This window comes from Anopheles funestus, chromosome X, assembly GCF_943734845.2.
Source record: "Anopheles funestus chromosome X, idAnoFuneDA-416_04, whole genome shotgun sequence".
Classification (NCBI taxonomy): Eukaryota; Metazoa; Arthropoda; class Insecta; order Diptera; family Culicidae; genus Anopheles; species Anopheles funestus.
Genome location: NC_064597.1, coordinates 13,998,948 through 14,142,062, shown reverse-complemented (window position 1 = coordinate 14,142,062; position 143,115 = coordinate 13,998,948). Strand labels below are relative to the sequence as shown.

The 143,115-nt window shown below is 41.6% G+C and overlaps 9 protein-coding genes across 21 annotated transcripts; 5 read left to right on the top strand and 4 right to left on the bottom strand.

The window, feature by feature from the left end:
• Window positions 1–88,024: 88,024 nt before the first annotated feature.
• Window positions 88,025–93,734, top strand: LOC125760855 (phosphoribosyl pyrophosphate synthase-associated protein 2). Of its 8 annotated transcripts, none has more exons than XM_049421410.1 (5): window positions 88,025–88,091; window positions 89,540–89,909; window positions 90,557–90,676; window positions 90,881–91,000; window positions 91,998–93,734. In XM_049421410.1, exons 2-5 carry the CDS (start codon window positions 89,890–89,892, stop codon window positions 92,866–92,868), a joined length of 1,131 nt encoding a protein of 376 aa, XP_049277367.1. In that variant the 5' UTR covers window positions 88,025–88,091; window positions 89,540–89,889; the 3' UTR covers window positions 92,869–93,734. The 8 variants fall into 8 exon arrangements, with proteins under 8 accessions (XP_049277367.1, XP_049277382.1, XP_049277375.1 ...); XM_049421425.1 differs by having other exon boundaries at window positions 88,062–88,199; window positions 89,696–89,909; XM_049421418.1 differs by having other exon boundaries at window positions 88,062–88,199.
• A 281-nt stretch (window positions 93,735–94,015) lies between these two features.
• On the bottom strand, window positions 94,016–101,898 carry LOC125760939 (corticotropin-releasing factor-binding protein). 2 transcript variants are annotated; one of them, XM_049421553.1, is made up of 6 exons: window positions 100,931–101,898; window positions 100,630–100,750; window positions 96,989–97,061; window positions 95,948–96,469; window positions 95,738–95,886; window positions 94,016–94,682 (listed from the first exon to the last, which is right to left on the bottom strand). In XM_049421553.1, exons 2-6 carry the CDS (start codon window positions 100,690–100,692, stop codon window positions 94,428–94,430), a joined length of 1,062 nt encoding a protein of 353 aa, XP_049277510.1. In that variant the 5' UTR covers window positions 100,693–100,750; window positions 100,931–101,898; the 3' UTR covers window positions 94,016–94,427. The 2 variants fall into 2 exon arrangements, with proteins under 2 accessions (XP_049277510.1, XP_049277519.1); XM_049421562.1 differs by having other exon boundaries at window positions 100,954–101,898.
• Window positions 101,899–101,974: 76 nt separating this feature from the next.
• Window positions 101,975–105,819, bottom strand: LOC125760962 (uncharacterized). Its single transcript, XM_049421614.1, has 4 exons — window positions 104,852–105,819; window positions 104,523–104,758; window positions 104,288–104,457; window positions 101,975–104,101 (listed from the first exon to the last, which is right to left on the bottom strand). The coding sequence occupies exons 1-4, from the start codon at window positions 105,106–105,108 to the stop codon at window positions 103,889–103,891; spliced, it is 876 nt and encodes a 291-aa protein (XP_049277571.1). The 5' UTR covers window positions 105,109–105,819; the 3' UTR covers window positions 101,975–103,888.
• Window positions 105,820–105,895: 76 nt separating this feature from the next.
• LOC125760665 (calcium-binding mitochondrial carrier protein Aralar1) lies at window positions 105,896–116,138 on the bottom strand. 4 transcript variants are annotated; one of them, XM_049421052.1, is made up of 11 exons: window positions 115,246–116,138; window positions 113,222–113,881; window positions 112,237–112,377; window positions 111,538–111,987; window positions 111,252–111,475; window positions 109,183–109,227; window positions 108,230–108,396; window positions 108,019–108,137; window positions 107,780–107,950; window positions 107,281–107,719; window positions 105,896–107,201 (listed from the first exon to the last, which is right to left on the bottom strand). In XM_049421052.1, the coding sequence occupies exons 3-11, from the start codon at window positions 112,369–112,371 to the stop codon at window positions 106,939–106,941; spliced, it is 2,013 nt and encodes a 670-aa protein (XP_049277009.1). In that variant the 5' UTR covers window positions 112,372–112,377; window positions 113,222–113,881; window positions 115,246–116,138; the 3' UTR covers window positions 105,896–106,938. The 4 variants fall into 4 exon arrangements, with proteins under 4 accessions (XP_049277009.1, XP_049276995.1, XP_049276988.1 ...); XM_049421038.1 differs by lacking the exon at window positions 113,222–113,881 and having other exon boundaries at window positions 115,246–116,137; XM_049421031.1 differs by lacking the exons at window positions 113,222–113,881; window positions 115,246–116,138 and adding an exon at window positions 112,727–113,175.
• Window positions 116,139–116,830: 692 nt separating this feature from the next.
• On the bottom strand, window positions 116,831–119,441 carry LOC125760780 (protein maelstrom homolog). The gene is made up of 3 exons (XM_049421258.1): window positions 118,959–119,441; window positions 118,694–118,889; window positions 116,831–118,619 (listed from the first exon to the last, which is right to left on the bottom strand). Exons 1-3 carry the CDS (start codon window positions 119,076–119,078, stop codon window positions 117,367–117,369), a joined length of 1,569 nt encoding a protein of 522 aa, XP_049277215.1. The 5' UTR covers window positions 119,079–119,441; the 3' UTR covers window positions 116,831–117,366.
• A 1,357-nt stretch (window positions 119,442–120,798) lies between these two features.
• On the top strand, window positions 120,799–122,446 carry LOC125760890 (protein maelstrom homolog). The gene is made up of 3 exons (XM_049421471.1): window positions 120,799–121,027; window positions 121,097–121,281; window positions 121,347–122,446. The coding sequence occupies exons 2-3, from the start codon at window positions 121,167–121,169 to the stop codon at window positions 122,333–122,335; spliced, it is 1,104 nt and encodes a 367-aa protein (XP_049277428.1). The 5' UTR covers window positions 120,799–121,027; window positions 121,097–121,166; the 3' UTR covers window positions 122,336–122,446.
• A 205-nt stretch (window positions 122,447–122,651) lies between these two features.
• Window positions 122,652–123,818, top strand: LOC125761032 (uncharacterized). The gene is made up of 2 exons (XM_049421779.1): window positions 122,652–122,753; window positions 123,330–123,818. Exon 2 carries the CDS (start codon window positions 123,331–123,333, stop codon window positions 123,730–123,732), a length of 402 nt encoding a protein of 133 aa, XP_049277736.1. The 5' UTR covers window positions 122,652–122,753; window position 123,330; the 3' UTR covers window positions 123,733–123,818.
• Window positions 122,747–126,341, top strand: LOC125760769 (28S rRNA (cytosine-C(5))-methyltransferase). Of its 2 annotated transcripts, XR_007418051.1 has the most exons (4): window positions 122,747–123,261; window positions 123,946–124,202; window positions 124,273–125,579; window positions 125,668–126,341. XR_007418051.1 is itself a non-coding variant. In XM_049421208.1 (3 exons), exons 1-3 carry the CDS (start codon window positions 122,859–122,861, stop codon window positions 125,377–125,379), a joined length of 1,767 nt encoding a protein of 588 aa, XP_049277165.1. In that variant the 5' UTR covers window positions 122,747–122,858; the 3' UTR covers window positions 125,380–125,617. The 2 variants fall into 2 exon arrangements, 1 of the variants encoding a protein (XP_049277165.1); XM_049421208.1 differs by lacking the exon at window positions 125,668–126,341 and having other exon boundaries at window positions 124,273–125,617.
• A 3,781-nt stretch (window positions 126,342–130,122) lies between these two features.
• On the top strand, window positions 130,123–132,494 carry LOC125761017 (uncharacterized). Its single transcript, XM_049421754.1, has 2 exons — window positions 130,123–131,394; window positions 131,513–132,494. The coding sequence occupies exons 1-2, from the start codon at window positions 131,263–131,265 to the stop codon at window positions 131,960–131,962; spliced, it is 582 nt and encodes a 193-aa protein (XP_049277711.1). The 5' UTR covers window positions 130,123–131,262; the 3' UTR covers window positions 131,963–132,494.
• The last annotated feature ends 10,621 nt before the right edge of the window (window positions 132,495–143,115 follow it).

Below are 143,115 nucleotides of genomic sequence, written 5' to 3'. Positions count from 1 at the left end.
TACTACCTTGTATGGGGATAGCTCGTGTGTCGCCATTTTAACGAGAATATCGCCTGGGTTTACAAACACACAATAAACCGCACACGTTTTACGACAAAGAAAAGGAAGCAAAACAAGACAGCAACAACAAAAAAAACCTAGTCCCTGAACGGCACTGTGAAAGAATTTAATTTATCTCATGTTGAAATAATTATCATAATGGTTCGTAAATGGTGGCAGACCGACTAACTCCTTTACCATCAACGCTTACCTTACGTTTGCCCCGGTCGTCCTGGGAAAGGAGTGAAACACACCGTACTCGAGATACTCTGACACCTTCGCAAGAACTTCATTACCCTTTCAGCGCTTTTCCCTCGTCAAATGTGACGCTTCCCATTTCCAGCACCGCATGCGCGAGTATGTGTTTGTGTGTATGTATGGGTTTTTTTTCTTTTCATGATTGTTTTACTATTTGGGATCATTCAACTATTACGTAACACTGGTAAGTGGGGGTCAGTGTTACGATTTGTTACAGACAGGGGAGGAAGGAAGGGTTAAAAATTGTGTTACGTACGTTAAAAAGGATATTTTTTAAATTCTGAATTTTTATGGCATGTGTGAAATATGCCAGTTATGGAGCACATGATCGGAGAGTGTGAGTAAGAATTGTTCATCTCTATACTCCAGGCTTCAAACAGGTGTAACAGGGGATATGGAGGCGCCAAACATGTGTAAAACGGGGTAGGGAGGCGTGAAACAGATGTAGGAGGGGCTTAAAACAGGTGTAAACGGGGACGTCAAACAGGTGTAGGAAGGGGTGTGGGGCTTAAAACAGGTGCAAAACGGTTTTTTTTTAACAAGCAGCACGGGTGGGGCTCTGCAATGGACTTATTCAACTCACTAACACATTAACGAGACGTACATTCAGGGTTCAATTCAAGACTCCCAGTACCCACAAGTACTCACCGACACTCACACATACTGACGCCAAGCACATAAAGCAAAACACATTACTCGTAACACGTAACTCTCTTCACACTCGACCAAGTCTTTGGTCCACCCTCCAGGCGTGCTGAAGTTTAGTGGCGATTACTCGCATAGCTAATGACACGGCATCCCACTTTCTGCAATCCACGATCATTAGCTCGACCAGGTTCCCAGTGTTGATTGTTGATCCACACTTTTCACTAGCTTCATGCCATTCGTCGGTTAAATGTGGGGCAGTGGAAGCGCACGTGATCGGCTGTTTCTTCTACAGTCTCGCACACTGGGCACCTCGAGGAACTCGTGTGCTGGTGCTTGTGAAGGTCCTCCTGAAACACCCCTGGCCGGTAAGAAATTGAGTCACAAAGAAATTCACTTCTCCATTCTTCCTATTAATCCATGCCGCTAAGTTCGGGATTAGAGCATGTGTCCAACGTCCTTTGGTAGAAAGGTTCTGTTGTGAAGAAAACGACTCAAAAGATATTTTTGGTCTCCTATCAAATTGAGAACCCACAAATTAGTCTTTATTCTTCCTCGTTTTTTATAAGAGAGGGCCGAAAGCGCGCCTTTCGCCCTTATTTATAATGTGTCGCTTATGTCGACCCTTATGTCGACTCCTCATAGTGTTTCGTCTTAGGGTCGTGTGGTAATGATCGTTATTCCTAGTTGCTATAATCTTGTCATAACACACGCAACGACGCGTTGTTATTTACAACAGGTAACGGGCCAACAGGTGCCTGCCGCTTCGTCCTGGATATAAACCTAGCGGAAAACCTGGACATTCTCGTTCCGATATTGCCGGTACCTCTGGTACACTCACAGTCTCCACCCAAGATGATGCAAATAGTCATCATATTAGCCACCATACATGCCGCCAGGTACGAAGTTGTCCTATAGGCGCAGATCACTCTCATCGCTAGCTACCGGTACACCCTGTTAACAACACGCTGATTCGCCTTAATCGCCAGAATATGCGCCCAGTTTCCAGCAATGCGAATCTTAAGCGTGTAGTAGCTACATCGGCGAAAAGGCGTCTGCTACTACTCTTCGGACCACCAGTGTTTGGTCTTATCGCCACCAACGTATTTGCAGCTTTGGTGGCATTGCTGCAGGCGTACTCCAGATGCTTCCGGAAGCTAAGACGATCGTCGATGACCACACTCAAGTACTTTAGCTGCCGTACATATGCAATGAGCTCCGTGTGCTCACGCGTAAGCATGATGTTTGGATCTCCTTATGGCTGCTCCACGACTCTACTCTACCTACAGAGTTGGAGGCGATATCATCGCTGTAGCCCATCAAATCCGCTGCTGGAGGTAGTTTGAGGCGCAGAACTCCGTCGTACATTACGATGCACAAATTTAGACCGAGGATCGAACCATGTGGAAGTCCAGCCGTGATGTCCATTGACTGGATGCCTCGTTCGGTGTCGTACATTAGCAGGTACAAAAGGGGGTATGGGGCTTCAAACAGGTATAGCAGGGGATATGGTGGCGCCAAACAGGTGTAGGAGGGGATATGGGGAGTCTATTTTGTGTAGAAGGGGGGAGAAGGGAAGGGGCTTCAAACAGGCGTAAACGGGGGTTTAAAACAGGTGCAAAAGAGGATATGGGGCTTCACACAGATGTAGCAGGGGATATGGAAGTGCCAAACAGGTGTGAACCGGGGTAGGGAGGCATGAAACAGATGTAGGAGGGGGTGTGGTGCTTAAAGCTGGTGTAAACGGGGGTTTAAAACAGGTGCAAAACGGGATATGGGGCTTCAAACAGGTATAGGAGGGGATATGGGAGCGCCAAACAGATATAAAAGGCAGTAGGGGGACGTGAAACAGATGTAGGAGGGGGTGTGGGGCTTAAAACAGGTATAAACGGGGGCTTCAAACATGTGCAAAAGGGGGTGTAAGGCTTCAAACAGGTGTAGCAGGAGATATGGGGAGTCAATTTTGTGTAGGAGGGAGTGTGGGCCTTCAAACAGGTGTAAACGGGGGTTTAAAACAGGTGCAAAAGAGGATATGGGGCTTTACACAGATGTAGCAGGGGATATGGAGGTGCCAAACAGGTGTAAAAGGGGATGTGAGGCTTCAAACAGATGTAAACGGGGGTTTCAAACAGGTGTAAAAGGAGGTAAGGGGCTTCAAACAGGTGTAGGAGGGGATATGGAGACGCCAAACATGTGTGAAAAGGGGAAGTGTTGTCTGCCCTCCGTCGTGCACGGAGCAGCCGCGAAGGAAGCTGGTCTCCCGGTGCCATCACACTCCGAGCAACAAAATTGCTCTCCAACAATATTCCGCTCTGCGGCGTCTTCACCGACAGGATTCGCGCCTTACAGCGACTGCCTTCCAGCTAGTTGCCCCAAGCTTACGGGGGCCTATGCGGACGGATGGGGAACCCTGACGATGTCGAACACAGCAGGTCGAAACGCTCGGAACGAGGACCTTGGAACGCCTACTAGTGTCCAACCAAAATGACCTCGGGTAGGGTTTCGATTTGATTAGAAGACTTGCGAGGAATGTGAAAAGATTCGGATTGAAATAATTTCGCTGCACTCAATTTCTCCTTGTTACTAACTTATGATTTATTTTTCTGTCTTTAGTCGTCGTACATTTACATGAAATTGTAGCGATGGTTATAATTTGCATCACGGAAAAAGATTTCCATTTTCCGTTCACTGTTTCCGTTTTCCTTAATCTGTGGTAAAATAATTGAATGCTCCTAATCCTGTTTCCTGGAAAATTCAGGATTCGAACTTTCTTTGTCCGCATGCTAAGCTCACATGCTTATGTTGAGCCTATGCACTTCCGTTGCACTCAGCGCGTTCGCTGTTGTATACTTAATACGCATGATACTTTACCGCTCACGCATCCTTGCGTTTACACCGCTCATAGTCACTCACACACCCACTACTTTCTCACCCAGTTAAGCTCCTACCTATAAGCGCGGCGCTCTCAAATCTTAGCCTGAGCGACAGGTAGGAAGACGTGAAACAGATGTAGGAGGGAGTTTGGGGCTTCAAACATGCGTAAACGAGAGTTTAAAACAGGTACAAAAGGGGATATGAGGCGCCAAACAGGTGTAAGAGGGGATATGGAGGCGCCAAACAGGTGTGAACCGGGGCAGGGAGGCGTGAAACAGGTGTAGGAGGTTTGATTAATGTTTTCTCTTTCCAGGACCGGGCTGGTACCTCCTATATCGTATGCTACCTCCTTTTTAGGATGCTCTCTTGTCGTTTTGAATGATGAAAATGATCCTATTCTGCAGCAAAATTCTCAAAAAAGTAAGAAAAAGACTTAACAATAATCACCATACTCTCTTCTACAGGCTTCCTCATTGCCACGGTGTTCCGAAGACGTGTTCGAGTACCTTGGGTTCGTGGAGGCGCGCCTGCAGCTTCTCTGAACCTGTCACTCCCGACAACCTATTCCGGTGAAGTGGGGCGGGGTCGTCGAGATGGCATACGTCACGGCGGAGTTGGCAGGAAGGGTGAAATACGCGGCCTGTCTACCCGAAGAAGCCCGTCCGATCGACTGAGCACGAGCAGATACGTCCGAACGTTGCCGGCGCCTGGCTACCGTCCACGAAGCCACCATCGCCAGTGATATTGGCTCACCTCGGACGGAGGTCTCCCCTAAGATACGAGACGTAACTGCCTTCTGACGAAAGAGATTGGAAAATAGAAGAAGGGAAGCACCCCAACGGTGTTAGTGCGTGAAAAGTCGAGCGAGCCCACTTGGAAAAAGATGTATAGCGCCAAGATGGGTAGAGATACTTGCATAAAAACGTAAAAACCAGCGCGGCCTATATTTCTCGTGCAACTAAACACCCAACCGGGACTAGCGTTGACACGAGCGAGACGCAAAATCTTGTATTTGTGTGTATTATGTATGAAATAAATATTCTTTTAATAAAAACCGAAAAAACCCTTCCCTTTTGGCTTAAGAAACCCGTAAAAACCTCTAGAAACGAAAGAAAAAAAAACGAAAAAAAAATATATTAAACAGTTGATAGGGAAGGTATAGGGGACTCAAACAGGTGCAAGAGGGGGTGCGGCGATGAAGAAAGAAAAAAAAAGCAAAAAAAAAAACAAGTGAGCACACGAACTGAAAAAATGTCTAAAATCAAAGTGAAAAAATACGCTCCAAAATGTGAAAATCTGCAACCATCGATTAAAAAAAAGCAAAGAAAAAAAGTGAGCCAGCGAACTGCAAAAATGTGAAAAATCGAAGTGTAAAAATACGTTTTGGTTTTTGAAGTGCTACCTCCTCGCCTGGTATGCTCTCCTGTTACTTCAAACCATTTCGCCTGGTAGTTTTTGAAATCCAAAAGTATCCAAAAGTATCGAAAAAGTACCAGCTGCAGCAACCAAGTAACAGGAGAGCATACCAGGCGAGGAGGTAGCACTTCAAAAACCAAAACGTATTTTTACACTTCGATTTTTCAGATTTTGTCGGTTCCGTTGCTCACTTTTTTTCTTTGCTTTTTTCTAATCGATGGTACCAGATTTGCAAATTTTGGAGCGTATTTTTTCACTTTGATTTTTGACATTTTCTTCGGTTCGTGGGCCCAATTTTTTTTTTCAATTTTTTTTTTGGTTTTTCACCGTCGCACCCCTTCCTGCACCTGTTTGAGGCCCCCTAGATCCCCAACTTCAACTGTTTTAGACTCCTTGACTCCTCGTTAATAAATTGGCATGAAAATTGATGAAATATTTCATAAAATTTTTCATGAAATATTTCATGAAATGTTTCATTTTTTCTGTGAAACTTTTCATCTTTGAAATATTTCATGAATAGTTTCATTTTTTCTCTGACACTTTTGACTTTTTTGAAATATTTCATGAAATATTTCAAAATTTTCTTTATTTGCGAATTACTCGAAATCCTGAAGAGATAGACATCAACAATGTTCGGATGATTTGTGTAGAATTTCATTCTGCATCTTTGCATGTGTTTTACTTACCCGTCCGATCATTAGTACAAAAGTTATTAACAAAAAACCGAAGTGAAATATTTCAAAGATTTCTTTCTTTGCGAATTACTTGAAATCCTGAAGAGATAGACATCAACAATGTTCGGATGATTTGTGTAGAATTGCATTCTACATCTTTGCATGTGTTTTACTAACCCGTCCAATCATTAGTACAAAAGTTATTAACAAAAAACCGAAGTGAAATATTTCAAAGATTTCTTTCTTTGCGAATTACTTGAAATCCTGAAGAGATAGACATCAACAATGTTCGAATGGTTTGTGTAGAATTCGATTCTGCATCTTTGTATGTATTTTGCATACTTATTCGATCATTAGTACTAAAGTTATAACCAAAAAACCGAATTTAAATATTTCATTTTTACTTTTTGCGCCCTTCTTTTCGCTCAATGATGCTTTGAATAAGTAACAGAATCTTCTTTTCTGGCCTGCTCACGGTCGAGCACGTTGCGTAGACATGGCCTGGTCGCCAATCCGTTTCCAGGAAACTCGGTACAGTGCTGCAGTCCTCTATCCACGTCTGCATCCGATCTCCGACAGGTTTGACTCCACCTGATCCAGCCAACGAGCTCGCTGTGCTCTTCTACATCTCGTGTCGAACGTGGGGCATGGGAGGAACGTAAGGCATCCTCATCACGTGCCCCAGCCATCATATCCTTCCTGCTTTGACCACCGTCAGGATATCTGCTTAGGTAGCTCTACTTCTCCACACGCCCTGCTCAGATACACCGCCAGAGATAGTGCACCGTGGCATCCTCCGTTAGCATAGTCCAGAACTCGTACCCGTAGAGGTCTACCAGAGATATTAGCTCTGCGATATATCGTGCATTTCGTGTGTTGTTGGAGGCTTCGGATTTCGCTGATTATGTTGCTGTCGGAAGTTATGATCGTACCAAGGTAGCAGAACTCCTCTTCCACCTCGAGATCGTCGCCGTCAACTGATACTGTGCTTCTAAGTCGGGCTCTATCACGGTCAAAGCCTCCGGCAAGCAGGTACTTTGGATAGAGGATCAATGCGACGAAGACAATTTTCAGCCGCGCGTTTCAGTGGGGTGTACGCCTTGCACACCGCCGCAGATGTCGATGTCGATGTCATCCGCGAAGCCGAGAAATTGGAGAGAACGGGTGAAAATCGTGCCCCGGATGTCGAAGCCCGCGCTTCGCATGACACCTTCCAGAGCGATGTTAAATAGCAAACAGGAGAGTCCGTCCCCTTGCCTCAGACCCCGGTGAGATTCGAACGATTCCGACAGCATGTTCGATACTCTCACCTTACACTGCACCCCATCCATCGTGGCCTTCAACAACCGTACCAGCTTCCCTGGGAATCCGTACTACTGCATGGTGTTCCATAGTTCGGTCCGCTCTATGGTATCGTAGGCCGCCTTAAAGTCAATGAACAGGTGGTGCGTGGGGATCTGATGCTCTCGGCACTTCTGGAGGATCTGCCGTAGAGTAAAGATTTGGTCGGTGGTCGATTTGCCTCCAACAAATCCAGCTTGGTAGCTTCCGACGAAATCTGTGGCAAGGGGCGCAAGTCTGCAGAAGAGTATTCGGGACAGGATCTTTTAGGTTGCATTCAGGACTGTGATGGCTCGGAAGTTAGCACAGTCCAGTCTGTCGCCCTATATGTACACTGGGTGTATGACACCCAGCTTCCACTCGTCCGGTAGTTCTTCCTGGTCCCAAATCCTTACGAACTGATGACATCGACATCGACATCTGCGGCGGTGTGCGAGGCGTACACCCCACTGAAACGCGCGGCTGAAAATTGGATAGAGGATCAATGCGAAAGAGAATAATCGGCTGGCGGCCGATCAACGAACGGATGTGCAAGTTGAGGATTCGTGGACGGTTCTTCAACCTGAGCATTATTAACGTACATAGTCCGCACCTTGGAAGCACCGATGACGATAAGGAGATATTCTATACGCAGTTGGAAAGGGAGTACGACCGCTGCACACAACACGACGTCAAGATCGTCATCGGAGACTTTAACGCTCAGGTCGGACGGGAGGAGGCATACAAACCCATGATAGGTAGTTTCAGCACCCACCGGCTGACGAACGACAATGGGTTTTGCCTAATAAACTTCTGCTCCTCCGAGCATATGACCATTTGCAGCACCTTCTTCCAGCACGCACCCCGCTTCAGCTACACCTGGAGATCACCACAGCAGACATATTCCCAGATTGACCACGTTCTCATCGATGGAAGGCACTTCTCGGATATTATCGACGTACGTACGTACAGGGGAGCAAACGTCGACTCAGACCATTTCCTGGTTATGGTTAAGTTACGCCAGAAACTGTGCGCGGTCAATAAGCTGCGCTATCAGCCTACCCCAAGGCTCAACATAGATCGGTTGCGGCAAGCTGATGCGGCGAGGGACTTTGTGTCCGCGCTTGGGGAAGCGTTGCCGGAAGACATCACCTTCTAGGCGATGTCCCTCAATGACCATTGGCGTATGATGGAGCAAGCCATCAGCAGCTCGGCCGATCGAACTATTGGCCGCGTAACACGTAACCAGAGGAAGGAATGGTTTGATGATGAGAAGAACGCAGCGCGTACCCGCATGCACCAGCGCGAGACCACGCCGAACGTGGAAGACTACAGACGACTGAGAAGGCAACAGACCCGACTCTTTCAGGACAAGAAGCGCAGCTTCGAAGAGTCGGATGAGCAAGTGATGCAGCAGCTTTCCCAGTCGAGGGAAATTCGTAAGTTCTTCAGGATGCTGAATGCGGCACGAGGCGGTTTTACTCCCACGACCGCTATGTGCCGCAACGAGGAGGGAGATATGCTGTACCCCCGCCATCCTTGGACGAAGTCATCAGTGCCATCAAACAGCTGAAATGCAACAAATCAGCTGGCAGCGATGGTCTGGTGGCCGAGCTGTTCAAGATGGGCTCGGAGAGGCTTCGCACCTATGACCAGGAACGCTGTACCGAGTTCATGCTTTTCACCACCGCTCTGGAAGGTCATGCAATCACTGCGGTAGAAGCGCTCCATAACTCCTTTCCAGCGCACCTCCTGAAGTGCTACTATGCCGAAGCCGCGGGCCCTCACCTCGTCCGAAAGAATGCGGGTACTTCCGGGTGCTGTGAGGGATCTGCAGTTCCATGTCCCAAGTTTCCAATCGTAGTCCTTGTTCAGTTGCGTGGGTCGGTATCCGTTAATCCGATGCGAAATTTCTTGATGTCCTTTCGTTGTATGTGTATTGCGGGTGGGTTGCAAGGCCTCTCCCCCAACCCCCTGTCTCGTCGGATGGCCTACGCATCCTAGCTGTTTTAAGTCCCGTAGGATGCCAGGACAGAAGGGACATCCAGTCGTACCTAACATGGAGAACAGAATTTTTTTTTATTTTTTGTTGATTTTTTATTCTTTTTTAATTTAAAGCATTATTTGAGTGAAAAGAAACTTATTTCAACCAATTCACATGAAAATAAATCAATTGAAAAAATGTTGTTAAATTTCCCAAAAAAAGCTTCTTCGTCTATTTTCAAATTTACTTAGGCACAAACTTTTGTTGGTTGTTGGTGTCATAGGCACCAACTTTTGCCTATAACTCGGTCGGTATCCAACGGATCGCCAATCTTTAACATGTGGTCGATAGATGGCACTAATGGCTACATTTTCTTCTTGGACGGCTATGCCCTCAGATGTCTGTGCCAGAAGTTAATCGAGGAACCAAGTTCCTTACCCTGTTTGAGAAAATGTAAAATTTTCCTCATTTTTGAGCAATTTAGCAAAATTTATAAATGTGATATATTTTAAGGCGAATTTGTTGCAATATGTTTCTTTTCACTCAAATAATGCTTTAAATAAGATAAATAATAAAAAATCGAAAAAAAATTTTCAAAAAATTTCAACTCGAAAATTTCATAAGGCTTACCCCTTACGATTTTTTTGGGAAATTTTGCAAAAAAAATAAAATTGATTTATTTTAATGCCAATTGGTTGCAATGAGTTTCTTTTCACTCAAGTAATGTTTCAAATAAAAAAAATAGTGAAAAATAATAAAAAAATCAAAAAATTCAAAAAAACGAAAATTTACTAAGGCTCATTTTTGCACCAACTTTTGCCTATAACTCGGTCGGTATCCAACGGATCGCCAATCTTTAACCTGTGGTCGATAGATGGCACCAATGGCTACATCGAAAAAATCGCACACAAAAAATCGAAAAAAAAATTAAAAAAAAAATTCATCTCGAAAATTTCATAAGGCTTACCCCTTACGATTTTTTGGGAAATTTTCAAAAAAAATAAAATTGATTTATTTTAATGCCAATTGGTTGCAATGAGTTTCTTTTCACTCAAGTAATGTTTCAAATAAAAAAAAGAGTGAAAAATAATAAAAAAATCAAAAAATTCAAAAAAACGAAAATTTACTAAGGCTCATTTTTGCACCAACTTTTGCCTATAACTCGATCTATATCTAACGGATCGCCAATCTTTAACCTGTGGTCGATAGATGGCACCAATGGCTACATTTTCTTCTTGGACGGCCATGCCCTCAGATATCTGTGCCAGAAGTTATTCGAGGAACCAAGTTCCTTACCCTGTTTGAGAAAATGTAAAATTTTCCTCATTTTTGCACCAACTTTTGCCTATAACTCGGTCGGTATCCAACGGATCGCCAATCTTTAACCTGTGGTCGATAGATGGCACCAATGGCTACATTTTCTTCTTGGACGGCCATGCCCTCAGATGTCTGTGCCAGAAGTTATTCGAGGAACCAAGTTCCTTACCCTGTTTGAGAAAATGTAAAATTTTCCTCATTTTTGCACCAACTTTTGCCTATAACTCGGTCGGTATCCAACGGATCGCCAATCTTTAACCTGTGGTCGATAGATGGCACCAATGGCTACATTTTCTTCTTGGACGGCTATGCCCTCAGATGTCTGTGCCAGAAGTTAATCGAGGAACCAAGTTCCTTACCCTGTTTGAGAAAATGTAAAATTTTCCTCATTTTTGAGCAATTTAGCAAAATTTATAAATGTGATATATTTTAAGGCGAATTTGTTGCAATATGTTTCTTTTCCCTCAAATAATGCTTTAAATAAGATAAATAATAAAAAATCGAAAAAAAATTTTCAAAAAATTTCAACTCGAAAATTTCATAAGGCTTACCCCTTACGATTTTTTTAGGAAATTTTGCAAAAAAAATAAAATTGATTTATTTTAATGCCAATTGGTTGCAATGAGTTTCTTTTCACTCAAGTAATGTTTCAAATAAAAAAAAGAGTGAAAAATAATAAAAAAATCAAAAAATTCAACAAAATGAAAATTTACTAAGGCTCATTTTTGCACCAACTTTTGCCTATAACTCGATCTATATCTAACGGATCGCCAATCTTTAACCTGTGGTCGATAGATGGCACCAATGGCTACATTTTCTTCTTGGACGGCCATGCCCTCAGATATCTGTGCCAGAAGTTATTCGAGGAACCAAGTTCCTTACCCTGTTTGAGAAAATGTAAAATTTTCCTCATTTTTGCACCAACTTTTGCCTATAACTCGGTCGGTATCCAACGGATCGCCAATCTTTAACCTGTGGTCGATAGATGGCACCAATGGCTACATTTTCTTCTTGGACGGCTATGCCCTCAGATGTCTGTGCCAGAAGTTAATCGAGGAACCAAGTTCCTTACCCTGTTTGAGAAAATGTAAAATTTTCCTCATTTTTGAGCAATTTAGCAAAATTTATAAATGTGATATATTTTAAGGCGAATTTGTTGCAATATGTTTCTTTTCACTCAAATAATGCTTTAAATAAGATAAATAATAAAAAATCGACAAAAAAAATTCAAAAAAATTTCAACTCGAAAATTTCATAAGGCTTACCCCTTACGATTTTTTGGGAAATTTTGCAAAAAAAATAAAATTGATTTATTTTAATGCCAATTGGTTGCAATGAGTTTCTTTTCACTCAAGTAATGTTTCAAATAAAAAAAAGAGTGAAAAATAATAAAAAAATCAAAAAATTCAAAAAAATGAAAATTTACTAAGGCTCATTTTTGCACCAACTTTTGCCTATAACTCGATCTATATCTAACGGATCGCCAATCTTTAACCTGTGGTCGATAGATGGCACCAATGGCTACATTTTCTTCTTGGACGGCCATGCCCTCAGATATCTGTGCCAGAAGTTATTCGAGGAACCAAGTTCCTTACCCTGTTTGAGAAAATGTAAAATTTTCCTCATTTTTGCACCAACTTTTGCCTATAACTCGGTCGGTATCCAACGGATCGCCAATCCTTAACCAGTGGTCGATAGATGGCACCAATGGCTACATTTTCTTCTTGGACGGCTATGCCCTCAGATGTCTGTGCCAGAAGTTAATCGAGGAACCAAGTTCCTTACCCTGTTTGAGAAAATGTAAAATTTTCCTCATTTTTGAGCAATTTAGCAAAATTTATAAATGTGATATATTTTAAGGCGAATTTGTTGCAATATGTTTCTTTTCACTCAAATAATGCTTTAAATAAGATAAATAATAAAAAATCGAAAAAAAATTTTCAAAAAATTTCAACTCGAAAATTTCATAAGGCTTACCCCTTACGATTTTTTTGGGAAATTTTGCAAAAAAAATAAAATTGATTTATTTTAATGCCAATTGGTTGCAATGAGTTTCTTTTCACTCAAGTAATGTTTCAAATAAAAAAAAGAGTGAAAAATAATAAAAAAATCAAAAAATTCAAAAAAACGAAAATTTACTAAGGCTCATTTTTGCACCAACTTTTGCCTATAACTCGGTCGGTATCCAACGGATCGCCAATCTTTAACCTGTGGTCGATAGATGGCACCAATGGCTACATCGAAAAAATCGCACACAAAAAATCGAAAAAAAAATTAAAAAAAAAATTCATCTCGAAAATTTCATAAGGCTTACCCCTTACGATTTTTTGGGAAATTTTCAAAAAAAAATAAAATTGATTTATTTTAATGCCAATTGGTTGCAATGAGTTTCTTTTCACTCAAGTAATGTTTCAAATAAAAAAAAAGAGTGAAAAATAATAAAAAAATCAAAAAATTCAAAAAAATGAAAATTTACTAAGGCTCATTTTTGCACCAACTTTTGCCTATAACTCGATCTATATCTAACGGATCGCCAATCTTTAACCTGTGGTCGATAGATGGCACCAATGGCTACATTTTCTTCTTGGACGGCCATGCCCTCAGATGTCTGTGCCAGAAGTTATTCGAGAAACCAGGTTCCTTACCCTGTTTGAGAAAATGTAAAATTTTCCTCATTTTTGCACCAACTTTTGCCTATAACTCGGTCGGTATCCAACGGATCGCCAATCTTTAACCTGTGGTCGATAGATGGCACCAATGGCTACATTTTCTTCTTGGACGGCTATGCCCTCAGATGTCTGTGCCAGAAGTTAATCGAGGAACCAAGTTCCTTACCCTGTTTGAGAAAATGTAAAATTTTCCTCATTTTTGAGCAATTTAGCAAAATTTATGATGTGATATATTTTAAGGCGAATTTGTTGCAATATGTTTCTTTTCACTCAAATAATGCTTTAAATAAGATAAATAATAAAAAATCGAAAAAAAATTTTCAAAAAATTTCAACTCGAAAATTTCATAAGGCTTACCCCTTACGATTTTTTTGGGAAATTTTGGAAAAAAAAAATAAAATTGATTTATTTTAATGCCAATTGGTTGCAATAAGTTTCTTTTCACTCAAGTAATGTTTCAAATAAAAAAAAAGAGTGAAAAATAATAAAAAAATCAAAAAATTCAAAAAAATGAAAATTTACTAAGGCTCATTTTTGCACCAACTTTTGCCTATAACTCGATCTATATCTAACGGATCGCCAATCTTTAACCTGTGGTCGATAGATGGCACCAATGGCTACATTTTCTTCTTGGACGGCCATGCCCTCAGATATCTGTGCCAGAAGTTATTCGAGGAACCAAGTTCCTTACCCTGTTTGGGAAAATGTAAAATTTTCCTCATTTTTGCACCAACTTTTGCCTATAACTCGGTCGGTATCCAACGGATCACCAATCTTTAACCTGTGGTCGATAGATGGCACCAATGGCTACATTTTCTTCTTGGACGGCTATGCCCTCAGATGTCTGTGCCAGAAGTTAATCGAGGAACCAAGTTCCTTACCCTGTTTGAGAAAATGTAAAATTTTCCTCATTTTTGAGCAATTTAGCAAAATTTATAAATGTGATATATTTTAAGGCGAATTTGTTGCAATATGTTTCTTTTCACTCAAATAATGCTTTAAATAAGATAAATAATAAAAAATCGAAAAAAAAATTTCAAAAAAATTTCAACTCGAAAATTTCATAAGGCTTACCCCTTACGATTTTTTTGGGAAATTTTGCAAAAAAAATAAAATTGATTAATTTTAATGCCAATTGGTTGCAATGAGTTTCTTTTCACTCAAGTAATGTTTCAAATAAAAAAAAGAGTGAAAAATAATAAAAAAATCAAAAAATTCAAAAAAATGAAAATTTTCTTCTTGGACGGCCATGCCCTCAGATGTCTGTGCCAGAAGTTATTCGAGGAACCAAGTTCCTTACCCTGTTTGAGAAAATGTAAAATTTTCCTCATTTTTGCACCAACTTTTGCCTATAACTCGGTCGGTATCCAACGGATCGCCAATCTTTAACCTGTGGTCGATAGATGGCACCAATGGCTACATTTTCTTCTTGGACGGCTATGCCCTCAGATGTCTGTGCCAGAAGTTAACCGAGGAACCAAGTTCCTCACCCTGTTTGAGAAAATGTAAAATTTTCCTCATTTTTGAGCAATTTAGCAAAATTTATAAATGTGATATATTTTAAGGCGAATTTGTTGCAATATGTTTCTTTTCACTCAAATAATGCTTTAAATAAGATAAATGTTGGATGTTTACATTTATACTAAGTTATGGGAGATGCTATAATGAACTTTGAATTAACGAATAACAAAGAAGAACTAGAATAAGAACAAAATTTAGAGAGAATAAACCAGTCCGAGTAGAGCAATCATTGAAACCACACGCGTCCCTAACAAGCACCCTTTAGAGCTACGAACATTGGTCCTTCGAACCGGATCGCTGGATTAGGGACAGGGCTTACAGTTGAAAATATATCATTGCCAACAGTTAGAAGTGATTACACTGTGGGATAATAAGTGAATTCTTATTAACCATACTTTCTGCGCACTTGTAAGAGTACTAGTGATGCGTCGGTATACGCATTCGTGTGCAGCAAAGGAACTTTGAACGTGTAAAAGGTTCATTTCTTAAAGTGGTTGTGCTGCGTGTGAAACATTAATACGAGAGCGAGCGATCTCTAACCCGATGATCACTGATAAGTGATTGGACGTATTAGTGTGAAGCGAAGTGAATTGATTCGCAGACACTTTTGGCGATTTGTGAGGTCAACGGCATCGTGGTTGATTGGCTCAGACTGTGCGCGTCAGGTGCAATGTGTGTGTAACGTTTACGCGTAGTGCGTGTTGAGACTGTATAGAAACGATACTGCCATATCAGTGCAGCCATTTCGGTATCGTAGAAGCGCGTCACATGGTTACAGTGTGGGTAATAAGTTTATGCGTACTTTCAATACCCGAATTAAATCCATCGTTTATCGGAGACAAACTAGTGGCTTTAAGCTCATTATAAGTTCTGGTGATTAAAGGAACGATAGTGTCGGACCGGAATAATTTAATTCACCAATATGCCTACCACGGACCAGCCGACTGGTTCCACAGCGTCCACTGGGGATAAGGTAGTGGTTCAACCTGCCCCCATAACGGATCGACAGTTTCGCAGGTTGAAGAGAATTTACAGTGACTGTTTGCGTAGTATCGATCAATTTAAAGAATTTGTGGATGATTACAATGCAGAAAGGCACAGCGTGCAAGTACAAGTGCAATTGGAGCAGCTGGAGGACGTGAGAAGCGAGTTCATTAGTGCGCGAAGACAATTACTGCATGAAGACGATTGTGATGAAGATGCCTTAGTGGAGGAATATAAACAATTTAATAAAACCTTTATCGAAGTAAAGGGATTTCTTAAGAGTAACTTGCATCCGGAAGCTATAATGATGCCAGCAGCTAGTAGCACAATATTGCAAACATCTACGTATCGCCCTAAAGTACGGCTACCGGAAATAAATTTGCCTTCGTTCGATGGTGACGTCACAAAATGGCTAACCTTTAAGGACCGTTTCACATCCATGGTTCATGAGGTGGTTGAACTTTCAGACGTAACCAAGCTGCAATATTTGTTAACAGCCTTGAAGGGAGACGCAGCTACTTTATACGATCACACTCAACTCATAGCTGAGAATTACGATATTACGTGGAAATCATTACACGAACGCTATGATGATTCCAAGCGTATAAAAAGGGAACATTTCAAGGCATTATATCAGTTGGAACCAATGAATGGATCGTCGGTCGAAGAATTATCGCGTTTAGTGAACGAGACAAAGAGATTAGTGAGAGGCATGGAACGAACAAGTGAACCGGTAAAGCATTGGGACACACCGTTAACGTCGCTCGTGATTTATAAGTTTGATCCTAAAACGCTTCTAGCATGGGAGCAACACTCGGCTGACCAAGAAGCTGATTCGTATAAGGAATTAATGATTTTTTGTGAGAAGCAAATCAAGATCCTTAATAGTTGTACTATGCGAAACAAAACGTCAATTGATACTAAACCAGCAAAAACAGTCAGTGGTGTGCGAAATCAAATTCCTCGGTCGAAGAAAGACAATGCAACATCGTTAGCGTGTTCCGTTCAAACGACGAACCCATCAGTAATTGTGTGCCCGGTGTGCAAGGCTGATCATGTGTTATCAAAGTGTAGTTCCTTTTCAACTATGGACCGTTCGCAGCGACAAGAACAGGTTAAGGAACATAGGCTGTGTTTTAACTGTCTGAGGAGTGGTCACAGTATTAGGTTTTGTCGATCGCATTCGAGGTGTGAACATTGTAAAAGAAGACACCATTCGTTACTGTGTGATAAGAATGCACCTGCTGTCAGTGAAACGCAAGTCGTCCCCATTAGTGCAACATTACAGGACGGCAGTAAGCAGGAAAGGAAAATGATTTGGTTATCTACGGCACAAGTGTTGGTGTCGAACTGGAATGGTGAACCTGTGCCGGCGCGAGCGTTATTGGATATGGGCGCTCAATCTAACTTCATAACCGAACGTTTAGCTCAACAGTTAAAGTTGCGGAAGACGCGAGTACAGAAACCTCTGTTTGGAGTAGGAACGGTGGCCTTGACCTCAAGCAGTACAGTTACAACTACGGTCAAATCAGTAAACTCCTCACATGCGGCCACATTAGAGTTCCTCGTGCTAACAAGTGTCACCGCAGACTTTCCTCCAAGGTCAATAGATGTACAGCAATGGAACATACCATCAGGGTTTGTATTGGCTGATCCAGGTTTTAATAAACGTGAGAAGATTGATCTACTCCTTGGTGCAGAGATATTTGCTGAGCTGTTGGAGCAAGGACAACTAAGTTTAGCGCCGAACCTTCCAAGGTTATTGAAAACCAAGCTTGGGTGGATTGTAAGTGGAAAAATGATTACGAACCCCGAAGACACGAACCAATATGATCTTGCCTGCTGTAGCGTGATGGAAGAACGCTTTAACAACTCGATGGATCGTCTCGTATCGCTCGAAAATTTGCCAGAAGAAAGGATTCCGTCAGAAGATGACATCGCATGTATGAAACATTATGAGGAGACAACTCGGCGTAGTAGAGATGGCAGGTACATTGTAACTCTTCCTAAATTACCACAGTTTTCAACATTGCTTGGTGAGTCACGGGAGATTGCCTTGAGACGGTTTTTGGCAATAGAGCGAAGAATGAGAAGAGAAAAGGAACTTAACGATGCTTATAAGGAGTTCATGCAGGAATATATAAGCTTGGGCCATATGTCCTGTATAGGCACATACTCGGAGTTCGAGGGGAAGAGTTCGGAGGTGGCATATTATCTTCCACATCACGCTGTGTGGAAGGCTGGAAGTTCAACGACGAGATGCAGGGTAGTCTTCGATGCATCTTGCAAGACGAGCTCAGGGCGATCACTGAACGATGTCCTGATCACCGGACCTCAGATACAAGAAAACATCATATGCATACAGTTGAGGTTCCGGATGAAGAAGATTGCTGTGGTGGCGGATGTGGCGAAAATGTACCGGCAGGTGCTAGTAGATGACAACGATAAGGCATTGCAGAGAATCCTGTGGAGAGATCATTCTGGAGAACAGCTAAGAGTGTACGAGCTTAAAACCGTGACGTATGGCACAGCATGTGCACCTTTCCTAGCTGTACGTACGCTACAGCGTATTTTTGAAGACCACGGAAGCAAGTACCCAAAGGCGTTAGCATGCAAAAGGGATTTTTACGTTGATGATTTGTTGTCAGGTGCAGATTCCGTTCAAGAGGCTCGAGAAATGGCGGATCAGTTAAATAAGTTAATGAACGAAGGTCAGTTCTGCTTACGGAAATGGGCATCAAATCATCATGGAGCGTTAATCGGTATTCCCAGTGAGCAGCATGCAACCGGCAGTCAGTTAGAACTTGCCACTGAACAAGACTCAATTTCAACACTAGGATTGGTTTGGACTCCAAGCAAAGATACTTTAAAGGTCCAGGTACGGGTACCAAGCGAAGTAGAAGTCAAAACAAAAACACATGTTTTATCATGTATCGCTCGATTGTATGATCCGTTGGGATTCTTGGACCCGGTCAAGATGAGAGCGAAGCTCATTATGCAGACGATATGGGCATTGAAAGATGCGGAAGGAAAACCTTGGAGTTGGGATAAGGAGCTGCCAAAACCAATAAGTCAAGAATGGTCATCATTTGTTACCCAACTGAAGCTGTTAGAAGATGTGAAAATACCACGATTAGCAGTATCCAATTCCGCCGAGCAATATCAGTTGCACATATTCTGCGATGCATCCGAAAAGGGATACGGTGCGTGCTGTTATGTTCGTAGTCTGGCAGCGACAGGAACAGTTGTGGTTCATCTATTAATTTCGAAGTCTAAAGTAGCACCTTTATCGCAGAGAATGACCATTGCTAGACTTGAATTGTGTGGAGCATTACTTGGAAGTAGATTGTATAGTGTGGTGAAGGAGGCGTTGGTAACCGATGTGTCTTGCTACATGTGGACTGATTCTCTCACGACATGGCATTGGATTCAATCGCCACACTCTCGTTGGAAAACTTTTGTTGCCAACAGGACTGCAAAGATTCAGGCGTTAACCAGAGGGGTAGAGTGGAGACATGTTCCTGGTAAGGAAAATCCAAGCGATTTGGCATCGAGAGGATGTGATCCGGAAGAATTCTTGCAGCAGAGTGCACTATGGTGGTCGGGGCCTGGTTGGCTTTCCCAATCTGAAGATCAGTGGCCAGAACCTCCTGTGGGTAAACTGACAATTGTAGAGGAACAGCGTGCAACCACGCTGTTAGTAATGTCCGAGAAAGAAGAGAGTTTCTCAGATCGAATATTTTCGCGATATTCAACATACGCGAAATTGAGAAGAGTGATTGCATATTGCTTGCGTTACATTGCTGCTTTGCGGAAACAAAATCATCAAGGGGAATCAACAGCGCTGACGTCTGAAGAGCTAAGGCATGCAGAAGACGCAATTTGTCGTATCGCTCAACGAGATAGTTTCGCCGAAGAACTGAAGACACTAGGTACGGGAAAGAACATAGCTACAACATCGTTGCTGAAAGGATGCAATGTTACAGTAGACGACAAGGGTATCCTGAGAGTGCAGACCCGTATTGGAAATGCAAGGCTTTCAGAAGACGTTAAGTATCCAATAGTAATCGCCAAACGTCATGCGTTAGCGAAACTGTTAGCCGAACATTATCATGCCGAATTATTGCACGCTGGACCACAATTAATGATAACGACCATCAGACAGCGATTTTGGATCATGGGAGCAAGATCAGTAGTGAGGCGAGCTTACCATCAATGTATAAGGTGCTTCAAGTCCAAACCGAAGTTAATTATACAACCCATGGCTCCTCTTCCGACTACACGTGTGAATAAGGCGCGACCTTTCGCGATATCAGGAGTTGATTATTGCGGACCGGTAATGATAAAGGCACATCACCGACGAGCAGCACCAACCAAGGCGTTCATAGCAGTGTTCGTATGCTTTGTTACACGTGCCGTGCATCTAGAGTTAGTTTCTGACTTAAGTACTGCAGCGTTTTTAGCGGCTCTTAGAAGATTTGTTTCACGTCGAGGAGCAGTATCAGAGATCAACTCTGACAACGGTACAAACTTCAAGGGTGCCGCGAATGAACTTCAGCGGCTGCATGAGTTACTCCAGTCGTCAAACCATAAGGAGGCAATCACCAACTGGACGGCGGAAAGAGGAATAAAATGGAAGTTCATCCCTCCACGAGCCCCGCACTTTGGAGGCTTGTGGGAAGCAGCTGTACGTTCCATGAAATATCATCTAATCAGAGTCCTGGGTACAGCTGCGGCAAGCTACGAAGACCTGACAACACTGCTGACGGAAATTGAGGCGTGCCTCAATTCACGCCCACTCACTGAGTTATCTGCGGATTCGACTGATTTAGAAGCCCTTACTCCAGGTCATTTTCTAACCGGTTCTCATTTGAAATATATTTCAGAAATTGACTTGAAGGACATACCAGAAAATCGATTGAATCATTGGCGTGTGATGCAACAAAGGCTTCAGCACTTCTGGTCGCGGTGGCAGCGCGAGTACTTGCAACAGCTAAGAGCAAGGACAAAATGGCACAACCCCGCTGTTCCGATCAAGCCTGGAATGCTTGTAATACTCCATGAAGACAACATGCCTCCGATGAAGTGGCCGCTAGCACGCATAACTGAAGTACATCCAGGCAAGGATGGAGTCGTCAGAGTGGTCACGTTGCGCACTGCACAAGCGTCGAACGTAAAGCGTCCTGTGGTTAAATTAAGCATATTACCAACGGAAAATTAGGGGGTAAAGGGCAGATAGCAGGAACTAGAGCGTCTCGTAAGAGGAATCTGAGTGAATTTAAAATATCGGAAAGGGAATTAGGTTGCAGTAAAATATGAAATTGATTACTTACTTTAAGTTACAACTCGGAATACTAGTTGTTATAACGCCGTTACGAAATAATGAATTGAACTCAAGATTAAGTAAAATTACCACTTAAGTAAAATAACGGATTTTAGGTGGTCGGAATGTTGGATGTTTACATTTATACTAAGTTATGGGAGATGCTATAATGAACTTTGAATTAACGAATAACAAAGAAGAACTAGAATAAGAACAAAATTTAGAGAGAATAAACCAGTCCGAGTAGAGCAATCATTGAAACCACACGCGTCCCTAACAAGCACCCTTTAGAGCTACGAACAATAAATAATAAAAAATCGAAAAAAAAATTTCAAAAAAATTTCAACTCGAAAATTTCATAAGGCTTACCCCTTACGATTTTTTTGGGAAATTTTGCAAAAAAAATAAAATTGATTTATTTTAATGCCAATTGGTTGCAATGAGTTTCTTTTCACTCAAGTAATGTTTCAAATAAAAAAAAGAGTGAAAAATAATAAAAAAATCAAAAACTTCAAAAAAATGAAAATTTACTAAGGCTCATTTTTGCACCAACTTTTGCCTATAACTCGATCTATATCTAACGGATCGCCAATCTTTAACCTGTGGTCGATAGATGGCACCAATGGCTACATTTTCTTCTTGGACGGCCATGCCCTCAGATGTCTGTGCCAGAAGTTATTCGAGGAACCAAGTTCCTTACCCTGTTTGAGAAAATGTAAAATTTTCCTCATTTTTGCACCAACTTTTGCCTATAACTCGGTCGGTATCCAACGGATCGCCAATCTTTAACCTGTGGTCGATAGATGGCACCAATGGCTACATTTTCTTCTTGGACGGCTATGCCCTCAGATGTCTGTGCCAGAAGTTAATCGAGGAACCAAGTTCCTTACCCTGTTTGAGAAAATGTAAAATTTTCCTCATTTTTGAGCAAGTTAGCAAAATTTATAAATGTGATATATTTTAAGGCGAATTTGTTGCAATATGTTTCTTTTCACTCAAATAATGCTTTAAATAAGATAAATAATAAAAAATCGAAAAAAAAATTTCAAAAAAATTTCAACTCGAAAATTTCATAAGGCTTACCCCTTACGATTTTTTTGGGAAATTTTGCAAAAAAAAATTAAATTGATTTATTTTAATGCCAATTGGTTGCAATGAGTTTCTTTTCACTCAAGTAATGTTTCAAATAAAAAAAAGAGTGAAAAATAATAAAAAAATCAAAAAATTCAAAAAAATGAAAATTTACTAAGGCTCATTTTTGCACCAACTTTTGCCTATAACTCGATCTATATCTAACGGATCGCCAATCTTTAACCTGTGGTCGATAGATGGCACCAATGGTTACATTTTCTTCTTGGACGGCCATGCCCTCAGATGTCTGTGCCAGAAGTTATTCGAGGAACCAAGTTCCTTACCCTGTTTGAGAAAATGTAAAATTTTCCTCATTTTTGCACCAACTTTTGCCTATAACTCGGTCGGTATCCAACGGATCGCCAATCTTTAACCTGTGGTCGATAGATGGCACCAATGGCTACATTTTCTTCTTGGACGGCTATGCCCTCAGATGTCTGTGCCAGAAGTTAATCGAGGAACCAAGTTCCTTACCCTGTTTGAGAAAATGTAAAATTTTCCTCATTTTTGAGCAATTTAGCAAAATTTATAAATGTGATATATTTTAAGGCGAATTTGTTGCAATATGTTTCTTTTCACTCAAATAATGCTTTAAATAAGATAAATAATAAAAAATCGAAAAAAAAATTTCAAAAAAATTTCAACTCGAAAATTTCATAAGGCTTACCCCTTACGATTTTTTTGGGAAATTTTACAAAAAAAATAAAATTGATTTATTTTAATGCCAATTGGTTGCAATGAGTTTCTTTTCACTCAAGTAATGTTTCAAATAAAAAAAAGAGTGAAAAATAATAAAAAAATCAAAATATTCAAAAAAATGAAAATTTACTAAGGCTCATTTTTGCACCAAGTTTTGCCTATAACTCGATCTATATCTAACGGATCGCCAATCTTTAACCTGTGGTCGATAGATGGCACCAATGGCTACATTTTCTTCTTGGACGGCCATGCCCTCAGATGTCTGTGCCAGAAGTTAATCGAGGAACCAAGTTCCTTACCCTGTTTGAGAAAATGTAAAATTTTCCTCATTTTTGAGCAATTTAGCAAAATTTATAAATGTGATATATTTTAAGGCGAATTTGTTGCAATATGTTTCTTTTCACTCAAATAATGCTTTAAATAAGATAAATAATAAAAAATCGAAAAAAAATTTCAAAAAAATTTCAACTCGAAAATTTCATAAGGCTTACCCCTTACGATTTTTTGGGAAATTTTGCAAAAAAAATAAAATTGATTTATTTTAATGCCAATTGGTTGCAATGAGTTTCTTTTCACTCAAGTAATGTTTCAAATAAAAAAAAGAGTTAAAAATAATAAAAAAATCAAAAAATTCAAAAAAATGAAAATTTACTAAGGCTCATTTTTGCACCAAGTTTTGCCTATAACTCGATCTATATCTAACGGATCGCCAATCTTTAACCTGTGGTCGATAGATGGCACCAATGGCTACATTTTCTTCTTGGACGGCCATGCCCTCAGATATCTGTGCCAGAAGTTATTCGAGGAACCAAGTTCCTTACCCTGTTTGGGAAAATGTAAAATTTTCCTCATTTTTGCACCAACTTTTGCCTATAACTCGGTCGGTATCCAACGGATCGCCAATCTTTAACCTGTGGTCGATAGATGGCACCAATGGCTACATTTTCTTCTTGGACGGCTATGCCCTCAGATGTCTGTGCCAGAAGTTAACCGAGGAACCAAGTTCCTTACCCTGTTTGAGAAAATGTAAAATTTTCCTCATTTTTGAGCAATTTAGCAAAATTTATAAATGTGATATATTTTAAGGCGAATTTGTTGCAATATGTTTCTTTTCACTCAAATAATGCTTTAAATAAGATAAATAATAAAAAATCGAAAAAAAAATTTCAAAAAAATTTCAACTCGAAAATTTCATAAGGCTTACCCCTTACGATTTTTTTGGGAAATTTTGCAAAAAAAATAAAATTGATTTATTTTAATGCCAATTGGTTGCAATGAGTTTCTTTTCACTCAAGTAATGTTTCAAATAAAAAAAAGAGTGAAAAATAATAAAAAAATCAAAAACTTCAAAAAAATGAAAATTTACTAAGGCTCATTTTTGCACCAACTTTTGCCTATAACTCGATCTATATCTAACGGATCGCCAATCTTTAACCTGTGGTCGATAGATGGCACCAATGGCTACATTTTCTTCTTGGACGGCCATGCCCTCAGATGTCTGTGCCAGAAGTTATTCGAGGAACCAAGTTCCTTACCCTGTTTGAGAAAATGTAAAATTTTCCTCATTTTTGCACCAACTTTTGCCTATAACTCGGTCGGTATCCAACGGATCGCCAATCTTTAACCTGTGGTCGATAGATGGCACCAATGGCTACATTTTCTTCTTGGACGGCTATGCCCTCAGATGTCTGTGCCAGAAGTTAATCGAGGAACCAAGTTCCTTACCCTGTTTGAGAAAATGTAAAATTTTCCTCATTTTTGAGCAAGTTAGCAAAATTTATAAATGTGATATATTTTAAGGCGAATTTGTTGCAATATGTTTCTTTTCACTCAAATAATGCTTTAAATAAGATAAATAATAAAAAATCGAAAAAAAAATTTCAAAAAAATTTCAACTCGAAAATTTCATAAGGCTTACCCCTTACGATTTTTTTGGGAAATTTTGCAAAAAAAAATTAAATTGATTTATTTTAATGCCAATTGGTTGCAATGAGTTTCTTTTCACTCAAGTAATGTTTCAAACAAAAAAAAGAGTGAAAAATAATAAAAAAATCAAAAAATTCAAAAAAATGAAAATTTACTAAGGCTCATTTTTGCACCAACTTTTGCCTATAACTCGATCTATATCTAACGGATCGCCAATCTTTAACCTGTGGTCGATAGATGGCACCAATGGTTACATTTTCTTCTTGGACGGCCATGCCCTCAGATGTCTGTGCCAGAAGTTATTCGAGGAACCAAGTTCCTTACCCTGTTTGAGAAAATGTAAAATTTTCCTCATTTTTGCACCAACTTTTGCCTATAACTCGGTCGGTATCCAACGGATCGCCAATCTTTAACCTGTGGTCGATAGATGGCACCAATGGCTACATTTTCTTCTTGGACGGCTATGCCCTCAGATGTCTGTGCCAGAAGTTAATCGAGGAACCAAGTTCCTTACCCTGTTTGAGAAAATGTAAAATTTTCCTCATTTTTGAGCAATTTAGCAAAATTTATAAATGTGATATATTTTAAGGCGAATTTGTTGCAATATGTTTCTTTTCACTCAAATAATGCTTTAAATAAGATAAATAATAAAAAATCGAAAAAAAAATTTCAAAAAAATTTCAACTCGAAAATTTCATAAGGCTTACCCCTTACGATTTTTTTGGGAAATTTTACAAAAAAAATAAAATTGATTTATTTTAATGCCAATTGGTTGCAATGAGTTTCTTTTCACTCAAGTAATGTTTCAAATAAAAAAAAGAGTGAAAAATAATAAAAAAATCAAAATATTCAAAAAAATGAAAATTTACTAAGGCTCATTTTTGCACCAAGTTTTGCCTATAACTCGATCTATATCTAACGGATCGCCAATCTTTAACCTGTGGTCGATAGATGTCACCAATGGCTACATTTTCTTCTTGGACGGCCATGCCCTCAGATGTCTGTGCCAGAAGTTAATCGAGGAACCAAGTTCCTTACCCTGTTTGAGAAAATGTAAAATTTTCCTCATTTTTGAGCAATTTAGCAAAATTTATAAATGTGATATATTTTAAGGCGAATTTGTTGCAATATGTTTCTTTTCACTCAAATAATGCTTTAAATAAGATAAATAATAAAAAATCGAAAAAAAAATTTCAAAAAAATTTCAACTCGAAAATTTCATAAGGCTTACCCCTTACGATTTTTTGGGAAATTTTGCAAAAAAAATAAAATTGATTTATTTTAATGCCAATTGGTTGCAATCAGTTTCTTTTCACTCAAGTAATGTTTCAAATAAAAAAAAGAGTGAAAAATAATAAAAAAATCAAAAAATTCAAAAAAATGAAAATTTACTAAGGCTCATTTTTGCACCAAGTTTTGCCTATAACTCGATCTATATCTAACGGATCGCCAATCTTTAACCTGTGGTCGATAGATGGCACCAATGGCTACATTTTCTTCTTGGACGGCTATGCCCTCAGATGTCTGTGCCAGAAGTTAATCGAGGAACCAAGTTCCTTACCCTGTTTGAGAAAATGTAAAATTTTCCTCATTTTTGAGCAATTTAGCAAAATTTATAAATGTGATATATTTTAAGGCGAATTTGTTGCAATATGTTTCTTTTCACTCAAATAATGCTTTAAATAAGATAAATAATAAAAAATCGAAAAAAAAATTTCAAAAAAATTTCAACTCGAAAATTTCATAAGGCTTACCCCTTACGATTTTTTGGGAAATTTTGCAAAAAAAATAAAATTGATTTATTTTAATGCCAATTGGTTGCAATCAGTTTCTTTTCACTCAAGTAATGTTTCAAATAAAAAAAAGAGTTAAAAATAATAAAAAAATCAAAAAATTCAAAAAAATGAAAATTTACTAAGGCTCATTTTTGCACCAAGTTTTGCCTATAACTCGATCTATATCTAACGGATCGCCAATCTTTAACCTGTGGTCGATAGATGGCACCAATGGCTACATTTTCTTCTTGGACGGCCATGCCCTCAGATGTCTGTGCCAGAAGTTATTCGAGGAACCAAGTTCCTTACCCTGTTTGAGAAAATGTAAAATTTTCCTCATTTTTGCACCAACTTTTGCCTATAACTCGGTCGGTATCCAACGGATCGCCAATCTTTAACCTGTGGTCGATAGATGGCACCAATGGCTACATTTTCTTCTTGGACGGCTATGCCCTCAGATGTCTGTGCCAGAAGTTAATCGAGGAACCAAGTTCCTTACCCTGTTTGAGAAAATGTAAAATTTTCCTCATTTTTGAGCAATTTAGCAAAATTTATAAATGTGATATATTTTAAGGCGAATTTGTTGCAATATGTTTCTTTTCACTCAAATAATGCTTTAAATAAGATAAATAATAAAAAATCGAAAAAAAATTTTCAAAAAAATTTCAACTCGAAAATTTCATAAGGCTTACCCCTTACAATTTTTTTGGGAAATTTTGCAAAAAAAATAAAATTGATATATTTTAATGCCAATTGGTTGCAATGAGTTTCTTTTCACTCAAATAATGTTTCAAATAAAAAAAAGAATGAAAAATAATAAAAAAATCAAAAAATTCAAAAAAATGAAAATTTACTAAGGCTCATTTTTGCACCAACTTTTGCCTATAACTCGATCTATATCTAACGGATCGCCAATCTTTAACCTGTGGTCGATAGATGGCACCAATGGTTACATTTTCTTCTTGGACGGCCATGCCCTCAGATGTCTGTGCCAGAAGTTATTCGAGGAACCAAGTTCCTTACCCTGTTTGAGAAAATGTAAAATTTTCCTCATTTTTGCACCAACTTTTGCCTATAACTCGGTCGGTATCCAACGGATCGCCAATCTTTAACCTGTGGTCGATAGATGGCACCAATGGCTACATTTTCTTCTTGGACGGCTATGCCCTCAGATGTCTGTGCCAGAAGTTAATCGAGGAACCAAGTTCCTTACCCTGTTTGAGAAAATGTAAAATTTTCCTCATTTTTGAGCAATTTAGCAAAATTTATAAATGTGATATATTTTAAGGCGAATTTGTTGCAATTTGTTTCTTTTCACTCAAATAATGCTTTAAATAAGATAAATAATAAAAAATCGAAAAAAAATTTTCAAAAAAATTTCAACTCGAAAATTTCATAAGGCTTACCCCTTACGATTTTTTTGGGAAATTTTACAAAAAAAATAAAATTGATTTATTTTAATGCCAATTGGTTGCAATGAGTTTCTTTTCACTCAAGTAATGTTTCAAATAAAAAAAAGAGTGAAAAATAATAAAAAAATCAAAAAATTCAAAAAAATGAAAATTTACTAAGGCTCATTTTTGCACCAACTTTTGCCTATAACTCGATCTATATCTAACGGATCGCCAATCTTTAACCTGTGGTCGATAGATGGCACCAATGGCTACATTTTCTTCTTGGACGGCCATGCCCTCAGATGTCTGTGCCAGAAGTTAATCGAGGAACCAAGTTCCTTACCCTGTTTGAGAAAATGTAAAATTTTCCTCATTTTTGAGCAATTTAGCAAAATTTATAAATGTGATATATTTTAAGGCGAATTTGTTGCAATATGTTTCTTTTCACTCAAATAATGCTTTAAATAAGATAAATAATAAAAAATCGAAAAAAAATTTCAAAAAAATTTCAACTCGAAAATTTCATAAGGCTTACCCCTTACGATTTTTTGGGAAATTTTGCAAAAAAAATAAAATTGATTTATTTTAATGCCAATTGGTTGCAATGAGTTTCTTTTCACTCAAGTAATGTTTCAAATAAAAAAAAGAGTTAAAAATAATAAAAAAATCAAAAAATTCAAAAAAATGAAAATTTACTAAGGCTCATTTTTGCACCAAGTTTTGCCTATAACTCGATCTATATCTAACGGATCGCCAATCTTTAACCTGTGGTCGATAGATGGCACCAATGGCTACATTTTCTTCTTGGACGGCCATGCCTTCAGATGTCTGTGCCAGAAGTTATTCGAGGAACCAAGTTCCTTACCCTGTTTGAGAAAATGTAAAATTTTCCTCATTTTTGCACCAACTTTTGCCTATAACTCGGTCGGTATCCAACGGATCGCCAATCTTTAACCTGTGGTCGATAGATGACACCAATGGCTACATTTTCTTCTTGGACGGCTATGCCCTCAGATGTCTGTGCCAGAAGTTAATCGAGGAACCAAGTTCCTTACCCTGTTTGAGAAAATGTAAAATTTTCCTCATTTTTGAGCAATTTAGCAAAATTTATAAATGTGATATATTTTAAGGCGAATTTGTTGCAATATGTTTCTTTTCACTCAAATAATGCTTTAAATAAGATAAATAATAAAAAATCGAAAAAAAAATTTCAAAAAAATTTCAACTCGAAAATTTCATAAGGCTTACCCCTTACGATTTTTTTGGGAAATTTTGCAAAAAAAATAAAATTGATTTATTTTAATGCCAATTGGTTGCAATGAGTTTCTTTTCACTCAAGTAATGTTTCAAATAAAAAAAAGAGTGAAAAATAATAAAAAAATCAAAAAATTCAACAAAATGAAAATTTACTAAGGCTCATTTTTGCACCAACTTTTGCCTATAACTCGATCTATATCTAACGGATCGCCAATCTTTAACCTGTGGTCGATAGATGGCACCAATGGTTACATTTTCTTCTTGGACGGCCATGCCCTCAGATATCTGTGCCAGAAGTTATTCGAGGAACCAAGTTCCTTACCCTGTTTGAGAAAATGTAAAATTTTCCTCATTTTTGCACCAACTTTTGCCTATAACTCGGTCGGTATCCAACGGATCGCCAATCTTTAACCTGTGGTCGATAGATGGCACCAATGGCTACATTTTCTTCTTGGACGGCTATGCCCTCAGATGTCTGTGCCAGAAGTTAATCGAGGAACCAAGTTCCTTACCCTGTTTGAGAAAATGTAAAATTTTCCTCATTTTTGAGCAATTTAGCAAAATTTATAAATGTGATATATTTTAAGGCGAATTTGTTGCAATATGTTTCTTTTCACTCAAATAATGCTTTAAATAAGATAAATAATAAAAAATCGAAAAAAAATTTTCAAAAAAATTTCAACTCGAAAATTTCATAAGGCTTACCCCTTACGATTTTTTGGGAAATTTTGCAAAAAAAATAAAATTGATTTATTTTAATGCCAATTGGTTGCAATGAGTTTCTTTTCACTCAAGTAATGTTTCAAATAAAAAAAAGAGTGAAAAATAATAAAAAAATCAAAATATTCAAAAAAATGAAAATTTACTAAGGCTCATTTTTGCACCAACTTTTGCCTATAACTCGATCTATATCTAACGGATCGCCAATCTTTAACCTGTGGTCGATAGATGGCACCAATGGCTACATTTTCTTCTTGGACGGCCATGCCCTCAGATATCTGTGCCAGAAGTTATTCGAGGAACCAAGTTCCTTACCCTGTTTGAGAAAATGTAAAATTTTCCTCATTTTTGCACCAACTTTTGCCTATAACTCGGTCGGTATCCAACGGATCGCCAATCTTTAACCTGTGGTCGATAGATGGCACCAATGGCTACATTTTCTTCTTGGACGGCCATGCCCTCAGATGTCTGTGCCAGAAGTTAATCGAGGAACCAAGTTCCTTACCCTGTTTGAGAAAATGTAAAATTTTCCTCATTTTTGCACCAACTTTTGCCTATAACTCGGTCGGTATCCAACGGATCGCCAATCTTTAACCTGTGGTCGATAGATGGCACCAATGGCTACATTTTCTTCTTGGACGGCTATGCCCTCAGATGTCTGTGCCAGAAGTTAATCGAGGAACCAAGTTCCTTACCCTGTTTGAGAAAATGTAAAATTTTCCTCATTTTTGAGCAATTTAGCAAAATTTATAAATGTGATATATTTTGAAGGCGAATTTGTTGCAATATATTTCTTTTCACTCAAATAATGCTTTAAATAAGATAAATAATAAAAAATCGAAAAAAAAATTTCAAAAAAATTTCAACTCGAAAATTTCATAAGGCTTACCCCTTACGATTTTTTTGGGAAATTTTGCAAAAAAAATAAAATTGATTTATTTTAATGCCAATTGGTTGCAATGAGTTTCTTTTCACTCAAGTAATGTTTCAAATAAAAAAAAGAGTGAAAAATAATAAAAAAATCAAAAAATTCAAAAAAATGAAAATTTTCTTCTTGGACGGCCATGCCCTCAGATGTCTGTGCCAGAAGTTATTCGAGGAACCAAGTTCCTTACCCTGTTTGAGAAAATGTAAAATTTTCCTCATTTTTGCACGAACTTTTGCCTATAACTCGGTCGGTATCCAACGGATCGCCAATCTTTAACCTGTGGTCGATAGATGGCACCAACGGCTACATTTTCTTCTTGGACGGCTATGCCCTCAGATGTCTGTGCCAGAAGTTAATCGAGGAACCAAGTTCCTTACCCTGTTTGAGAAAATGTAAAATTTTCCTCATTTTTGAGCAATTTAGCAAAATTTATAAATGTGATATATTTTAAGGCGAATTTGTTGCAATATGTTTCTTTTCACTCAAATAATGCTTTAAATAAGATAAATAATAAAAAATCGAAAAAAAAAATTACAAAAAAATTTCAACTCGAAAATTTCATAAGGCTTACCCCTTACGATTTTTTTGGGAAATTTTGCAAAAAAAAATAAAATTGATATATTTTAATGCCAATTGGTTGCAATGAGTTTCTTTTCACTCAAATAATGTTTCAAATAAAAAAAAGAATGAAAAATAATAAAAAAATCAAAAAATTCAAAAAAATGAAAATTTACTAAGGCTCATTTTTGCACCAACTTTTGCCTATAACTCGATCTATATCTAACGGATCGCCAATCTTTAACCTGTGGTCGATAGATGGCACCAATGGCTACATTTTCTTCTTGGACGGCCATGCCCTCAGATGTCTGTGCCAGAAGTTATTCGAGGAACCAAGTTCCTTACCCTGTTTGAGAAAATGTAAAATTTTCCTCATTTTTGCACCATGTTTTGCCTATAACTCGGTCGGTATCCAACGGATCGCCAATCCTTAACCAGTGGTCGATAGATGGCACCAATGGCTACATTTTCTTCTTGGACGGCTATGCCCTCAGATGTCTGTGCCAGAAGTTAATCGAGGAACCAAGTTCCTTACCCTGTTTGAGAAAATGTAAAATTTTCCTCATTTTTGAGCAATTTAGCAAAATTTATAAATGTGATATATTTTAAGGCGAATTTGTTGCAATATGTTTCTTTTCACTCAAATAATGCTTTAAATAAGATAAATAATAAAAAATCGAAAAAAAAATTTCAAAAAAATTTCAACTCGAAAATTTCATAAGGCTTACCCCTTACGATTTTTTTGGGAAATTTTGCAAAAAAAATAAAATTGATTTATTTTAATGCCAATTGGTTGCAATGAGTTTCTTTTCACTCAAGTAATGTTTCAAATAAAAAAAAGAGTGAAAAATAATAAAAAAATCAAAAAATTCAAAAAAATGAAAATTTACTAAGGCTCATTTTTGCACCAACTTTTGCCTATAACTCGATCTATATCTAACGGATCGCCAATCTTTAACCTGTGGTCGATAGATGGCACCAATGGCTACATTTTCTTCTTGGACGGCCATGCCCTCAGATGTCTGTGCCAGAAGTTATTCGAGGAACCAAGTTCCTTACCCTGTTTGAGAAAATGTAAAATTTTCCTCATTTTTGCACCAACTTTTGCCTATAACTCGGTCGGTATCCAACGGATCGCCAATCTTTAACCTGTGGTCGATAGATGGCACCAATGGCTACATTTTCTTCTTGGACGGCTATGCCCTCAGATGTCTGTGCCAGAAGTTAATCGAGGAACCAAGTTCCTTACCCTGTTTGAGAAAATGTAAAATTTTCCTCATTTTTGAGCAATTTAGCAAAATTTATAAATGTGATATATTTTAAGGCGAATTTGTTGCAATATGTTTCTTTTCACTCAAATAATGCTTTAAATAAGATAAATAATAAAAAATCGAAAAAAAAATTTCAAAGAAATTTCAACTCGAAAATTTCATAAGGCTTACCCCTTACGATTTTTTTGGGAAATTTTGCAAAAAAAATTAAATTGATTTATTTTAATGCCAATTGGTTGCAATGAGTTTCTTTTCACTCAAGTAATGTTTCAAATAAAAAAAAGAGTGAAAAATAATAAAAAAATCAAAAAATTCAAAAAAATGAAAATTTTCTTCTTGGACGGCCATGCCCTCAGAGGTCTGTGCCAGAAGTTATTCGAGGAACCAAGTTCCTTACCCTGTTTGAGAAAATGTAAAATTTTCCTCATTTTTGCACCAACTTTTGCCTATAACTCGGTCGGTATCCAACGGATCGCCAATCTTTAACCTGTGGTCGATAGATGGCACCAATGGCTACATTTTCTTCTTGGACGGCTATGCCCTCAGATGTCTGTGCCAGAAGTTAATCGAGGAACCAAGTTCCTTACCCTGTTTGAGAAAATGTAAAATTTTCCTCATTTTTGAGCAATTTAGCAAAATTTATAAATGTGATATATTTTAAGGCGAATTTGTTGCAATATGTTTCTTTTCACTCAAATAATGCTTTAAATAAGATAAATAATAAAAAATCGAAAAAAAAATTTCAAAAAAATTTCAACTCGAAAATTTCATAAGGCTTACCCCTTACGATTTTTTTGGGAAATTTTGCAAAAAAAATAAAATTGATATATTTTAATGCCAATTGGTTGCAATGAGTTTCTTTTCACTCAAATAATGTTTCAAATAAAAAAAAGAGTGAAAAATAATAAAAAAATCAAAAAATTCAAAAAAATGAAAATTTACTAAGGCTCATTTTTGCACCAACTTTTGCCTATAACTCGATCTATATCTAACGGATCGCCAATCTTTAACCTGTGGTCGATAGATGGCACCAATGGTTACATTTTCTTCTTGGACGGCCATGCCCTCAGATGTCTGTGCCAGAAGTTATTCGAGGAACCAAGTTCCTTACCCTGTTTGAGAAAATGTAAAATTTTCCTCATTTTTGCACCAACTTTTGCCTATAACTCGGTCGGTATCCAACGGATCGCCAATCTTTAACCTGTGGTCGATAGATGGCACCAATGGCTACATTTTCTTCTTGGACGGCTATGCCCTCAGATGTCTGTGCCAGAAGTTATTCGAGGAACCAAGTTCCTTACCCTGTTTGAGAAAATGTAAAATTTTCCTCATTTTTGAGCAATTTAGCAAAATTTTAAATGTGATATATTTTCAGGCGAATTTGTTGCAATATGTTTCTTTTCACTCAAATAATGCTTTAAATAAGATAAATAATAAAAAATCGAAAAAAAATTTTCAAAAAAATTTCAACTCGAAAATTTCATAAGGCTTACCCCTTACGATTTTTTTGGGAAATTTTGCAAAAAAAATTAAATTGATTTATTTTAATGCCAATTGGTTGCAATGAGTTTCTTTTCACTCAAGTAATGTTTCAAATAAAAAAAAGAGTGAAAAATAATAAAAAAATCAAAAAATTCAAAAAAATGAAAATTTACTAAGGCTCATTTTTGCACCAACTTTTGCCTATAACTCGATCTATATCTAACGGATCGCCAATCTTTAACCTGTGGTCGATAGATGGCACCAATGGCTACATTTTCTTCTTGGACGGCCATGCCCTCAGATGTCTGTGCCAGAAGTTATTCGAGGAACCAAGTTCCTTACCCTGTTTGAGAAAATGTAAAATTTTCCTCATTTTTGCACCAACTTTTGCCTATAACTCGGTCGGTATCCAACGGATCGCCAATCTTTAACCTGTGGTCGATAGATGGCACCAATGGCTACATTTTCTTCTTGGACGGCTATGCCCTCAGATGTCTGTGCCAGAAGTTAATCGAGGAACCAAGTTCCTTACCCTGTTTGAGAAAATGTAAAATTTTCCTCATTTTTGAGCAATTTAGCAAAATTTATAAATGTGATATATTTTAAGGCGAATTTGTTGCAATATGTTTCTTTTCACTCAAATAATGCTTTAAATAAGATAAATAATAAAAAATCGAAAAAAAAATTTCAAAAAAATTTCAACTCGAAAATTTCATAAGGCTTACCCCTTACGATTTTTTTGGGAAATTTTGCAAAAAAAATTAAATTGATTTATTTTAATGCCAATTGGTTGCAATGAGTTTCTTTTCACTCAAGTAATGTTTCAAATAAAAAAAAGAGTGAAAAATAATAAAAAAATTAAAAAATTCAACAAAATGAAAATTTACTAAGGCTCATTTTTGCACCAACTTTTGCCTATAACTCGATCTATATCTAACGGATCGCCAATCTTTAACCTGTGGTCGATAGATGGCACTAATGACTACATTTTCTTCTTGGACGGCCATGCCCTCAGATGTCTGTGCCAGAAGTTATTCGATGAACCAAGTTCCTTACCCTGTTTGAGAAAATGTAAAATTTTCCTCATTTTTGCACCAACTTTTGCCTATAACTCGGTCGGTATCCAACGGATCGCCAATCTTTAACCTGTGGTCGATAGATGGCACCAATGGCTACATTTTCTTCTTGGACGGCTATGCCCTCAGATGTCTGTGCCAGAAGTTAATCGAGGAACCAAGTTCCTTACCCTGTTTGAGAAAATGTAAAATTTTCCTCATTTTTGAGCAATTTGGCAAAATTTATAAATGTGATATATTTTAAGGCGAATTTGTTGCAATTTGTTTCTTTTCACTCAAATAATGCTTTAAATAAGATAAATAATAAAAAATCGAAAAAAAAATTTCAAAAAAATTTCAACTCGAAAATTTCATAAGGCTTACCCCTTACGATTTTTTTGGGAAATTTTGCAAAAAAAATTAAATTGATTTATTTTAATGCCAATTGGTTGCAATGAGTTTCATTTCACTCAAGTAATGTTTCAAATAAAAAAAAGAGTGAAAAATAATAAAAAAATCAAAAAATTCAACAAAATGAAAATTTACTAAGGCTCATTTTTGCACCAACTTTCGCCTATAACTCGATCTATATCTAATGGATCGCCAATCTTTAACCTGTGGTCGATAGATGGCACCAATGGCTACATTTTCTTCTTGGACGGCCATGCCCTCAGATATCTGTGCCAGAAGTTATTCGAGGAACCAAGTTCCTTACCCTGTTTGAGAAAATGTAAAATTTTCCTCATTTTTGCACCAACTTTTGCCTATAACTCGGTCGGTATCCAACGGATCGCCAATTTTTAACCTGTGGTCGATAGATGGCACCAATGGCTACATTTTCTTCTTGGACGGCTATGCCCTCAGATGTCTGTGCCAGAAGTTATTCGAGGAACCAAGTTCCTTACCCTGTTTGAGAAAATGTAAAATTTTCCTCATTTTTGAGCAATTTAGCAAAATTTATAAATGTGATATATTTTAAGGCGAATTTGTTGCAATATGTTTCTTTTCACTCAAATAATGCATTAAATAAGATAAATAATAAAACATCGAAAAAAAATGTCAAAAAAATTTCAACTCGAAAATTTCATAAGGCTTACCCCTTACGATTTTTTTGGGAAATTTTGCAAAAAAAATAAAATTGATTTATTTTAATGCCAATTGGTTGCAATGAGTTTCATTTCACTCAAGTAATGTTTCAAATAAAAAAAAGAGTGAAAAATAATAAAAAAATCAAAAAATTCAACAAAATGAAAATTTACTAAGGCTCATTTTTGCACCAACTTTCGCCTATAACTCGATCTATATCTAATGGATCGCCAATCTTTAACCTGTGGTCGATAGATGGCACCAATGGCTACATTTTCTTCTTGGACGGCCATGCCCTCAGATATCTGTGCCAGAAGTTATTCGAGGAACCAAGTTCCTTACCCTGTTTGAGAAAATGTAAAATTTTCCTCATTTTTGCACCAACTTTTGCCTATAACTCGGTCGGTATCCAACGGATCGCCAATTTTTAACCTGTGGTCGATAGATGGCACCAATGGCTACATTTTCTTCTTGGACGGCTATGCCCTCAGATGTCTGTGCCAGAAGTTATTCGAGGAACCAAGTTCCTTACCCTGTTTGAGAAAATGTAAAATTTTCCTCATTTTTGAGCAATTTAGCAAAATTTATAAATGTGATATATTTTAAGGCGAATTTGTTGCAATATGTTTCTTTTCACTCAAATAATGCATTAAATAAGATAAATAATAAAACATCGAAAAAAAATGTCAAAAAAATTTCAACTCGAAAATTTCATAAGGCTTACCCCTTACGATTTTTTTGGGAAATTTTGCAAAAAAAATAAAATTGATTTATTTTAATGCCAATTGGTTGCAATGAGTTTCTTTTCACTCAAGTAATGTTTCAAATAAAAAAAAGAGTGAAAAATAATAAAAAAATCAAAAAATTCAAAAAAATGAAAATTTACTAAGGCTCATTTTTGCACCAACTTTTGCCTATAACTCGATCTATATCTAACGGATCGCCAATCTTTAACCTGTGGTCGATAGATGGCACCAATGGCTACATTTTCTTCTTGGACGGCCATGCCCTCAGATATCTGTGCCAGAAGTTATTCGAGGAACCAAGTTCCTTACCCTGTTTGAGAAAATGTAAAATTTTCCTCATTTTTGCACCAACTTTTGCCTATAACTCGGTCGGTATCCAACGGATCGCCAATTTTTAACCTGTGGTCGATAGATGGCACCAATGGCTACATTTTCTTCTTGGACGGCTATGCCCTCAGATGTCTGTGCCAGAAGTTATTCGAGGAACCAAGTTCCTTACCCTGTTTGAGAAAATGTAAAATTTTCCTCATTTTTGAGCAATTTAGCAAAATTTATAAATGTGATATATTTTAAGGCGAATTTGTTGCAATATGTTTCTTTTCACTCAAATAATGCATTAAATAAGATAAATAATAAAACATCGAAAAAAAATGTCAAAAAAATTTCAACTCGAAAATTTCATAAGGCTTACCCCTTACGATTTTTTTGGGAAATTTTGCAAAAAAAATAAAATTGATTTATTTTAATGCCAATTGGTTGCAATGAGTTTCTTTTCACTCAAGTAATGTTTCAAATAAAAAAAAGAGTGAAAAATAATAAGAAAATCAAAAAATTCAAAAAAATGAAAATTTACTAAGGCTCATTTTTGCACCAACTTTTGCCTATAACTCGATCTATATCTAACGGATCGCCAATCTTTAACCTGTGGTCGATAGATGGCACCAATGGCTACATTTTCTTCTTGGACGGCCATGCCCTTAGATGTCTGTGCCAGAAGTTATTCGAGGAACCAAGTCCTTACCCTGTTTGAGAAAATGTAAAATTTTCCTCATTTTTGCACCAACTTTTGCCTATAACTCGGTCGGTATCCAACGGATCGCCAATCTTTAACCTGTGGACGATAGATGGCACCAATTGCTACATTTTCTTCTTGGACGGCCATGCCCTCAGATGTCTGTGCCAGAAGTTATTCGAGGAACCAAGTTCCTTACCCTGTTTGAGAAAATGTAAAATTTTCCTCATTTTTGAGCAATTTAGCAAAATTTTAAATGTGATATATTTTAAGGCGAATTTGTTACAATATGTTTCTTTTCACTCAAATAATGCATTAAATAAGATAAATAATAAAAAATCGAAAAAAAAATTTCAAAAAAATTTCAACTCGAAAATTTCATAAGGCTTACCCCTTACGATTTTTTTGGGAAATTTTGCAAAAAAAATAAAATTGATTTATTTTAATGCCAATTGGTTGCAATGAGTTTCATTTCACTCAAGTAATGTTTCAAATAAAAAAAGAGTGAAAAATAATAAAAAAATCAAAAAATTCAACAAAATGAAAATTTACTAAGGCTCATTTTTGCACCAACTTTCGCCTATAACTCGATCTATATCTAACGGATCGCCAATCTTTAACCTGTGGTCGATAGATGGCACCAATGGCTACATTTTCTTCTTGGACGGCCATGCCCTCAGATGTCTGTGCCAGAAGTTATTCGAGGAACCAAGTTCCTTACCCCTTTTGAGAAAATGTAAAATTTTCCTCATTTTTGCACCAACTTTTGCCTATAACTCGGTCGGTATCCAACGGATCGCCAATCTTTAACCTGTGATCGATAGATGGCACCAATGGCTACATTTTCTTCTTGGACGGCCATGCTCTCAGATGTCTGTGCCAGAAGTTAATCGAGGAACCAAGTTCCTTACCCTGTTTGAGAAAATGTAAAATTTTCCTCATTTTTGAGCAATTTAGCAAAATTTATAAATGTGATATATTTTAAGGCGAATTTGTTGCAATATGTTTCTTTTCATTAAAATAATGCTTTAAATAAGATAAATAATAAAAAATCGAAAAAAAATTTTCAAAAAAATTTCAACTCGAAAATTTCATAAGGCTTACCCCTTACGATTTTTTTGGGAAATTTTGCAAAAAAAATAAAATTGGTTTATTTTAATGCCAATTGATTGCAATGAGTTTCTTTTCACTCAAGTAATGTTTCAAATAAAAAAAGAGTGAAAAATAATAAAAAAATCAAAAAATTCAAAAAAATGAAAATTTACTAAGGCTCATTTTTGCACCAACTTTTGCCTATAACTCGATCTATATCTAACGGATCGCCAATCTTTAACCTGTGGTCGATAGATGGCACCAATGGCTACATTTTCTTCTTGGACGGCCATGCCCTCAGATGTCTGTGCCAGAAGTTATTCGAGGAACCAAGTTCCTTACCCTGTTTGAGAAAATGTAAAATTTTCCTCATTTTTGCACCAACTTTTGCCTATAACTCGGTCGGTATCCAACGGATCGCCAATCTTTAACCTGTGGTCGATAGATGGCACCAATGGCTACATTTTCTTCTTGGACGGCTATGCCCTCAGATGTCTGTGCCAGAAGTTAATCGAGGAACCAAGTTCCTTACCCTGTTTGAGAAAATGTAAAATTTTCCTCATTTTTGAGCAATTTAGCAAAATTTATAAATGTGATATATTTTAAGGCGAATTTGTTGCAATATGTTTCTTTTCACTCAAATAATGCATTAAATAAGATAAATAATAAAAAATCGAAAAAAAATTTTCAAAAAAATTTCAACTCGAAAATTTCATAAGGCTTACCCCTTACGATTTTTTTGGGAAATTTTGCAAAAAAAATAAAATTGATTTATTTTAATGCCAATTGATTGCAATGAGTTTCTTTTCACTCAAGTAATGTTTCAAATAAAAAAAAGAGTGAAAAATAATAAAAAAATCAAAAAATTCAAAAAAATGAAAATTTACTAAGGCTCATTTTTGCACCAAGTTTTGCCTATAACTCGATCTATATCTAACGGATCGCCAATCTTTAACCTGTGGTCGATAGATGGCACCAATGGCTACATTTTCTTCTTGGACGGCCATGCCCTCAGATGTCTGTGCCAGAAGTTATTCGAGGAACCAAGTTCCTTACCCTGTTTGAGAAAATGTAAAATTTTCCTCATTTTTGCACCAACTTTTGCCTATAACTCGGTCGGTATCCAACGGATCGCCAATCTTTAACCTGTGGTCGATAGATGGCACCAATGGCTACATTTTCTTCTTGGACGGCTATGCCCTCAGATGTCTGTGCCAGAAGTTAATCGAGGAACCAAGTTCCTTACCCTGTTTGAGAAAATGTAAAATTTTCCTCATTTTTGAGCAATTTGGCAAAATTTATAAATGTGATATATTTTAAGGCGAATTTGTTGCAATATGTTTCTTTTCACTCAAATAATGCATTAAATAAGATAAATAACAAAAAATCGAAAAAAAAATTTCAATAAAATTTCAACTCGAAAATTTCATAAGGCTTACCCCTTACCTTTTTTGCAGTAATTTAACAAAACTTTTTAAATTGATTTATTTTAATGCAAAATGGTTGAAATAAGTTCCTTTTCACTCAAATAATGCTTCAAATCAAAAAAGAATAAACAATTATAAAAAAAATATTTAAAAAATCTTTAAATTTGCCAATCTCCTAAGGCTAAGGCTTTACCTTTTTCTGAGTAATTTAGCAAAATTTCAACTTACTCTTACTCACTTTGCACATCTCTAGTTTGAAGCCACTATACCCCTTCCTACACCTGTTTGAGGCCCTCATAACCCCATATACAAATGTTTGAGGCCATCATATTCCATCTACACCCGTTTGAGTCGCTCATATCCCTTCTTTCGCATGTTTGAGACCACTATAGCCACACTAGAACCGATACCACGGCGCCAAACCCCCTCTAGGACCGATTGCACGCCCCCATACCCCCTTCAGAAACGATTTCACAGCGCCATACCCCTCTTTAGGATCGATTTCACTCCGCCATCCTTCTCTCGCCACATTCCCTCCTACACCTGTTTGAAACCCCTAATCACCTTTTACACCTGGTTGACGCTACCTCACGATTTTATACCAATTTAATACGAGTTTACCCCCTGTAGCACCAATTTGAAGCCCTCATGCCTATTTCCATTGCAGCCATTGCCAGTGACATCGGTACAAAGGGTAGCATTTCGGGAGCGCGATTCCGTGAGCGCCACCGGGCCGTGGCCAATCCGAGGCGACTGGAAGTCGGACGGAGATATCCGCGAAGATACGAAACTTTATATGATCTGGCAAAACCAGAGAACGCGAAATAGAAGAAGGGGGCACACCAACGTGTGAGTGTGTGGAAAGCCGAGTATGATATCAAGGAATGCATTCGAATCATCCAAGCGACACGAGCAAGGCGCAGAATGTTGTTTTTATGAATTTTGTATGAAATAAACATTCGTTTAAAAAAATATATACCTCCCACTCTACACTTCTGTGAAGCATCCATACTCCTCCTAGAATGCCACCATTACCCCTCTAGAACGTTCGAACAATCGTTCGATTTTGCAGCAAGAGACCGGTGAAAATCTCCAGAAATGATTCTTCGATAGTTGTTCTATTTTTGTATGTTACCATTGATGATGATTCGAGATGAATTACTATTTCAAAAGTAATTATCAAACTATTACTTAAATAATAGCGTGGGATGTTTCCAGCGTTACGTTTTGTTACGATAGGGAAGGGATTAAAATTTTTCCAACTTTTGCGTTACGCAATAGTTGAATCATCGCTTGTGGAACACTTTTGTTTAGTTTTTCCTGCTACTTTGTTGTGGAATTTGCTGCAAATACAGATAAGCATTCATTTTCCCCTGACTCACCAGTTCTCAAAATTCTTGAGGTTAGAAAGCATTTAACTACACCTATCCCCGTTCTTTATGTTTCTCTATCTCTCTTTCATCATAACACACACACATATATGCCAATGTAAGGGAGAAGCACCTTTTTTTAAAGGACGAAGAATGCTATCCATCCACAAGTAATCATTCACTTGTGTCTTTTACCACCGGTCCCTACCGGTTAAGATAATTTGTATGTCTGCGTGTGCGAGCGAGTTAATTCTGGTCACACGTACGCCCGGGGCATCCTTCTCACCTACTCATAAATAAAAAAGGACCCGGTACGGCACAACTGTGCACCGGCGATCCCAAGCACCCGGAAAACGGGAAGCCGATAATTAAGGAAATGAGAAAAGTGAAAAATTTCATTTCCGGTAATAACTTTTTCTTTCTCCTGACGCTACTGGTGACTCGGTGGTCAGTGGACTGGTTGGCTACTATATTCGACTGTGTTTGGTAAAAGGTTTCTTCATCCTGGCGTAGCTACTATCCACTTTGCTGGAATGCTGTCAACTAGAACCTTGCTGCCACATGTATACGGGTGGAAGAAAGCACATACAGAGGAAGAAGGAGAAGGAGCAGGAGCAGAACGGAAAGCAGGTTGAGAGGGAGAGTGGAGCCGTAAGCAGTAATGGTTGAAGATCCCGCATTAAGGGTGCGAAAAAGGAGATAATTTAATTTACATCCGGAAATGGATTTCCAGCGGTCAGTCAGGATTTACCTTCGTCCGGGCGCAACCATCTAACCCGGTGCTGGTACGTGGTATGTGTGGCCCAGAAAGAAAGCGAAAAGGCAAACCTTTATTTTTACTGGGTGCCAAACCGTCCACCGACCCAGGCTCATTTGTTTCGGTTATTAAGAGGGGTACCTTTATGCTTATGCGGGTGTTTTTGTTCGGTTACCGGATTCGGCAGGAGGACACATTTGCGCTTGGAAAATTTTATTTCACAGACCGAAGAAGTTGTTCGTGTTTGATCGTATCAGATGATAACGTTAGCAACAAATTAATAACGAAAGGTACGGTGATCAGAACAGATTGATTATTTTGATTAAAATTCTGTTGAAAAATTAATTATTACCGTTTTGTACGTATTTATCATTTTATTATTGCATACCAGCTATGCAAGACATAAATAAGGATGGTTCAAACTTATGCAATCTGCGTTACAAAAGCATTTTAATTAGACGATTGTGATTAAAACTAGATCTTTTTTTTCTAGATCTTATAAACAGAAATATTCAAGCTTGTACTTTGGAATAGAAACTAGAAGTTTTATAAAAAAGATAAAAAATAAGTTAGATAAAAAAAGAGCTTCAATTTTTTATCCCTCTCAAAATTTGCTCACATTACTAAAGTAACAATGGCTTACACGTTTCTTTGGTGCTCCTGTTCTATTGGTCAGAGATAGGATTACAAGTGGAAATTCAACGACATAAAGCATTTGCCAAACAAGAAAAAAACCCTACTCTACAGCATTCCGGCATCATTCAGCTTGGTTCAGAATATGAAAATCCTTTTTGATTTCGGTTCATTACAGTACCGGGCTGCCCCGGGGGCAAAGTATTGAACCAACGCGATTTTCACCAACGTTAAGCATCCTCCCTCCCCCTTCCTCCCTCCTCCCCCAACCGCGCTCGTTTGAATCGAACACCGTGTGTGTGTGTGTCAATAAAGAAAGCAGCTCGAAATAAGATATTGGCCCTTTAAGCCCGGCCGGATATGGTTTGGAAGGTTTGGAAGAAGGTGACCATCGGATGCTATTGTTATGGACCCCCTGCACCACCACTGGACGATGGGTATGAAAAGGCTGAATACGAAGCAGCTTCGCTGATCTGTAGCGGTTGGTTCTGTTTGTCTTTTTTCTTTCTTTTTTTTCTTCTTATCCCGCCAGATTTCCCTCCCCCCTCTCCCTCCCCATCTTAATATCGGGTATTAGTTCCATTGCCACCTTTGGCGCGTCTTCGGGACATTCATTCAACCTCGCTATGTCCTTGTCGAGGGTGATCGAATCGATTTTTCCACTGACCAAAGGGCGAAACTACCAGCCGTCACTCGGTTGAATAACAAAAGGGCTCTGCTGCTGGTCAATAACAAAGCTTCAACAGTGGTTGGCGTTTCGCCCGTCATTTCATTCTTGTTCCGGCCGCAAATCCCTTTGATAGAAAGTGGAGAAATTAGGTAAGGAAGAAGGTTGGCAAAAAAAGAAAAAGTCAAGGAATAAGTATCGATGAGTCGGTCGGTCCGATGAATAACGAATCACAATTCACTTTTGGGCGAAGGTTTTGTGGCGGAATCTTACAATTCTTGCATAAATGCGAGTTAAGGTAGTATCAGGCTGACAGTTGACACAATGAAGCGTATTACTTGTGACGCCGGTATCCGATGCGCTGTAAGGGGATGTTAATTAAAGGCCGAAAGGTTTTGAAATGATCTTGCTAAAGGAATTTTTACTTTTTTTTTTCAAGAGAATACGAACAAATAATTTGTAAAAAGTTGTCTAAAAACAATTTAAAATTACTATACCAGATAATTATCTTTATAAATAAATAAAACGGTTGTGAAGTTTACAGAGTATCCCACAATTTTTTGATATATTTTTTTGATTTCGTCCCACAATCTTTTGAACGCTTCCCAGAAATTCTTGAATCCGTCCCATGGTTTTTTAACGGCTTCCCAATTATTTTTGGGTTCGTCCCATTATTTTTTAACAGGTTACTACCCAGTAAGAAAAAATCAGCTTTACTGGCGATACAGCGGCTTATTGTCTCTAAAATACCTCCTCTGAGCAGAATACAAGCTTACCCACTCGAAATCTTCTCCTCCGATTCTAACTGTAGCATCTGAAAGCTTGAGTTATACTTTGAGTTCTACCCAACGGCATCCAGTTGCTAGTGCGCTACTGCAGAACATCCCGTTAGCGCCTTTAAGCTTGTGTTATACTTGAAGTTCTACCTAACAGCAGTCAACAGATTGAACAAGCCGTCCATTTCACTTATTGGTCCTTTAGCAAGGGTCTACCATCATAGTTTAATAGCTCATACCGTTAGACCATATAGAGTTTAACATTTGGATTAGATACACAGAGTTCAATTCTCGATAGCCTCCAATAGTGTAAATCTGTTAGTTTCTCAAAATATAATACTGAAATGAAGAGATAAGGCGCAGTTAGTCATAATTGATATGAAGAGAACAGATTCATCAAAGAAAAAGAGAGAAGAGAGATTAGAGAGAGGAGAGGGAAAAAGAAAAATAAACTTTTTTTTCTCCAATTCTACTTTCTGCTTAAACAGCGCTTAAGTAGCGCTCTTTTAGCATGACACTTGGCTCTAAACATCGCCGTATAAGAGAATCTAAATTCTTTTAAGCTGCGCTGTATAATTACTGAAATTATACCGCTAAGGAACTTCGATTTAAGCGATGCTTAAAGATAAAATCCTTCCTATTTTCTTACCGGGTAATTCGATCTATTGCATGTGCATAGCATTTTATAGGAAAATGATGTGGTTATATTTGTTTAAGCTAGGTTTCTATGTACCTTTTTTACATCAATTGACCACTGTTTTACATACATTAGCCTGCAATTTAAAAAAAATACAGAAAAACATTCATTAAAAAGTAAATACTAGTATTTAACATTGCAACTAAATTGAACCCTCCCCATCTTAAAAATCATCACACCATTGTACAAGATCATCTCCTTTCTCCCTCGTTTGATCCCTGTCCAGTCGTTTTGAAATCCGTACATGAGTTACCAAACTTGAGCCTCAACCCGATCAGTTCTTTTGCGATTTGTTCCCTAAGATCCTTAACTTAGGAGTGATTCGCTAACTATCATTCCACTAAGTGCCTCGGAAAAGCATGACCCACCACCGGAAACATATTCTAGGCAGTAGTAGTAAACAAAAACCGCGAAAAAATTATTTCTACTTGTTTCGATTTGTTGCACGTGTCAGAAAATGGACTCATATGAAATTCTTTTGAAATACATTTTTTAAATATAGAGATGATTTTAACTATATTTATACACATCCTGATTATTTGCGTTCTTCCCATCTAATATTTAAATAGCTACTCAGAAGCAATCCGCGTGCTGAAAACTTTAGGGAAAAAATAGCTCCATATAGTAACATTCAAAAATAATTGGGAAGCCGTTAAAAAATTATGGGACGAATCCCAATAAGATGGGACGCGTTCAAAAGATTATGGGTCGAACTCAAAAATTTCTGGGAAGCGTTCAAAAGATTTTGGGACGAAATCAAAAATTTCTGGGAAGCGTTCAAAACATTATGGAACGAAATCAAAAAATTCTGGGACGCGTTAAAAAAACCTTAGGAAAGTGTCAAAAAATTGCGGGATATCCTGTATGTTAAAACCTTCAACAGGCTTAGTCACATTTGTTTGCTAATTGCGTAACTTTCGATGCATTAACCTCTTCATTACAAAATTTAAACTATGAATGCGCCACGAACAGCATCCAATCTTCAGCACAAACTTAACGTTCTCATTATTAGTTTACGAACTTTTTTTTTGGGTGCTACCAGCAAAAATACTTATATGTACATTTTTTCATCTCGTTCATGAGAAAATCTTTTGGTCAAACTTATGATCGCCTTAAGCGTGCGAATCGCGCACATCTTTATGGCAGCACGCTCGTCCCAAATCTCTGTGTAAGTTATCGAATATTTTACCATCAGAGAGAGAGAGAGAGAGAGAGAGGGAGAAAGAGAGAGAAGAAAAAAAACAACTCACTCGAAAATCGCTTCCGTTCTGATCTGGTGATTGGAATTTTCGGTTGGTACGGTTTTATGGTTGGCAAATTTCCGCATACCTTTGCATCTCGTGATTGAAGGGAGTGGGCAAAAAAGGGCATTGTAACATACCGTACCCTGAAGGGAAGAAGGGGGGGTGGAGGGGGGGAGGGGGAAGGCGATTGTGGGCCACTCTCTAACGGCACCGTTTGCAGCCGGTGTCGGAGTCAATATTTTCATTTATCTCCTGCATTATTCCGAATACACTCACCATTAGCTAGCTCGATTGTGGCGCGATGTATGGGTATGTGTGTCTCGTGATGTAACATAACCTCTCATAAATTAATTTGCCATCGGGTAACTACCGTGGCACACGTCCGTACGGTGCCCGACCCAGCGCCGCGGGCCAGCCATAATAATAGATTCCGTTTGCCATAGTTTTAGACAAGAAATTTCACCACTCGCAAAACCGACCGCAGGTACCGGCATACACACACACACACACAAGCTCACACTCCCAAAGGGGATCCATTGTTTTTCGTCCATTCCGTTGTTTAGGTTCGTACTAGTGACGATTTTCGGGATGAAGGGAAGATAAAGGTGAATGGGAAGGAAAGGAAATGGAACAAGGGTAGAACATATCCGTTCGGTGCGAGTTTTCTTTCGCTTTCAGTGCGCCCTCCAGGAACGCACCGGTAGAAAAGAGGCGAAAATGAGTACAAATGTGTTTACATTCGCCATCACGATGGTCCGGTACGATGGGTACGATGGGCTCAGGAGGAGTAAGTTGCTGATCGAACCGAAAAGGATACTCCGAATGGTAGTGTCTCCCCTCCCGTTGATGGTAACTTTGCTTACTGCCGAAACGGAAGCGGTTGCAGGAAGGTATGTTTGCTTTCTAGCAGAGGAAAGTACTTGCGTGGAGGCGTACTAGAAGAGGAGGAATATGGAATCACTCACTTCAACTACTTTTACTGTTCGTCTCGCCCTCCCTGCTACAATTCCTCGCGCATCATCACAACCTTCCCACACGCGAACTATTAACGGGCATGAGATGAGCGGAATAAGATATTTTATCAGAAATACTGCTGTTTACTTATAATGGTAAAATCCGAACTCAATAAATCTCGGCGAGACTCCGACAAAATTGCCACCCCCATCCCCCTTTCCACCACCATGCGCCCGAAGGTAAGAACGTGCCCCCCCCCCCGGCTCTTCGCCCTGAGAAAGGGACACCCGATCCCGGTCCTCCTCCGCATCGATTTGGATTAGAACGGTAGCGCGTTGTCTCAAATCCACCCCACCCCGTCCCGCTTGACCCCTTCATGCCACCCACTCATGTGTGTTACCCTATTCACAACGATTATGATATTCGGTAACGCCGGTAAAGCCTGGCATAAATGGGTACACTTCCGCAGGCATCGCGTGCTCGGTTATACCCCGTGCATTGCTGCAATCCCTGCCACCGTCAATAAAACCCGGAAGCAGACGCGGGTGGAGGCTGGGCGAGTTTGTTTGGCCAGCGGTCTCATTGCTAAAGGATGGGTGGGTAACCCCCACACACCCCTACCCCTGTGCCCGAAATTGCGCGAAAGGATGAGTAAGCGATGTTTGCTCGACTGTCGGTAGGAAAGTAAAACCAAACAAACATAACAATCTTTCAATCCCCGTGTTCCGTCACTTATTTCGATCGAACAGAAGGGCGATTTTTTTGTTGTTGCTCCTCTTGAGGAGTGAAAGCAGAAAGAGATAGGGACGGACGAGGAATCATCAGCGGAACGTATCTGTATGGACATTCGAGAGTTTCCCTAATGTGTTATGGGAAGATGATTATTTACCGCACTTTATGGAATCTCATTATTTTAAACTTTTCAATTAATGAAAAAATGTCTTGCGTATAATAAAAAAGTAAGAAAACGATAAAATAAATTCAAAAAATTATTTTAACAAAAGATTCGAAACTTTCATTTGCCGGAATACTAATATACCCTATCAGTAAAGTTATTCCGCCTACAGGTAGGCAATCAAATGTATTATTTACCTTTTTGGTTTAAATTATTGTACATCAATGAAAAGTTTACGGTTTTTGTTGATGTTGATGCAAACATTTTTTAATAAACAGTGAATAAAACATAAAATCAAACGATCCATTTTTTCTTTCCTTAGATAAACCATATATCGGTTTGTTTGCCAAAGGTTTTATGTTGCAAATCTTTAAATAACCTTTTACCGCATAATGTGACCCCTTCGAGGTATACTCCAGAGCGATTTTATTCCCAGAGAAGCGGTAAGATTACTCTGTGATTTATTCGTCCTTTTTTTGTCGGTCATTTTTTGATACCATCACATCTACCGTGGACACTCAATAAAAGGAGAAAAACAAATTCATATCTCGACTATCGTGTTCGAGTTTCTAAACGAAAAAAAAGCAAAGAAAAAACACACAAACCGTTCTGGTACGTCTTGATGCACCTTATTGCCTTTCTCGCACGAGATTTGCCGTCCCGCTCTCGGATTTGGTCGCAAGCACTACGGGGTTGTGCCCGACTGCCACGTAAATCCATCTCAAACCGTGTAGCCCAGCCGCAGTCCAGGCACAGGATAATCGTGTCCTTACGAGCCACGAAGCCCCAAGCAATGGATGAGTGAGAAGACAAAAAACCCGACTTGACGTGCCTGTGCAAGAGAAGGAAACAGTCCCAGCGTGTGTTTTCGCACGTGTGTGTGTGTGTGTATGTGCGTGAAAGAAGGAGATAGCATTAACGTAAGGTAGTGCGTAAATGAGAGCAATGGCGGACCCTCGAATCCGATTTGCTGCGTTAAGGTGCAAGGACCCTTTGGCACACCTTCCACAAACGGTAACGTCGGGACCCCGTTACTTTTTTCATCGTGTGGATCGTCTTGCCTTTTCCTCACCTCACTCCCCTTCCCCTTTCTTCCCTCCTCAACCTTCCAACTTCTCCACCTCCTCCTCTTCCTCCTTCTCCTCCTCCTCTTCCCCCTCCTCAACCTGCGGCGAAGGTGCTCTCCCCGGTTGGGAAAGGTGAACACACCCAGCGCTCAAGCAGAATCGTAGCGCAACTCCAAAGAAGCCTCTCGCTCACGCCAGGTACCTCCAACGAAACATACACACACGCGTACACACAAACACACGACCCCGTAAGGACAATGAAACGACTACACGGTACGGTCGCACCGCGGGTTGAAAACGAAAGCCCAACGGTTCAACCACCGAATGCCACCGAATGCCACCGAATAGCCCGATCCTTTCACCAGGACGAACGGCGATTGGACCGTACCGTGTGACAGTCAAAGGCACTGGACGGTAGAAAAGAAAGCTAAAATACACACACACACACACACACGAAAAAAGAACCTGCCGCGAAACACCTTCGCCCGGTGTGAGAGAGAGCGTGTGTGTGTGTGTAAGCGTCCTCAATCTTTCGTGGGGGGCCTCTCTGGGGTTGTGGTGGGTTGGGATGGCACCAAACCGAACGAAGCATAACCGAGCGAGAGCGAACGAGTGCACCTGCCCGATTCGCTGCCGTTGGTTCGTTAGTTTCGCGATCTCGACTCCACCTTTTCGTGGGGAGCGCGCAGGACGTCGAGCGCACCGTTGATTATGCTATGCTATATCCTTACAAATTCCCCATCCCGCCCCACCGCACACGTATCGCTACCATTACACAACCTCCTATTGCTCCCTAATGTCCTTCGAATCCTGTCTTATCTTGCACCTTCCTTCTACGGTAACTCTCGAATCACTAGCAGATCTCTCTCTCTCATTTTATCACTTTTTTCTCAATTTTTTTTTAAATTCACTCTTTCTCTCCTTTGGTAGTCTCCAAGTAATGTTTATACCTCAATACTTATACATCTCTTTCTTCCTTTTATCTACTTCTGCTTTCTCTCTTTTCTTCGCGCGCTCTCTCTCTTTCTCTCTTGCGTATATCTTTAATGCTCTACGTCATCACGGTAGAGTAAAATAGTAAGCAGCCGGAGGCAGCGTTGGCCTTACCTTTTGGGGGGCCATGCTTTCTTACTATGTTATCGTGTGATTGAAACGAAAACGGAGCACGGTCCTTTTCAGAGGTCGAAACAGGAGGGCATAAAGAATCCATTCCCGCTCCCTACCACGACATCTCACCGTCCCCCCCCTCCCCCTTTCCTTTTCATCCTTTTTCCGCCAACCTTCATTCCTCCCCTTCAATTGTGGTGGGACCGTGGATGGGTGGATCCTTTTTCGGATGTACCTATGCACACCGTGCGCAGTAAAGGTGACTATCTTAAACTTTACATCATAAAACGAACTACATAGCGTCCGGTCGTATCATGAGTTACATTGTAAAACGGCATACTTTTCGGTAAGATCCTCTAGCTCACTTTGCTTTTGTTTAGGTTTGCAACTTTGGGAAAGATGTATTTAGTCGAAGAAAAAGCCTACTGTTACTGAATCTGTCATATTAGAAACGACATCTAACGAAATATCTAAGGAATTTAGAATATGTATAGTAAAATTCTAAGCTGTACCAAGACTACAAATATACTTTCGTTTTAACAACGTGCTTTAGTAGGATAACCAAAATTATAAAAGCCTTATACAATAATTTTGTTAAGCAGATTGCATCAAAGGCAAATTCCACATAAAGATTACCATGAGAGCCGTTCAAAAAGGTTAAATGCCTATATATGTATATGTAATGTATATGTAATGTATCTTTTCTATAATGTAATAGTTAATACCTTTTTCGTTACATGTTCTACGTATAGCTCTTCAAAAATGTTCACAATCGGTATAGTATTCTGTTTGTAAACGCCTAAATATATGCAAATCATAATGAACAGCTTTTTTCACGTGAAATTTATTGCATACATTTCGGCGCTTTACAGTTTGCGTTAAAAAATGCAAATAAAGTTTTTAAACACGTTTCTTAAACGAGAAGGTCAACCATTTTAATAATTGACTTATATGAACTATCTAAAATAATATCACAGTAAGAAAACCAAGCTTTGTAAACCACATATGTATACATCATTTTTTGTATTTTTGAACATCTACATTTTCGTCACATCTATCAACCTTATTTTCAAAACGTAATAAAGTTAAGTAATTGTTAGCTTTAATATGAACTAAAAAGTGCTAAAATAAAATCGACCTGTAGCTGATTTTAAAAATGTGACATCTGTCAAGTTCAAAACCTCAACAAGCGAAGTTGTCGAGCAAAAGATAATTGCAAACATCGTATTGCAACTTGTTACGATGATGTGCCGTATCGATTCGAACCAAACCAAAATACATTGTACACGATCCAAATAGGGACCACCTCCCTCACGCCATCCCCTATTCTTGTTACGTCTCTTCTCCAACTCTTCTCCAACTTAAAGCACTACCACCATCTGTGGTACCGTCTTTAAGTTACCATTTTCTGTTACGATCCGGGTTGACCGATCATGCCTTTACGGATTGATTTGCCTTTAAGAATTTAATAGCAGCTCGTAAGCTTCGTTTCTTGAGAGTCATTTTTTTAGCTTTTGTTGTCTTGTTTTTTTTTGTGCCATACAGTGCTTTGAGGTCAGAGTGATGAGGGATGTTTGTGCTTGTATGTGCACTAACAACTCCAGGCAGTAGTTTGGAACCAAGAACCTCCAGTGCCGTAGCCGAATGGTACTTGCAACGATGTCTTTTGTACGTATCAACAACAAAAAAGGCGTCCACGACCCTCGACCAAAAACCCATAAATGAGAGCGAACGTAAAGAGCTGGTTACAGAGTGTTCGACCACACAAACGCACCCTTCCGTTGGTGGTCGGTGGAAGGAACGTAATCGAGGTATGTTCGGGGATGTTGTAAGAAACCACCCAGGATCCACTACTAGCGGGTTGTAGGACTTTGTCTCAATGGGGAGTTATTTCGGGTTGGTTCATCCGCGATCATGATTCGTGGATTTTGCCCTGAGTTCCTACCGAATGAACACACGAAAGTATTCGGGAACCACTCACCAAACATGACATTTTTGACGAAAACGCATCCTCGGGAATTGGCGTCACGTGTCTGCTCGGTAGATGGTACGCCTGCGCGCCCATTCGACCAATGCCCCAGCCCCAGCCCACGTGGTTTTTGCGAACACTCAGAAGGACACATCCTCGTTGACGGTGCAGCGTACGGAAGCTACTGCTACTGTTCGGCGAGCAGTAACACCACCTCAGGTACAGGTCGTCTATTGCTGATACTGTGGACTAGCGCCCGTTGGTGCCGTTTGCATCCACTACCGATCACATTGTTCTGCACCAGACACGCACACACATGAACGGAATGCACACACCATAGACCTCTGTCGATGAAAACGAAAACGTTCTTATCCCTCGCCACCACCCAAGTCCTCCCTTACCAATCCCATCACACACGAGCTCGTTTTAATGTCTGCCTCACTGTGCAGTAGCGACCTCCAAACAAATAAACAAAAAAGGCAGGAAAATAATAACCACATTGCTGCATCCCCAATGTCCGTAGGATCGATCCAACCCTCTTCCAACAGGGCGTGGGAACAACAAACCTTCAACGCCGGAAGAAGCTTTAAGTGCGTAGTGAGCTTTTTGTTCCCATCCGCGTACTATTCGACCGACATTTCGGCCGACAGTGATGCATTCGGTAGGCGATCGATCAGCATTCAGCAAGTGCGCTTGAGACTTTTGCTCCTAACGCCCGACACTGAAAACCACTGAGAAAATGGCACAGCTTTAATGCGCATAGTAGTGTATGTGTGTGCGTGTGTGGGTGTATTTTTGTTTTTGGTACTGCAAGCTGGGAAAAAAATATCTAGACGGCCTTCGACACCCTTGGGGATGTGAGTTTCACAGTACACGCTGACAGATTAAAGACATCAGAAAACTTGCAATCATAATAAAGGAATGATGCTCCAAGAAGCACCATTTAAGACACCAGGGACTGAAGAAGATATTTGAAACAATATCTTGATGTTTTTTTAAATCTTACTCCTACATTGATTTTATGAGCTTTAAAAAAATTAATTGTGTCACGCATTATTGCAATTAAACATAGGTTCAGAACGCCTAAATGTATGCAATTAATTAACGTTTTGTTATTAAAATATACTACAAAAAATTATGTACTCACCTATAGCGCCGAGATGAAAAATATTACAGATCTTAGTAGGATGACTCCTCTTGCGGGATATAGCTATATTGAGTTTAGAGAGTGAAAAAAATAAGTAAATAACCATTTCCAAGTATGCAATAATTTGTATGAGGCTAGGACAAATTAAGAATTTGGTCCTTTTTCAGATCATAAAATCGTATCTGTATTGTAGAACTACTAAAAAATGATGAGACGTTAACTAATTCCTGAACAAAAAATATCTTTGAATATTGTTAGACATATCGTTAATTCGCCACAGATTCACCAGATATTTGGATGAGAAAGCTAGAGTAGACTCTAATGATATAGAATTATAGTATTCTTCAAGACATCCAAGGTCTTGTAGAGAAAAAATATCTTTTTCTAAAGGGCTGAGACTTTTTAGATATATTCTGCTGGAGTCTGTTTCGTCAATAGAGCTTCTATTTTAACTCTCTGTTACGTTAAAATTCGCTTCATACATTTGCTCTATTGTTCTTTCCCCAACAATATTGACATTAACTGTTCATTTGGATTTCAGCAATCTTCCAAACTTCGAAACTCAAGTCATGAAACACGTCCTATAGATATGCATGCGCTCCACAAACACGTGTCCCCCGGGACAAATCGGCCAATAAAGTGTGTCAAACAAAAAAAAACAAAAACTCCGCCCGAAACACCCACGACCGGAACGAACGTAAATGTGTGTAATGCCAAACCGGCCACGGGGGATGAAACAAACAAAATATAAATAAAACCCCAACCACAACTACCCGCACCCGTCGGCACCAGGGTGAAAATCAAACCAAGCAAATACTCCACCGATAGCGTTTGTCAGCCTGTCTTGCCGACAGGACCACCGGGCGCCCGCTTCCCAGCAAACAGCAAACGAGGCTCAGGGTGGCCCTGGGTAACACACATCCTTTCTGCCGAGTTCAGTCAGTCAGTCAGTCAGTCAATCCAGGGGAGTAATTTATTGCCCTTTTGCAATGAATGAAATGAAAAATAATTTATTGCGCGTGCGAACGAATGCGGTGGGCGGTCGGTTCAGCGGCGGGTTCAACAACTCGAAACGGTTTCGGTTCCTGCTGCTGATGCTGCTGTGGTTCTGGCAAGGAGGAAAATGCACCACGTATGAAATGGGATCGGGAGAGGGTATTAAAAAACATTTTTATATATTGCATAGGTCGTGGAGGTATTTCCACTCGCTCGTCCGGTACTGGTACTGACCTCATAAATGTCAACAATATAGGAAGAGAATGTTGGAATGAAACCTATTTGTCGGAAGTTTGGTAGATGCGCACGGTTGGCATGATGCGGCGGTAACCAGCTTGACCACCAGACCGGGCTAGGCACGGCATCATACCCGACCGCTATAGATCATTGTCGTCGTCACGATAAGTGTCTCCCGTCAGGGGATTTTTAAAGCGTAAAGCGATGCAACTGAAATTGATTCACCGCGCATTCGTTCTGGAATGGGATGTGTAAAGAAGGGCTTTAAAGCCGTTTAAAATTACTCTACGCTCATCATCAGCGAGTAAGCAAACTAAACCCATCCTCTCTCCTATGTGTGTGTGAGTGTGTGTATATGGGTTTCGGTCGAGATCCTGAAAGCGAAGTGAATTTTTTTAACCCCTTTTGCTGTACATAAGTATGCGACTGGAAGCACCCTTCAGCGTTTGTGCCGATTTTGTGGCACAGGAACAGGAGTAGACATTCTTCGGCAACATCACTGCACTCCGACGATCCGGCACTCCGGTAACTTCTTGAGGTGTGTGCGGAAGCAATTGAAGTAATCGTAAAAATAGCTACAGTAATCGGAGCTTCTTCTAAGACTCCCACAACTTTGTAGGTATGTGTGTGTGTGTGTGTGTGGGTGTGTAGCGCCATAACCCACGCGTGGGGTTTAGGTTTGTCAAGCCTGCCAGGTTTTGATGAAGCAAATGAAGTACTCTTTGCGGGGATAACGAGAGCATACTTCCGACCTGAAGTTCGTACGTTCGCCCTCGGCACGTACCGTTTTCAATCCCGAAGGGAGAAGCGGGTTCGCACGGTTGGGATGAAGCGATTCATCTGCACCGCAGAAGGACGGGACGCAACGGTCTTGCCGACATTGCAGCGCCAAGTACACCGATCTATTCGTTCACGGTCGTCACACAGTTACCGGAGCGCAGGTCGTCTCCGTCGGGTCGTCCGCATTTAATAGGGTAATTATATTTAAACCGACAAGTGGATGGTTTTCGATAGCTTTCGAAAATTGTCTCCACATCTACGGGAAGTTCAGGTCGTGCACGATACCCTAGCGACATAATCATCACCATGATATCGCGTGAGCGAGCGGGAACATACACACACCCGACATCCTGTGGTGATGTCATTAAAATTCCCGTGCAATTAAGACATGTGACACACTTTCCTTCGGATTCCCCCTTATTTTTCCATTGGATAATTTCCATTTTCATGCGATCCTTCACCTGCAGCCCAGTGGTAGATGGTGGCATTTTAGCCTCTGGGTAAGGTTGCATAAAGGAAGAGGTTTAGAGTGTTGGTAGAGGAAAGGGGGAGAGTAGGAGGTGGAGTGGTATCACTTACCACAGCGCTATTCGCTTGATATTCTTCTAGTAAGTGGCTCTTCATTCATTGTTCTAATTTACCCATCGATTGGCTAGGTTTAGCGTTCTCGACGAGGTGGAAACAATTTTTTTTCCACTTCTTCATCAGTTTCCGCTTTCTGCACAGGTAGGCAATTTTACACACGAAAGATGAAAATATGATGATCTGCCTTATAGTGCATGCATGGAAAGCAGCGGGTAGTGATTGCCGGTGCTGGTGGAAGAACGTGTACGAGTAATTGCTCACACCAGCACAGTATACTTTCATGGCCTAGTGGATAAAGCGTAGACAGTGGATGAGATAGACACATTATGCATGGGTTCGAGCCTCGTTTTAAAAAATTTGTAATATTTATCCGAAATTATTTTCTGAAGTGTTTTCGATGTGGGGTTTTCCGATCTCTTTAATTATCATATCAAGTTTCATCTCAACGGTGTCATATATATCACACTTATCCCCCGCTTTCTCTCTTTCATTATAAATTCCATCCCCCAATTCATTGCCGTGTGTGAAATCTTCTTTTCGTCCTTTTACTGCTGCACTACAACACACTTATTTCCTTCTGGGAAGCAAACGAACCAGCAAAACGTGTGTAGTTTGTGTTGTGTCTCCTCGAACCTTCCGTTTTGTAGTCTCCGCTCTTGCACCTCAACCTCACTAATTACCTGTTCTTCTTTAACGAGACCGAAAAACGACGGCGCTTGGCGTTTCGCAAAATGCTAGGGTGTGCACAGGGTGTAAGGAACATCGCACAAGTTTACAAATACGGTGGTTTGAGCTAATTGCCAACAGTAGCCTTAACCGTATCAGCGCACACGGTGTGATGTGTGTGTGTGTGTGTGTCGGCTCTAACTGGCAGTGTTTTTCGACCTCCACGACCGGATGCTGTGTTCGCCCGAGTGTGTAACAGTAATGTGTTACGGGTCGGAGAGAAAGACAGGAATCAACATTCGCTCGTACTTTTGCGGCCGGGACGCACTTTCTCGTGGTTTTCTACCCTTCATTTACTTTACCGCCGGCGGTATGAGAAACAATAACAACAATCAACCTTACTACCGATTTTCCTTGCGGAAATATTTCCCCAAGACGTGTGAAGGAGTATGGAAGGTTGGGAAAATGATTTCACCTTTCATTTTGTTGGGAGGAGGTGTAGAAAAAAACACACAGCCACTTTCCTTGCCAGGAATGGTTTTCTGGGTGAAAAGATATCACGCGGTAACAAGGAGACACCGTGCGAATGCCACCATCGTAAGCATCATTGCTGTGTATTGTTTGTGTCCTTATATCGGTTTGTGGGCATCCCCCCTCCACCTCAATAAAAGGTGACGCTTGATTGTTTTTCCTCCATCCAGCCGTTCGATCGATGTTAGCCTACCTTTTTCTGCCACACCGTAACGGCGTTAGCTAACAAGGCGAAACCCCCGTCAAGCGATTGGACAAGACAGATCGGACCGAAAAGGAAACTGGAACAAATTTGTACGAAAAGGGATTTTTGGAAATTGATTGTCCGCTCAAAGAACAAACGCCACACACACACACACACACACGCACAACTAACAACCACAAGTTGGACAATCGCCCTTCGAGCCACCGACCAAAGGCCCCAGAAAGGCTCGGCATTCCAACCGTGACCGGTGCGGTGTTCGGTGTTTGCCTTACCGATGATAAAAAGGAGTCATCACCAGTGCCTGCTGGAGAGGTGACGAGGAAAAGAGAGAAAGAGGCGTGGGGTGGAACTGAGTACGCTACGCACCAAATCCCGTTTTTTCCACGCCACAGCGTCGAAGAAAACTCCGAAACCGAACGATTTTAAGGTGAAGTCAACCGCCCCGGGGACCTTTGCCGAGTCGTTTGGTGTGCGGTTAGCGGCGGCAAGCACAAGCACGCCACGTATGCTACGGGAATTGTTACCATTTATCAAAACGTCCTGCAAACGTGCTCATATGTGTGTGTATGTGTGGTGGTTAAACCAAGTAAAGAACTGAAGCGGTAACGTACAAACGATGCCCAGATAGCGTGTGAACCGGCTGGAGCTGACGTGAGCGTGTAACGGTAGCAGCCCCAAAAGAAGAATGAGACACCGGGGACAGTATATGAAGGATGAAATGAGGGTAATCTTATTTTCTCCCTGGGCATTCCCTCCCCCCTCCTCCCTCTCCTCCCACTCGATTGCTCTCCTCTCGCCGGTTAGTACGGTGTCGAACACGGGGTGAAGGATCCCGAGTGGGGATGGAAATGGGGAGTTCCCCAAAAATCTTGACAAGGGGATTTACCGGGTGGGGGAGGAAACGGAAGAAAGTTAGGGTTAGGGGCGGCAACCTGATGAAGGTCGTCTTAAATTTGAGTTTTAATCAAGTGTCTCCCGTAGCAGCGGTACCTCCACGATTTGAGGTTACGCCCCCGAATACCCCCGGGTTTTCGGGTCCCTTCTTTTGTAACCTAAGAAAGTGTTTGTAACCGTGTCCGGTTTTTTTGTTGTTGTTGTTGGAGAAAAAGGTGTCTATATCTTACAGGCCCTCAGCTAGGATTCTTAGGATGACTGCCTCTGTTTGAGTTTTACCGTTTCTACAGCCAATCCACAGCCCTAGCGCAACCTGCTGTGTCATCTTAGCTTCACTCCCATTAATACCCATCCCGTTTGCCTCATGAGACAGCCGAAAAAGCAATTTGACTTCTGGACAAAAGAGGATACTTTTTGTCCCGATCCCTACCAGAACGTCCAGAGTGAGGACTTGTCTAGCAAACATAAACAGATTACTCGGGAGCACGCATTATTACCTTAATACTCTTGATTTCTTTAACGGATGTGTATTCCTCCCCATTCCGGTCGTTCCAGCCCGGTTCCAAGTTTTTGCGTCAACATCGGCAAACAGCACCAGACACAGAAGATAGTTTACAGTGCTGAAGGATAGGAACCCACCATTAACTGTCGTGTGTTACGTTAAGAAAACTGTCTACTGGGATGGTACTTCTGCACCCCATGCTCCTCGGGCAGTCATCTTTTAATCTTTCGCTTGTTTCGCTCACGAAATTGATCTGCTACTTTGCTGGATGTTAGGTGAAACAGGACTGAACCATAGTTGCACGCTACCGGGTTGGTTTGGTGTTGTGGGTTAGGTTGACTACTTTGGCAAAGGTTGTGTTTATAGTTCATTTTCACATATCTTCACCAGCGTATCTGGTGGGAAAGATACCCAAGCATAGAACACGTTCCCGAAAGGATCCAGAGATACTCCTTCCCTACAGAGCAACTTACCTAACATTGGACGCTTTTTCAAAAACACACACACACACATAACGAGAAAGTATAGTTGCTTCTGTGTCTCTGGTCGGTCCAGTCTTCGGTTGAAGTGCTGAATGTCCGGCAAACGTAACATGCTGGGAAACGGTGATTGCTCATCATCACCCAAAGAAGGCAAAGACGTATTGTCTACTCGATGCAAACAAGTATTTACAGCAACCAGCACCACAGCAACCCGATGGTACGGTGCAAACTGTTGTTGGGTCTTCATCCGTTCCCCGTACAACTTCGACACTTCATTCGCAGTTTGGAAAATGAAGGAGTTTGCATTTGCAGCAGTTCCTGGGGTTGAGCAAACCGACCGTTAAAGATATGCTTGGAAGTAGCAGGTGTTTGTATCCGATGCGACAAGTCGAATGTACCTCGGCGCATGTTGTACAACCGTCTGTTGGGGAATTCCCTCACCGGAGTGTCTGGGACTTCAAACTTCAAATGTTGTCATTGTTTCCGATCTCCGTAGCACTGGTTGGAGATTGGTGATACTTTTCTATCCGTTCTGGCACTGGCCATTGCGAGTTCTTGCAACCAGAGTTCCGACCTTGAGCATCTTGTGTTTCTTCACACAGTAACCTTACCTTGGACGTCGGTAGACCCTTTTATGGCCTGGTGGCCGTAAATCTTTCCGGCTACGGTTGACACCTACTCTAAGTGCACTTGAACGTGCACTCTGCCTGCCCTGAATCTTGACGACCACTTAAGCTGCTACACACCGATCCGATTGCGAACGGAAACCGGTGTGCAACGCATACAAAGTTTGCTCCCTCTCAGTTTCGTTTTTTACGATTACGCCAACCGTGTGCCTCACCCAACGAAAACAAAACAGCAGAAACAGCTGCATCATTTGCTACTAATCTCTCGCTATATGAATACGTTCTTACCGTGATGCTCTTAATCAGCTCAACGTAAAGATGATTATTTACAGTGGTTTTGTTCACTTCTCACTTTGTTTCAGTAGCAGGAAAAAAATCAAAAAATAAAAAATTATTACTCTCCCCTTTTGCTAATGTTATTTGTTGCTCCTTTCGGCCTAGTCTTCAGCTTCTACTCCCGGCGGTGTAAGTTTATCGCTTTACGTGTGCGATACAGGTGCCAGGGATGCGGTGTCCCTACATCCTACTGTAACAGAGCGGTGTGTGAATGTTTTCACCCCGAAACCGAAACCGAGATTGGATTCGTACCGTCGCGAGAACTTTTCACCCTCCCCCCTTTCGTCGCTGCCACCACATCAGCAAGGTGGAAAAGCACGGCCCGAAAACATAATAAAGAAGTCGTCAAGCGTACCGGAGGTGTTGGCGTGTTGCCGTTTCCTTCGCGGCAGCTGGGTAAAGGTTGCTGTAGTTGCTACTTTTAAATAAAAAAAAGGGCAAAACTTCGCTCGCCAACTCCCCGGAAACGTGCGCGCCTTCCCACCGAAGAAGAGGTAACATCTGGGGTTTTTATTCCCATAAATATAGATGTACTTGTTACCGCATTACAAACCATTTCACACACTGCGACTCGGCGGGACTTTGCTGAAAAAAGAGGGAGAGTGGAGGGAGGGGCGGGAGGCGGTTGGTGAAAAGGAAGGAAAAAATCAACCCCACATTCAGCATCCGGTCGGTACGTGCACATTCCTCTCGAACCGCTCCCTCCCCCCACACACACATACACACCCCGTGGTCCGTCTTCCTTTCCTACCAACCAACCAAACTCCCAACCAGTGTAGCAATAAAATCGGATCTCCGTCAAATGCTCCGACATTGCATATATTCAGGCGCAGGGAAGAATGCTTGAAATTGTTTTTCGTCCACCGATTGCCCATAACTTTTGCCCCGCGAGCTCACCCCCTCCCCAACCGTCGTTTCACGCCCCACATACCCCGGTATGCGTTACCGATAACGCTACCGACAATTGGGCAAAATTTTTCGAATAGGTAAGAGACGTTTTTATGTACCGATTTCTCTAAATCACCACCGACCGGTTTGTGCAAGTACGGCCGATGTCCGATGGCGACCGTTGCGTATGGTTGATCGATTCCCCTCCGCACCCACGAAAACGCGACCTGGGGAGTGAGGGGCAACAACTTTAACGCGGCTGCTTTTGTTTTTATTAATGTTCGAAAAACAAATGAATTTTGCGTGGCTTTGACAGGGAGTAGGGGAGGGTGGGGAAGGAGAGGAGGCGGCTACGGAGAGGGAGAACTTTGCTAGCAGTTTGGGCATGCCTTTACCAGGGTATGTGATTGGTTTTATTTATTTTCGAAAGTTGTGTTTATTTTGTTGTTGCATTCTGTTTGGTGTGGCTGCTATTTTATACTTCTTTGCTGTACATCGTTTTTTTTTTGGTTTGTTTGCTATACACCGTAATGTCGATCCTATATACCACCAAAGGTATCGGTACAGGGCGTGGGAAAGCCAACCGACAAGTGAACAGCAGCTGGAGCAATAAAATCTCCCAACAGACACGCATACCTAGGCGGTATCATTTTATTTATTTTTGTTTCTTTTAAGCTTTTTATTTTAAGCTTCATATGCACGTCTCGCGCCGCATACCATGGTGCAGCATATTTACATCAATGCGATTACCTTACCTCTTTCCTTTTTCTGCTAGTTCCTTGTGCACCTGCTACCTGTGCACTGTGGCACATTGCGAACATAATCCGTGGTCAGAACTGTAAGTAAAACAAATAAAGAACACAAGACATTTAGTGTCAAAATCCTGGTCACGGCATCAGTCAAAATAAAGCATTTATTTCTACGCTGCGCGCTTTTCCGCGTACTCCCACACTAATAATGTTTCATTGTTGTGCTTTCCAACGTACAGTACCAACTGTACGAGTGTGATGATTTTGCACCTCACACACGTCACACCATTACCGATGAGTTTGAAAACCGAATTGTACCGGTGAAGATAAACAGTCCCGGTGTGCCGATGCCCGATAATTCCCTGCTCACGATGCTTACCGGCAATGGTTTAGGACGGTATGGCTTTGCGTGGTTTTCTGCGCTAGCATGCCATAGCCAACGGTGCCAATCGTTTGTCTGGTCCGGTTTGGCCCCGTTGGCGTTTGCTTCATCTCATATTTATAGGTATTTACTTTCACGCTTAAATTTTGCAACATACTCCCAGGGTACTTCCCTTCCCGACGATACACACACGGCTGTGTGTGTGTGTTTGTATTTGTGCTTTTGTTATCCTTTTTTACTGGCGCAGAGAGAAAGAGAAAAAATGAGCAAGAAATCACATTATACAAACATCGCACCGAACAGCAGCATATGTCCGGTCACGGAAGAATGGGGTTGCAAATCTGTTCGACTTTGTACGAAAAATCCTGGTACAACAATTTTGCACGGTAAAACTTTTCCATCCTCACTGTTCCGTCCGTTTCACCAGGACGGACGTTTACGCTATCCCAAAATGTTACCCCGTTCGTATGCGAATGAATAGTATTTATTAGGTTTGCACAGCATACATCACTCCTAGCGTTTTGTACATATCAAACTCATAAACGTTCAATGGCAATGGTAGTTTCATCTAGATCGTATCCCGTTTCGCCCCATTTCCCCCAAACCCTTGATATTGGGATGAGTAAAGAATGAAAGAGAGAGAGAGATAGAGAGAGAGAGAGAGAAAGAGAGAAGGGAAAAAAAGGACTCTATACATCGGGCGGCCTGCTATAAATGCACTTCCCCGAAGCAAGGTGACAACTTCTCCTGCCGGATTATCGGTACGTTAAGAGTGAATTATTCTAGCCATCGGTCCATTGGCGCGTTTGACAACAACCCGGCTGGAAATAAAAAAAGGGTCAACTCCTACAGATCCTACACAACCAGATACTGCAATGTTTAGCTTTGGATTTAACAACGGTGTCTGATCTCGTACCCTCCTGGCCGAAGGTGCGTACATGGGAAGCATATTGTAGTAGCCCCACTTAATTAGGTTAATCCGAACATAAACAACAACAGTGTACACTACATCTACAACGACTTATCCCTTGTGCCTTACTCTGGGGTACGGTAGCCAAACCGACGGTTGCAGTGGTGAAACAGAGGAGAGACACTGCTTCGTTTGTTGTTACACTTTACCGTACTGTATCGTTTTGCACAGAACATCAGCTTCATATACGTCCAATAAAATCAAATTCATCAAACACCGTCCCACACCGAGGTGAAATGTTGCTACTACTACTGATGTTAATCGAAGGTGTACCCAAGGACGTTCATCATCACTCTTTTTTTTTTTGTACAGTTGGTATTAAAACTCTACTACACCTTTCCGAGCTCCCTTACCCCTTGTGTTCACTTTTGACGGTTAGAACTTTTCACTCATCTTCCATGACACTTCACCTTTACCAGTAGTCACAAAACAAAAGGACCTCCATCATGTTAGGGAATTTTTCTTTTTTTTTTTGTTCGGCACAAAACGGAAGGAAGGTTGATGGGTGGGTTCAGCTACCGAGGATCCCGAGAAGTGAAATGGAACACAAAAAAAAGAAGGGGCGTACGTACTGGTGCTACGGCAAGATAATTGGGTTACGGTGGGACTTTCATGCAGACCTGGATCCTGGTCACGGCACCACAAGCATTTAGCAACAACAAAAAAATCCCCCAATCAAACATTCTGCAGGGTATCGGGCTTCGTCCAGTTGCTTTGGAAAATTCACTTTTAATGCCAAAGACCATTTAATCCCTGGGTACCCTGGGTGCCCTAACGTCAATAGACTCGTGTGAAAACTACTTCACCACAGGACTTCCACCTTACCGGATGTTGGGGTATTTCGGTCAAGAGTGAATAATTTTTCGATATGCTCTCTCTCTCTCTTTCTCGCTCACACACACGCACACTGACTCTCTGTGTTTGATTTTAAGGGGATGGAAGTGTGAAAGTGGGTCGTAAAAACTATCAACACCTTTTGCAGTCGGGTAAGGGTACGGTGCTAGCAGGATACACAACACCGGCCAACCTAAAATATGCAACGACACTTATGGAGCGATATTTACGTCCGGTGTTAACCTTTGTCGAACGGAGATACGGTACAGCCATCCTTTCTTCTTCCTTTTTTTTTGCTGCTGTTGCCATTTTCACCACTTCTACCAGGTTGCCTTTACCGCTGGAGGTAAAAATCTCCAGTGTCCTCGGCAAAAGGTGGATGACTTTCACCCAGAAAATGGTCCCAAAAATGTATCCACTCCACTTAACCTCCATCACTCGCATTATTGAGCCACCGGCACCGAACGCTTCGAAGCATCGGTTTTACTGCTTGCCACCCACTTTACCCGCCCCATACCGGGCATCCAGTCGCCTACCCAGAACGTTCCAAATGCTGTTATACAGTCCCATTAATGAAATTCACTTTAATGGGGAAGAGCGTTTCAGCGAAAATAGTGAATTATTTATTTAATTAAGAAAAAGTTTTGCCATTTCGAGCCCTCAGGCTTGCGGTGAGAACCGGGTAAACTGAAGACAGTGAGTGTGAGACAGGGTGGACGAGAAAGCAAATACATAAAAAACAAGCAAGCACTATCCATGGGTAAAGTTGGCGAAATCGATGGATCGTTCCGTAGGAATAAAGAGCTCTTTCGTCATCGCGGGCGCGTATGTGTGAGAGAAAATGGATAATACGTTTGTTTTTTTTGTGTTGCAAAAGGCACAACATAAAATGAAGAATATCTTACCAAGCATATTTTTAGAAACTCTTTTGTAGCTTTTGCCAGGCAAACTATCAAACGATCAATGCATTTTTAGGAACCCACTCGGCAGTCTTGTTAAAAGAGATAAACGACGATGGAACGATGGAAAAAAGTAATATTTTCACTTAATTGCATAACTTGCAGGCGTTTCGTTCAATTCTTTACACCTGATAGTGCGAATATGTAGTGTGAGCCTGAAAGTATGCAATGTATAAAACCAAACTTCTTAGGATTAACAAAAAGCTATCGCTTACCATGTTTTTTCTTCCTCTGTCATAAACATCTTGTTTAGTTCTTTCAACGTCCATTGGGTTGATAGTGCAAAACGTCTCTCCCACACTGGTTCAAGGTTCGTTGGCACCTTTTGACCACTTACCAGCTTTTAGCACCTTAAGAAGCACCAACCATCTCATCCTCATCATTTCTCGGCGACCGAGACATCGTCGGGATACCGACGTGCTGTGTTCCCCCGGGAGGGTGTTTTACTCAACACAGACACACACACATACACACATAGTGCCAGCATTGGCCAGAGGGTGACCAACTCCTTTGCCGGGGTCAGACTCGTGAGGCCACGCGGTCAAGACGGTTTTCGCCTGAAGTGCACGCTCCAAGACGACGGAGCCAAATTAAAGACTGCCCCTTACCTAGTGGCCGTGGCAAAAGTAAAAGCTTTTTGTCATAAAATACAAGATAATGCAATAAACATTATTTCGAGAGCACGAGATCCCATTGCCCTTTGGCTAGTGTGGTTAGTAGTGGTGTGGTGCAGTAGTGGCGGTAGTAATATGCAGCTGTACCACTTTGGGTTCTTGCGTTGTGTGTTTTTTTTTGCCTCTGCTTTCCTACTTCTGGACATCGTTGCGTTTAGTTTTTTTTCCTTTTCTTACGCTTTTCGCAGCGTTTCGCTTATCCTGCACGTACCGCACGAAAAGGTATGAACCCGGACGACTCTCAAGAACTCAAGATGGAATCAAATTAAGCATCATCCTCACGTGAACGTTCGGGTCATTTCGCTGAAGGAGTGATATGGGTGGAAGAAGAAGAACGAGAAGAACGGTGTGCGGGGAGGCAGCAAAAAGGTGGCAAAATAATGAGCATAATTGAGCGAATGGCCTTAGAAGACGATGCGGTCACGAACAGCGATGAAAAACAAGAGTGAAAAAACGAAATCCGAATGCGTCACGTCTTGAGAGGAATTATTTAAATGCACACACACACTCCCACAAAAAGGACATACGTGACACACGATGCTAAGGATAACGTTGTGCGTGAATGTTTATTGGATTCGTCTTCTTTTTTTTTATTTACCACCTCATAAAACCATCTTCTATAATACGCTACACGCATCGTTTCTGTGGACAATGTCCACAGTATCCATCACCTGGCCCTGTGATGGTTCGTGATTCATAAAAATAAAACCCCCCAAAAACCTCGGTTCGATCAGGACCAATAAATATTCGCACTTTGCACACCGATGGTGCTGTTCACGGAGAGGGTAGTGGTGCAAATAAATCTTCCACACTCTCTTGAGCCAGTTGTACGTGGCCGGAAGTGATTGCCAAGCCAAGTAATGCAATGAACCATCAAGAAGAAATGCACAGCGTCGCGATAAAACTTCGGATGGCTAATGGTCACAATTATGACGATAATCATTCGCACCTTTTTTTTATTCTTCTTCTTTTGGCTAGCGTCCTTTAACACATTCCTTTGACATCTTTATTGATGGGTGACAAGATTAGTGTGATAGATTTTTTGTGCTGGATGGAGCTGTTTCTGGTAAGTGATGGGGAATAGTATAATGTTGTATGCTGCTGTTAAGGACAGAGAGGTAAAAGCTGTAACACAAGCAGTCTTGACCTGACCTTCTGTGGATATTGCCCTTTAATGTGAGGTTAGCCCCACAACAGGAGATCAGGTCAAAACCCAAATGTATGCCGTATCCCAGGTAACATTTTGTATTAAGAATTGCATACCCTGAGGGGGGTTATATTAAGAGAATTCTGCTGAGAGCGAGATAGGAATCGTGTGTTATGTACATTGTATACTTTTAGGCGAAATAGTTTACATCGCCTGAAAAGTATGCAGTGCGTGTACTAAAACGCCTAAATTTATGCAAATAGCGTTTTATCAAAATCGAATTATGTTTGTTTTATAAACATTACATATTTATTTCATTTTATATATTAATGAGGAATAGGGATAGAAAAATGAATGATTTTTTTTATCTTGATGAAGTCATCAACACCTGCAGCAACGCACATCATCTACCAGTGCTTGGTAGAGCAGTGACACTCAGGGACACCCAGCACCTTACAGCACGTACACGTATCGCTGTAGGTGAAGAAACAAGTAACAAATGCTACATTACATTGTACTAACCATATTTTTCCTTTCGTTGATTGCCTCTTGAGCCGGTACATCATTTCCATTCCGTAGCCGGTCACAGCAAAGAAAGTAAGTCAATCTTACCCCATTCGTAGCCCAGTACCCCGCCCGCCTGCATTACGATGCCGTGCCGCATGGAATGAATTTCAGCTTGCCTCTTGTGCGTACACACACACACCGACAGCAAACAAAAACGAAGGAGTCGGGTGAAAAACGAGCAAGAAAGCATTCGAAACTACTGCAAAACTAAAGCCAACCGAAATGCGACCACTTCACCTTCATTCATCTTCGGTACCCGGGAGGCCCGGTCCTTGAAGGGCCTGGAACTATGGCAAGCCGGTCTTCATTCCCAAACGAGAAGGGAAAGAAAAAAAAAGATAGGAAAAAGGGGAGAAAACATCCAACGTATACGCCACAGGCACGACTAGATTGGGTCGGATATGGAAGACGAAACCAAGTAAACGCAGGAGCACAGCATCACACGACACAAAGGCGAAACGTATCGTGGAGTATGCGGTAGTAGTTGGAGATGGGAAAGTGACTCGGCTAGTGCAAGAAAGGAGGGTTTTTTCGAAAGAAGCAGGAGGTGAAAAAGCAACAAAGGAAAGAAAAAAAACGAAGAAGAAAAGGCACAGAATAACGTCGAAACTGCCGATGAGACGTTTGGCTCCAGGCTGGCGGGCACTTGGTACGCATTAGATTACTTTAGTTTTTGGTTGAGCTTGCCGATGGTGAGGGTGAGAGTGATGGTGAATAAAAGCAACGGAAAAGGTCGGTATACGTGCGTGCGTGTGTATGTGTGTGGTAAGCAGAATGTGGATGGATGGAATGGCCTAATGCTAGAGCGTTTTTCGCTTTTCGCATTTGCCGTCGCTTTTTGGGGAGAGAGGCTGGAAGATGACGACGACCAACGGCGACGACTACAACAAACGAAAAGACGTCGGTCAAAGAGACAGTTACGACAGCCAGGCAGGAATGGTCAGGAGGGTGGCGACGAGGATGGAAGGGATTGGATCCTGGCGGGGGGGGAAGAAGAAGTCCTGGGAACGTGGTGTAGCACTGGCGTCAAAGGAATACGTCTCTGCCACCTTTACCACGACACCGGTGCTAGATTTTTCGTTCGACTTTGCGCTGTATCTATCACGCGCATTCAGATTGAAAGTTTACCGCCTCGTCTTGCTTTTTTCCACCTTTCCCGCCCGGATGGAAAACTCGACGATGCGTGTGTACTGCGACAATGATGCGTTTCCCTGCATGTAATGAAATGCGTAAGTATGCCCCTGCCTGTTAGTTGAACAATGTCGAACATTTTGTTTTGGTTGTCATATTCACTTCTGATGCTTAACCGTCGACACACGCGGGCGCGCCCGCTCGCTGGTACGGGTGACATTTCGCAATGTCGCCATATCCTCTACCGTAACAAAAAAAGGGAAATAGCGAAACAATTTCCGGATGCCGAGTGAAGCTGCATCGGGATGTTCTACTGGCCGCATATGCCCATGCTGACTGCTGCCGATGACACTATGGCCGTTAAAACCGCGCTAACCGGACAGAACATCATCAGCATAGCACGCGGCCGATGGTTTTACTTCCTTTTTTTCCCGTGCTACATCAGCCCGGTGTACGACAAAAACCTATCGAAGAAGCTACACCGAAAAAGGAAAAACTCCGAACTAAATGAGCAATGAAGACATGAGCTAATAACAGCAAAGTAACTTTACCGAGAAAAGGGGATTGATTTGATCGATAGCACAGATTCTCTCCCTCTCTTTTTTTTCTTGTTCTGTTCCGCCCGTCATTCTATGGCGGATGTAGGATAATGCGTCACGACGGTTGTTGCGTCTACCTTACCGTAGCAGCAGGAGGTTAATTATGCTGATTTGTTTATTCATCTATCACATTTCTATGCCAAAAAAGGGGGAAATGAATAAAGGAACGATGATGTTCATATGGCTTTGCAAACGGAACGTTGCAAACTCGGCCCCATCTACGTTTGACAGATCCATCCACAGCATTTTGTTTGTGCTGTCAAAATATAAATCTACATTCATTTTTCCATATTTCAAACACCGCCATAATACTCTTTCATACGAAAAACTAAATTTTGCTTATTACAGCAAATTTGTTAGTATTACGCCTGCATGTATGCAAAAATTCAATCATCAAATGACTATTTATTGGATGTTAGTTAAATTATTATTTATTAGCGTAGGGACGCCCAGGCCGTATATCTTGAATGTTAGTTAAATGAAGAAGTTAGATATTTCATATAAGCAAACAAAAAAAAACCTTTAATATGAATGGATTTGTGTTAGCAAACTTGATCTCTGCAAAACTTGAAAAAATTTGTATTTTTTTTTTTTGCTCGGTTAGAACGGCTAGGCCGTATTAAGACTTATTTTACCACATAGCAAGAAAGTCAGTCCTTGCTATTAGGGGGACGGTCCGGATGGGATTTGAAATCCGGTTCTGTCTTATGAACCAGCACCGTATATCACATACACCTTCGGGCTGCCCCTAAAGGTATGCAATCTATATATTTTTTGTTGTTGCTTGGTTAGTACGGCCAGAATAGTCAGACGTAGCAGAATAGTCAGTTCTTGCTACGGGGGGATAGTTCGGATGGGATTCGAAACCCGGTCCTGTCTTGTGGACCAGCGCCGTTTAACACATACACCACCGGGTCGCCCCAATAACAGAAAATCTTTATAGGAATCAATTCGTGAAGACGAACGGAAACAAACTTCTAAACAGATTGATGAAATGTATGCTAATAACAGTATTCTTGTCTGTTAATTGTTTACACGTTTTTACTTTAATGTATACAGACAATCAGTTTGCTGAAGTTTCCATCGTAGCTAATACCGCACACACCATTGTCAGTAGTTTTAATTGACCTTTCAAACAATTCTCCCGCGGCTGGCGGTACGCAAAACGCGAGTACTCAAGCGCGATCAGGAAAGGATTAGTGTCTTGCGTACGTCTTCCGAGAACGAAATTGAAATAACAACAATTATCCTTCATCCCGTGCCGTCTCACCTTTGTGCCCTTCCCCATGGTGTGATTGGCTTACATTTTGCGGCCGGCAGCCAATAGTGGAAGGAAGCACATCCAGGAGACACCCGGTTCCGGTTGAGACAAATTCCCAATTATTATTCCGCCACGATCAAGTGCCGCGCAACGGAGGCACCCGAGCGCAGCGTAAAAACGTTGCTTTTCTCTTCCGACCACCACTCTGCTCCCGCCTACCCCTACCCACAACTGCCCCCTAGATTTGGTGCTCCAAAAACGCCAATGCAATGATGCGCGACTCGACTATTCGCCACTACCATTACTGCTGGGTGCTGCAATCAAAGACAATTTCCATCATTATGCGGGCTGCGGGCAGAAGTTGAAAGTGGACTCCACCGCATCCAATTCCTACCTACCCCCACCACTCCTCCCCTCCCCACCTCATTCCCCTATACCCTTCCCACGACCGGCGTCTACCGTCGTCGATGGCTTTCCGGTAATGGCTTTTCGCCCACCAGGCGCACCCGATGGATGTTGTTTCGCTTTGCCCGAAAAAATACGCAACGGTGTACTCAACGTCTTAATCAATTTGCATTGGAAATTAAAAAGTATCACCCACCCTATGAGCACAAAAGCACGACCGGGAGTGGGATTGTAAGCGGTGGCATCAAAATGGTGGTACAATTTGGGAGGTAACGTTCCAGCGCCGGGAGCGGATGGAATCGAAAGTTTCCCAGCCTGCGTGACGTTGCCGCGATTTGCCACGATTGCCTCCCCCCACTCGTGAGGCACTCGTGGCAAGGGGCACAATTTCGGGTTTACCGGTTCTTTCCAACCGCTCAAATCACACTCTCGGGGAGGAGCATTCGGCATGATAGTACACTCGATAGCGGTCCGGTGGATGCTTCGCAGCAGCAGAAATCAAAAAGATGGGAAGGAATTTTTAATTACCTTTTCCCAGTTTACCTCCCACATCCCCCCCCCCCCGCCGCCATCCCCCCAACTTACCACCTCACCACACACCACACGATTTCGTTGGGTCTGTTCGGTCTCATCGACAGGAAAAAAGGCATTAGTCACGGATACCCTCCAACCACGTCTCTCCATCGTCCCGCGCCTTTGTGTTCTTCACCAGTCAACTCATTCGGCGCCTTTCGCCGTAGCTATTTAATTAAAAAGTTAAATAAAAACATACATTCGCTCTCGGAAAATCACCGAAAAACGCAACGGATTTTCTTGCGACTGTCGGTATCCTTTTTTTGCTGCTGATTCTTTCTGATTTTTTTCTCGCGCTCTTTCTTTCTCTTTCTCTCTTTCTATCTCTCTCTCTCTTTCTTTTATAGGTACTGAAGCCATTTCCTTCACATCAACCCCATCGGTACTTTCATCTTCTTTCGGTGAAATGAAACAGATTTTTACCGGATTTTAATGGTGGTGGTGGTGGTGGTGTGTGTGTGTGTGTGTGTGGTGACTAAATTTGTCGCATTGCCTTTTTAGCCGGTGCAAACTGGTAACTGTAAAGTCGATTGACAAAAAAAAGAATAAAAACACCCACTCCTAGCCACATAATTAGAACTTCTGGAAGATGACAGGCGGGAAGGCAAACGTACGCAAAATAACAAACAAGCAACAAAAAAAAGGAAAAAAAAACACATCGTCAAACTTTTTCCCGCTTTACAGCCAGCAAAAGTTTGAGTGCCAAAAATTAGTGCACGGAAACGGATGACCTGAAACGGAGGAAAATATCGTGCAAGCGAAAAGGGGAAAATATTATTTCCCGTACGATAAAGCAGCACCTCGCCTGCTGTCAAAGGCTATAAGTGTAACTGTCGACAACATAACCGTTAAAAAAAGACGAACCCCGCTTTCGCTCGGCAAACGGGCGGGTACCTTATGTCGTGCTACCTTTTAGTTGTTATTTTCGCTTTCATGCCCCATGCTGTACCGGTGCCGAGGATTCGATCGGACACCGATGGTTTTGCGAATTGAAAACAATTTCAATTTGTAAAAAAAAAAATCCATTTCAGGTTCAAGCTACTAGGCGTCTCCATGGAGGGCACAGTTGCGGTATTACCCAATCTTTCCAATCATCCTAAAAAACACACACACACACACACGCAAGAACGAGCAGAAAGTTGGGAAAGAGTGAGAGGGAAGCATATGTTGTTTTTTTTTTGTTAAACAAAACTACACGAAACAAGCTTGGGAAGGAATAAAATACCTTACGGTGAAGAAAAAACTTTACTAATATACCTTGTTTAAAACAGACAAACAAGCTGAACAGGATTTGCAGTGTTTTAAAGTGATTTTATTATATGATTTGCATGTTTTTAAAACGCTCGGTTTTGATGCAATAACACATTGAATTAAACCTTGCGCCTGAAGTTATACAATTTGCAATACAAAAAGTGATTATTTAACAGCTTGTTTGTTGCATTTATTAAGGCAGCCTACTGGGTTGTGCCTCATTCTGCTTCTCACACTTTGCACTACCAGGGTAAAAGTGAAACCTACTTCCCGCACATCGTCGCCCTCTCCTCCGCCGAACTAGCACACCCCAGAGAAGGGGTTGCCAATTTCACTTGCGGTAATAAAACTCGCATCAAATCAAGTCTAACGACCTGAATCCAGCGAACGATTTTCAGTCATCCTTTTAAGGCAAGGCCCCAGCACCATTATCCTTCGTTTGTCGTACTTCACGGGACGCTCTCTGCATCCCCACCGGCAAACCGTCACCGCTCGGTAGCGAAATAGATGTTGGCTGTTGGGTGACCAGCTTCAATCCCGAAACGTTATCCGATGACAACGACGGCAACGACGAAGACATGCGATGAAACTGTTGAAACGAAAAATAAAACTGCGGATAGCAAATGTGTGATACATCCCACCAGCGCTTTCTAAACCCCTTTTCCGTTCCTTATTGTTGTTCCCCAAGCTTGTTTCGCGAAGATGTGGATTTTGGGGATTTTTTTTTCATTGTTTGAGGGTGTTTTTTTCTCTCTCTCTCTCTGTTCGCGAATAGGCATGGACAAATTTAACTCGCCATCGGATTCGAAGACACGTGAATGGAAGATTGCAGAACAAAAAAAAAGAAAGTTGCACACGCGCGCGTCTGTGTGTATGAGCGGAGTTTTAGTAGCCACGAGATCAGTAGGTTAGGCTGAAAACGGAGTGCCGTTTGGGGCCTGAAATCAAATCAGTAAAACGGCTTTCTTCGTCACGAAAAGTATATCTTGGGGAGAGTGGAAACACGGAACAAGAGGAAGAGTGAAAGAACCAAAAAAAAACTAGACAACGTGGAGTCACACCAGTATGGGAGCGGAAGGATGCGCAGAACATACGATAAGAGCGAGTCGGAATGGAGGAATGGCACCAGAGGAGCACAATTTGTGCGCGCGTTTATTGAAATTAATCCCCGACGGATTTGATGTGATATATTGTGTCGACCTTTTTTTTCGTCGTATGTCGTCGAACCCGGTCCCGTCACATCTCAAATACCTCGGTGCAGCTAATCACGGCACAAGCAAAAGGCGCCCGATCGCTCTGCTGACGGTGCAAATACAAGAAGGAACAGAAAAGATGAACTGGTATGCTCCAATTAAAATCACTTGAAAGCTGTGTGTGTGTCAAGCCAAAAGGGGTACGAAGTGGAAGAGCAGCACGCAACGATTGTTGGGCTGTAGCTGATGACTGCCCATTAAGTGCTGCCTCGCCAGTCATCAGTGGACCTTTCTTTTTTTTTTAACTTTTATGAAGATCTTTTAAAAAGCTACATCTAATGTTAATAAGTTAAATTAAAAAAACTTTTCATATTTTACGGTCAATATTGCATACCTTTAGGGGCGGCTCGGTAGTGTATTTGATAAACGGCGCTGGTCCACAAGACAGGACCGGGTTTTAAATCTCATCCGGACGTTCCCCCTGTAGCAAGGACTGACTATCCAGCTACGAAGTAAAATAAGACTTAATACGGCCGGGCGGTTCTAACCAAGCAAATAAATATATTTATATTGCATACCTTTAGGGGCGATCTGATGGTGTATGTGATAAAGGGCGCTGGTCCACAAGGCAGGAGCGGGTTTCAAATCTCATCCTGACTGTGCCCGTGTAGCAAGGACTGACTATCCAGCTACGTAGTACAATAAGTCTTAATACTGCCTGACCGTACTAACCAATCAAAAAAATATTGCATACCTTTATGCGTAACGAAATTTAAAGCGTGGAAGAGTGATATTTGTGTAGGAATATTATGCATATAGCTTAATTTTATTTTAATTTCAATTAAATTTACAAACTGAAGATAAAAAAGAATAAAGTGTAAAACTAATTTCTTGTTTCTATACTATCGTAATAATATGGAAAACTCTATTTTAACAGTATTTTGAAGCTTAATGAAGGAACGGCAATGGAAGTTCTCCTATAAACCCCTTCACACGCAACAAACTCTAGCGAATATGTACAACTGTATCATTTAGTGTTAAATGAAATGGTACAGTGACGACAATGATGGCCATTTTGCGTCAACCCAAGTGGAAGTTAATTAAATTACCACAAATAAAAAAGGATCATTTGCATATCTTCTAGCAGGTAATAAAAATACGTCTAAAAGAAATGTGCCTTACGCCGGTGCTCAATCAACGCCGTGATTCAGTTCGAACGTTCGAAAACTTTTGCATCATGTGCACGGCGTTACCATTCCTTCGGGGCGCACAAACTTTGCCTTGCTCGCAGAACAGAGGGAGGGGACGTGTTAGAAGATTTCCTTCCCACCGGGAGGAAAAGTAGTACATTTCATAAGCGAGCCATTTTTCTTACATTTGCTGTACTAGATGCTGTGCTCCGTGTGTAACTAAGATCGCCAGACGGTTGGCGGCAACCCTCGGTAGAATTACAACCCTCGTTTTCTGACGCTAAGAGAGTAAAGCATTGGCACAAGTGGTTGAAAATGGGACGAAACGGAACGAACAATTGCACCCTATCTCAACCCCATCACGATGCGTAGGATGAGTATTAAGAGGATGTGAAGATAATGTGACATTAATATACACACACACAGTGACACCCAGGAGTATGAGGAAAGCGATTTTAGAATTGGAATTTTTCGACTTGCGGTTAGAGCAAGAATATGACTCACGTTGGTATTCCTTATCTGGGAAGTTCTACACAATAAAGCGGTAATGGGAAAGGGGAAGCCAAAAGGTGCCGAAGGTTGAGGTGTGGACACAAACGTGCACCAGGTGGTGGTTCGAAGATTGACACGACCAGCTGAGTCTCGACATTCGTGCGACCACATTTATTGCCAACCATCATCCAGTTGTATGCCGCATTGCCTACCTTCCAGGCGCACCGTACTGTCAACATGCGAACCGGACGAGGCCAACACTATATACAGCGTCAAGAGCCGACGGTCGATTTAATCAGAACCGAAATGAGCGCAGGTGCTCATCGGTAAAACCAATTTAAAGTTTTACATATTCTATTGCAAAGATTTGTTGATGCGTGTGTATGTGTGTGTGTGTGTGTAAGTGTGCGCCGCGTTTGCTCGTGTGGATTTTGTGCCGCAACCATATCCAGCGCGTAAACTTACTCGTTGGTGTGCCGAGCGCACGGATTATACCACCATATTCGAAGGTAAACTCGATACCGAAATCACAGCTGAAAACGGTCTTCGATAGTATGGGCGAAGGTCATAAAATTCATTGTCCTCTCTCGCACAGCTATAGTGCTCTAACCGTTCCCGGCGCAGATCGAACAGACACGCAGCGGACGGCGAACCAAAATCACTTCACACTTGCTTGCCCACATTTGGTTCACAGCTACCGTGCGGACTGTTCCGTTCACAATACTGAATGGTAGATGATGTGCGGCCACGGGTAGAGTGGGATAGATGGGAAAGCAATTTAAGGACCAATGAATAACTCGATGATTCGAAATTGAATTTTAAGTATCATTCCTATCGACAATCGGTTTCCCCGGTATTGCCTTCAGATCGGTCTCAATGCAAGCGTGAAGTAGCATCAATTACATCAAGCCGTCACCCTTTTTAGGCTCCGCTTTGCCGATAATTCGGGTACCGGATTGAAGCTATTACCGGCATCACTGCTTTAAGCACTGTTGGCAACACTTGCCGTAAGCCGAAACTTCGATGCCACCGCAAACGGCGAACACGGTGCTGTGATTGTCGACTAGAGGTCGTAACAGGACAATTTTGTCATACAATTTGCATGACTTTAGGCTTACCGTAATGCCCTTTGCATACATTGGGAGGGGATTTTCTCTCGACGGGTTACTTATGCGTGTACACCTAAAGTTATGCAATTGTTACTTAATGTTTATTTTAAAGTTTCGGTTTCGTGCTCTCGCATTGCCTACATTCTGGCGAGCATGTGCGACCAGAATGGGCGTGGGTGTGCATCCACCACAACAAATGGTTGTAAAAAACTTTTATATCATTTTTAAGTAACAATTGCATAACTTTAGGTGGTGGTGCCATCAACGCTAAACAACGCATAAAAATGTGATCTTAACACCTTTGTGCTGGTGGTATAAAAACGAGATTGATTTTTCACCTTCCCACAGCGACGAACCCTCCGCCATTGGAATTCCACCATTATTCTCTGACCATTCTTGTGTTGGAAAACTCAACGAACGTAGCATAATAATTTCAATCCCCTTCCTTGTACACTCTTAATCCCTGGCACGAAGTTAAGGGGTAGAAATAATTTATCACGAATTTTATTCCCACCTAACTCTCGCTCTACACCCGCACGGTGTAACAACCCAGCGACCATCGCTTCCCGCCCGGGGGCGATCATGTTTTGTCGCCCTTTCACATCCATCTCATCGCAGCTCGTGACGATGAATTATTTCCCCTTCGGCGATTATTTCCCCGCCACCTTACCATGGATGAAAAAAAGGACATGGAAACATTCTGGGTATGGTCCGTCCGATACCGGTACGTTCACCAACCGGCACAAGGATGTCACTTAGGTGTCATCCAGCGATAATCCACACAACTGCACCGAAACGTCCATCTGCATTGTGGGAGGGCGTGTGGAAGTGTGTTCACTGTCTCGTTAAGCCTCTGCTTAGCGAGCACCTATTACGATCCGGAAAAAGGTAAGCCTACAGCCTTGGTACCAGTTAGCTACCTTTTCACTCAATTCTATGTAAGATCATTTAAACATTATTTTCGGCTTCGGATGATAAACTCGCCATGCGATTCACAAGAAGCGCCTAATACTATGCAATACGCGTAACAAATTTATTACTTTTAATTAATTTCAACTGTTAACCAAACATTTAAAGAACATATATGTCACTTAATTACAGTAGGATAGGAAAAGTTTCAAAAAATTTTATTTTATTTAAATTTATTTATTACGGAAATTAGCAGTACTGTCAGCCTCAAGAGGCTGAAGTGTGCTCAATTTTCACAAGACATTTCCTTCTTGTATTTTGCCTTATCCCGGTCATACTCGGTAAAAGTTTCAATATATTTATGCTAAAATCTTGTGTAAAAAAATTATCTAAAAAAAAGGAAATGATGAAAATTCAAAGATGTTCTGCTAATACCGACCCGTTGACATTTCTCCTGCCCTCGAAAAGCAACAAACAGCTCTATTTTTTGCTTCATTTACCTCCGCTAAGTCATTCTTCTAGGACCTGTCAGCTACAAAACAGCCGACCGTACCTTTGCCATAGTTGTGTGGTGTGGTTGTTGTTTTGCCTCCGAATGTAATCTCTTGCTTGCCTTTCCAGTCGGAACGTTTCCCTTGCGGTACGGAAGTAAGGATGAATGAAGTCAAATTAAGGTAAATCCGTACACGCTCACCATCATTCTCACCACCGCAGACGCGGAACAAAACAATGGCAGGATCAAAACCTCTCACCGTGCGGGAGTAAATTACACGTTTGATTGATTAAAAGTACACATTCGTCTCGAGTGCGGGAACGTACGTACGAAGCAACAAATCTCAACCGTTAACGGTTACCGGCGTTTGCTGACAGCTGTCCCGGATCGACGTACTATCCTGCTTGGTGCATTGTCTATGGGTGCTAGCCTGACTCTGTTCCTCCAGTGTTCCGCCATCCTGCCAGGTTGATGTGTGTTTGTGTGCACGTGTAATTGATCAAATGTCGACACACCGGGAAGTAAACAGCGCAACCAACAATGTTTGAAACAACGAGCTATGGCAGAGGTGCGTAAATTGCTCGAGGTGACAACATCGTTTTTTTTTTGAGGTGCGCTTTAAAACGTCAAAATGCCGCCAACAGTATGGTAAGGATACGAGACAAAAATTTGATAAAAAAAAGTGTAAAACCTTGAAGAAAATAAAAAACTCCACAAGAGGAAGAGGAAAAAAACTCTGCTTGTGAGTCGGTGTGAGACACCGTCACGGAACAATGACAGGCAAGACATCCCGTCGGCACGTCCTGAGGCTGACAACGCGTTGCGTAAGTAATTACAAGACATCGTACAAAATTAACCGAATATTATTTCTCGTCATTTCTCTCTCACTCTCTCTCTCTCTCTCTATCATTCTCATTTTACCAAAGACACTTCAGTTGTCACCATCAACGTGCCATCATTTCTCAAGGATCTCGGCAAAAGGTACTTCGCAAACACCGAAACTCACGCTCCAGGCGATGTGTATGACCGTCAGTATGCGGAGGTATGTGTCAGTGGCAGTGATGACGATTTTTTCTTCTTCGCATTTTTTTTTTGTTAGTGTGCAGGACACATGCACACAGCGTAGGGAAGAATAATTTCCGGCTTATTTAAAGTTTGAGCGAGTGAACTTTTTCACTTTCCGGGCGCCCTTTTGCATCTTTCTCTTGGCAGTCTTCAAACCTGCCCACATCCTGACTGAGTGGTAGTACTTCTGCCAGGATCTCATGACGAAATCGTTGTCTTTCTAACCATAACGGCTTTTATTATGCACGTTCGTCGAGGGATGTAAACGCGTGAGCCAAGTAGGACGAAATAATTTGATCACTTTCGAGCGTAGACATGTGATGCCGTACATCGTTACAGACAACTTAAACCTTGCCCAACTTAGTAGAATGGCTTCGGATTCAATTCTTAAAGATTTCCAACCAACACATTCTCAAGAACTCCAAACATCTTGTCTATTAGTGGAGGGTGAATTAAACCAAGAAAGAAAAAAAAACCTCTAGCATCTGTTTTATCTACCCACAAAACGCTCAGGGTTATTCCCTTTTGCTTTTTTACTCCAAAAAACGGTGAAAGTATCTCACGTCTCAGCATCCGTAATTTAGCATAATCACATTCCACGGCGTACGACCACGGCGTCCGACCGAAAGTAAACTAATTCGTTAATTCGGTTAAGTGTGATTAACCGACGATCGGTGTACGTCAGTTTGTCTGCGGTGTTTTACCTTAATTGAATTAATCCACACCCTCGCAATAGGGAACGGTTAACACCCGCAAACGGTGGCATTAATTAACGGCGGCACGTACGCCGCTCCCTAGGCAGGTAGAGAGTATATGCCTCCAGCAAGTCGTGACGTTTCACATCCCGGTGTCCAACCCCCGGCAGGGGGGCGCTCGCCACATGGCTGCTCGGTGACACAAAACAGGTTAAAATTTTAATTAGATTCCATGCTCCTCGGTCGACCGTGAATCGGTGGGAAAAATAGCATTTGCCTTTTTCCCAGATGTGTGCGGTTGGGAACGCCACTTTACATTTGTGGTTAATTTCTATACACGTGTGTGTGTGGCTGTGTTTGGGCGATTACCCCTTCACAAACCATCCTCTCTTCACGTTTCGCACGAAGGCAAAAGCCATAGACACAGTTTCGCACGCGTATTACAAATGTAATATGCCTGTGTGCCATCATACCTGATGCTCTGATAATATCCTGCCAGAATAGCTGGGAGCAGGGGTGGGGGGGGGAGGAAACCCAAAACCAACGAACGGTACGCGCGGTAGAGAGGTGAAGAGCTTTTTAAAAACCACATAAAATTCCGTTACGACCGCGATGATGATAGGGCGGTAAGGTTTTTGAATTACTTCCCGTATCTGCCCGTATAGAGTCATTTGCGGTACGGTGCTCGCGTTGCGTTTATACGTGCGGGGTGGAAGTGTTTCGCCTGCGTGCCAAAGTGCCGGAGTGATTCGCAATCGCTTAATTTCTCTCGCTAGCACCTTATTCCCCCACTGCTTGTACTATGCTGTAGATGTCTCACTTACTGATGAGTGTAAGTGTGTGTCAGTTAAAACAGATCGCCCGACCCGGTTACTCCGTGCGATAATGACACTGATAATGATGGGTTTCTTTACGGAACAACCTGTGCTTTGGAGTATTTGGGTAGGTAGTAAGTACCGACTGTCACGCTCGTGTATATACTCGCTATCGATATCGTTACGTCCGTCATTAATTTCGATTTATTTTCTCGCCCCGTCATGCAAAAGTCCACACCAGACGTCAAGCCGCTAGCGCTACGGTCTCTACCGCTAATAGTCGATGAATAGTGAATCTTTATTTAATGCCTCGTTTTTTTTTTGGATGTTATAGGTCTTTTGCTTTAACGCTTTCCCTGCTCTCTACCCTGCCCTAGCCCGATCGAAGCAAGACGGCTTTCTACGCCACATCTTTGCCCATTCCTTTTTTTCGGCAGTTTGGCATTTTGCTTAGCTACTCCCTAGGATTGAACGTACATTTTCTTCCTGTTACGTGTCGTAAAGTTTTTTTCTTCTGTGTGTATATATATTCAAACAACAAAAGGTTTGCTATTTACACCGTTTTTCGCATCCTTCATCTCTCACACAGCCTCGCTTTTTTTTCGATTCTCCTGCACCGGCACACTTCCCTTTCAAACCGTTTGGCCGCCGCAAAATGTTTGGACGCGACAGGATGGCGCCCCTTAGTGTTAGTACGGTTGGAAGGCAGCCGTTCAGCACAAACTGGTTCACAGCAACGGCAAATGGCAAAACCGGGCCACACGCAAACGCACATTTGCGCAAGGTAGCTAATGTGTTTATAAATTATCGGCTACCACTACTTATCGCAGATGACGTGGCATACTTTAACCGTCACCCCACGCCACGAACACCAGCGGCCACTTTGTGCACCGTACGACGGTTGCTAGTGTGCGTGAATGAGAGAATGAGAGCGAGAGAGAGGAACAAAAATGGGACGATACGAACATTAGATCCAGTACCGATCTTTGTCAGATTTACCGTGCCACGTAGGATGCGTATTTTAGCGTCACACGCTTGAGACGCTCGTTTTGACTACCGAGTCATCGAGACCGGGACTGGGGAGACATATATTTAATTTTGCTGTTCTTGTTGTTGTTCTGTTTCACTTTCACCCCCATTTTGTGATGTGCCCTTCGTAGCTTTCAATCAAGACTAGGCAGCAGGCTAGCTGGGGCGTACGTTACATCTTCAGCAGCCGGCAGTGACTACAGCTTTAATGACTTTAACGAAATGGCGACGACACCCGACCTGCTGTGGTCGGTTTAACGGTCGACCGGCAATCGAAGACCGGATCGATTTCCGATACACAACGATGTCGTTTGTGAAGTTTTTCTTTTCTTCCTCGCTGCTAACTGCTTTCTTTCTTTGTCCCTTATTAATGTATTCTTTCACTTTTGTCGAGTTTGAGTTTGGTAGTGGGCAAAAGGGAACCTTCAAAACAGTAATCGATTTGACGGGTTTGATCGAGTTTCACGCCATCCTACTACGACTCCCCTCGCTGGAATAAAAAAAATGAGACCATCTGACTGTCGCAGTCAAGCGTGCAGTAGATCATGCAGAAGTTGGAAGTAAGTTGTTGGTCAACTTTAAAAAAAGAGACCTGACAACGTCGAACCTTATCATATCTCTCGCACTACTTATCCTGATGGTGACAGATGACTGTGAAGAAAACGGGGAATTATTTAAATGAATTTAGTTCAACAGAGTGGGTGAGATGTAGACGTGTAGACGTACGGAAACAACATAAACAACGCGCTGACTTTGACACACTAACGTAGTACAAGCTGACGGAGTCTCTACCAGACCAGACGAATGAACATCTAACGCAAACAAACTCATCTCTGTTTTTGGGCACTGTCACTCGCGCTACTGTAACGGTCGTGAACCGTGAAATTGTAGAACAGCGCTGCCAGTATTAGTGTATTAATCGGTTTCAAACAACAACCAAAAAAGAAGTTAAAGCTCAAATACTCCCTTCGCTTCGCCTGACCCGAACTCGACACGGCGAAAGTGAGCAAAACAGAAACAAATGGCGTTCTGTCCGGGTCAGAATTTCTGTCAGCTGTCAGTACACCGATAATGGTGTAGCGAAGGATTTAAGCAATTTCGATTGCTTTCCCATACCGTGCTACACCTCACCACGCCGTTCCCCGGGAGTCGTTTGCTTTCTGCCACCATGATTTCCTTCCTTCGAGCGCTGGGTGATTGTTCTATCTCTACAGCTTCTGAAAGGTTCATGACCCTCCCCCCCCCCCCCCCCTCCTTCATTGTTTAATTCTCTGCAAACCACTTCCATTACCTTCACCCTCCCGCACTATTACATCTCCCTCGTTGGCACCTGTATCGCCCCTACCCCTATAGTGGAGCCGCCGATGTCCGTAGCGGCGAAAGATTATTTTTCGTGAGATTATTTTCAATTTCTGTTTACACTCGGCATTAGCAATATGGAGCACCTGCGCAAAATTCCACCCATCCATTTATTTGCACCCGGTTTCGGGCTGACGGTGCACACGCCCCGATGAGGGACCCTGGCCCGGGACGTACCGGAACAGAATTGAACAACCGTAGGCACTTTGAAAACTTTTCCTCAATCACCCACAATTCGCTTTCATTTGTGCTAACTTTTTTGAGTTTTGATTCTATTGGAAGTTAGCTTTAAAATTCTGATTCTGTTAAATGTGGAGTTGTTTGCAAAAACCAATACCGTTCCAAACGGTGTACTCCAGCAGTAGACGAAAGCAGAGGATCTGAAAAGAAATGACCATACTTCCGGGTACTGTGTACAGAGGGGTTGCAATTTTCATTTTCATCCCAAAACAAAGTCCTCAACACGGTGCAATTTGTCTCCGTCTCTTCGCTAAATCTAATAAAATGATGGAGGGGTTTATTCTTCAACAAAAAAAAAGAAAGAAAAAAGACTCCTCTATTAGAGATTCCTCCTATGCTCAATATGTCATCCAGTCGCTAAGGTTGATTTAAACGCTTATTGCCTCATGTGCATGCTTCTTGGGTGAAATGCTAATGATGATCTGCTCGTTTCTGCATAAAATTTTCCTTCGCAATGTGCCAGAAACCTCGTTAACGCCTTTTATTGCAGCGCAATCCTTCGCACACACAGCCTCACGACGACGTCCAGAATTTGACAGCCGGTAAAGGGCGCTGCTGCAGCGTGCTGAAGTCTGGCTAGGTACAGGTGTAGGTGAATGCATATATGCTTCACCAATCTTCATCGCCCATGCCGGGACGTACAAATTCCGAACCCTCTATGGGGACTCCTTTTATGACGGGTTTTAGCCATTTCTGCTGACATCGACAAATCCATCACACACCATAGCAAGCTTCTTCATCCGGCACACTGTACGATCTACCACTGTACATGACGTACATGTGCGGCATGTCATGGAAGTGGCTTTAGGCGGTGGCTTGATAAATTGGAACATTGCATAATTTGGTTGCTTTTATCATACGACCTACGAAACAAAACCCATCCAAAACGCACATCCAGTTCTAATCACTGTACCCTTGCCCTTGCTACCAATATATCGTTTCCTTTTCAAATAAGATCTAATATATTGCAGTCAGTGATTTGAAATCTGCGAAGGTTGCTCTTTTCCGTCTGGAATATGTACATCCTCCAGACCGCCAACCCTCCCACCCCCCCTCCATCCACTGACCCTTTGTTATCCACCCCTTGCCTTTTTTGGGGGAAGTTTGCTCGAAGATGCTCACGCAACACCTGCTCACAACCACGACTGCACCGTTGCCGCTCACGCAACACACACGCACACCGTACCAATCTTCGCCCATCCAATGTGCGAGACGCCGCTTGGCGCCAGCTTGATTAATGCATGTATAAGGAAGCCGTGACGGAACTTTTCCAATGAAAATTCACCCGTACAGCCGTACCGTACCGTTCCTGGGTATGTGTGTGCACAACTTTTCCGAATGTTTGCCCTCTTTTATTTCGATCCATTTTTTTGTTGTTGGCGCAAATGATCGATGTTCCAACAAATAACCTTTATTAAACTGATTTCCAATTCTGTACAATCATTTAACTTTCCATTTTTCTTGTCGTGCCAGCTCAATTGAAAGCAATTTAAATGGGGCACGTTTTGACAGTAGCTTTAAGGGTTAGACTACATCGCGTACCAGCACGGATCTGGGTGGATTTCGCGCTTTCGTACTGCTAATACTACACCCGTTGACATTTTCTTAAGCGTCCACATCCTTCAAACCAGTTCCATCAATCAACGGTGGTTAGCATGTCACGGGCACAACTTGGCGAGTTGGAGGTACCCTTGCTGCCCCACCTGCACTACCAAATCCCATCCTTCTTTTTCATACTTTTTTCGGTGCACTGCCTAAAGGTAACCATTCAACCCTCCAGACGCCTCTTTCGTGTCTTACTAATAGCTGAAGCTTTAGGCAATGTCAATGGTGAGTGTCTAAAGTAGGTGTTCGGGCAAAGTTGTAGCAGTTTCTTTTAACTTTTTTTTTACGTTTTTTCCTATCCCTTTCCCTTGCTGTATAGCTCAGACATTGAAGAGGAGATCCCCATAAAAGTGGTTTAATTTACGCTGATGGAGTACACTGCTGGATGATGCGACTGATGGGTTTGAAATGATGCATGTCTCTGTAATTGAAGTGGAGGTAAACTTTACCTCTTTCTTTTTGTGTTTTTTTCTTCTTCTTTTTTAAATCTTCTTACGTTTATTCCAAACAATACGCTCACAGCAACAACATGAAACGGGGACGAAAGAAAAACGAAACATATCAAAATCAGCCTTTCTTTCTTTGTTTGCTGGTACAAGTCACAACAAAGGGGTTTTTTTAGTATCTCCCGAGTGCTGGTAAATTCATATCAAGCAATCTCTCCTCTTGTTATTTTTTAAATTTCTTTGTGTTACTTGGACAAGAAAAAAAACGGACGTAGTATAATGCTCTTCAGGCTTCATGTACGATGCGTTACTCCTCTTAACGTGACACATATCCTTTTTGGTTGAAGATGTATCTGGATTTGTTTTTTGTTGTTTTTCTACTTTTCTACTCTGTAAGTAAAAGCTAAAAAAAAATAAAAACACATATCGAATTATGCCTTTGTATAAAGGTCACGTGGCTTTGTGTGGATTCGTGTACCGATTGGAACCTGTGTCTCGGTTTATCTGGAATTTGAAAAAAAAAAACCGTTTTTTTTTTCTTCAAAGCAAGCTTTTGAAATCAAAAACAAAACAAAAACTACACACAAGGTACAAATGAAACCACTGATAAATGTGTGGTAAAAACTCTCGTCTGCATTCGAGACATTGCGCGCCAATTTCGGTAAAACGTGCGATAATGCTACACGTACGATCTACTTTCCGGCTGAAACTGTTTGATGTTTGGTGCGGCAGCAAGGATGCTTACAAAAGCCATCTTTTGTTTTTTTTTTGGTGAAGCCTCACCGGGACAGGTTTATGTCTATCCTTTTGCAGACCTGCTCGGGCGCGTGACGGGTACGGTTTCTGCACGATAGCCGTATGCAATGCGGATTGCGGGTAAACGGGCGTTTAAAATTACGTTTGATGTTGATGCGTACGATTGGTGCGATGATATGTCGTAAGTGGAATGTGTCTTTAGAGGATTACGGAGTTTTTTTTTTCAAACCAACAGAAATCAAAATGTTAACGAAAAACAAAAATTGCAACGTAAAATTACACCGACGTACACTCACATGTATCTACGGCACAAAAATGCTGCTGCGATAGCTGCATGGAAAAATTACAAATTATGAAATTAACCGTGGATAAGTGTGCAAAGTGGCGCCGATCTCTAAACGAAAGGACCGGGAATCAAATCCCATCAGGTCCAAACTCCCCTCCACCCCGTACGCAGGACTGACTGTCCTGCTGCGGGGAAATAAAGTAAAAGAAAAAAGTTCCATTAGCATTCCAATTTTGTTTCTATTTACAATGTTGTTTTCATAACACTTAAACTGAATTTATCAAAAATAAAATAAAATGTTTATAAGCACAATAATAACTTTTTTCTTTACTTGTTCCTCCCTCCCAAGAAAGCGGACAGAGCACTTCTGTCTTGGTAAAAATCAATAACATCTGTTGGAGCAAACATCCCAAGTTCAACTGTCAATTCAAGACAATTCTGGCAGCTGCCTGAATGTCACAAATTCGAGCAAATGTCCTGTTCAATTGTGCTCGAATTTGTCAAACATCACCCGAAAAGTATGTACAGTAGGTTCTGAACAAACATTCACAGGAAAATAAATTATTTTTAACAAGTGACATGTTTTTCAGTATGTTTGATGCAAATTAAACTTCAACTGAACATATTTCTTGCCGAAAATAATTATATAAAACAAAAGAGTATTTTAAATATCCTTTGGTGTCACCCAATCAAATGTTTCTGCCATTCAGAAAACTTGGGCGTTCAGTAAAGTTTTGTTTTCAAATTGTTTCATCAACAATAATAAAATGAATAAAATTGAAGCAAAGGCAAAGGTCGCATGAAAGAATGTGGGACGTTAATTTGAAATTCAAAAAAGCAGTTAGGACTTTTTTCGATACCTTTTACTATTTCCATCAAATTTTTCCTCTTTTTAATAATCAAAAATGTAAAAATATAAATTTAAAAACTAATTATAGACAGATAACAAATCATGTGCCATTAAAACAGAGTAATCATTGATTTAATATGTAAATTAACCCACATGCATTCATGTGAGAATAAATCGTTTATTTTCATATGATTTGAACAAAATTTCATTGTCCACCTGAAGAGTATTATTAAACCTTATGTTCGCTTTACTTCCTTTTGATTCTTTATTCTATTCTAATTCAATTTATTCTAATCTAAAATGATTAGAGAGCATTCAATGAGACGACGAGAGGTTACGACAACAGGTGAAGATTTATACGCTCAAATGTCACCGATGTTTGACAGCTGCCAAACCAGGACCCGGACTGTCACAACAAGCAGCTGAACGATACCGTATCTGTCGGCTGGGTTGAACGGTGCTGGTGTGTTATCCATCCACACTTTTTTGTGGTGCTCCTTTGGGTGTTGCGTTTCGGCTTTTCCATTCATTAGGCGAATACAGAAAAATCGGCGTTTGGTGCGGTGGACAAGTGCGACAAGATTTTCCAGCAAGGTTTTCAGTGTTTTCCCCATTCTCTCACACACGCTCTTACCTCCACTATTTTTTTTTTATTTCATTTAAATATAATACGTACACATTCGTGTCGAGACATTCGTGAGAACAAAACAACACCGCATTGTGCGGGGAAGAAGAAAAAGCAACCGCAAAACCGTTTTCACACACATTTTCGTTTTAATTAGCACGCACCCTTCCCGCCTGTTCAACACTTTTGATTGAAATATTTTTACTGTATCTTCACACAAGTCTGTTGGTTTACTAGTGATGGTCTTTCCAAGCGTTTTGCGATGGCCAAGCCCTTTGTACGATCCTATTAACTTAACGGCAGTGGAAGGGTGCAGTGTGGACCGGGTGTAACTGTGTGTTCATGTTCGTTGTGCTCAAGTGTTGTGTCTTCTTTAATCAAAACACATCCCAATAGATGTAACCAATTGTAATAGAAATGATAGCGTATCCAAATTTCAGCAACCAACCAAGAAAACAACCAACCGAACCAAACCAAATGCAACCCCGTATCAACCTTTCCTATATATCTCTGTCTTTCTCTCACTCACCGTTATGTTCTGTTTCATATCGTTCGTTCACGCTCTGTCTCTCTCTCTACTTCTCTCTCGCTCTGTCTGCATTTTAGCACTATTGCGATATTGCGTACTCTATTACCAGCTGTGTTTGATAGTAAATCCAGACATTTTGTTTTTTTTTTATCATTTATGCCAGAGTGCGTACAGTTTCGTACACACTGCCGGTCATAATAGTAGATGAAAACTAGTGCAAACAGAATTTCATCCATTTGTGTTTTTTTTTCTTTCTTTCTTTGGGTGTCGCTAGAGCGTTTAATCGTATCGAGGGGAAAATTATACCGTCTCGTGTCACATGGTTCATTAATTTGAATTTGTTTTCTACGCACACATACACGTATGCCCATAAACACCGATGCATTAGTAAAACGCAAGTTTTCATTCATTCATCATTTGCCACGTTATGTTGTACCTGTAGCATGCTCGATGTTATGCAAAACGAAGCACCTCGGTTCAACATAAATCATTATATCAACCCCCTACCCCCCACTCCAACTCCCCCTTCACCTGGTCCTCGATCACACGCACACCACCACAAACTGTTTGGCGGGTGGTGTTTATGATGCAGTTCAGTTGCATTTTAATTCTAAATGTGTGTCCAAACCTTGAATTGAAACCGGATAGCAGCGTTGCACATGCTTGCTTCCCTTAGCAAATGCAAACGAACGATTAATGTTGATATTGTTACAACTTTCTGATTCGTCTCTATTACAACAACTATTTCCATTTACAGACATTTACAGAGTTAAGCAAAATAAAAAAAGCAAAGCTGTAAGAGAAAGGCAACACCGAAGAACAAGAAAAAAAGAACAGTTTTGTGTGTGTGTGTGATTATTGTTTTTTTTTTTACTGTACATTGTCGATGTTTCGTTTCGTTTTGTTCGTCTAGTTCGTAAAATCTAGAGAATAAACAATACCTCCACCTCATGAAATCGATTAAAAAAGCAAAAACAAATCAAGCCAAATAAAAAAGCGTCAAAGTCTGCGTCAAACCGTTTGCCGTGGGGCCGTTCACGCTACACAAGTGTTGTTGAAGAAACATTAAGACAAAAGATTAGAAAACAAAAAAGAAAAAAAAACAAGATGCTTCTCAGCAGAAATAAGTAATTGTTGATTTTACTTTTCGTTACATTTTTTTTTACTTCCCTTTCCCCTGTTTTCTTCGTCCCATATTTTCCTCACAAATTTGATGCAACCATTCCGTTTTCTCTATTTGTTTCATTGCTGTTTTGCATCACAGAACAATGCATCCTTGTGTTAATTGGCCATAATCTGTAGAAATTAACAATCGTTATTTGTAATGCTACTTGTAAAACACACTAATACACACACATGCTGCATGCTGCTCCTTACTCATCCTTGTCCTTATGTTGCGACCATAACATACTACCTCCCCCTTTAACATAAGCAACAACTAAACGTTTCGTCTTTAACGATCAAACAAGTAGCACTAACACCACCACCCTGGAATCTTATGCCTAACACTGAAGAATAGAAATGTGCCATGTTAGCTTGTCATTTATTTTGTCCTTTGTCGATTCATTTTTTTTTCTAATTATTATTTCCGTCAAGCCATCCTCTCGCATCCATCTCCGCTAAAAAAAACTAACCTCAGCTCCTAACAGGTGCCCAATTTTTTTTAACTACAACCCCTTTTTCCGATCCGATCCCGGTCCATCCTGCACCCCACTAAATAGCGAAAAAAAAACATTGTTCCAACCTTTCTACACATTTGCATCCTTGCTTTCAGACTCGGCAGCATACGCCCGGCGAAACATCTAAAGCTCGACAGTATGGACGCACCGGCCACGTCCGATATCGTCATCATCAATGGGAACTCTCATCCGGATCTGGCGAACCTGATTGCGAAGTATGTGCGATGTGCCTTAAAACCCTCCATTCCCAAATGACGGTGAACCATGCTCTCGAAAAAAGAAACTCCGTTATTGATCAAACGGACCTTCAGACCTTATTTGCTCTACCGGTGTAGTCATCGCTTACTTAAACTACGACTGGAAGAAATGCAACTTATCTATATTTTTTTTTCCTGTCCTCTTTCATGTGCTGCTGGAAGTCGGCTTGGTGTGGCGAACGGTGGATGCGCGGTTTATCACAAAACAAATCGCGAAACGATGGTAGAAATTGGCGATTCCGTGCGCGGCAAAGATATCTATATCATACAGACCGGAACAAAGTAAGTTACTAGTAATGTATTTTTTAAATATTTGTGTAATGTTTAAAAACTTCACTGGACTTGTAAAAGTGGTCTAGAAGGACGATTAGGAATTTCTGTCGAACGATGCTTGTCAGTTTAAACTAGAGTCCATTTTAGCTTGAAGTACGCTTATACTCGGTATTCGGTAATTCAAGATACCGATTACTCATCGAAGTATAAGCAAATACTTTCGTTAATGATTTGCGGGTAATTCGATTATGCGTATTGGCAGTAAAACATTGACAATAAAGCAATTTGAATATAAAAATTGACATACAGGCGTCCCCCGACTTACGACCCCCTCGAGATACGAAGATTCGCAGATACGACGGATTTTGATCTTGACAGTTGACAGTTGTTATTTTGCTCAAATTGTCAGTTTTTTTAAATTTTCACCCGCAACCGTGAAAAATTATGGTCTTCACTGACCAGAAAAATTAAATTGTTGGACTAAACTTATTCATTCTCGATAAATATTTTAAGGAAATATTGAAAGATTAATATACTATGTTATGTTTTTCTCTCGAATATTTAAATAAAGCTCTCGACTCTCTACGTATGGTTATAAACGATGTATTCTCGACTTACGACGATTTCGACTTACGCCTTGCTTCGGGCTCTTTTTTCGGTCCCAAATACAGTCGTAACTCGGGGGCGCCTGTATATTAGAGCGTACGATCAGTTCTCATCGGTTGTTCTAGTGATTACTAGATGGCGCTAAGATCGCTCTAGTAGAGCTATCCCGCAGGAGAAGGAGATAGCTGTAGTTAGAGCGAGAGGACCGGACGTTTCCACGTACTGGTCAATCAGGGTCATAAAAGATAGATTCTCCACTGTGACCAAGTGTTTTTTTTGTGGTTAGTGGTGGGCGCTTATTAATGTTTTACTAAAAAAAGATAAATTTTTAGGTATCTTTCCAATATCTGCCACAATATTACCCGATCTAACAAATTCTTTTGCCCTTTTGTTACCACAGAGACGTTAACAACAACATCATGGAGCTGCTCATCATGGCGTACGCATGCAAAACCTCGTCCGCAAAATCGATCGTCGGCGTGATTCCGTATCTGCCGTACTCGAAGCAGTGCAAAATGCGCAAACGGGGCTGCATCGTGTCGAAGCTGCTGGCAAAGATGATGTGCACGTCCGGACTGTCCCACATCATCACGATGGATCTGCACCAGAAGGAAATCCAGGGCTTCTTCGACTGTCCCGTGGACAATTTGCGCGCCTCACCGTTTCTGCTTCAGTACATTCAGGAAAGCATACCGGACTACCGGAACTCGGTGATCGTCGCCCGTAATCCGGGCTCGGCTAAGAAAGCTACCTCGTACGCGGAACGGTTGCGTCTTGGCATTGCGGTCATACACGGCGAGCAAAAGGAATCGGAAGCGGACGAGGTGGACGGACGTAACTCGCCACCGACGCTACCGAAGTCACGCACGATGGATGTGTCGGGCGGGGTACCGATACATCCGGCGAAGGAAAAACCACCGATCAACGTGGTCGGTGACGTTGGTGGCCGGATCGCCATCATGGTGGACGATATGATTGACGATGTGCAATCGTTTGTGGCGGCGGCCGAGGTGCTGAAGGATAGGGGAGCGTATAAGATCTACGTCCTTGCCACGCACGGCCTGCTCAGCCAGGATGCGCCCCGGCTGATCGAGGATTCGGCGATCGATGTAGTGGTCGTGACGAACACGATACCGCACGAAATACAGAAGATGCAGTGCCACAAGATTAAAACGATCGATATCAGTATTCTGCTGGCGGAAGCGATCAGGCGCATACACAACAAGGAATCAATGTCCTATCTGTTCAAGAACGTTACGCTAGAAGACTAGAGGCAGCACACGCATCACACACGCCCTACACGACACACTCTCCACATGTGCAATGTGTGTTTTTTCCTTTATATTTTTTAGATTTTTAGTTTTTTAGTGTTTTTTTTTCTACGCTAACTCTACCTGGTGTCTTTGCCGTAAAGCATTTACACACATAATTAAACACATTTAAAAAAACATATTCTCTCGATGTTTGCAACAGTGAAGAGATATACGTAAACAGGCGCGACAACAGGGACCAAAACTAGCCACCACAACCAACCTCCATTTTTCTCAATGGTTTTATCTATTATTTTACTAACTTTTGTTCAGTGTGTGTTCGCATTTTTTTTGTTCATTCAATCGTGTAATGCATCATGCTAATTGAAGCTTTCTTTCATTCTCAGCTTCTTCCGTTTACGTTCACCGTGTGTTGCCCTGGTTGCCTAGCACACTTCCCCAACATACCAGTACACTAACACACATACACACAGCAAAACGAAAGCTCATAAATATGATAGCATAGTCAATATAGTGTAGCATTAAAGTAAGGATCTTGCTTGAGGCAACGATCTATAAAACAAAAACAAAAAACAAAATATTAGCAAAAGCAACATACAAAAAAACCTAATACAGGTTGCGAAGATTGTGCAAAACAAAAAAAACAAAGCGTAAGTCTATGAAACAAAGAAGAAGAAGAAGAAGAAAATGTACCAACCTATTTTAGTCTTCTCATTTTTCCCTTTTTGTTTTTATCTTTTTTCCCTCAATTTTGTTTTCCTTTATTTCTGTTAATTCTCTTTGGTAAGAAAAAAAATAGCATACGATGAAATGTAGGCCGATCTGCACTGGATCAATAAAGTACACTGAATGATTTTGGAATTTTATTCCGTCTTTTTTGTGGATAAAATAATGCTTTTTCTATCAGTCAACGCTTACCGATGGATAGTGGGTTAATTTGCATCTCTTACCCATGTAACACGTGTGAAAGTTGGGGGCGGTTTGGGTAAAGTAAACCAGGCAAACATGAAAAAAACCATCTACAAAAAAGCATCAACACTCGATAATTCCCTTTTCGGGAGCCTGAGAAAATTGCACCTTTAGTTTAAGTTGAGTATAATTTTTTTTGTAATAATTTCAGATGTGACAGGGACTAATACATGTGTGCGAGACTGTACGATTGAGTAATATTTGTTTTTTTTTTTACATCAAATCTTGTAACTACGAAGCGTTACGGTCCATGGGGATCCAGTTTTGTTCTCTAATTTGTAACTCGTTTTTACCATTGCAAATGTTTTCTTTCTCTTTTCTTCCCCCATTTTTGTGTATCATTTGTATCGGAAGTTTTCAACATCTCTGTATTTATATGCATTTCACAAAGGGATTTAAAATTTGTGCTCCAATGTGTGCTCCAACGATCTGTAGCGGCGATATTCCAATGTTCCATACCCGTGTGCCATTTAACTCCGTCGCAGATTGAAAAGGGGGACCTGGTTGGTGTGAGGGGATGTATGCGTGTGTGTGTGATGGTGGTGGCTTTCGTCACTATGTGTATGTGTGTTGTGTGTGAGAGTCCCGGTTTACATCTCGCAGATTACTGTCGCCAACCGGAGGTCTGATTCGTCGGCCATGCGCATCGTCACCATTGCCTGATTGTTGTACCGTCCGCTTGAGATCAACCGTACCGAGGTTGTACCGCACAGGATCGTCTGGTCCAGGTCCATCCGGCCACGGCTACGACCACAGATTGTGCTCGCACGTACCATCTGATGGGATGGGTCTAGACCAACTGAACCACCAATCTCAATTTTATCGTCCACCCGAACGCGTTCACACTGAAATGAAAACAAACCGGTGCTGGAATAATGCGTTTTGTCAATGGGGACGGTCCCATCGTCTTCTAATAGGCTGGAGTTGGTCTTCAAACACGAAGTTGTTAGACATCGTAAGACACCGGATATAGCCGATCTGACATTTATAAAATCATCATCATCTAACGGAGGATCTGCTGCAATAATTTCAACTTATATGTTTCCATTCCCCACTAAGAAGGTACTCAGTGACAGGTACAGTGACCCTTTCAGGACGAGACGTAGAGGAGTACATCGAGCTCGTTGGTTGGATCAGGTGGAGTCGAACCTGCCGTAGATCGGATGCAGCCGTGGACGGAGGACTGCAAACCTAGTCCGAGTTTCCTGGAAACGGATTGGAGACCTGAACATGTCTTCGCCACGTGCTCGAACACGAGCAGGCCAAGAAAGAAAGAAGGAGATGTTCCTGAGAAACTATGTGGGAAAGACTACCAACAGCTGCATTCGATCTCTGGCGGATTAAGCTACACTTGATTCAACCAACGAGTGCACTGTGCTCCTTGACACATCTTACCAATTGGGATCACTTATGAACACTTTCTTGGTAGAGCGTCCTCAAAGTTTGACATCCTCATCACGTGCCTCATCCAAGTATAAGCCTTCTGGTTTTTGTTACCATCATTCTCTGGCGGTGAGAGCTTTGGCATTCTCCGTCAGCATAATCAAAGACTTGTAGTTACGCAACCTATCCATCCCATCATCACTCTGTACCAGCCTCACTTGCTATTATTGATTGAATGATAGGAAATTTAACAAGCAATTACATAACCTCAATAATCTAGTTCAGGGTTTGAAGCCCCAAAAGAAGAAGAAATGTTGTGTCATCATTATAACAGATGGAGACACACGGAAGACCTCGACTAACAAAAGAAACAATTATTTTTTAACTTCACAACAGTAAGCTGAAGTGTATAGTGACCAACAAACGAAGGAAAAAGAAACCATTTGATATTGGCAAGTCTAGTAATGTGACTTTTTCTTCCTTCTATTCCGTTCACCAAACAACAAAAATTACTTACGTAACGGACACTCTCGTTAGCTTCTCCAACTTCCAGGGCAATGACGGAAACGACGGCAGGAAACAGTGCAGTCAGTGTACAATTTCTTCGCTGTCCATAGTTACGCAACATATAGTACGGTGCCAAACCTTCCGCCATGATATTGCAAGCTAAAAGATATGAATTTCTTATTTCCGTTACTGGATATAATGCGTTTGCGAGGACACTCACGTTTTGGGTTGTAATGGAAACGAGCGGACAGTACGAATGATCCACGCTCCGGTATGCGATACTGCACTAGTGCCGCGTTCTGGCTCGATCGGAATACCCACGCATGGGAGGCACCCGAACCACCCTTGACCGGCCACGGTCCACTGGTCTGTTCGGCACAGAACTCCTGCACGCGCAGTTCGAGCGGTTTTTCGTGATCCCGTTCGCCCGGGAAATATTGCCCATTCAGCTCCCAGCCATCGACGAACGCCATCAACCCACCGGAACGACACTCCACATTAACCTGCTTCATCGTGACCTCGATGGTTTGGTCCGGATCGGCAACGAAGTACACACCACAGACGGTCGTGGCATCCGGTTCCGTCTCCTGGTCAGACAGCTGGCGGGCCGCACCATCCACCGACACAAGTTCCGCTTCGCCGGGCGATGCCATCCAGTGTGCGCCATGCTTTGACGTCGATCGTACCGGTGGCAGCTTGACGAATGAAAATTCGCCCTCCTCCGATGTGACGTGCATGCAGTCTGTTTTTTGGTGACACGGGATCCGGTGGAAAGCGATGATGATCGAAAAAAAAGCGAAACCAACACAGATGTAACAAAACCGGAACATTCGTCGGCGAGCATCGTTCAGGCTAAGGTACGCAACAAGTCAACAGCAAGTCAGCTGTCAGTGGCACACAAAAACGGGGACTCCCATTTTCCTGTCGGTTCACAATTCCCGCGTGGCGACGTGTCACGTTACTGAGCACTTCAAACTTCATCTTCAGCTGCTTCGAGATCCCTACTGTAATGGATCGGCATGTGACGTGCGCACCATCTCCTCACGATTGTACCTGTCACATCCTGCTTTCTTGCTACCTTCCCACGCTATTCTACTACCACGCGGATTTGATTTGGAAGCGAAGTTTCGCTTGAAACTGAAGTGCAATCGAAACGAGTGCTTTCGCAACAATTATTTCTACTCCTCATAGCCTTTCTCTGCCCCCCCCCCTTTCTCCTCACTCAATTCTAACTTTCTCCTCTTCAGTGTTTGCTACTTACCCGTGATGAGATGTATCTTTTCCTGCGGTGCCGTTTGCTCGAGCTCAAACGATCGTCGTACTGCGTGCCAAGCCTGAAAACACAAATGAGTCGCAGCTCTTATCCCGTACAATCGCTTGAGAGAAAAGAATATATCTCTAGGATGTTTTAAAACACAACAACACAATTACGACAGTGCAATGTGACTTTGTGCTGAGACTTTGGAGATATAGACATGTTGATGTATGTTTTGGAAATGCTTCGGGTGATGTACTTGTAGCGTCTTGTGAGTAGAATTTAATTATCCCAGCTTATCCTATCCCCCAAAAATGCGTAGAAAATGGAAGATATAAATGAAAAAGTTTAGGCATGGAAATGCTTTGCTTCACCGACATCCAAGATCCTCTGGGTTATTAATAGCATTATTTCGACTAAGCTATAACAGTCACAATATAGCACCGCTTTCATGACTGTTTTGTATCGTCTTATGCCAATTTTGAATTGCTGAAGAATTGGAAATGACCACTGAAGTGTAAATCCTGGATCCTGCCTTCCATATTGAGGTTAGTCCTAAGTCTAAGCAAAACATTTGCTTCCAATTTTCTTTATAATAAATGTTACTATAAAACACAATTTATCGTCTACTATTTTCTCCAGAAGTTTCATTTCGGAACGGTACAGTAGTAGATTTCAAACAAATTTTTATCCAAAAGAGTACATATGTTAGGTTGTGCCAAGATTAACATACTAGTTTTTGTAGTACTGTTACCTGAAGGGGTAGTACTACCCCAAGAGGTAAAGGTTACAAAATGCAATATAGTAGTTTAGGATCTGTTAGATGGACAACCTTCAAAATCTTTACAGTTTGATTCCACTGCTCCTAAAGTTCTTTTTTTAATAATCTCCAGAGGTTCTTTTCACGTCTAAAATAATGTCAGAATCACGATATTACTATCCGTATGCATTATCTATTTTCTTCAAAAGAGTTCCAATGAAGTCATCGTGTGATTCTACCAATATCCTCAGGATTTCTCAAAAGAAGGCAAATTTTTTGTCAATGAAATGCTTTGTTCTTTGATCTTTTCTTCTAGCAATAAAGAAAGAATAAAGAATTGAAAATTGGATGAATGGCTTAAAATAGCTTCTTTACAGGGGTTGAAAAAGGGTTTCAATTACAAGCAGACAAACTGTAGTAACGCATATAATGCCAAAGAAAGAAGTGAGAAAAATCAACGGACCAATAAATTACCAATCGAAAAGGCAACGCTTGCTTTACATCCCACGTGCTGCTAGAACGAATTGAACCATTAGAGAATGAAATATCCCGTCCGAAACTCTTCCCTAACCCATCGGTTAAGGAAACAAAGTGAAATGACAAAACTGATGGCCGAGTAAATGGGGAAGAATGAAAAGAAATGTTACTTTTAAATTAGTTTTCCCACCGTTTTGTTCCCTTTTTGGTGAGTGGCTAATTTGGTTTTGCGTTTGCGGGCCAAGCCCACACACAACCAGAATGGAGGGCATTGAAATCAATTGCTAGAACGACCAGAGAACCATCATCGCGTGAAGACAAAGCAAAATGTGATCGCACCACCACCGGAAGCAGCGTTTTATGTTGTAATTAATTTGCGTACATTTAAGCTTTTTTTTGTTTCTTTGGTTGCTGTTGTTTTTCTTCTATTCTATGCTACCAGATGCATAAAAAAGGCGAAGGTAAAAATTAATTGCAAGCACCTTTCACAAAACGGGGTACCACAAAAGGGCACCAGTTCAACCATTTTTTTACACCATTACCGGTGAGGTTTACATAAAAAAAAGTAAATAAAAAGGAACGTAAAGGTGACTGGCAAAGCCAGCGCGTTTTCTCCTGGGGAGGTAAAAATGCGGGAAAAACTTTACACCTAGAGACGCCTAGAGCACAGGTGCGCGACTACCGCGAAATGAAACGCAAATATAACACATAATTAAATTGTGCACAAATATTCAATTTCCCACCCAGTTTGCATTTTGCCCCGGTTTGCCTGATGGCGAAAAACAAGAAGCGAAAAACGACCATGTGGACGCGCTTTTCTCGCTCATTGCGGCACGCTCAGGTAGAACACCGTCCGCGATGGAGTATTGTATGTATGTGTGTGTGTGGGTGAAGCGGTACTGCATGCCTCACTTAGAACTAATTTAATGTTAGTAAATGCCGAGGGAATGGATGGTTGGGGGGGGGGAGTGGTGCGAAGTGCTTTTATTGCAATTTTGCAACGTTGAAAGTTAATGATGTTTTGTTGAGGTAGTAGCATTAAGAGCATGCGTTGCAAGTGTTGTTTTACAACTGTAAGTGCACTTTAAATTAAGCTATTATTTTGTTTACTCGCTGCACTGGTTGATAGGACCTTAAAAGCTTCCTTGAGGACAACTTCAAGGAGAAATTTAAATTTTATTTATTTATTAAAAAAAAAGCTTTTAGCAAATAATATGGTGCGAAGTTGAGCCGCCCGGTGGTTATCTGATAAAGGGCGCCGGTCCACACGGCAGGATTGGTGATCAAATCCCAGCTGAACTGTTCCTCCGTAGCAAGGACTGACTATCCAGCTACGCGGTAAAAAAAAAGTTTAGTAAGCCAGAAATGGCATGAGCTGAAAGGTCGTTAAGCCAAAAAGAGAGACAGAGATGATGCGCGGTTACTAAGTAGCTAGCGCCATCTGTGAACAATGGGCGTAACCCATGCTGTGAATTAGTATTTAAATAATAGTGTGTTTAAAGCTTGCACCCCGTTTAAACGGATAGCTTCAACATTGCAAAGTGAAATAAATAAATAAATAATAAGATAGATATTTCAGCGTCCCTTTACAATCCCCTTAAAGTATGCAAGAGTTACAGCTCTTTTGTATTTCATAGCTACTGTAAGACATCTTAGCATACCAGCATCGCTTACTGAGCTTATAAATAAATCAAATCATTCATCGTCAACATCACACGCATGATTTGACCGGCATGGTAAGGCATGGCCTACCCGGAGCCAAAAATTCAATTAAGTTAAGAGAACCGTTTTTTTTTCACCCCGAAAGCATTACTCATTGTACAGTGCTCAATCTTGGTAAATGCCACTCGAGAGCAGTCCTTCACGTGTACGAGCACCGGTAACCGGTAACCGTAACGAAATGCAAATGAGGTACCATTTTCCCATCGTGGTCCGTTCACCCTTATGCCAGCCTTCCGCTTTTCCACCCGTGCCGGATGCAAATGCAAAAGCCTCTTTCCATCATTTTCAAAAAAAAAAACGCTCAACGCAAAGGCCAACAAGTGGCTAAAGGCAGAAAAGGTATTCCACCCAAGTACATACACAAACACACACACACTCAACGCTTTCTCTGCTCGTTGATTTGCTCGTCACATATGTATGCTCTTATGAAATATGCAGCAAGATACTTGGAAGGTTAAGTGGTTCGTTGTGGAGATGAAGGTAGTGTGGGTGAAAAAGAAATGTAAAAGTAAAGGAGGTCGAAAAAAAACGGTAACAAAACATGGTACAAGCTTTTACGGGCACGGTGCTGTATGCAACAGGTGCAATGCGAACGAAACAATTGGCCGCGGATTGTGCAGAGAGATGCAACTGTGTTGTAACAGCAGAAGAAAAAAGAAAACAGAAACAAACTTAAACATTATCCTACCTTTGCCTGGAAGCAGAGGATCAGCACTTGAAAAAACAACATCATAACACCCCGCATCGCCATCCTTCTTTGCGGCTCTTATAATTTTTTTTTGCTCACGCTGGGATGGTCCTTTCCGCCGCTGAAAAGATAAAGTTGAGAAAATAATTGTAATATGGCCCAAATTTTTTTCTAAATTATTATTAGCTTAACTTTGCTTTATGAGAAAAAAAATCGTATAAAAATGCGAAAAACAAAAACAAATTGTTTTTTCTTTAATAATGAAGAATTTTATTGATAAACCGATACTGATTAATTATACCTAATAATCTTCCAACAACTTACACTGAGTGTTGAGAAGTTCACTTTTCAAACCGTAATGACCACTTTTTCTTTGCAGAACCTCAATTTGTGGGTCCGTTTCTTTAAAATGTTTGCTCGTTGTAAACCATCGTACAATCGATCACGGTGACGATCGAAACGCAAGTAACTGATCGTTTTGCACGTGTTTTTTTTTCAACCTCAAACACACATACACACAATTCCCGTGCGCTCCTGCACACAAATTGTCACAAACACCACTTCCGGTATGAAAATCGCCACTGCACGTTAATTGGACACTAGCGTGTAATGCGTGTCCGAAGCGTATTTTGGACGTTTCCGAGTTTGATCGAAGTTGATTGGTGATGGTTGGTTCCGTTTCACTTGCCTGACGAACTGGCGACTGGCTTGCACTGCACGGGATCACTGGCACTCAACCGGCAGCATCCGGTCGGACAGTTTCTGCGAATGCGACCCAACGGCGGCGGTTGGTCCCGTTTTAAAGCGTACGAGATTTGCCTCAGCTGCCCACCGCCTTTCCACCCGAACCGTTCGCTGGCCGTCTCTTGCGCACGCAAAGAAACACCAGGCGTCTCCATCGGCTGCAGCATCTCGCTTGTTTAGGCTGTGGCTGTGTTTGTTCGCGTTTGTTTGCCTTCTCGCTCTTCGCTTTCCTTTACTGACTCTCTGTTACGGCCACAGCCACCAGTGCGTGCCTGAACTTTAACGTTAGCTCTCTCTTTCTCTCGCTCTCTTTCTTCACGAGCCCGTTCTCTTTCTGGAAAGCATGCTCCTGATTTTACGATACCTTTCGAATTGTGTCGGGTTTTTCTCGCTATTTGCAGGGTTTCAGCTTCCATTTTTGCAATAAAGTGTGATAATGATAGTTTTCCATTTCACAATTTCTTTATACTAGCTAAGTGATAGTGTTAGTAACGTCATGTCAATGATACCGGACAACCCAACCAGTAATATGATTTTATGTACTTTTTTTTACTTAGGTACTACGAGAAGTAATATTAAATAAATTTTTAAAAATATATATATAAATACGCTCATGTTGTAATACGACGTTACAAACCCTGCAATAACCAAATCCATATGGGAATGTTATGGCAAGTGGATGGACCAACATACCTAAGTGTTAAGCAACTCTTCAGAAGCGACAAAAGCAACACTACAAACCCCGTTTCTGATCAACCCGAGCCCGAATACAGCACCGAATATTCGCTTTCGTCTAGATATTTGTATTTTTTTTTTTACATCCACCCTATTATACTTCCTCATTCGCATCTTCGCAAGCGGGCCTCGTTCGTTGCGTACCTTGCAACCAACAACGGGGAAGAAACGTGATCCCATACCATACGGTACCGGAAGCGAATTGGAATTGAATACAACAACAACAAAAAACGATGAACGGACCCAAACGCATCCTCGCTTGCCATACCATTCAAGGGGTTTTCCATAGCGAATAACGGAAAAGGCTCCATTGGATAAGTTTGCACTATTTCCTGCGGTGTCCTTTGCCAAGATATTGTGTATATACGTGAAGCAGGGAGATAAAGAGCAAAACGACAAAAGTTTGCAAAACTTTCACTCAAAATGGTCGCATCACACTTCACGATGATTTTTTTTCCTTCATAAGAGTAAGGGAGGGACGTAAGTGGGAGGCAAGGTTGAAGAAAACGATTGCAGAGATTTCAACCTTCGTGCACAATAATCAACAAAGCACAGCACAGTAGAAGGAGCGATAATATTACAACACTTTGCCCGATCTAATGATAAATGTTTGAGAAGGAATTTGCAATTAAACGCTTTTGCCAAGATGGCGGAAGATATAGAAGAGGTATGTGTAACACAGTGAAGGGGGGGGAGAAGGATAGGGTGTTGTATGTTTGTAAAGCTTGGAAATGAATTAGGTTCGAGCATTACCAATGGATCAGTTAGTTGTTGAACCCCTTTACGATAAAGGATAAAAAAAAACAGTTGAAAAGAAGGGGAATAATTAAAGGAAATATTTCCTTGCCATGTTGTTTTGACAACTTTTAACAAATTATCAATTGCACAGAAAGGGAAATTTTGTTATGCGAGTTGTATACATTTAGGCGTTGTTGTTAATTTTTAATTTAATTAATTTTTTTTACACAACGCCCTAATTTGTACAACAGAATTACTTTGCTACTATATTGTTTTACATTCAAAAAGGATAAAATATAAAAAAAATGGAAACGGAATGAAAATGGATACAAGCGCTCCGAAAGGATCAGCTACTTCAGTCTGATAAAGGACAAAAGATGTTGACGTAAGGAACAGAGGGAAGAATTGTGGTAGGTTTGCGAGGAAGGGTGATACGAGATGTGCAAGACAGTGGGCCAATTTGTTCCGTTATCGAATTGCAACTACTCAACTGTTCACCCGCACACCCCCGGGCAGCACCTCCTCTACCGTCACTTCCCATAACGCTATATACTGCTGTCGTCCATTGGAGTTGACATCGCCCACGTCAAAGGGAAAAAACTTTTACGAACGAACAAAAAAAAATGAACGATATAAACACACAAACTCGATGGAAAAGTGTGATTTCCCACAATCGAACTACCCTTTTCACGTTGTTCCCAACCGACCCCCTTTTCTCAACCACGTGTCCCGATCGATGATGTTCGATTTAGGATTGACGCAGCTGGTGAAAAGAATGGGATATTTTCGGTTTTTATTGCCCTCTCATGCGGAGGGAAAATGATAAATAAAGGGTCGGCAAAAAATAAACACTATTCCAATCCATTGCTAACGGAACTATATTTGCGACATTTGGGCAACTCCACACACACTCTTCAACGACCTCCTCAAAACTAATGACACTAATGACAAGCATGTGCTATAAAAAAAAGCGGAAGCGGAACACAATAAATAAAACTATAAAAGCTCACTGGAACACGTCTTATTGGTTGTGGTCCAGGCGCTAGAAGGACAAACTGCTTGCTAGACGGCTGAGAAATGGCGCCAATGTACTGCCACTACGGCGTGGTCCTTCCGCGTACAATCCTTCGGCACGATCGTACAGCAGCGGGCCGGCATGTGGATGCTGGTGAAATGGTGGCGGTGGATGATGCGCCGGTACGGGATAATGATCGACGGCATGGTACAGGCCATAGTGCACACCAGCAGAAGCGACCTTTCGCACCAGATGTGCATCAAGCAATGGAATGGAGTTGAAAGTTTGGAAATGGATTAGTCGCAAACCAATAAACGAAGGGTAAAGCGAAGAAAATGGGGAAACAACATTGGAAGTCAATTTGTCCTGCAGGCTGGGCAGCGCCGACTCCTATGCGACCGCGTACTACTTACAGCGCTAGCTTACCCGTTTAAGGCCGTTAATGGAGGCAAGCAGTAGGGCTAACTTCGCCATCAGGAACGCTTTGCCGCTGAGCGCGGTCAGGAACTGGAACGCGATCGGGATGATAAACATACCGAACACCGTTACACCGAATATCATCATCGGTATCATCTGTTGGCGGCGCCGATGACGTCCTTAAATAATGCGAAAAGAATAGCTAAGTAGCTGAACCCAAACAGAACGGACGATAGATCATTACCTTCACTCTCGCCTGCAATTGTCACCGGAAGTGAAGGTTTTTGTTGCTCTCCGAAGCGTATCGCTAACACTGTCCGGGGATTCTTAACATCGGCACCATCTTCTGGATCATTTCGGTGCGATAAATCAACTTCCAGCACGTGTGTATCTAGCAGCCGTCTTAGCGCATTCAGTACGGAGTTACTCCACGTGCTCATCACGGTGCCGCCATATTGGTTATGGACGCCATTTTCCATCCTGAAACATGAAGCGGACACCTTTATTTGTATCAGGCGGTTTTATTCCCCCCAAAAACACGTCACAACACTCTGCCAACATGGGCAACATTACTCGCTCTTGCTGCCTTCCACCTGTATAAGATGAACACCGTCGAGTAGCACTATTCTGGGCGCATCCGAAAGCTGATGTACGGCGGTAAGGCTTTCGTTTTTCACACAATCCCATCGAGACACGGTAGGTCGACGCAGACAGCTTCTTACCAGCTCACCCGCCTCCACGGTAAGCTCGTGTATCAACGAACTAGACACGCTTACCACACTGACTGTGAGAAACAACAGCACACACAACCCTTTGATTGATGGCGGCATCTTGAAAATGGGTGAAAGCAATAGCTCCACCTGTAGGTCGGTCAGTGAATGCCACCGTCGCGTAAGTAACGATCGCTTTTTATACGACAAACAAATATTAATTCACCAGCAGAACGCCGGGTACGAAAGAATTGGCACTGATCGATGTGCAGCGTACCGTTTCCGGAACGATAGTTCCCGTTGAGTGGATTTTATGTCTGCTCCAGACACATAATTGGTACCTAGTGGTCTTGGTGATCGGTGAGCGAAACACACTGGGAACACTCCCAATCGGGAATCATTGGTGGGTCAACCCACAGTAAATGACCGGTTGCGTTGAAAATCGTCTGGTAGCATCTTGAACCACAATCACCCCTTAACTGAGTACTTATAAGACTTCCATAAAAAAAGAGAAAAAAGAAAAGTATAAAACTTCTATCAATTTGTACAAAAAAAACGCTTGAGTAAGGGTTTGTGGCTTTCAGGTTGATTTCCACTGCTAATGGCCGCCATACTCAGGCCATTTCAAATCACACTAACAAAGCGTATGGGGCATGTTATAAATAAGCCCTTCGTGTGGATGATTCACTGTTAAAACAATACCATCCGTGAGCCTGATAAAACATCCAACAAAGCTGTGTCGAAAGACAATCAAATAATCAACTTTACTTCATCACTCTATCAACTGCAATCAAACAGCGCCATTTGAGTGGAGTAATTATAGCAAAACAAAAAACAAAACAAAAAAAGCAAACGCTCTACTACTACGACTACGTTAAACAAAAAAAAAAGGAATCCGTTAAAGCTGTTTCCTCTTATTAGTTATAATAATTTTATTTGTCTACTTATCGGACTATTTAGCGATGAGGTGATTCTGTTTCATTTCCCGTTTTGTAGTTTTTCTCTTTTTTTTTGTTTTGTTGACGTTTTTTGTTAATTTTTCTGTTGTTGTCCCACGGTTCTTCCCCTCTTCCGCTTTCTTTCTTCCACTCGTTTTCCTTCACTATTGCGTTTGAGGGCGCACACGAACACACACGGATAGGAATTGTACTCTATAGTCACGTCGTATCCTTTGCAACACGGTGTGTGTGTGCATGCGTGTGTTTGTGGGAGGGTTTTTTGTTAATGTGTCCTAACCGGTGCCAGTTTCATGTGTGTGTGTGTGATGGCACGTGCAAATGCAGAACCAGAATGTGCCCGTACTAAGGCGAAATGCTAGGCGCGCGTGTGTTTGTATGTGTATGTTGATCACTTCTACTGCTATGTCCTGTAAAAATTACTGCTGTAAACGGTAAAGTAACAACGCAATAAAAATTCCTTCTTTAAACAAAACAAAAAAGTTACACAAATAATTTAGAATGATGGCGAAGAAGAATACGTAAAATTATAAAACAAAACTAAACTAAGAAAACAAACAAGCCCTCCCCATGTAGAAATCGCGTGATGTGTATGAGGTTGGCTGGCTGGCACTAACTGGCGCTTTTTTTTCGTGTAAGACATTGTAAGCTACTAGGTTCAATTCCAAAATTTGCGTTCAAGGTGAGCTGAAGGTGAGCGATTCGCTGTTGAGGTGTGATAAATTCGTTTGCATCATTGTAACCACGAAAACGTTATGCATCAGTCGCAGCAGTGCGTAGTAAAAGTATCTGTAGCAGCATCAAGTAGTAGGAGTAGTAGTAGTAGTATATAATAACCGTACAAGATATATTTTGTTGTTCTGTGTATGTGTATATGTATGTGTGTGGGTGTGTGTGTGTTTTTTTTCCTTAGGAAGTTCAATATCGTAACTAGAGTAGCGACATAACAGTCCACGACAGTCCATCCCGGCCATCCACGATGGCACGGGCCTTATCAGGAAGCTTGGCGTTTCAGTGCCGGGCTGCCAAAACGGGGCAGACTGAGCCCGAACTTTGTTTCGATACCGTTCAGCATGGGCAGGGCCGCCTGATAGCCACCGATATGATCCGGATTCACTCGGGCCAGATCAACCTTTGCCTTCGCTACGTCAGAACCGGCCGGACGCGATCCACCAAAGTCCACGTACAGCATGCGCTGCAACAGCTCGTACGTGACTAGCGTTACACCAAACTGTGGTGACGATCGGAACACACGAGCTAATGTACGATGAAAAGAAATATACATTAGAAATACGATGGAAAACAATAGTCCCCATTGGGTATCAGCAATACGTACCGACTGTTCCCTTCCAAAAGGCACGCGGACCCTCCTCAGCCATAATCTTTCTTGCCGCATCCATCACCCCACTGTACGTCGTTTGGCCAGTACGGGCAACCACCTGTAACCGGGTCTTGATCACATCTGCCGGTGTGACGAGCGATGCCGCCGGTATGCCAGCGATGGCACCGGCCGCCAACAGTGTCAACGGATGATTATATCCCTCATCGTCCGCAAACGCTGCCTTCGTGTGTGCGTACATTGGGAAATAGATCGCCGAGAACGGTACGTCCCGGAGCAGACAGGCACGCGCACCCTTGTACAGGCCGAACAGACCGAGCTCCCGGACAACACTGAGCGCCCGTACCTTGGCACCACCCGCAATCTCGCCAGCAACCTGTAGCCGAATTTTCACTATTTCCAGCGGGTTGGTGAATATCACTTGCGAACCACCGGCCTGTAATTATTGATTTTTATTAATAAATTAAATAATAAATGAAATTAGCGATTTACTTACACAAGCGCCAGCAAGCACCTCACCCCATCGCGGAATGTTGCCCTGCTTGTCCGTTAGCTTGTCCCGCATAAAGTCGTTCACCGTCAACTTGATTGCTTTTTCCGGTGCGACACCCATCAGTTGCGGTACCAAACCACGGTACAGCCCCAGGAAGCCCTCGTGCCGGATAACCTAAAAGTGACAAAGCGTGTTAGTTCGGTTCCGATTCTGGGAATGTATGTTCGTCGGTTGCAAGCTACCTTTTTGCAGCAGTCCCACGAGTTCCGGTACGCCACCTCACCGATGAACGAACCGGTACGCTGGTTTTGCATACGTGTCTTCACGAGATCGATCGGATAGACCGCCGTGGCACCGACAGCTGCAAAGAAAAATCGGTAGGGAAATTGTATATATTAGCATTTTACGTACTACATTTCAATCGACCAGGTTAGCTATAAACGTGCAACTTACCTCCAGCAACGGAACCGAGCGTAAACCGGTACGTGCTCTCAAGCATCTGAATCAGGAAGGAACGATCGGCGGGCGATTCGACGGCTTTGATTTCTGCTAATCGATGCGTAATGTTTTTAATGTAATGTTCCGGCGCAATGTTGCTAAGATCATTGTACACGATCCGTCTGTCAGTGTGAAGAAGGAACGAGAAAAAAAATACAACTAATTTAAGCAGAATATGCCTTCACGATTCCGTGATACGTAGTGGTCTAGCAATAAAACTTTTGATTTGCGAATTTACACAATGCTAAAGAAAAGATAAACACATTTATATAATAATAAGCTTCTACGAATAAAAAAAGCAATAATGAAACGTATCAATCTAATGAGACAGATTTTTCACAAGTAAAAATGTGAGATTTTTTTTTAACTCGGCAACAATTGCTTTACATATCTTACAAAATATAAAACACACAGCACAGTTAAATACAATTTCAAAACAAACACGTACAAATGCACACATTAGTAGCAAACACCGTAACACAAACTGATAAGGCTGACAAAGTGAATAAAAAAGAGTGGAACATGAACATGAAAGCAAACCATAAACACGCATTGCAGAACAAGGAAACAAGCTCACTAAATCCATTCAAACCTTACGCAGCCCATATATTTGGCACGATACAAAAGCAACCCAATGGAAATAATATTATACTTAATTAATATTATGATTTGGTTTTGAAATTTAATTTGTTTTCTCTCGATTTTGGTAATGTGTTTTTTTTTTCCTTCAAATTTGAACAAAGTGTACTAAACGAAACAGAAAGAATTTAATTTGGCAAACGTGGTATGTTTTTTTTCTTTGTAGTTTAACAATGCTATAATAAATGCAAGAGAATATTTCGTACCGTGGATTAAGAAGGGGTAATTTTTTTTTGTTTACGGAGGGAATGGGAATATTTTGCACTTGCCTATTTTTGTCTATCGTTTTGCTATGTCGCCTCCAAATGGATGTACTACGCAACACAGTTGTTGCATGTGATCGGTTAGTATATCGGGTTAGTAGTTGATTTTTTTTTTTGAACAGTTGACATTAGTTGACAGTTGTGGTAGTTTTTTCATGTGTGTGTTTGTGTGAGTGTGTATATGTGTGCGTGTAACGTAGATTGGGGGGGCCGTTTATAAGTTTAGAATGATCGAGCAAGTTTCGTTTCGCGAAGGCAGGTTGTGCGTGAAAACCAGGTAAAAGAGAAGGGAAAGAGAGAGAGAGAAAAAAAGAAAGAAAAAAGTATGATAATTCACCGTTGGCAAAATGAACGCATAAAAGGAGTATACTATACATTCTCACTACTTCCAATTCGAATATTGCTTGTACTGTGGAGTTTGCCTTTTTGTTTGCTTTTTTTTTGGGGGGAAATTTTTCTTTATACTGTTCTTCGACATGGTGAAAAGGTACGGTTTTTGTAACACAACTGTAAAAGAAATTGTTTCGTCTTCTTCTTCGTTTTATTAATAAATGAGTTATGCGAAAGAAAAATAGAACTTAAAGAACAAATGGAAATAACGAACACACAGAGAACGCATTAATGTAACATAAAACTTTAACGTAAAATCACAATCAAATTCGCAGAGCAGAGATAGTAGTAATAGTAGTAGTAGTAGTAGTATTACAGAGGAATGTGTATAAATGAATGTTATATACCTTGCTATCTGAACCATGTTACCATAATGATCGAACGGTGAGTACGAGTACGAGTGTGAGTGTCTGCATTTTTGCTTTTGGCGCGAGCATTAAACCTCGCAACAAAGAAGAGATCAACACTTGCAATGCTTTTACTGCGTTTTCTGCAACATCATATCACAAAACAACAGCGCCAGGCAACACATAACAATGGTTTTGTTGTTGTTTATTTGTTTGTTTTTGTACTGGTAATATTGGCTAATACATTGCGATTCGAACATGTGCAAACAATGAAAGATGATGTATGAGGACGACGACGAACACGAGAAGCACGCTGACGAAGGCGACGAGGATGACCGACGAGACGATCAACGACGATGGTGAACGGTGAATAAATATTTTATGAAGAGTAGTATAGCAATAAATAGAAAGAGAGAAAGATGAAGATAGACACGGGAGAACAGAATGAATTAAAAAAAGGGTTGGGAAAAGGTTAAGATTAAAGTAACAAACAGTAAGTGGTCAGCAAAGTTTGACCCGAAAAAAATGTTTTAAATGTGCCTTCTAATGTAAGCCATCTGTTTGGATGGTACGATCTACAAGGTCTTTAAACTTTTAAAAATAACGGACATTGAAATATGTAATGGCTCCTTAATTATCATGTTTTTAAATTACAGGAATTTTGCGATTAAACGTAACGCCCCTAACGAAGCCAATTGAATGCAAAACTATTTATTATTGTCTGCTGCCATATTCTTTTTTTGTCACAAACTGTTGATTGAATTGAAACGTTACCAAAAAAAAGGACAGGCCGTTACGTGTTACGCAGGCAAAGCTCTTAAATGTTTTTCGTTTTACTATAATTAATAAAATAGTTAAAACTTTGTTCAAGTACCGTTTATATAGTGTAATTGATCTAAACCTATGCTTTGTTTCAGCTTATAAAAAAGCTGATAACGATTACAAAGTCAAAACAAAAGAAAATCTTCAAGTAACGCCTTATAACACCACTCAAATAACACCATTTGTTTTGGTGCCATAAAATGGTTTCTTCACCAACAAAGGATACAGAAAAAGGAGGAAATAAATTAATGGAACATAATAAAAATGAAAAAAAAATGAAGAAAACAAAACAAAGCACAGTTGTACAGTGATAACACGACAAAATATTAAATGACGTTCACAGGAAACAGTTGTATTGTTAAGGAACGAAAGCAAAATAACGTAACGGTAAGTAACACATGGAAACATTATAATGATGGGAAAATGTTTTCGCACCAAGTGGATACACTTGGGATGGGGATATATGGTATCGGTTTTGTTCGGGATGTGGTATGGTTTCGATTTCGGTGCACGTACCCACTCTGATGTATAACGCCGGTTAGCTGAAACAGTATGTCTATCTCCAGTGGCGTTATCTGGCTCATCGTTTGCGCGGAATGCAACAGCTCGTCCTTGGTGATTGGTTCCGCCCGGTTGCCACTGGTCGCGTTCAGGTAAATGCGCTTGATCAGCTCCATATTGTTCAGCAGCGAGTTAAATGCCATAAAGTAAGGAAAGCTCACCCGATGCCCTTCGGTAACCTGTGACAAATGGGAAGCGTTAGTATCATATCCAACCGAAAAAAAAGACAATCCAAACTTACCGCAATCAAGTTATCGCGCACCTCGCTAGTGAGCAGATGCTTCTTCACGTTTACCATAATGTCCTGAAAGTCGAGTGCCGAGATAAACCCGGAACCGGAGGTGTCCTTCAAACGGAACGCCTCCATCGCACACTCCTCGTGGAAGTCGTGCAAAAACTGGCTAAACTCGACGTAATTGATCACACGCTGCCGGTCCTTGCCGAAGTAAAGCTGTATGAAAGGGCCGTCCAGTTTGAACGGTATTTTAGCGTGCAGATCTGTCTTTTTGAAAACATCGACAAACTCACTGTACGTGACCGAGCCGTTACCGTTACGGTCGAACAGCTGGAACGCGGTTTTGTACAGGGCGTCCGGTGTGCAGAGCAAACCCTCGAACGCTTGAAACTCGGCGAACGAGATGAGCCCATCCTTGCTGGTATCGGCAATGCCGGCAATTAGTTTGATCGATTCCTACAAAAGCAGTGCGGAGAAGAGGAGACGGATTACAAAACACACCAAACAGAGATATGGGTGCCGTGTTGGGGCTGGTTGACGTGGTTTTGATACACCAACAAGGCACACGTGATGCGTGTGATGGTGCTGCCCGTTAAACTGAATGATGGGGGAACGTTTTGTTTTATTGTAGTCGCAGCAGGTTTAATTTGTAAGTGGGGATTTGCCCCGGTTTGCGGTTTTGACACGACGATACGACCCAGTCACCTCATTGTACGATTGTCCGAGAAAGCTCTTCACGAAGTCTTCGCTGGTCATGTACGGTTCGCCATTGACTTGCTGGGTTGCATATTTGCCAAAGATTTCACGCAGCTTCTCCGTGGACGCACGCTTTATATGCATCGGGTTCTGTAACGGCAAGAGAGGTGTGAAATAGGGTAAGGAAAACAGAAAAAAACGAACCCTGTAAGCAATCGTTCATTAGCTGCTAGCTGTTAGCTGATAGGTGTGATTTTGTTGTTGTGTACATTTGTGTGTTTTTCTTGCCGTCTTTGGTTGTGGATTAGAAAAGAAAGGAAACAGGAAAAAAAACCGGAGAGTAGGAGAGGTAAAGGGTAGGAAACAATAAATTATTGTTTAATTTTGATGCTACTACATTACGCAATTGGCACGCTTAGGTTATGTAAGTAAAGGTTGCCGGAGGGTCATAAACCCTCCTACAACCAGCAACACAAAACATTAAAAAGGTGTTACACACTTTCACATCCTTTTCCTCGGTTGTCTTTTCTTTCGTTGTCGGATTAGTCATGATGGTTTTTTTTTTTGGTGGAGATTTGTTTCGTTGTACACAAGGACACACCGACAAACACAAACACGCGCACAAACAGAGTGTGTGAGAGAGAGAGAAAGAGATCCGGCGTAGAAAGGCCGCCCGGGGTCAGATCTAATCAAGTGCTTTCACGAATTCAGAGGATTGCGGGAAGATACCCAAGTACTTGATCCTTATTTCTTGACACTAAATTCCAGCCGGATATACAAATTTAAAAAAAAAAATGCCTCACACAAACACACGTACACGAGCAAAACGAAGAGGGGAATGAAATTGAACAAGAGGTTAGCAACTTTTCTTCTTGTATCTTGAAATTCTTTTAAGACAAAAAAAAAACCTCAGTTAGCCAAACAACGTTAAGAACGCAAAACGGATCTGCGCATCGACGGACATTCGTTTGGCCGGTCCGACACTGTTTCTCACTTTCACTTGCAACGCTGGCCGAAAATGAAAATGCGTAAAGGGCAGCCACGATACTTTAGCTCTGCGCGCGATTTGTACTGGGCGGGAAACGGCCGCATACTGAGCGTAGCGCTGGTGGAAAAACTCCCTTAGTATGTTTGCTTTGCTTTCAAAGCGCAAGTGTTTTTTTTTTGTTGCCACTGGCCCCCCCCATTAGCATAGCAAGTGGGTTGTGAGACAGTGCGCGCCCGATCCTAACAAACGAAAAAGAGGGTGGCATAAAAATTTTCCTCCTTTTTTGCTTCTTTTGCTCTGCGTTTGCTCTCCTGTCTTTGGTTGTGCTTTTTTTTTGAGCTGCGTCTTCTCAAGATCCACTAACCGGGGACCTTGCGAATGTCGCACCGACATCCGCAACGTTCGCAAATGCAACAACCAATCCATTGGCGCGTGCGCGGTCCATCGCGACATCACGTACGCGTTGCGTGAACCGCTGGATTTGATGCGTCGCGCTAGGTTTTGGTCTATCTTTGGGACATGGCCGCAAGTGTGTGCAAATTCTGTGCCGCAGCGTACAGTTGCGTAAGTGATGCTCTCAATGATTTTTTGCCAACTAATCTCCCAAAAACAGCTGTGGTTCCGCGTGTTTTGTCCGTGTTTGGGTGCGTCCTGCATGTGTAGAACCTGTGGAGATGAAGCGAACATTTCAGTATTCGATTGTGAACGGTGTGACACATCAAACCATAACAAACCGTGCATTATTGGGTGGGTTAAGGTTTCGAATCCGGCAAAACGGAACATGGTGCACAAGGTGACCTGACCTATCTCTCTATGTCGGTAGTGTAGTGTGGTTTGTTGGTAGAAGATAAAAGCGATATGAATGTTGCTGAACGATAAGAACGTTTCGGTGACATCAGCAGAAAAGAAGAAATGCGAAGCATTAGGTAATAGAGTTCTCGGTATTTACACATGGAACAGAGGGATTAATCACACAATCAAAACCCAATGGAAAAGGGCAAAAGGGCAGTGTCAATACTGCTGACAAATCGAACAGGTGATACTATCGATCGTGTCTCTATCTCCCCCTTTTATCTTCGGCTTAGATTTAGTTAGCAGCTAGAGTTAAAGCCGAAAAAGCAAAATCTTATTTGCGTGATCCAGACACACAGATCCCGAGTTCGTGGAGATTCGTAACCCAGGACGGTTTACATGCTTTTCCCTTTTTTGTTTTTGCCTACACACCATAAAAGCTGAATCGCAAATAAAATAAAAACAACCACAATGACAGCGATTAGAAAAACTTAAAAATCATTTCGTGATCCAGTTCCAGTTGCGGTGGAACGGTGGAACAAAACATGCAAAATCAAATCCCAACCCCGCTCGTTGCGCTGGTGTGTGGAAGTGAAAAACAACAACCGGCCACTAACGTCATATCTGACCTTAAAGTAACCGTACAGTGATAGGGAATGATGGCAAGAGCAGAAAAGAAGAAAAAAAACAACAATCATCACGCGAGAAGCGAACCCTTTTCTGCCAGACGGATAAGGGTGATGGGTTTCCTCCGCACCAGGCGTTCACGTTCGTGAATTCGGGGGATAAGAATCGATCTCATCAACCGGCGGCAGCACGCCGCTTTGAATGCTCCCCCATCGATCAGTCTATCTCAGACGGCCGACTGTCAAAACTGTCTCCTATTGGCAGGAATACTGATTATGGATCTTGCATATTGAATGTGATTCATCGTGTCGGTAAAACACGGAGGGAATAGCCTCTATCCTTGCTATCACAAAAGGGACTCTATGCTGTCCCTTTTTTTTTGCTTTCTCTCGCTCTCACTCTGCTCCTTTTTGGGCAGCCAGTTGACACAGGACTCGTGGAAGGTCAAAGCGGTTGTTGGTTTTTTTTTTACTTCGTTTGTTGTTTGTTTGCCAGGATCAATACACACGAACTGAACACATGTAATACAGGTTTCTTCCTTCCCGCACAGTTGCACTCTCTTGTACGGGTTATCACCCTTGCCTGCCGTCAGCAGGGACACACCATCTTACCTCCGTGATTGGTCGCGATTCCAGCTTCATGATGGATGTTGTTCCCGTCGTTCGGATATGATACTTGGTCGGTGCTGGTCGAGCTCTTTCACGATCCGCGTACAAACGCACACGCCACCCCCGTGTCACTAGACGAATTGCTGTAACGCTGTCCGGGTTTTGTCCGTTTGCTATATTACACAGCGCACCGGAGAGAGCGTAATCAGTACGACCTCGGCGACGAATCTGACGAATGACGGGACGGACCTATAGCCGTCCGTCGGGTCAGGATTGGTATTGGTGGCGGTGGTTGGTAGTGGGTGCGCGCTACTAGCGTTTTTGTCGACGTTTTGTTGTCTTGCGGTGTTGTTTTTCTTTGATCGTTGTTAACTAGCTCGCCGCGCGCGACTCGCAAGCACACGAACGGCAGCACAACCGCACACGTCTGATGCACTGGCAAAAATGATAATCATCAACCAATACGCACACACACACACATGTGCACACTAATCAAAGACTAGTGGAAATCTCACGGCTGGAGGGAAAAACAATAGTACAAACAAAACAATCCACAGACGTAGTCGTCTGATGCTTTCGTTAATTTTTATATATATTCTACGTTCTAGTCTTTGTTCGTTTGTAAGTGTATGTGTGTGTGGTGTATGTGCTTTTCCACCACCCACGGTTTGCCTCTGCCGTTTGTGCCGATTCAAACTGGACAAACGTTTCCTCCCGGTGGCCGTACTAATCGCTCGCTAGAGTTCAACTGCCATTAAATCGTCTTGTATCAATGCGAAAAACGGTGTGCTGAACTGATTAAATCCTACTGCTTTAGTTTTATTTGTTTGTTTTCGGTTCGTATAAGCTGACGTGCGGAGAAGCAAATGCTCGCTGCTGTGCTTCGTCCCCCCCCTCCCCCCTTCCTCCTCGCCCTTCCATCACAAAAGCATCACACTGCACATCGTTTAATTTTTCCTATTGTTTTTCCCCCCCCTTTCCTTTCTCGGTTTTGTGTCCATCGCGTGAACACTTGCTCCAGGCGACAAACTGTCAACTGGAGAAACACGACCGCACACTGCCAACTGTCAAAACGGCAATCCTTGATGTTTTTTTTTGTTTTGTTCTTTTTTTGCGAAGGATTACTATTGTTTTATTTCAGAATGAATTAAGTTTGCTGATTTTTAAATTAGGGAATGGTTAAACTATTACGTAATGGGAAAAAATGCGAATTTTTAACAACTTTTCCGATCGCAACAACATTAGACCAAGGCCTCAGTGATGAATATGAGGCTATCAAACATTCGAAAAAAAACACACATAAACTTCCGTTACCGCCGAACACGCTGGGGGTTCACAGATTATGATGAAATAGCGATAATGGTACTGTGATTTATAGCAATGAAAGATAAGCTTTTCACTACTATTTACGGAAGCGACCAACCCTGCCGATAGTGGAAAGTATGCTTTGCCAAAATTTTAGAAGATTATATCGGAGATAATATGCTGTACGAAGTTATTCTGTAAGTTAAAACAAGTTTCGGAACTGAGACCGAAATTTTCGATGAAGATACAAGTGAAGGAAACACATCAGACAATTCCATCTGTGTGTCGTTATTCAACAATCTTTTTAGAATAGATCGTACACCATTTTTATTTATTCATATGGTCCTCCGAATGGGATTTGATCACCCCTTCCATCATGTATATCAAACCTTGTAAAACTATTTCCTAGTAAACGAAGAAAGCATCATCAAAATGGGTTATTTGAGAGGATGAATTGCGTCAGCTTATGCAGTTAGAATCGTCTGTCTCAGTTAGAGATTGGTTCTCTAAGCTGCAACCCAAGCGAAATAGTTGCGTAGAAATACGTACCGTCGCAGGATGCGATGAGCAGTCCCGCATATACAGAGCATTGTCTAGGTGGTAATTACAGCCCAGTCCAGTCCATTGGTATATATCTACTGAGTAGCAGGTATACTCATTTGTATCTATAGGCTCTTCTTCTTGGCTTTAACGACCGTACAGGACACGCCGGCCATTTCTGGCTTACTAGACTTATTTTTAGCACGTAGCCCAAAACTTATAGGTTATAACCGTTTAATTGCACAGGTCTGTTATACGTTGTCTAACTTAACTATCACGTCATAAATTTGAACTGTGTCCTCGTCCTAGTGGCGGACGGTGTCCACGTCCCAGTAGCGCATCGTATCCACGTCCTAGTAGCAGGTCGTGTCCACGTCCTAGTTGCGGACGGTATCCACGTCCTAGAAGCGGATCGTATCCACGTCCTAGTTGCGGACGGTATCCACGTCCTAGTAGCAGACCGTGTCCACGTCCTAGTAGTGGATCTTGTCCACGTTCTAGTAGTGGATCTTGTCCACGTCCTAGTAGTGGATCTTGTCCACGTTCTAGTAGTGGATCTCGTCCACGTTCTAGTAGTGGATCTTGTCCACGTCCTAGTAGTGGATCTTGCCCACGTCCTAGTAACAGATCGTGTCCACGTTCTAGCAGCGAATCGTGTCCGAATTCTCGCTGCGATCGATCGGGTTTGTCTATAGCATGATATTGTCCACCGATTCCACTACAGCCTGATTCGCTATCGTTGTACCGATCGTCCAACCGTGGCCGCTTCGCCACCTTCGAATCCTCCAAGTCCGATGAATCATTATTTGGTGCAATTATCTCTACCTCATTATCCAGTAAGCTTTCAGGCAAATCCAATTCCCAACCGATCGGTACATGCTTGCCCGGTATCAGATCGATATTCATTTCAAAGCAACAAACTTTCGAAATTGTGTACGCCCAACGGATGCATTTGGACAAGGCACATTCCTGTGTCAGCGCGCAAGATTCGTGATATGCGCAGCTGATGTTTTCTGTATAGCTGAAAGGATCTTCATCAATGATGTCTTGTGCCGCTTTTACGGAAGGAAAAACCTTCATGCTCATCATGTGCATCTCCGCACCTTGCTTCATCTCAAAGAAGAGATCCGCCACGGAGGAAATACGCAGCGGCTTACTCTTTGTGTAATTTCCTAAGATGGTGGTAAGCATATTTTTCACTATCGGTACTTCCTTCGCATCCGTGAACAACAGTGGAATTTCCTCTTTCACTTGCAGGAAGGTAAGCAAGTTCGAGGAGATGTTATTGTAATCGGTTACACCCAACGCGTTTGGTGGCAGTGGTAGTCCATGGGTATTTGTTGCATGTTCCTTTGCCTGGAGTGCCACACCAAGCGGTAACTTTTCGCAATTTATGTGGATGTGAAGTTGATCCTTTACACCACACTCGAGACTGAATCTAATAACACCTAGCTCGGCAGGAATGTATGCACCTTCATCAGTACGGCAAAAGTATGCCATTGAAATGATATAAAACTCCTCCTTGTCGAGTCCTGCAAATGGATAGACACATTCGATAAAGAATGGAAGATTCCTATAACAATTAGCCATATTTTAATGTACCTACCTTCTTCCATTTCAGCGCGCCATAGTTGGTCCTTGACTGATTTTTTAATTATATCTGCTTTCTTCTCTTCCAAGTCATTTTTGCCATAAATATTGTCGATTTTAGATGACCTAGAACAGGACTTTTGTTCTCGCTCTTCCTTTCGTTTTTTGGCTGCGATTTCTTGGTATGGGGCACGTTGTTTAGCGTTCATGTGCTGCAATGAGAAAGCGTGTAAGTCCATGAACTTCTGCACATCCGGCATCGTATATCTGGTTTTTCTTACCTCCCACAATTTACCGGCAACAGGTGTAACTTCAGCTATATTTCGAAATCTACGACCTTTCGCCTCTTCTCGCGTTTTGTATTCGATCATAAAGTAAAAGAACGCATTTTTTTTCGACATTTTAAAGAAGATTTTTGATTAACAATGCTATTCCGTGAACACAGCACAAATACCATCCATGTGTTTGGTTTCTAATTTCATGGATCCTTTTCCTTCTTCGTCTGCACTGCTTTGTGTTTATGTGTGTTATACCGTACAGTCGTTTCACGATTTACGCGACACTCGAGTTACGTGAATTTGAGATATAGGAGTTTGACAGTTTTTGGAGTTTTCGTATTAGGAATTGAATTTTTATCGGTGGCTTTTTAAATATTCGGGAAAAAATAGTTTTGAATGTGTTGCGCAACAAGCAAATAAGTATTCAATATTTTAATATCAAGCATAAATGACTTGTTGAACGATATTCGAACTACGCAAATTCCTCCGGAACGCATTATTGGGGAAACACTGTAAATCGCCACTGTTTACGAATGTCATTTTGACAAACGAGATTGCAGGGGTAGAGCTTCACCGGAACAATTGTTGGACAATATGATTACGATAATATGATAATTTGATTCATCGTTGATGATCACACTCGAAAATAAAAATTAAGAAACTAAATATATGTTTAACCATTGAGGCAGCTCTCAATGGCGTGTCCAGGTATAGACTTCAAACTGGAGGGGATGGTATGGCTCGTCAATAACAAGACGTTAGCTGCATATGAAAAATCGTTGTTGTCATTTAGAAAAAGTCGAAAAAAGCAATACTAAACAAGTCACAAAAAATCCAATTATTTGCCAAAACAAAGAAAACTAATGTATGTGGCTGTGTACAAAATTAAAAATTTTAATATTCAATATAGCCTGAGTTATTACAGTTTTAAGACGAAAAAGTTCCACTCGCCATACAAAATGTATGGCATACCCGGGTATGCCGGTCGTAGACTTGAGGGTGTAAATTTGATCGTAGACATTACGATTAATGAAAATATTTTGTTCGTTTAGGTTAAAAACATATGCTATGATAAATTATTACGAGTATTGTCGTACTCTATAACTGTTGATAAAATATTTTCAATTGGGGCAAATTCGGATTATGAAGCGTGGTTGACTTTTGTTTTTTAACTCAAAAAACCATGAAAACTGAACAACTATCAACCCCTGCACATGTCATTATTTCGCTTGTCAAATAAAATGCATACAGTTACTTCCCGACTTACGCGGATAATGGGGACCGGAAAAATCCGCGTATCTCGAATATCCGCGTAACTCGAATACTGCCTGACATATAGTTTATACTTCGTATCCAGGGGTCGAGTTCTTGTGTCCATGTTATAAAAAATTCAAATATTAAATTTATCCGTTGATTTGGATACAATGAGTATTTTTCAAGCATTATTGCATTAAACGCAATATAACGAGTATTTTTGGTTGATTTATTTATTAACAACATATTTATTTAAGTCTTGTCATGGCAATAGCAGCAAACATTTTTTCACCTACATGCAGTTTGATTATGCTGAGTTTATCGGCGAATGTAATAGCACGTATCTTTCGTATTTCACTTTTATTACGGATATTTGCCATTTTTTATAATTTGCAGCAGTTTTGTTAAATAAGGATTCAAGGAATAAAATGCGTCCTCTTCATGAATGCTTGTTATGACTTTTGACAATTCCCAGGTGGAGAACTTAATTTGGTATAATAAACCCAATATGCTGTCAAACTTGAAAATCCGCGTATCTCCGAATCCGCATAACTCGAGTACCGCGTAAGTCGGATATTGACTGTACTTGTAAATACAATTGTCAGTTGTTTCATCGGAATATTCTCACTGTTATCATGTTGTTGATTCCTTGCGGTGTTCTCAAAATGTATTAAGTTTTAATGTAGAAAACTATTGTTAACAGTGTGCTACATTCGTAAATAACCGGTACTTTAACTGAATTACGGGATACGAAAAGCGTAAATCAACGAAAGGACGTACATTTTATAAGCTACATCTCTTACCGGTAAATGTGTGAGGTAAGATAAAATATGGTGCTATTCCGCTGTTATGGCAGCTTCACTTCAGTTACAAACTTTTTGTTTCAGTTGTAGAAAACAGACAGCATTCGGAAAAAGGTCTCTTTATTAAAAAAAACTAGAACATTTTCGATTAAGCATGCAAGAAAGCGCTACTGAGCAACACTTGCAGAAGCTGCACGAAAAGGAACCTGTCGACCTGAAGAATGACTTGACTACAGAAAGTATGCAGCAGCGTGTTGAGTTGAACGACGGTAGAACAAACAAACTGTTTTCAGATGCCACTGTATTCTTAAGTAATGCGTCCATTTATTTGCAGACTTCACGAAGGAAGATTTTTACATAATTTCAATGTTATACTTTTGCCGTACGGTTGATGGTGTTTACATTCCGGCCGAGCTAGGTGTGGTCCAATACAGTGTGCAAGCTGGTGTAAAAAAGCAACTCCACCTGCATATAAATCCTGGTAAAATTCCGCGAGGTTTGAACAATGAGGCGTGGCAACATACGAGCCAAACCCACAACCTGCCGATGCCACCCAACGCATTAGGGTTGACGGATAATGATGAAATAGAGGAGCTGTTACTTAACTTCCTGGACGCGAAAGAGCAATTTCCTTTGCTGTTTTTTACGAATGCGAAAGACGTGCCAGTAGTGGAAAATATGCTTAGGTCCCTTTTGACCAATCGCGTCAGAAAGGATATGATAATCGTGTACCCCCTTTCGGAGCTGCTTCAGCAGTTGCAAAATAGCGTGGATGTTAACAGTGAGGGCCACCTGACCATGCGTAATGCGCAGCAAATGTTTGATATGGATTTTTTTAGCTACACGTCGGGCATTAGCTGCGAATACCATGAATCTAACAGCTTATTGAATGAATGTGCCTTGTCGCAATGTATTCGTTGGGCGTACACAATTTCAAAGTGTTGCTGTAAGCATCTGGAGATGGAATTGATTCCAGGTAAACATATTCCTCAAGTCGCAGTAGATGAACAACAGATACAGTCAGTTACGGAAAGCTCCGAAGACGATAACATAGTACACAAGCAAGAATTACCGTCAGTTACGGATGACTCTGCGGACGAAACTTCTTCGATTGTTAGCGTGGATAGAATATCGTTCGTGTCGTATGCAACGCACTTTACAGCCATGACAAATGGGCAAACTACGACGGAAGACGAACATGAAAAGGAAACCCAAATTCAATTGGTTTGTGATAATGTTGACCTTATGAGATCCTTTCTCAGTGAGCAGAAATCTGTCGAAGATTATATGGAGTCGTTGAAGTTATATGAACCCAAATCATAACCGCAAGGTTGAAGTTTCATTTCTAACAATTAACTGGTTAGCTAGCTACAGAAATCATACGTTTTGTACCCAGAATTAAATTTGAAATAAATATGACAACGCAAAACAAAATTAGTGAATGTTTAATTTAATAATTTGTACACTTTTAATGAAAAGGAACGAAAACAACGGCTAGTTTTTCAAAAACTAACAGCAAAAATGTTCACCGAAAACATTTTCCATGTGGCTTGACGTTGCTTGTTTCTGTTGTGGTGTGCGTTTACATGTCAGTTAAATGTAACCGCATGCGCTTTGAAATGTCAAAGTGGCCAAACAAATGACATTTCGCTTCACGTGGGTACGGGATCATGCTTTTGTTGTTAACGGTGCCAGTCCTTGTAAACGATTCGCTTTAGTAAACTGTAATTTAACAGCACAGGTAAATACAATGTTGAGTTGGGCTTGTAGGTAGAAGAATCAACCGCGCGTTATCGTCGGCACAAAATTTGAGAAGATCGCTGTAAATAATTGGAAACCACCGAACATGGCGCAAGATACAGCAGTAAAACGAGGCCACAAAATACCGGTTCCAAGCAACTATCGGAACGCAGCCAAGTATGTGCAGATTGCAAAGGAGGAAAAGCGTAATATTATGCCGCTCCTTGAGCAGGACAAACATTTCCGTGCGGGCCGAACGGTAGTGGGCCGTGTGCTGAACAACATGCCCATAATCGATTTAATCTACAATGAGCTCGATCTGGCCACGAAGGAACCGCGTATAAAACAGTGGCTGGCGAAGGTTATGATCGCGGAAGTGCTGTTCGGCAATGGTCGATTGGTTGGAAACTCACGACCGGTAGAATCCATGAAGGCCTACGTGGATCAGATGCACATGTTGCTAGACAAACATATGAAGGATATAAAAAAAAATGAGGAAAAATTTAAAGGTACGAAATGGATGCTTTCTATCAGTAGGTTAAGGATTTGTTTTCCGTTTTTGCTCTCTTTCCTCTAGGATGGGTCGCCGAAAGAAGGGCGCTAAGCATCCGTTGGACGAGCATCGGCAAGCTCGAGTGTCGGGTGAGACGGTACCTAGCGAATCCGTTGCGAGTGTGCCGGCTGTTAGTATGCAGGAGGAGGAAGATCCGTACACGATACCGTTTCACTCGCGACAGGCTGCATTTGCCATCCTGTGGCTGCTCGTCTACAGCTTTGCCATGTTCACGCTACCTTTCGGTGCATTCTACGGAACGCGACACGTGTTAGCGGAACACTTTCAGATCGAGGGGTTCCACAACACGTGCGGATCGGTGCTGGCCGCAGTGTTGACGGTCAATGTCATTATAATGCTGTACGCATTCCGCGGCTTTCGCGAGGTAGAGGAGGAAGATCGGGAGCGATCGAAAAGGAAATTCTGAACTGAATCCCGATCCCGAACAATGTCCACGCCTGGTAGTATTATAAGCAAATAAACATCCCACTGTAAGATTGATGGTGGCTAATCTTCCTAACCATTATTTCCAATCTTCCGTTGTAACTTATGCAAGGTTTTTAAAAGATTTGGCTCTTCGTTGCACCGTCAAATTGAAACTTTTGTTTTGGTTTTTTTTTTTTTCGTTTTCCCCCTATAGAACCGCGCTTTGTACGTATCAACACGAACGTGCTGAATTTAGAGGGCGCGAAGCACCTGCTAGCCGAGGAACAATGGAATCTGGTGGAAGAAATTTTCCCCAATTACCAGTCGTTCCTGGAGCGCGTCAAGGAGCTAAGGAATGACGAGTACATGGAGGATTTTCATTTTCCTGATATGCTAGTGTTCCCGTACGAGGCCAAATGGTACTGGTCACGGGCACAGCATCTTCATGGTAAATTTCTACTGCAAAACAAGGCACGTGTACTGCTGGTATGGTTTGCTCGTAAACGATCATACCTTTACTAATGACGATGTTTCGTTGCAGGCTTGTCTTCTACCGACGTATCTGCTGAAGCCGCCGAAAAAATCTGTCGTGCTAGATATGTGTGCCGCACCCGGACTTAAGACAACGCATTTGGCCAGCTTGATGAAGAACAAGGGTCGTATATACGCAGTCGAGCGAGATCACACCCGCTACACGCAGCTGTGCAAGCTCGTTAGTCCGTACGGTGTGATTAAAACGATCCACAGCGACTGTCTCAAAGTGACCCACGAACAAGTCCCGGGCGTCCAGTACATACTGATCGATCCGAGCTGTTCCGGTTCTGGGATGCTTCAGCGCCAGCTGGTACCGGAGGAGGTCGATGAGCAACGGCTATACAAGCTAGCCGGTTTGCAGTACAAGCTGTTGATGCACGCGTTGAATAACTTCCCGGATGTACGCCGCATCGTGTACTCTACCTGTTCGGTGTACGTGCAGGAAAACGAAGAGGTAGTGCAGAGTGTGCTGCGCCACACTGCCCACTTTCGGTTGCTCGATGCACGGAAGGAGCTGGGCAAGGAATGGCTGAACGTTGGTTCACCCAAATATCGCGATATCGGTGAGCGCTGCCTGTACGCGAAGACGGTCGATGATCTGACGATAGGAATGTTTGTGGCGGTCTTTGAACGGTGCCCGGAGGGTGTTGAAAATAAGATTTATTTGGAGCACGAAAAGCAGAAGCAGAGTTACGAGCGTTGCATGCAAAAGTGGCAAAGAAATGAACAGATGGAACAGAAATCTAAAATGACAGAAGAAAATACAGTTCAGGAACCGAATGAAGAACATGAAGGAGAACAGGAAGAAGTACAAGTAGAGAAACAAACATCTAAGAAACGTAAGAAAGCCAGGATAGAGGAAAACATGGTTGAAGAAAAGAAGGATTTGTTAAGAAATGAACAGATGGAACAGAAACCTAAAATGACAGAAGAAAATACAGTTCAGGAACCGAATGAGGAACAGGAAGGAGAACAGGAAGAAGTACAAGTAGAGAAACAAACATCTAAGAAACGTAAGAAAGCAAGGATAGAGGAAAACATGGTTGAAGAAGAGAAGGAGCAGAAAGAAGCAAAGGAGAAATCCGCTTTCAAAAAACGCAAGGAAAAGTCTTAAAGATCAGATAGGGAAAACAATAGTTGACAAAAAAACAATCAGCCTCATATAAACGTAAGTATAACTTGGAGAAGATCAAGTTGAAGTTTTCACAAACAGGAGAAAAACAATAATGACGGAAGCAGAAGCACACTAAAGGATGAATTTACAATGATGAATTGTATTGGAGATCGTCCAGACGGAACTCTAACAAACACTTGGTAAATATAAGAATAAACAGATTAAATTAAACAACAAACCTTTAGCTGATATATGAGGCTCAATGTAATATTTGTTCAATTCGCGCAGTGTTTCTCCGAACAAACGAACGAACGAAACAAAGGATGAAAAGGAAATGTCACGGAAAACATTGCAATTTTTGGTGGAAAAGCACAATTGTTCATCTGCTAAAGAAGAGGTAAGACATGGTTAGAAAAAATATTATGTTCTACTTGCCGTGGGATCATTGAAGGGTTACTTGTAATAGAAATTATTTAAAAATATAATAAGATAGAGATAATTTACCTGAGCTTTGAGGCAAACTTTTGTTTTTGACTCTGGGTAAATGAAAGTTTGTTCGTAGGACACTTACCTTTCATACCTTTGGAAGACAAAACTGGTTCTTCGCGGTCACTTTACTTTTACATACTGGCATTTTTCATTGACATAAACCCTTTAATTCACTTTAGCACATTTAAAACATCAAACACGCCTACAATGGCCACATTTGTCAATACACGATTTCACGCAATAAGCAATAAGCTCATTAAGAAACGGATATAATTTTTTTTAACATATATAAACAATTCTCCAGCGGTTCCGGTTAAAATGTACTTCATCAATCATAGGAATTCTATGTTTAAGGAACAACAAAGGGAGTGATTGCCATTCCCGATTTTTTCAAATACAAAAAAGATGGCAAAAGCTTTTGCTGACAAGAAAGATATATAAATAGAAGGATATTTCCGGTTATCTACTCAAAATACTATACAATCGTTAGTGTAATATTCTTGCTTTTGAAGTCACGTAGTAGATGGTTTAGAGTATGTCTGAGCCTCGTTGTAATTGCATTCAATTCTCTGCAGGTAAAATACTGTTTACAAAATATAAATTAGAGTGTATATTTTGTATCACATTTTGCATCCATCTATTAACATCCTAAGATGTCCGTTTTAAGATGTGGAAAGAATGGTAAAATGATGGAAGTTGAAACGCAATGGCGGATCAATCCTTTAGGAGACCCTAGGCGGAATAGCAATTGGGAGGCTCCATATATCAATAACTCTAGTAAAAAATTTTCTTTCGAAATTTATAATTGAATGTGATTCACTTACCTTACTATCAATCTATCGATAGCGTTTTGGCAGCAAAAACAAAAAAAAACATTTCCTTTTTTTTCTGTGCACAAATGCACACTTTGTCACATTTAACACACATTTAAATTTTCTCATATTTACACATTTTTCACGATTTTGCACAATAAACAACAAACTCATTGAGAAAAGGAGTCACTTCCATTTCACTTTTTTCCCCAAATAACAACGAACATTTTCCCTTCTTTCCGTGCCCAAAAAACACATGCACATTTCAATGCGCTTCGACACATTTAAAACAAATTTAAAAAAGACATATTTTTCACGATTTTACTTAATAGAAAACAAACTCACTGAAAAAGGATTCACTTTTATTTCACTTTTTTCCCCAAAATAACAACGAACATTTGCCCTTTTTTCTGTGCACAAAGGCACAAATGCACTTAAATGAACTTTGGCACATTTAAAACATATTTAAAATGGGCACATATTTCACGAAAAGGACATCACTTTTCACTAAAAAACAACCAACACTTTTTTCACAGCATTTTCCTTTTTTAAAAAATTGCACAACACAAATTCAAATTCAACAACACAAATTGAAATAATTTTCAAGTTTAGTACACGCACTGCTTGTTAATTTTTTTACTCCCACACACAATGATAACTTTCACGTTGGAGTAAGAACGCAAGAACATTTATTGTCTGCGCAGGTAAGCGTAAGAAGGAAAGAATCTCAATCACGATCACCACGATAGTGTTAAATCCGAAACATACATTGATAACTTATGGAATTTCAAAAGAGTTCATAAAGGAGGCACACACGCACTACCTCAACACACTTACACCCGCCCTGGCGTCACTTTTCTTCATCGTTTTTCCAACCTCCGTATAATCTTTTCCTTGCAAAAGAAAAGTCAAATAGATTTAAAGTGCAATAAGTAATGAAAATTTTGCATTTCCTTCGAATGATCATTCTGTGATTTTTAGCTAGCTTCACTTTAACACAGCGGCTTTGTTCTTTCACTTACACTTAGTAACAGGTGTCACGCGAGAGTACAGTGACCCAAACCAAACCGACGCCGGGAACAATGAAACCACGTGCTAACAAATCTTTGCAATTTAACATCATTTATGAACGCACAAATTGTTGAACAAACCACTCTTTGAATGAAACAACATCCTCGAAGAAAGGATATCACTTTTTAAATCCAAAAAACAACTTTTTAAATATATTTTATCCCACAAACGAAGCCGACGCGTGCCTCACTTCACCGAAAGCTTTTGTTTTAGAAGTTCAACGCATAACCGCCCGATCGCTACTGATCGCAATTTCTCCTTATCTCCATTATCGTTATCTCTTCGGCTGCACACCTACACAACTGTAATTGGCGAAGCGGTTGAATTTAAATTTCTCTCATTTTTTCGCACGCACTTCGCTCCTCATTGAGAGAGGTGGTTGTGTTGTTTGCAGAATTAGAGAGACTTTTGTACCTATTGGGTCCTTTTCATCTCTCTCATTGAAAGATCTCTTATTGAGAGATAAATGAAAAAAACTCGTAAAAAACTCGCACTTCGCGATCAACTCCGTACTTTCATTTATGGTATTATTGAAAACTTTTTCTAAATCAATCTTTTTAATAACATAAAATAGTATTGATGTGATTTCAGGTAAAAAGGGGCATTGTTTCAATCATATGGCAATGAACTAGTTAGCGTATATCACCGTGTTGGTGAGTGTGCTGCTGCTAGAAGTAAAGGTTTCCTTCTGCTACCAACATTCATACATATTTACGTTCTTCGAGGCCACCTGACCAGCGGGCACTTAGGCGGCAGCCTACTCCGCCTGCCGTTAGATACTCCAATGGCTTACTAGATTTATTTTAAACAACGTAATCGGATAGTCAGTCCTTGCTATAAATGATGGGTAAATTATAAATTTGGCCGGAGTCGGTTGGAGTCGGAGCCGGACTGACTCCGGCAGAAGTAAGGGCGGGTGGATCGAGTGCTGCAAAATTTACAATTTACCCACCCGTACTCATCCGAAATCGATCGGACCCATTCGGACTCGATTGAACTCGGAGTCGACCGGACTCGGCCGGAGTCTATTTTGGTTTTTAGTTGTAGTCGGAATAAATTTTCCAAACGCGGAGTCAAGTGCATCCACGATTCCACTCCAGATTATACATCACTATTTGCTACGGAAAGACGTTCCAGATGGGATTGGAAACCCAGTCCTGTCGTGTAGAAACAGCGCCGTTTATCATATACATCCGCATTATATATTGTATTTTTAGCGAGAATTATACGCTGCACGAGTTTGTGGATTCTGTAATAATGTGCGATAGAACCCTGGGGATGGTAATGCCGTAGGTCTTTACATCCGTATTAAACCTGTATTAAAATTAAGGTTTTTGTTTCTCGCATTGTACTGTCCTTGTAAATATAGTTAACGGAAGCCATGAATGGTAGTCCACGACAACTTAATGTAGTGCTACTAAACAAGAAAACCATATTTTTTGAAATCAAACATCGCCAGGTTTAACCTCTATCATCTTGGGGTTGTCGCGGTAAGGTGATACTCGATTACTTAGTCGATCTTCCGACCACGGTCAATCCCTGAGAACAACAGGTACTTCCTCGCTGGCCAAGCAGATACTTCCTCGTTTCATCCTAGTCCATTTTGAAGTCATTTTTTGGAGAATTTTCTAATAGGGCTTTGATTTGGTCGTTGGAGCTAACTTCCATCAAACTCTTTAGCAGGGTGCCGAAATCTCCAGGGGATTGTTTGAAGGAGGAATCTTTTCTTAGTAGCTTGGGAAGTTTTTGAGCTTGGAAAGTCAATCAGATGGCTCTCTGTAAAATCATTACAATCCACCAACAGTAGCGGAGAAAGCTTCCAGGGATCCTAAGCAGAATCGGACCTGTAGGAACCCGAACATTTCACGGGATTTTCTACGAGCCTACGAGCTTAAAACCAGTGAGGCCTCTAGATTCACTCCGCCCATAGGTTAATCCGCCACTGTCAAGCAATGCCTAAGAATCGGACTAAAACATTCTATTTCAGCGAATGTTAATTTCAAAAGTACAAAGTATCCCGCAATTTTTCGACACGGTCCCAGATATTTTTGATTTCGGCCCACAATCTTTTGAATGCGTCACAGAAATGCTTGATTTCGTTCCTCAATCTTTTGAACGCGTCCCATATATTATTGAATCCGTCCCAAAATCTTTTGAACGCGTTCCATATATTTTAAAATTCTTCCCATAGTTTTTAGCAGCTCCCAAATTATTTTTGAATTCATCCCATAATTTTTTAAAAACTTCCCAGTTACTTTTTAATGTTACTATATGGAGCTATTTTCTTCTCAAAAATTCTCAGCACGCGGAGTGCTTCTAAGGAGCTCAGATTTAAATAGTAGATAGGAAGAACACAAAGTAAGAGTGTGTATAAATCTAGTTAAACAATATTAGGTTTAATGTGCATTATTTAAAAAATGTATTGTAAAAGAAATATCTATTAGTCGATTTTCTAACATATTCCAAAAATAGAAACAAATAGAAATAATTTCCTTCGGGGTTTTGCTTTACTACCCGTTGGTCACATCAACTGACCACTGTTTTACATACATTGGCCTGCAATCTTAAAAAAAATTAATGAGAAATATTCAGTCAAAAGTAATAATAAAAACAATAAAAACAATAAAAACAATAAAAACAATAAATATTATTTTTTAACATTGCAATTCAATTGGACTTTTCCCATCTTAAAAATCCCATTGCATCACACCATTATGCAAGATCATCACCTCCCACCCTCTTTTGACCCCTGGCCAGTCGTTTTGAAATCCATACATAAGCACCAACCCGATCAGTTCTTTTGTGATTTGTTCCCTAAGACCCCCAACTTAGAAGTGATACCCTAACTATCATTCTACTAAGGGCGTCGGAAAAGCATGACCCACCACCAGGAACATAGTCTAGTCCGTAGTAGTAAACAAAAACCCAGAAGAAAATTATCAAATTAAAGTTAATTTTGTTTAAAGCCGTTAAAAAATTGTGGGACGAAATCAAAAATATATGGGACGCGTTCAAAAGATTGTGGGACGAATTAAAAAATATCTGGAACGCGTTCAAAAAACCTTGGGAACGTGTCAAAAATTGAGAGATACCTTGTAATGAGAAACAAACAAATTTTTAAATGTCGAAAATTATGTTAGAGAAAGTGAAATTATCCCATAAAGTTTGTTGGTGAGACAAAGCAGGTGTTCTGCATATAGGGTGAAATTGATAAGGAGAAAGCTACTATGAACTACTTCCATATGGCAGAAGAGATTTTTGTAACCTTCTGACCGATGAACAAAGGTAAAAACAAACCATCACACCACTAATTATTCGTTGTTGGATAAAATTTTGTAACATGTACGAGTACATTTACATCACTTCAATGTAATCTGGGTTGGGTACATGTCGCACCAGCGCACTGGACCGTAATGAGTATTTTTAATGAGATACCGATGCTATCCAGCTTCCGGGTTTGCTCGAGTGTCTGTCATACAGCGCGCGCTACATTTTCTAGCGACCAGTAGCAATGGAACTACTGATGGAGTACTCACGGATATTGGTGCTGTTGCTGTTACCTCCGACGTATTCGATTGTCACACCGTACCACCCTGTTCCGGAGTGTGCTGCAGATGCGCCATTTATCGTACCCAACTTTAAGGCAAGCAAACCTCCAAAAAAACAAAACAAAAATCCAGCACCAAGAATTGTTCTTCTAACCATTCCATTCTGTGGGTGGGCGTATTCGTTACGTACGCTCTTTCGATTTCCCGCACCAGGCAAATTGGTTCAAGGCGGTAGAGTATTGCCACTATTTGGGACGGTCGCTGGTAACGGTAGACACGGAACAGAAGCAGCTAGCCATCGACCGACTGTTGGACGATGCGGGCCACTATCCGCGCGATCAGTCCTACTGGTGCGGTGCGAACGATCTGGCGGACGGGGACAACTTCCACTGGCATCTGACGGGCCGGCCCATCGCCATCGGGTGGACCAATTGGCGCGACGAGCTACACCGCCGCGAGCAGGCGGCCGAGATGGATGCGTTCAAGGTCCGGTGCGTTTCGATGTCACGCACTGCCGACGATGTTGAGGAGTTGCAGCAACAGCAGGAGCTACCGTCACCACCACCATCACCATCCTTCTCGTGGATCTGGACGGTGTCCAACTGCTGGAAGGAGCTGTACTTTATCTGCGAACGTGCCGGCGGTATATCGGGCTGCCGATGAACCGAGTGTCCCCGAAGTCCCCGGGGTCTGCCGAGATTGGCCTACTTTGGACACCGTTTTATCCTACGCACGCACACACTCCTACATCGCACCTTCCATAATCTTAATGAATTCATCTAATTAATACACACACGTTTTTGGGTATATTTATACGAATCCCTCCGGCGTCACTCAGCGTGCGGGTGACCGCCACCACGTTTCTGCTGGTACTTTTGCGTTTTCGGTACCATCGTTCTGCTTATTGTCGCAACGCACGCAATCGACTAGTTTGCCATTTCTGTCCAATTTTTTTTTTGTCTTTCTCTCCACTGCCACACACACACACACAACATCTCCATTCCAGTGCCAGTGCGGGTGTAGGCGAGAGAATGTTGCGTGCCGAAACTGCTCTGGTTCTGGTGGTTGGTTTTTTTGGTGACGGCATTTCGGAGGGACTAGGTACAAAACATATAACGCACCGTTCCCATATATCGTTATATACTTATATACAACAAGAAGAAGAAAAAATATACCAAGAATGCTAAAACTTGCACCATTTCTGTCGTTTGGTTGTTGTTTTTCTCTCTTCTACCGATCCTTGAGTCCTATCCGGGCCCCCGGGCATGCCGCGGCATCTAGGTCAGCACGGGAGGGCGCTTAATTGGTGCGACCTGCTTAAGCATTCGAGGTCCCGCACTCTCGCGGGTCTGACCTCGGGCCGAATATCCGGCCGACGAAACCCGGACCGATCGTACCCCTGGGGCCGGTGCTGGCACTAGTTTGCCGTGCAAGTACCAATAAGATACTCGCGCAACGCAGTGCGACATCCACCGACCGGATGTCGACCGGCGGTGGAATACCGCGCGTGTAGCCGGTACGGGACGAGTACCTCTGGTGTTTTTGTGCGGCAGGTGTTGCTTTCGTTTTGCTAGTTTGTGGCTGTGGCGTAGCGTAGCGTGTAAGTGGCCCAGTGCTTGAGCGATAGGTTTGCGAACATTGCATTATGATCTACTACCATGACAGTAGCACCTCGAGCGCAGAGGATACATCATCCACGGTACGGAGGGTACGCAAAATACCCAGAAGCCGGCACCGTACACCGGATCCGTGCGTCCGCCTGCTGGACGGTGGCAGCAGATCGGTAATCGAGCTGAAGAAACCCCCCGGCGATCCGGTCCACCTGAAGGTGCAGCTCCTAACTGCGAGCGATCGACAGGTGGAGATAGCGGTAAGTAGTAGATGGATTGAGTGACAAATCGAAAATGGCATGTCGAATTTTTACCGACCCGCGTGGGTGCGATGCGTCATACAAACAGACAGCTACGCGAGAAGGAGATAGATACATCCGATGAAAAATAGATGCAGATAACGGACAGGCGCAGGATGCGCACTTCCTGTTGGTTCGTCTTGACGAGGGGTTTTTTTCCTCGCTAAGGTCGATTTTCCACGGCTACTGGTCCGCCTACTTTTCCACGTTTACCATTTATCATGCAAGACATTCATACACAAACACACACACAGTAAGATCCTTCTCTTATTCTCAATTTATAATAATACTGATTGCAAAGAGCTAAAGAGCAAGAGGAAAAAGAAAAAAAAAAACAATTCAAAAGACTACTCAACACAATCATTTAATGGATGGGGTTTTTTTTTGCTTTTGCTTTCATCTTATCATAAACATTCCATCTCGGCTCATTAAAACCCATTACCAACCGGGGAAAGGAAATGGTCGCCATTTTCTTTTTTGTCATCGCAGCTGGTAGTTTCGTGAATTGGTTTTGCTGAGTTTGGAGCAAATTTCCGTGGCAAAATGCATTTGCAGGTTTCGTGCAATCATGCAACTGGTGTGTGCACGATGGCCTTGGTTACTCTGCTGGACGAAAGCTTTCCGAAATTGGGGGGGAAGGGGGGGCGTGGGGTTGGGAACACAGTGCACTAATAAATTTACCGTTTCTCGTCGTATCGTTGCTAATGGGAATGTAATTAGAAAGTGTGTTAATTTTTTTTAAAGACTCAACCGAAAGGCGGGATTCATCCTTAAAATAAAAACCACCGGAAGGTTTGTTTTAAATAATAATGTGGTGAATTTCACAATGAAATGAAACCGAATTACTTCTGTTGAATGAACGTGTGTATATTAGTGATTGATAAATTGTAAATTTTGTCGGAGTCGGATCGGTCTGACTCCGCCGCCGTCTGGAGTTGGAGTTGTAAGGACTTCGGCAGAAGTGAGCGTGGGGGGGGGATTCGAGTCCTGCAAAATATTCAATTTACACATGGCTTTTGAGGAAGTGAGGGGGGAGGAGGAAAGGGAGGGGAGGGGGGTGCAAAATTTACAATTTACCCGTGACTAGTCGGACTCGGTCGGACTCATATGGACCCATTCGGACTCCACCGGACTCGACCGGACTCCACCGGACTCGACCGGACTCGACCGGACTCGGCCGGACTCGACCGGACTCGACCGGACTCGACCGGACTCGACCGGACTCGACCGGACTCTACCGGACTCGACCGGACTCGACCGGACTCGACCGGACTCGACCGGTCTCGGCCGTAGTCTATTTTGGTTTTTAGTCGGAGTCGGAATCAATTTTTCATACGCGGAGTCGGAGTCGGATCCACGATTCCACTCCGGATTACACATCATTAGTGTATATATAACATCAATTGAAAATCGTATCTGCGAATCCTTATATCTAGGAACTACCTGTCTCTCTCTCTCTTCTTAGCTTAATGACCTTAAAGGTCACTTATTTTATCGCAGACTTATTTTTACTACGTAGCTGGAGAGCCAGTCCTTGCTCCGGATGGGATTTGATCCACGGACTGCCGTGTGGACCGGCATCGTCTATCACATACACCGCCCCGGGTGTATGTCGCCCCATTATCTATCGCCCTAGGTTTTCCTGTGTTTTATTTGAAAAGCAACCAACTTTACCAAATAAGAAACAAAAATGGCGGAGATCGTGCGAAATTCGAACTCCACTTCGAATTGGAAACAAACTTCCGGACTATAAATGGACGTAACAACCAAAAAATAGCCAAATTTATTAAAATCCTTGATGAATGGTAACACGAAAAAATCCCAAACTTAACCAAATTGCACCAGCGTACTTGTTGGGTTTGTGTACAGCATACCCAAAAATAGTAACCACGACCCATCCACCTGTGATTGAGTGTGAAAACACACACACTGCACACCTAAAATGATGATGTGGGGTGCGAACAGCAGCACACTGTTTACCCTTGGGCTCATTTGTCAATTTTCGATTATTTATATTCATCAATCAACCGTCCCTGACGGCCACCGTTTGCCGTACCAAACAAAATCCTAAAATGTCACCGTATAATGTGCTACCGACCGATAATTAACCTTCTATCATAACGAGCCTTATATAGGAAGGCCACACTCGTTGATACCGCTCCACCCAAATCGGTTCTCACGCACTCACAAAAGCACCACGCAGGGATACGTTTGCTGGCAGAGGCAAGAAAGAGGGAGTGGAGAGGAGGGAAGCCCGCGGAAAATTTGGAAGGAAGAAGAAAATGGGAGATGGCGGGGTTGTTAAGTACAAACTCCTCCCTCTTTTGGGCACTATTTTTAACACGCAGGACAAACAAACAAATTTGGCTACAAAAGTATTTCGCAATGCCAACAAAAAAAAATGGCTAACGTCCTGGCTGGTTTAGCAATATGGGTGTTTAACTATTTTTTTTTTTGCTCTTCTTGTTGGCGAAAACTGTTACAGTGACCTGTGAACGAGCATCACCTCGTCCTTTGGCTCTACGTACCTACGTTAAGCGCTAAATATTGGGCGCTCTAGTTGGGGTTGGGTTTTTGCACGCGCGATGTGTTTAACCAGTTAATATTGTACAGCGTGTGCTGGTTTTTACTTGGGTGCTGATTGCAAAATAATAGACACTACACTTTTAGGCAGTACCGTGGTACAGACGGGTATATGAATATTTTCCGTACACTCTAGCGTCTCATTAACACAACCAACCGGTACGGCACCGGTTGTAAACGAGCTCAATTTCCTCTCGAAACGGAAATGGAATGTTTGGGAGAGGTGAAACAAAGGGAAAAGGGTGCAACTTATCGCAACCTCGATGACAAAAAAGGGGGACGACCGCTATGTTAATTGAGTGCAAAAAATGGGACCTTTCTCTCGATACCGTGCGGCAAAGAAAAACGAAGAAAAACAACAAACAAACACAAACAACAAAAAGGAAAAGGATCGTATAATTTATACCGTAAGGTGTCCTTAAAGGCTCCCGGCCACTTCATGGTTTCCCCTTGAAGTAAGGATATCTTATCACCATGGGTTTTAGCATTCCCTTCAGAATGGGAACCTGCAAGCAAGCAATGGTGACAAGAACGAAAAAAAAAACACGAAAATCAAAACGAACAATAAGCAGGAAGAAATAAAAACCCACCCCGACACCCGGCTATTCGGCGAAGGTTTCCGAAAATTGGTTCGATCCGGATTGGATTCGGTTCGAGGTTTAACCTCAAAAATTAACAAGAAAGGTTGTGCCACCATCACGCCATCAATTAGGGTTGTAATTTGCGCACTCCTTTCTTTTCTCGGCGTGTGTGTGTGTGCGTTTTGGTGTGGGCAGGTTTCGGAATTCGGAATGAATGGTGAAAGATAATTAAATTACTGCCACCATCAGCTCGATGTTGTACAATGCCAAACAGCAGTGAGCAGGGCAGAGCACTGATTTGGACGTTCCACCCCCAATCCCGTCTTCACACACCTGCCTTGTAAGAAAACACATCCCAAAAAGCATGGAAAAACAAACTTACTGTTTTGTCCAAGGTTGCGGTTTCATTTCTCGATGGCTTTAGCTAGAATTTATTGAATATCAGCCTTACGGGTCGCTCGATAACTCTCGTTTTCGTATGTGTGTGTGTGTGTGTATTGAAGGATTGGATAAGAGAGAGGTGGAAGGAAGGGTTGTGAAAAAATAAGGCATGGAGCCACCTTCCCAATATTACCCGATGGGGTCTTGAATTTAGAGGAATCAGCCACCTGAAGTAGGCTAAAACTAAAATCACCCCCAAGCAGCAGGAATAAGTAAATCAAAAACAACAAAAAAATGTCACACCCACACATACAAAAGCAGGAGCAGGGATAACCTTGCTGGTTGAAAGATATTTTTATGGTCACATTCTCGCACCACTGCCTAAGCTGGGTTTTAGATTGGTCCCCATGGCCAACACCGGATATAAACAGTAGGTTTGAATACTTCAACCTCACATCTTGTTAGCGGGTTAGTTTCCGTTACTTAACGCACATTTCTGTATGTGTGTGTGTGTGTGTGTTTGCGGGCGTGAGGTTAAGAAAAAAGGTGCCGAATTTTCCACCCTTTGCCTCTTACCAATCTTCCATATTCGTTTCATGATGCGGTCTCGTGAGGTCATTCGCTTACAAGCTTACAAAGCGGTGCGAGTAGTACCATACTACTATTTCGCATTACACACACACACACACACATACTGCTAGTCACGGTAGCTTGAATCACATCCGCAACATTAGAGAGCTACTAAGAAACCGAACCAGTCATAGCTGCGCATTCACTCTGCCAATGTTGCGTGTATGTGTGTGTGTGTGGGTGTGAGTGTAAGCGTTAGCCACCGAATAGAAGCATGCGAATGTCAAACGCAACCACCACCGTTCGAATAATTTTGTATTACCACCTTACAACCACCAACGCCCTCCTCCACCGTTTTGTCTTGTACACAAGTTCGTTCCTTTGTTTAGCCGAGGTTAGCCTGGAATGGTGGACGCGCGTTCGTCCTTTTCGCGTGCCTGTCGCACAGTTAAACGATTAGGAGGACAAGTAGCAAGAGGGAAGGAGGAGATGAAGGAGAAAGGAAAGAAGAATGGCTGGTGGGTATAGTGTTAAGGCTTCCGAAACCGTTGGGCGACCGATTGGGCTTCAGTCTGGCTGCGATCGCTAGCAGGACGAGTTGAGTTTAGCAGTCCGCCAGGGCAGTGTAGAAAAAATCTTGCGAACCCGGGGTTGTTGTTTTTGTTGTTGTTTGTTGGTTTCGTTTAGAATCGTTTCTTCCTCCTCTCCTTCCCCATTTCCCTTTTTCAGACCCTTTTTAGTGTGGACCGAACCCCTTGTTACAAACACATAAATACCGTTTGTAGGAAATCGTTCATACAATATCAAATTAAACGAAACTGGAGACGATAGTGTCACGATTTTATGACGGTCTGCCTGATGCTGTTGTTTCGAGGGTTTTAAGATATCATGCACGATACGCATTGATGACGTTGGTACACACCAGCAACAGACAACAGCCTGAACCTGCGAGATCTAGTGAATATAGCCGTGAATGATCTCCGGCACCCAGCAAACAGAGACTTGAAGACAAGCTGTCAATACAGTGTACCGGTGTAGATTTTTGGTGACTTGCTGGACTACTTTATCTAATGTCAGTACGTTTCAACTAAACAACACAAACATAGATCGGAACGTCCCAGAGCTTGGATTGGGATCGAAATACAAATGCACGTATACTTGCCCGGCCAACGTGTGTGGATAAATGACCGGAAACTAACGTCTGGGGGTCAAAGGACACTAGATGGTCCAGACGGGGCGCTACGAACACGTACAAAGCTATGGACACATTCACTTATACAAACTGGGCATTTTGATGCCACGAGTATCATGGCCTATCCTGAGTATATGCTAAATGTGCGTGTATATGAGAGAGAGAGAGAGGGAGCGAGAGCGCAAGTGTATGTGGTGAGAGAAAGAGGAGTGTATGAATGGTATAGACAGGATAAGGCGCTGCACTTGGAAATTGTATCCAAGCTTTATGAAATGGAAGACTTCTCCAATACACTTAGCGAGTGCACGTGAAACCCGTATGGTGCCGTGTGAGCAAAAGGTGCAGCATCGAGTCGGCATTGAGTAGTTGAAGTTACAGGTTCAGTAACCTACCGGCAGTACGCCATCTAGTGTACCGGACCGGTACCTTGTAACAAAACCAATCATGGTACAAATTGAAAGTCCAATCTTCTCAACTCGTCTGTAACGTGCGTAGCAAACGTGTAGTCACTCTCCGGTAGGTTGATACTATTATATCTACCCCTCTGTGTCTAGTTGTCACACGCGTACAATCGACCATCAATATATGGACAACAATCAACCAAATTACGATCACTTCCGCCCAATTGGCAGGGCAGGATCCTCATCCTGCGGACAGAGATTAGATTAAAACAGTGTCAGTAAAGTGTGCGCGCGTGTGTGTGTGTGTGTTACAGTACGGAGGTAGTGCAGATTCGAGAATGTGTGATGTGGTAAAACGCGAAGTTAATGATGATATTAGCCTTTTGCTACGTAGCGCTATCAGGGAGTCCTTGGATTTTGAAGGATTCCCGCTGAGGTCTTCAAGGTTCATTGTACGGTTCAAGGAGCTTATTTACTTCGGCATCGAAACAGTGGACTATGGTAAATGAAGATTAGAACATTTGGTGAAATGCGTACAAAGTTTGGATATTCCATGACTGAAACCGTGCAAAGCCTTCTACTTCTGGACATGATTGAGGATACTGTCTAATTCTCAGAACTCTAGACTCAGAACTCAGCACTCAGTGGTACTATCAAAATCTCACCAAGTTTTCTTAGGTACACTATAATAATTACACGTCTCACGTTTACCCAGACGGTATAGGTTTTTCGGAAGAATAATTTAATAGCACTCCGATAGGACTCCCACCTGTACCGAGCCCATAGTGCGGAACCCATAACGCGGCGGTGGTACTTAATAAACGCCATAAGTTACTGCCACGTTGCCTACACCGATATGGCAGCATGTGGCAGCAGGTCGTGCTGCCTATTTATGTCGATGCCCCCTGTTGACCGTTGACCGGAAGGGCTTTCCAGGTTCATGTGGTTAGCAGGGTTATGGGAGGGAGGTGCCAATTTTCATCCCTCGCGCTAGGGGCGATATCCGCGCAAACGATTTGCTGTGGTAGTGGTACTGCACGCTCCGTGCCTTGTCCATCTACCTTCGCACGCTTTTGTAAGTTTTTATTTTCCTTGGAAGATATCGCTTAACAGGGTGTACTTTAAACAAAAAAACATTCTTTGCGAAACACATCACGTCAGTTATTGGCCATCTCCGGTTTGGAAATATAAAAAAAAGAAGAAAAATCCAAGACAGCTAAAGCGCCACATAAAACATTGGCGAGGGTCGCCAATTTTTTGGGGGCATTTTATTTTCCCTTGCTGTGGGAGGATTGTTGTGAAATTGCTCACTTTCTATGCGATTTGTGCGTGCGTGTCTCATTATAATATCTTGCGCCATTTCGAATGCGCTATTATGCTGCGACGTCCGGTTGCTGGGTGGGGGAGGGGAGGAATAAAGGGGAGGGGTGGTGGTTGATAGTTGGCCGAAGAAACCGCAGCCAGCCGTCATCAATCGCGTGCTTGACCACTATTTTGGGACGCAGGAGTGATTTTTTTTTGGTCGGTACTCCCTAAGCTGTACTAGATCCTTGCAGCAAGCGGGTATGGAGAACCTTTGTGCCGGGACCTAGACCTAGCGGCAGAGGATATATGCGGAAAGCGGACGAATGTTGATTATTTGCGGGGGGTGGTTTCATGTTCTTTTTTGGCTGTGTTTTTGCAAATTGGTTTCCACTTAAGGGATAATACAGCCGGAAACGAAATGCCGTTGAATGGGATGTGCTTACGGTTAAAGTTAACGTCAAATTTTTTTATCTCTTTATCTCCAAACATTATACATCGACTGTGTTTGTGCGTGCACGTGTGTTAGATAGTTCAGATAGCGCAGTGTGCTCTCTCTCTCCCTCTTCTCTCGCTTCTAACTGTTAGTAAGCGATAAAGACTTATATACTCAGTGTAAAGTGTGAATAGAAAGCTGTCTAGTGGCAGATACGTCTAGCTGTCATCTGGAAGCTGTCATCTGTAACACAAGGAAAGCGTTGAACGACAGGAAACACAAACGGGTTCTCTACCGTACACATACATACAGCCGTACACGCCCACACACGGAATTCACAACGGGTATTGGTGAGCGTAACGATAACAAAAACCGAAACCAATACCGTTAAAGGTTAGTGTACACATCATTGTGCTTCACAAAACTACCAAAGCGTCAGAGTACGATAACGGTGCTCTGTACATCGCTCCGTTTTGTACATAGTATTTCGTGTTTACTTTATTCCATTTTCCCATTTCAGTTTTTTTGTTTTTTTTTAACAATTCGTTTTTTTTTACTATCTTACCAGCTGTCACATACTTCCCTTTATGATCGAACCCGTTTCCAATCACTCATTATCTATCTCTCTGTCATCTGCTATGCTCTACTACTGTATCTGCGGCCTCTGCAGCGTCCTCACGTACAGGTGCCATTTCCCATTCTGCTCTTCATCATTTAGCGACGCGTGCGTTTGTGTGTGTGTGTGTATGTGTCCGTAAGATCGTTTGGTGTGTTTTTTTAATAGTGTGCGTGTTTCTGTGTTTGATTTTCGGTTTTGTTATGCGTGTTTTGGATATCGTTACGTGTGTGCGAAGGGATAACACGGTACGGATGCCGTTGTACATACATACGTACGTACATAAAACCTATCAACGTTGTGTTTAAATGTTTGTAAAGAAAAAAAAATACTATTATTACCATCTCGTATCCAAAACAGATTTACCGGCAAACAATTATTACCATGAAGAATAGGCTAACACTAACGCCTTTTCGTACGGTTGGAGTAGTATTAGACTATCAAGAAACTAGTTAACAACAGCAGCTAACGGGTACGAAGACATTCTGTAACGTGCGGTAACGCGCTGTGTGCGGACGTGCTAGAACAGATTAGAGATTTCTTTTCTTTTTGTCCCCGGTTTTAAATCTTACACGTTACGGCAAAAGTGGCACACACTCACAGGATCGATCCGAGTCGACAGAAAAAAAAACCCCGAACACCTGCCATCTTCGGTGGCATCTCATCTCGGCCAAACTGCACGGCCGTTACCTCATTTCGTCCGTATAACGCACCGGACGGACGTAACCCGGCGGCGCCATGTTCTCTGTAAATATTCATCCTCTAGTACATCTTTCTTCTAGTGCTGCATCCAACCTGTTCCTTTCTTTACCCCTTTATCCCATTTATTTTTCACTTTCTCTCTCTCTCTCTATCTCTATATCTATAACTTTTGCTCGTCTTCTTTCCTTTTTTTCACCCCTAATCCGTACCATAGTTTCATGCTCATGTAAGCGCGGCAATTGCGTTGCTTTTGCGTCGCATCAACATCAACCCGTCACACCGTTATGCGGGGCGGGTTGTTGATTGGAATGCGTAGCGTTTGAAATAAAAAACAAAGCGCAACGTTTAAATTGTTTGCATTTTCCATCTGTTTTTGTTTGTTTTTTTTTTTGCTCGTTGCATGGCATTGCCGTAGGCCGTAGGGTATTGGGGCATTCCATTGTTTTAGTGCGTGCGGCCGGTCTGCCCCTGCCGGAACCGCCCGAACGCCCCAAATGAGACTGTACCCGTCTCAGTAGACCCCAATTCGATACGATATCCGTAGAGTAAGCGCATAATCGCATCCAATGCTATACGTTTATGTAAGTACGATAAGGTTGTTGGTTTGTTTTCTGTTTTCATTTTTTTTCCAACTGCTTCCATTTGCACGGTGTTTTTGTTTGGATTTTTTTTACTTTCTTTGCTGTTGTTGCATGCGTTTGCTGTATTGCTACATTGTTAGCTTGGCACATATTTGCCGTTAGCAAAAACACTCTTTGCTAGATGTTAAAATGCGTGGCTAGATGGGAAATGTTGTTGCGTGACAAATATATAGCAGCTCATCAGTATCACATTTGATACTGATAGCACCATAGCAGCTTGTTAAAGCGTTTTTATCATACATTTATCCCATGCTAGTTCGGCGGGCAGGAGTGACGTGACGGGAAAGATTTTTTGTTTTATTTCGTTGTGATTGACTGTTCTCAGTCTCAAAAACACTAATCGCTTTTTGATGGCCAGCTGGTAAGGTGTGGTTTTTTTCGTAAATCACTCATCACGGAAGTAAAAAAAGCGCGTCCTGAACGCGATGGGAGTGCCACGATTGATTGATACGTTTTTGAATGGAGGCGCCTGGTGATGATGGAGGCGCCTGGTAGTTATGAT

Coding starts and splice junctions, on each gene's coding strand:
- LOC125760855 (XM_049421410.1), top strand. CDS start 89,890: ATGCTTCTCAGCAGAAATAA. Junction 89,910..90,556: donor ATGCTTCTCAGCAGAAATAA/GTAATTGTTGAT, acceptor CCTTGCTTTCAG/ACTCGGCAGCATACGCCCGG. Junction 91,001..91,997: donor ATCATACAGACCGGAACAAA/GTAAGTTACTAG, acceptor TTGTTACCACAG/AGACGTTAACAACAACATCA.
- LOC125760939 (XM_049421553.1), bottom strand. CDS start 100,692: ATGGCGATGCGGGGTGTTATGATGTTGTTTTTTCAAGTGCTGATCCTC. Junction 95,887..95,947: donor TTTCCATTACAACCCAAAAC/GTGAGTGTCCTC, acceptor CATATCTTTTAG/CTTGCAATATCATGGCGGAA. Junction 94,683..95,737: donor CTAACGAGAGTGTCCGTTAC/GTAAGTAATTTT, acceptor TTTTCATTTCAG/TGTGAACGCGTTCGGGTGGA.
- LOC125760962 (XM_049421614.1), bottom strand. CDS start 105,108: ATGCCGCCATCAATCAAAGGGTTGTGTGTGCTGTTGTTTCTCACAGTC. Junction 104,458..104,522: donor AATTGCAGGCGAGAGTGAAG/GTAATGATCTAT, acceptor GCATTATTTAAG/GACGTCATCGGCGCCGCCAA. Junction 104,102..104,287: donor CCATTAACGGCCTTAAACGG/GTAAGCTAGCGC, acceptor CTGGTGCGAAAG/GTCGCTTCTGCTGGTGTGCA.
- LOC125760665 (XM_049421031.1), bottom strand. CDS start 112,777: ATGACTAATCCGACAACGAAAGAAAAGACAACCGAGGAAAAGGATGTG. Junction 111,476..111,537: donor TGCGCGATAACTTGATTGCG/GTAAGTTTGGAT, acceptor CATTTGTCACAG/GTTACCGAAGGGCATCGGGT. Junction 107,202..107,280: donor CTTTTGGAAGGGAACAGTCG/GTACGTATTGCT, acceptor ATCGTACATTAG/CTCGTGTGTTCCGATCGTCA.
- LOC125760780 (XM_049421258.1), bottom strand. CDS start 119,078: ATGTCGAAAAAAAATGCGTTCTTTTACTTTATGATCGAATACAAAACG. Junction 118,890..118,958: donor TTGCCGGTAAATTGTGGGAG/GTAAGAAAAACC, acceptor TTCTCATTGCAG/CACATGAACGCTAAACAACG. Junction 118,620..118,693: donor GCGCGCTGAAATGGAAGAAG/GTAGGTACATTA, acceptor ATCCATTTGCAG/GACTCGACAAGGAGGAGTTT.
- LOC125760890 (XM_049421471.1), top strand. CDS start 121,167: ATGCAAGAAAGCGCTACTGAGCAACACTTGCAGAAGCTGCACGAAAAG. Junction 121,282..121,346: donor GCGTGTTGAGTTGAACGACG/GTAGAACAAACA, acceptor ATTTATTTGCAG/ACTTCACGAAGGAAGATTTT.
- LOC125760769 (XM_049421208.1), top strand. CDS start 122,859: ATGGCGCAAGATACAGCAGTAAAACGAGGCCACAAAATACCGGTTCCA. Junction 123,262..123,945: donor AAATGAGGAAAAATTTAAAG/GTACGAAATGGA, acceptor TTCCCCCTATAG/AACCGCGCTTTGTACGTATC. Junction 124,203..124,272: donor AATTTCTACTGCAAAACAAG/GCACGTGTACTG, acceptor GTTTCGTTGCAG/GCTTGTCTTCTACCGACGTA.
- LOC125761032 (XM_049421779.1), top strand. CDS start 123,331: ATGGGTCGCCGAAAGAAGGGCGCTAAGCATCCGTTGGACGAGCATCGG.
- LOC125761017 (XM_049421754.1), top strand. CDS start 131,263: ATGGAACTACTGATGGAGTACTCACGGATATTGGTGCTGTTGCTGTTA. Junction 131,395..131,512: donor TTATCGTACCCAACTTTAAG/GCAAGCAAACCT, acceptor TTCCCGCACCAG/GCAAATTGGTTCAAGGCGGT.